The following is a 144,179-nucleotide window of genomic DNA, read 5'->3' as shown; positions in this document are numbered from 1 at the left end:
TAATTAATTCGGCCAATAATGACTGCATGGAAATAATGCCAGAAACGTCTATACAGTGTATAGCCGGAAAGAGTATGACCTTTCCCTTCCGACGGGAAATCTCTGCCAGAGAAATCTCTGGCCGTTAAACTCACCTCACTTTCTGAACTTCATATCCGGAGGATTCATATAGTTCTAACCCAGAGAAAGAAGTGACCTTTTGGAAATTTAATTATGTGCTTTGATGGCCTCGTCTGACCTCTGTTTTGAGATTTCATCCACAGATTTATTAGAATGGATGGAGCTGGAGGAATATAAGTTTGAGACAACAGCTGAAGGCGAGGAATTTGCCAAAAGTTGCCTGGAGTAACTGGAGAACCACAGGTATTAAATCCAATAATCACAGCTCCAGTCTGATACCTGGCTGGCTTTATGCAGTTTACATTAGTCAGTGTGTGCAGCTTTATATCAGAAATAAAGTTTATAGAACTGAATTTGAGTTTGTTGGCATATAAACAAAATAAGGGGAATATGCAGTGTGCTGGCAGCTACATTTAATAAACAAAAAATTTCCCAGAAACATTGATAGAATGTAGGTTAAAGTTATTAAGTCCTGATTGATGTAGTCAAAACATCACAAAAACTTTATTTATACATTGGTCATGAAATGTATTTTAGAAAAAAAACAAAAGAAAAAGAAAACGTTTAAACTGAACATTCATTTACAACTTTTTAAAAATGTTATTACAGGTTTCAGAATGTTCAGAGAACATGCAAAAGTAATGTTCCCATAATGTTAGTGACATGACCAAATGAAATGTTTCCTTAATGTTAATGCACAACCAAGAAAAAAAAAAGAAAGAAACGTTTTTAAGAATTTAAAAACTGCTCGTTTTGAACATTCAGGGAACATTAAAAAAACGCTCCTTAAAATTTATTTATTTATTTATTCATTCTCAGCTAGGCTTAAGTTTGTTCACTGAGATGATTTCTGAATCAACCTAAACTCTATTTCATTTATCACATGGAAAAATAAAGATTGCTTTCACCATGGGATAAAAGAAAAGAAAAGAAAAGAGAAAAAAAGAAAAGAAAAGAAATATTGCGAATTTTTATTTTACAATTTGGACATTTTCTCACAATTCTGAAAAAAAGAAAAAAAAAACCTTCCAAATTCTAAACTCAGAATCATGAGAAAAAAGATCAGAATTGTGTGATAACTTTTTTTTTTAATCTCACGAGTTTCTTGTCAGAATTTTGAGTTTGCTTCTCAGAATTTTTACTTTTTCTAAATAAAAAAAAATCTTAATTTTGATTTATAAACTTTCAATTCTAAAATACTGTTTAACAATTCTGAGTTTACATCTCACAATTTTTGTACAAAAGAAAAAAAAAACATAACTGCGACTTAATCTCACAATTCAGTTTTCTTTTCTAGCAAATGCAGGTTTATATAAATTGTGAGAAAGTAGCAATTTTCCTTTTTTTTTTTTAGTGGCAACAAGCTTTCATAAAAAAAAGAGAAAAAAGCAGCATCCACAAAAAAAAAAAAAAAAAAAAAGTTTTTTTACGAGGTTACAAAAAGAGAGAAAACAACAGCAAGCCTAAAAGAGCAAAATGAAAGCAAACGAAACCAGTGGTGAAAGGGCCCGAAGAACTCTGGGGTCGCAACATCATGCATCTGCTTGCACTGTAAAAATAAATGAATGTTAAGTGAGTTCCTACAGAGTTACATCACGGCGGGAGAGAACGTCTGCCGGCGCCGGTTGAACTCGCGTGAGTTTCAGTGCTTTCAGAAACTCGACTCACGGTGAGAATCTCATCAATAAAATGCCAGGATGCTGTGATTGATCTGAGAGCAAATTGAAATCCTCGCGCTGTTCTCTTCAGATCGCGGGTCGTTAGCGTTAGTTAAAACCACAGGCATCATTTACCAAAACATCTCTTACTAAACTTAGAGCTCTTTTACATGTATAATTCTCTAAGATAATACAGAATTAAACCCTGAATGCAAAACACTCTGAAATACGGATAAGATGCTAAAATATAACTTAATGAGCTGCATGTAAAATATTCTCTTTTTCATATCTGATTGGCATCAAATTAAAGTTGACTTGTCCCGCAGTGTCTCTGATCTCTAGGGCCGCCGGAGAAATTAAAGGCAGTGACGTAATTCTATCAGCGAGCTCATTTTCTCTGCTGTGTGCAGCTGCATATATATATCTTGTTAAATATATTAACTCTTGTGCATTTCAATGAGCTGCGTTTATCCATGTGACGCAGCACATACAACCAAACTAACATGCAGCAAATCCATTATGATAGACGAGGCCATGAAGATGAGCTTTTATAAAGGCTATTGATATGCTAGCTGAGACGTGGCTCGGACTGAGTTTAGTTCATTAGCACAATAATGAGTAAAGCTGGGCTGCATGAATGAGTGCCAAGGTTTATGGGAGAGGCGAAGTGGGAATCTTCTCAGCAAAGGTTTTCTCATGTTGCAGCCTGATTGCAGTTATAGGTTATGTTGCAGTATACAATGTCATAAAATTACTTTTTTGTTTGATATAATCTTTTTTGTATTATATAATAAAAGCCCTTCTCCACCTTGATGTAAATATACTTAAAAAAGTTATTCATTACCTTTAGTAAATTGAAGACATTGGCACACAATTTAGTTTAATTTAATTCAAAACGAATCAGTTGAGTTGCGTCAACTAAGTTTGTTCTCTGAGATGATTTATGAATCACCCTAAAGGATATTTCATTCACCACATGAAAAAAAGTGCTTTCACCATGGGATAAAAACAAAGTTAAAAAGATAAGAAAAGTAAAGAAAAAATCACGTGATCACGTGATCAGAAATCGGCCCGATCGCGTGGTTTCAGACTCGATCGGAATCGGACGTTACCTCCCGATCAGGACTCGGATATATATATATTCTCATTAATTTTTAACACATCTTTTGTTATGCAGTGGCACAGAGTTAGACCCTTTTGAATCCACACAGAAACAGCGACGCGTGCGGCATGACATCACTTTGTTTTCAAGAGCTGGTGTGAATAAATATAGATTCAAACTCAAAGAAACAGGATAGTTTGCGCATGACCTAATATTTCATTTGGACTCAGGATACAGCGAGATGAACATCACAGAGCGCTAAACTCTCATGCAGTGTGTGTTTCATTCATAGATACAGTCGGCATCTAGCTGGGGGCGTGGCGAGGGCGGAGTCGGCGTGGGGGAAAACACAGCGAACATCGTGTGTATTTGAATGACAAAAATGCACATATTGAGCACTCATTCCCAGAGACACGTAGAACAATTGAAGTCTCTTTTAACTTTAATATTCATATACACTAGTCCATATCGATATTTGCTTCATTTTACAGCCCTAATGTAGATGTATTCATTCAAAAATAGCCAAATTCCGTAACGTTCTGCTTTATACAGCAAGTTCTATTTTTGACTGAATTCCGCGATTCAATCGTTTCGCAAACACAGACGGGGTGAATTTATGTGTAAAAGTTCTGACACAAAACTAAGTTGTTATGTGTCTACACGCTTTTTTAAGTGGGTTTATGTTCGACACTAGGCTAACGTTACATAGTTTAGCTTCAGGTAGAATGATAAGGCTAATTATATATGCATGCCACTTTCTGAAACAACCTTACACAGTTTTGATAACGTTAATAATGAACACAATGTTAATAGCCTGCCTGTGATGAAATGCCGACTGCACACATACACATGCTTAGTCTTGGGATTCCACAACTTCCCTTGATCATCCTCACAGCTTATTGCTTGTAGCCATTTTATCATCTCTTCCGGCTCTGTATGTTTATTAGGAAGGATGTAGAACTTCAATTCATAATTTGTTAGTTTATTGGAGGTACAGAAAACGACACAGCAACTCTTCGGCGTGATTGTCCCGTGTATTTCAATTGGCGCCAAGCAGTGTTGGGGAAAGTTACTTTTAAAAGTAATGCCTTACAATATTGCGTTACTCCCTAAAAAAGTAACTAAATACGTTACTTAGTTACTTTTTATGGAAAGTAATGTGTTACATTACTTTTACGTTACTTTCACGTTACTTTTTAAATATGAGCAGGGCTTGATTGTTTTTAATATAAGAAGTTCTATTTATAGAAAATGTAAAAGCCCTTTCACACCAAAAAGTGTAATGAATAAACCTCAGGCTGAAGGAAAAGTAAATTCACGTCTGTACAGTAGAACACAGGAGAAGAAGGTTCAACACTCTTCAGCAATAAAAAAAAAACAATGAAGCACAATTGTTAGTTTATCTAAAGTCATTTTTTAATTATTAGTATGGTTGAACTGGATCATTAAAGGTCAGCAGCAAAGACACTGTTAATAAAATGGGAATAGATACATTTGTGTTAATATATTTAGTTATTGCAGGTTTGCGTCATATTCTGAGTTTGCATTTCACTGTTTTGATTAATTTTGATGAATACTAAATCTGTTTTGTTTTTTTGTTTTTCTGTGAGTGGGATGAATTAATGCACATTCACATTTAGTCTAGAACTACAGTAACATGTTCACACAGCGCACACAATGCCTCCATACTTCCGATTTCTCCCAATATGGGAACAGGAGGCTTGTCAGTCAAAAAATGGGAATACAAAGTAACTGGCGTTACTTTTTTGAAAAAGTAACTCAGATATTTTCTTGTAAATTAAAAAGTAATGCGTTACTTTACTAGTTACTTGAAAAAAGTAATCTGATTACGTAACTCGCGTTACTTGTAATGCATTACCCCCAACACTGGCGCCAAGGCAATGTTTTCCCCCATGGGCTAAATTCACATCACGTGACGGGGCGTTCCCGCCTGTATCTATACTCGAAGCCGGAGCGCGCTTTCGCGCTGATATCAGGAAATTCCTAATATGGACAAAAGCGTCCAGCTATGCTGTGGTGCGCACAGGAAAACAGAAACTTATGCAAACACGAAGACGTTAATATACGATCACGACAATAAATTGTTCTTCAAGTCATCTCCAGCAGGTGATAAATAAAGTATGAACAATGCAGTGCTGATTGACATAGTATTTATTACAGTATAGAAACTATTCTGCATTATTATGTGATAAACAGTGTTTGTAGTATATAAACAAATCATTATTATTTGTTATTGTCCAGCATTTATAGATTTCTAAGCCAATTAAAAGCTAGAAATTAGAGAAAAAATAAAGTTGCCTATACTACCAGTCAGAAGTTTTTGAACAGTAAGCTTGTTAAGGTTTTTTTTTTTTTTTTTTTTTAAGAAGTCCCTTCTATTCACCAAGCCTGCATTTATTTGATCCAAAGTACAGCAAAACAGTAAGATTTTGAAATATTTTTACTAGCCTATTTAAAATAGCTGTTTTATATTTGAATATATTTCAATATGTAATTTATTGAACATCCTGGATCTGTTTTTTCGCTCTTCTTTATTCTTTTTTTATGTATTATAGAAGTATCGGATCGGGACTCGGTATCGGCAGATACTCAAAATCAAATGACTCGGACTCGGATTCGAGGACAAAAAAACCTGATCGGGACATCCCTAGTTCATATCTTGCAATTCTGACTTATTATTATAATTTTTTTTTTTAAATGTGCAGTTTACTTGTTGCAGGTCCCCCGATCACCCTCAACGGTAACCACGAAACTGCAGCAACTCTAAATTTCCAACATAACTGAACAGTAGAGAATTAACCTAAGCATGCTGGGAACTACGGGTCCACTGCCCAAGGCTGCATTGATGGCAAAAGCTCAACGATCAACTTACCTCACAATGCTTTTTCCCAGCATGCTTTGTATGGGGCTGCAGAGTGTACATTTAGAGGTTAATTGTTATGTTGTGTGTTTTTAGTAAAGGGAAAGATGTTGCTAGTTCACTATTTACAGTGTGGACAACTGGGCGAGCAGTTGTGTCTGAGGATCACTGTGCTGCACCGTAAGTCAAACAGAGCAGGTGCTCTCATAGCAAAACATAAGAGAAGCCAGAAATGTAGACAAGAAATAAAGCCACTTCACTGACATGTAAGTAAATCAAATTATTTGAGAAATACCATGGCTAAAGTCAGATATGATTTACGATTTGTTTATAGGATCACAGCAAGTGACTTCTGCAGGGAAACTTTAAAACGGTTCGCACTTGACTGAAATTCCACAGGGAACTCTTGAAATCTTGTTAAAGCAGTAGTTCACCCAAAAATAAAAATACATCTTTTACTCTCCTTTATGATGTTACAACCCTGACTTGCTTTATTTCTTATTTGGTACCAATATACCAAAACATAAATAAAAAAGCTTAACATTAAGTATGCATTTGAGTTGTACAAAAACTTCTATCCATTTGCATTACAGTTTTAGCAAAAACAAATTACCGTATTTTTCAGGCTATAAGTCGCACCTGAGTATAAGTCGCATCAGTCCAAAAATACGTCATGATGAGGAAAAAAACATATATAAGTCGCACTGGACTATAAGTCGCATTTATTCAGAACCAAGAACCAAGAGAAAACATTAACGTCTACAGCCGCGAGAGGGAGCTCTATGTTTTCAGTGTAGACTACAGGAGCAGTGAGCAGCATAGAGCGCCCTCTCGCGGCTGGAGACGGTAATGTTTTCTCTTGGTTCATTTCTCTTAGTTCATTTCTCTTGGTTCATGTCAAATTAAATTTGATAAATAAGTCGCACCTGACTATAAGTCGCAGGACCAGCCAAACTATGGAAAAAAATGCGACTTATAGTCCGGAAAATACGGTATGTTAATATTATGCATATTTGTCAGTCAAGCATAAATGAAACAGTAGTAGTCTGTAATTGTACTAATAGTTTGAATGTGATTAAAATACATAATAAACAGATTTAGATATTTATAATCAATAAATCACTTTTAGTTTTAATCTCATTCATGAATAAATGTATTTTGGAAATTATTGTTTAAATAAAATAAAATAAAATGGATGCAAATAGTTGCTAAACTATACCATGATTTAAAAATAAAATAAAATTGTATACAACAGTTCTTCCCGGCTCTCCAATCTGATTAGCTGGAGTGAGATATTCTAGCATTAACAGAACTCCAACCATTTCACTGTTTGTATCACTCCGCCTGCAGTATTCCTCACAGCGAGTGGCATAGCAGACACCCAAATCTACTATAATTTTATAATAATAGTGTTTTTGTGTCATGGAATATAGTTTTGAGATGTTTATCTATTTGTGTATTTATTTAGATGAGATTGTACTTGTTTAGACTTCAAATATGCGGTTTGTTAATAAACATAACATATATTTGAAACTTTGCTTTGATGTTCTGCAAAAAGGGCAGTCTTTGGTCCAGGGCAAATAGTTTTGGTTGAAGGCAAAATCTCATCGCATAATATTTTGCGTATATTAAATCCAGCATATCAGAGTGCTGTCTTTGTACTTTTAACTGAATTGTCTAGCAACTTTTATGATTGCTGTTTATTAAATAATATTATTCAATATGTAATATTTCATATAAATAATAATAGTAGTATTGGGAAATGGTGTCATCGGAAATCACCCTTAACAGATGAAAGGATAGTACGACAAAGATAACGCTTTCCTCAGTGGAGATCCATATAATGTTTTATTGTGAATATGAGATTGAGCTGAAGAATGAATGTGCAGGTAATCACACTCCCTCAGTCCATCTCTCTCTCTCTCTCTCTCTCTCTCTCTCTCTCTCTCTCTCTCTCTCTCTCTCTCAGAATACTCAACTCTACATAATACAGTGTACTTTTAATACAGTAATGCAATAAGCTTTCAATGAAGCAACTCGATCTTCCTTCATTACTAAGGTTCTAAAGTGACATTTTCGAATCATTAATGGATCTTGAGCTCAGTGCATTTTCAGGAATTTTCTGACTGCTCTTTTTATATAAGAAAGAATACTGAAGATTTAGTGGGCAATACTATCATTTGATAACTTTTGTAAGTATTAAAATGTAACACACAAGTCATCTGGACTACTGATATTGTGCTTTCCCCTTTTTTAACTATAAACTTTTCCTCTCGCATCACTTCCTAACCTGACATGTGTACAGTGGCAGTGTTCCTTCATTTGCACTTGAGCTGTCAGTAATTAGTCCATAACACTGAAAGCTGCCATTGCCAGCAGATCTGATACATATAGCGAACGAGCCATGTGGCGAGTTCTGAAAAGCATCGAAGGATGACATACAGACATCAGTCTGACTCTCTTCCCTGATACAAAGAAGTTTTGCACGCCATGTTGACAGATCAAATAGCAATTAAAATTTAACCCTGCAGAAGCGCTAGCAATTACCAACCGTGACATGCTAAAAAATCTGCTGTTACAGGTAGTCTATAGAGAATAATATCTGCATTCAGTTCATGACGTGTTTTGATAATGTGTGCATTTGTGAAGTGCGGCTGCTTCTCTTTCACTCTTTTTTTTTTCTCAGAATTTTGCTGTGGTGCCTGGGGATCAGTTGGGGGTTCGGTGCCTTGCTGAAGGGCATCTAAGTCATGGTATTGAAGGTGGGAGAGATCGCTGTACATTCACTCCCCCCACCTACAATCCCTAATACTTCTCTATAAGTTACTTTAAAAAATTATATAATAACTCAAATTGATTATATTCTGCTGTTTATGCATTGTAAGAAAAAAAAATCACTGATGACATCATAATGGTGGCTAATTTGCATATTATTCTGACAGGAAACAGGCTGATATTATGATAAATGTCCCAATTTCTGAGTTCATTAATGCGTTAGAAGGTATAGAGATGTGGCCTTCATTTCTCTGAGTGTGCTGACGCAGATACATGGACACAACAGCTGCGCACTGACACATCAGAAGATTTTAAACTCAGCTCTCACGCACTTCAAACGAACTCGAGACCGCCACAACTGAAAACATTGCTAAAAACATATTTTTCAAGGACTGGAGCAGCCTGTGTAGTGTGCACTTCTGAACCTCTGCAGCCCAGAGTCAGAGCAAACAGCCCTGTGCTGACAGTTCATTTTAGCACTGTTTCAGAGACAATCGTTTGACTGGTGACGAGTGATTAACAACCCATACATTACAGTAAAATGCCTCATTGTGACCCCAAAGATCTCCATTATTTCCCACAGAATCAAACACACAGGCACCTCAGAGATTATTAAAACAACTCTAACCCTAAATATGAACACCCCAGCTACTGCATAACAGCACACTAACAATCAATCAGAAATCCCCATCAACCACATAACAACAGTCTAACAACCATTTAGAAATACCCAGCAACTGTAAAGCAACACAGTAACAATTATTAGTAACAATGCTAAGAACCACTCAGATAGCGACTGCATAGCAGCACACTGACGTCACTCCGAACAAGGGCCGTGCAGAGACCTTAGGAGGGACAGGTGCTCAAAGTATAAAAGGGGCACATTGAACAAGACTTTAAATAGCGCTGTTCAAAATATCAATAGAGCAATATATTTTGATGCATTCCTTGCTGATTCGCGTATGGATATGGATGATTATGTATTGATACGGCAGCAAATGCTGTGATGAAGTTTTGAAAAAGAAACCGATTAGAAAAGACAATTTTAAGTTTAAAAGTAAAAAAAAAAAATATTTTCTTTCCACCTAATAATAACTCTGGGATTAGAAACTGAAATGTCTTAAATTATCCCAACCTGATGGCTTTTTCTTCTCTGTTCTACAGAATAATTAAGAACAGCGGTTATAGTAAAAACTCTACATGTCCCTCTTTTTCTTCCTTTATCTCCATCTCCTCATCTGATCGATTACTTTCCACTCTCTGTCCATCTAGGAACAAGGCACAATTTACTATTTCAGCATTAATATTATTTTAACCATCACTGCTACTCTTGCACCTAATTAATAAGTCCACCTTAAATATTGATACAAAACATTAAACAACTGATACACTGGAATATAGTGATTAATATTATTATTACTGTTGTAGTTGTTGTTGTCTAAAATTGAACACCTTTGCAATGTAAACAAATGACAGGCTACAAGTGTTATTAATCTATTAATCTATAAGTCATGCTACGAAAGCACTGTATAACTGATATAGGATTATGTTTTATTTATCTATTTTTCCTTTTTATTCAAAACAATTCCAAACATGCTTAATATATCAGGAAATATCTCGATTCTCAAACATGTGTAGGTAAACGCGTTTTGCACCTTTATAGATTGTTACTTGATCAATAAATGGAAAAGTAGTATAATCTATTAACTACACATAGAAACCCGACTTTTTACTTAAGTGCCATATCATGCCATAAAATATCTTTAATACAAACGAATTTGAAATATTGCAAATATTGTAAGTTACTTATTTTAACACTTTCATTTTACAGAGAGTAAAGAACATTTACATTATCAAAGAACATTTTCATTCAGTCTAGCCAGAGTTCAGGCACTCTCAAAAACTCCCATTAAAATCACTGAAGCACTTTATAATACATTGGTACGCACATCTGCACTTTTTGTTGTTTTCTGATGAGAGAATTTGCTAAATAATTCAGCCACCGAGCAAGTGAACAAAACACTGCGTTTCAGTGATGACTCTTCTGGACGTCTCTGATTGGCCATTGCATTCATAAGCGCAACAGAATCGTTTCTGATTGGTTATCATGAATTGTTGTACGAACGCGTCTGTCTCTGGCTCAGAGCCAGCCAGCGAACGCAGATTTAAATTTAGAAGCTGATGTTGTGCACTGAACTATCTAATCACACCGCTGTGATTGTATAAAATATATAAAAAAAGATTACTCTGTTTGGAAGCTGCATTTAAAATCCACTTGGCTCAGAAATCTGAGGGGGCACGTGCTCCCTCACTTTGAATGGGCATGACGCCTCTGTCCTCGATGCCTGTGAAACGTTTCTCCCTCAAACAGCACGCTAATGTTACTTCTACACTGCAGGCTACACACAGCAATATAAACATCATATCTGCATGTTCTCACATCACGTCGTTCTTGTAAAATACAGGTAAAGTAAATAAACATCAAAATCACTTCGCTGAGAATGAAACACCTCTTACCAGCTTGTTGAAAATATCCTCTGGCAATTAAAAAATGCGTGTGTGGCATGACAAATCGTCCCGGTCGGATGAGGTCATCGTCGTCAGGTGAAAGGTCATCATGTGGGTCATTTTATTTACGGCTAAATGATTATTCAGAAATTTTAATGATGTTATACATGTGTTTACTTTCTCTGTCAAAGCTCAAATCGTCTCTAGACAGACATTTTTCTTTTTTCCTGTTTTGGGTGCTTTCACACCTGCCTCAAGACACCTTTTTTCACAGCTATAATTACAGTAGGTCATGCAATTAGCTCTGACTGTTAGCGCTGCCCCGCTAAACCACACACACACACACACCATTAGAGCTCTGAGGGTGAAGGAGGAAAATATGTTGTTTCTCAAGGTGATTTAAGTTCTAGGGCATTTGTTTCTTCTGTGAGTGATCATCGCTCACTAAAGTCCTCCAAGACAAAAAACACCATGACATCTTAACATTAGTTTCCATTAATGGTGAACTCAGTAAACAAACACCTAAAACTCCACAGAAGCTGCCTAGAAACCCCTTAGAACACCCTAAAACAACCACTCTGAACACATTACCAAATATATAGCAATGCCCTGGCAAACAGTCTATATAGGAAGCTTAATAGCTTTTGAAACGCAACCATCAATTATCAATATGAATCAATTATCAAAGATTTTAACTATTATAAAGATATTAAGTGACAGTATCATTAATGAAAATCTGTTTGAGATCTGATATGATCTGCTGTGAATCTGTGTCTGCAGGTACAGTAGGATGATCTATATTGTGTCTGTATTTATGACCTTCACTATGTCCCTAATAAAGATTAAAGATAGATTTCTCTGCAGAGAACAGTGTGACCTCGTGCAGAGCAAAAGTGTGTGTGTGTGTGTGTGTGTGTGTGTGTGTGTGTGTGTGTGTGTGTGTGTGTGTGTGTGTGTGACAGAGTATGTGCACATTTTCACAGATGAATTAGACACAATTATTAAAACAAAAAATAATTTCAAGTATGATTGAAAGTCATGCAAGCACATTAAACATGAATTTACACTCATATACATGTACACACACACACACAAACACACACACGGGTGAATCTGGGCTAGTGTGGTGCATGTCTGCGTCTCTGAGGAACAAACCTACATATCAACTCTTAAACTTCCATACTCTAAACACACACACACACACACACACACACAGCTCCTTATCCCACTCCACGCATGGCAGATAAATGAAGCAGAGAAAGAAAGCAAGAGAGTTGGAGACTCGGGCAGAAAAGGACAAGAAAGGAAAGGGAGAGAGACCGTTACTGAGAAAGAGAGCGATATCGGGTGTCTTCCTGGTCTTCTAGAGGAGAATTCAGTCCACCGTTAAAGTGGGGCACGTTACTATACCAAGAGAGACATGCAAAAAACACACAGTCCTCGATTGAATTTAATTGAATTTAAATGCAATACATATATATATATATATATATATATATATATATATATGTATATATAATGGAATATGGCAGAACTGTAACAGAGAGTTAAAATATTGTCTTATTGTGCATAATTAGTCAGTGTTTGTTATTTCAAATAATACCAAAAAAGAAAATGTACATATAAAATGTCAAATTGCGAAGTGTTTCATGACTTTAAGGCATTCAGAAGATGTTTGTATACTATAATTACAGTAATATCTGCTGGGAATATACAAATAACTTAGATTAGTACAGATAACCCTAGTAGAGATACAATTATGCATAACGCAATCAAGAAAGCCAATCCAACTATTTATTTATTCTGATTAAGCCACATGGTTGAACTGTTTTGAGATAATTGCGTATAATTATGCTGACAAAACTAAATCCACTACAGAACAGGGTTTTTACTGTTAACTAAAACGAAAACCTTAAAAACATTATGAAACATGTAATAATAAATAAATACTAACTGAAAAGGAAAAAAAAGCTTATTTTGTTTCGGCTTGTTGACAAGACGTTTGTCATTTTTATTTCGCTAATATAGATATTATATATCTAGATATTATTTTATATAGATATTATTTTATTTCGCTATTCGCTAAAATAATAATAAATAACTAAAAAACAATAATAATAAAACTGAAAATATGAATAGACATTAAAATAAACTAAAAAAAATCACAATACAAAGGCATCTCATTTTTATAAAAAAAGACACACAAAATAATGATGAAAACAAATAAATAAAAACAAAAAATGCCTTTACAAGTTTTCTTTCCAGAAAATGACATTTAAAAAAAAAAATAAGAGTAAAATAAAAGAATAAAACTTTAAAAGTGAAATTAAATCAAACAATTTTTTAAAGGATCTAATCTAATAATTACAATAATGACAAAAACTATCAAAGTTTATCAGTGGTAAATAACGCTGCTAGAGATTAATCTTGTGAATTATTACAGATTATTTTTCTTGCTTTTCATACAGTAAATGTGTTCTGTCCTAAATGTGTGTGTGTGTGTGTGTGTGTGTGTGTGTGTGTGTGTGTGTGTGTGTGTGTGTGTGTGTGCGTGTGCGTGTGTGTGTGTGTTTGATGTGAGATGTAGTTCGGATGGCTGACATTCTGGCTCTCTCCTTTCATTTCTTTCTAATAAAGTTCAGAGAGTCTGTTTCTTCACTCTGCTCAGCAGCTTTTGCGAACCCTTCATAAAATTAGAGTATCAACTCATGCCCCCAAGGGTCCCCCCTCCACCACTCTTAGAGAGTACCAGGTCTTTGCTCTTATTAATGCAGGCCTAACCAACACTTGCCTGATACTTTCATGAGTGAAAGAGAAAGGGAAATGGAACTTGACAAAGATGAAAAAACAATAAATCACAATTCCGAAATGTCCAAATGACATCTCAAAGCACATATGAACATTCATTTGCACATGATGATTTGACATGCAAAATGGCTTGCAAGATGTGCAAAACTTAACGAATAGACTGAAATCATCGAGCTCTCTAGGACTCATTTAACCTGGGATTAAAAAGAGGAACTGATCAAACAAAAGTTAAAATTTAATTTACTCACCCTCGTGTCACTCCAAAGCACTTTGACTTTGTTTATTCCGCAGAGCACAAAACCTAAATCTGAAAACAGAAAAAAGAGCTCTTAAGAAATCTTCCTGTTGGGCTGATTCTAAATCAGTTCTGCAGTGTTCAGCACAGTCAGAGCCGCGAGCCATTTACAGTGACCCTGAATCCTAAATAGGACACCCTGACCCTGCCTGCGTTGATTTCGAGGTGCTTCTTCCTCTTCAGTCTTGAGTCTGGTGAAGATCTTGAGGATGTGAGACACACACTCATACAATACCATTTCTGATGCAAGAAAGTGGAAATGTGTAGGGTTTGGATCGGATATTGTAAACGAGATGTTTATTTTTCACTCCTGGTCAGTTCCGTGTATGAGGAAGAGTAGAGAAAAGCAAAATCGGAGTTGTGAAGGGAGTTGAGAATATTTTTGTGTTTACTTTAATCCAGTGATATACAGTACATCAATCCCAGCAAAGCCTTGGCGATGTGAAGTTTTACTAGGATGTGCAGAGTGCAGGTGGCAAGGAGGATCGGCGATTACAGCGGAATGGAGTTATATTGCAGAAAATTAGGAGAATTTAACTTCTCTCTGAGATACTAGAGATGTGCCGCTTCAGAAGGTGATTGATGGTTTTGTCGGATCTGAGGCCTGCTCCAGGTTGGTGGATTTAAAGCCAAACCTGGATTACGTGTACGCAGAGCCCTCACGGCATGTTTGGACGATTTCGTTTGACCAGCTGGATGAACCAGTAAACTCGATTCGGGAAGATGCCGTTTGTGGTATTGACTCCAGGAAGACCTCAAAGGGTCTACTTATCGCTCATCTAAATGTTAGGAGCTTATTTCCAAAGATCTCTGAGATAAGACTGTTATGTTCTGAGCTCAAGCTGGCAGTACTTGGGTGTAGTTAAACATGGTTGGACGGTTTCGATTTTGGATTCTGAAATTGGACTTGCAAGTTACAGTTTGAGAAGAAGAGATGGAAATCGTAAAGGAGGCGGTGTATGTTTATATGTCAGATCTGAGTTGACGTAAATGATTTGGACAGTGCTTCTATCAAGGCTGTGTGGATGGACATTTTATTACCAAAGAGCAAGCCCATTTTAATTGGGTCACTGTACCGTCCCCCTGTCCTGACTAGAGTGGTTTGCTGGTTTGAGAGTTGCTGGAAGGGGTCTTAAATGATTGTCTGAAATCCCATGATTCAGAAGTTATAATTTTTTGGGGATTTTAAAAAGTCTTTTAAAAAAGTTTGTGATTTTTTGCTTTGAAACAAATTATTAAGGTGCCAACTAGAATTACGATGAAGAGTCTGTTACTGATGTAATATTGGTATCTGACGCAATGAAGATGGTGTTATTGATTGCTGTATGGGAGATTATTGTTTAAGCCAAAATGTAATGGTCAAAATACTGTATCTGTGAGATTTTAAAAGATGGGAAAAAGATGGCCATTTGGTGATGTAAGTTAGTTTGCTTTGTAGTGAGTTTGTTGTCAATAGTGATTTTTATTTATTGTATATTATCTTTACTATTTAAAAATGAATCAATTAGTATTTGATTAGTAGACACTATTGCTCTGCCTCTTCTTTACATAGCATTACCTTTTATATCAACATTGAGGGCCACAATGGCTTTAAGGGTTTTTTTTTTTCTTTTTCTTTTTTTGAAGTGTATGGGATACTTATTTGTACAGTTTAGAAACCTGTCAAATAAATTTCTGTTCATTTCAAATTAGGAGTTTGAGGCAAAAGTTGTAGTTAATATTGATTACTGGACCTTAAAACAAATTGTGAACATAGATTCTACACTTATTAACAATATAATAGTGAATAGCAGATTCCGTATATATCTTCAGTACAAGTTAAAGGCTAAAAATAAATGAGTGAAAGGTAAAGGCGTTGGCATGTCAATTTGTTGTTATGAGGAAATTACCTCAGTGACACAAATCAGAAACAAACAAGTGCTTTATCAAAGAGCTGTGGGGGAAACAGCACAAGTAATTACTGAAGAACAGAAAACACTGACGATTGGCTATTGATTGTGTGTGTGTGTGTGTGTGTGTGTGTGTGTTATTGCCTCTGGCTGTTTGGTTCCCATCCACAGATATCAAGGACAGGAAAGCTGAAGAAAAGCTTGGGAATGTGTTTGTATTGCTGGCATGTTGTTCTATGTTTACATTGAACATTAAAAAAAAAAAATCCCCACGGACCTTCTTGATTATTGTTGGTTCACAAAACTGTACTTACTTCATTTTATGTGGGCAATTTGTGTATTGATTTTATGATCAAATCTACAAGTTTAAAGAGCTGTGCGGTGGTCAAATGTGATTTCCAAGCACAATAATCATCTTCATTAGCGTTAATGAACAGCTAATTGCCGTTGGGCTTAAATAGAGTGTGACTGATGTTTGCTGGTATCTGAACAAAGAGTTTCGTGAATCATTGGAGATAAAGCATCATGCGATGAGTCTTGCCTTCAGAGCGGTTCAGACTCTCTCTTGGCAGTCCTAAAATTATCATAAATGCACCATTAAGACACAATCAGATTAAGGAAGACTTCACTGTAAAGTGAAAACTTTTGCATTTACTTACCATTATGTTACTCCAAACATTTATGACATTTCATCAGTGGAACACAAAATGAGATGTTTAGCAGAATGTTCAGGCTGCAGTTTTCATACAATGGAAGTGAATGGATATCGTTTAAGTTTAGCTGGTTAGCTGTAGATGCTGTAACTCCACTATGCAAAAAGCATCTTCTTCCAATAGCAACCAAAAGTTTGAGCATTTTCTGACTATTATTTAAAAAAAAAAAAAAGGTATTTCAGGTCTCCATGATTAGTGACACAGGACATTCTGCCAATCATACCCCGCCCCCCATGAAATCTCAGTGGTCCCCACAGCTGTATATTATACATCAAATATGTTCTGATTGGCTGATTGTGGCAAACTGTGCATTTTCTCTTCAATAACAACTGGAAAACTGGAAGCTTTTGATAGATTTGAGCTTAACACGTCTAAGATTAATGTAATTTAAAAATAAATAAATAATACATATATACATATATAAATAAATCTGGAAGAATATGGCAAGGAACATAAAATAAAGGAGTGAAAGAAGGAATAAAAAAAGCTTAAATCCTTAACACATTTCTATTTGGAGACCTGACAGACAACAGTTTCTTCTTCCTGTGAGATAAAACAAAACACTACACACACTCAGACACACTATTATAGCAGCAGCACTTCAGACGCTGATTGATTATGTTGACTCTGATTGTGTGTGTGTGTGTGTGTATGTGTGTTGTTGTTGTTGTGGGAGAGATAAACAAAAAAGAAGATAATGAGTATTTTTTTCCTTCATGGATTAAGATTGTTTGAAAGGGTAATATACAACCTCGTGAATTATTCAAAAGTCATAAAGACCTGAACACAAACCCCACCCTCAGGCGGATTTTCACCAGTTGGAGTAACACAACACAGATTTACACTGACTAAAATATCACAGAGACTTGAGGGTGGATTCTTAAAAAACACCTACCAACCACAGAGAACACCCTAGCAACCACAGAGCACTCTAGCAACCACAGCACACCCTAGCAAACACCAAGACCACCTTAGCAACCACAGAACACCCTAGCAAACACCAAGACCCCCCTAGCAACCACAGAACACCCTAGCAAACACCAAGAATGCACTAGCAACCACAAAGAACACCGTAACAACCACTGAACACTCTAGCAAACACCAAGACAACCCTAGTAAACACCAAAACCACCCTAGCAACCACAGAACACCCTAGCAACCACCTAGAATGCACTAGCAACCACAAAGAACACCCTAGCAACCACTGAACACTCTAGCAATGACAGTACACCCTAGCAAACACCAAGACCACCCTAGCAACCACAGAACACCCTAGCAAGCACCAAGACTGCACTAGCAACCACAAAGAACACCCTAGCAAACACCAATACCACCTTAGCAACCACAGAACACCCTAGCAAACACCAAGACCACCCTAGCAACCACAGAACACCCTAGCAAACACCAAGACTGCACTAACAACCACAAAGAACACCCTAGCAACCACTGAACACTCTAGCAATGACAGTACACCCTAGCAAACACCAAGACCGCTCTAGCAACGACAGTACACCCTAGCAAACACCAAGACCACCCTAGCAACCACAGAACACCCTAGCAAACACCAAAACCACCCTAGCAACCACAGAGAACACCCTAACAAACACCAAGACCACCCTAGCAACCACAGAACACCCTAGCAAACACCAAGACCACCCTAGCAATCACAGAGAACACCCTAGCAAACACAAAGACCACCCTAGCAACCACAGATACCATCCTAGCAAACAAAGAACAATCTAGCAACCACCAAGTTCACCCTAGCAACCACAGGGAACACCCTAGCAACCACCATTAAAAGTACTACCGCTTCTGCTCAGTCAAAAACCACTCAAACCACTCATTTATTTATAAAAAGTAGAAATCTAGTTTCATATAAGGTCCTTGCACAGGAGGCTCAACAAAATTCAATATTCATGGTGTGCAAAACCATTTTAATTCAAAAGTAATTGAACTTCAGCTGGTCTGAATGGCTATGCATACTATTAAAGCATACCTGAGCACCACTTTATGTTGTTAATTAAAGGTTCATAACAGCTTTACATTCAACACAATGACCGAACACGGACCAGACCGCCGTTCATTTAACAGAGAATTAATTACCTTTCCATATGAAAGAAAATAAGAATTGGCCGACTTTGAAAAGGTCCATCATGATCGCCGAAGCATGGATTATCTGATGTTCATCCACCAACAAAATCAATTACTGAGGAGCCACTGATTGAAAGCCACAAGCTAGCTGATCATTAGCTGAGAACACATGATAGTCAACACCACTTAGTCGGACCAGAATGGAAATGAACACTAAATGTGCCACGGTTGCTAATGAGGGGATGAGTGTATGAGCAGAAGATGATATTTCTTTATGAAAATGTCAGAAGCAGATGCGAGGGAAAACGATTTAGTCTTCAGAAAGGAAATCCATGCAACACATAAGCGAGACTCTTTTGTGTCCAACTGCAGGGGTGAAACGCTGTTGTAGCATCACACACACGCATGTTTCATTCAGATGTGACTCACACACATGCCACATCTCCGAATGAATGGAGGATCAACAGCGTGAATGATAGCGCAGATCACTGTGACGTAACCTTGTGATGTGTTGGTGTTACTATTCACCATATGCACAATGAGGTTTAACAATGACAGAAAATATATAAGCGCTGGGTTCCCATCCCAAGGTCATGGAATACCTGGAAATATCATGGAAAATATGAAATGGTAAAAGTCATGCATTTTTCTATAATCAATTTTCTCTGATTATGCTGCATGGAGGCTCAGAAAAACAATCCTCCATTGAATCACATTCAAAGCTGCTGCCGTTTTGTCTTTTTGGACACAAATAAGTGTAATGGTTTAAGTCTCTTGATTCTAAGAACTGGTACAAACAGAAATGTTCCACAGAAAACTCCCTTAAATATTTATGCAATGATCACAAATGTCTTCTGAATCACATCTGGGAAAATCTGGTATTTAAAAGCAAATTTTACTTTGTAGGAACATATTCCTACAAAGGAAAATACTCTACTAAAAATTATTTGAACGACTGCATATAACTGCACATATGAGGTTGGTAGGTGATCATATTACATCAGGTGCACATGTAAAAAAATTCTAAATGTTTATTAGTGCTGTTCAAAAGTCTGGAGTCTGCAATATTCTTGAATATTTTTGAAAGAAGTCTCACCAAGAATGCATTTATTTGATCAGTCAAATTGTGAAACAACATTACCATTTAAAGTCCTTCCTATGCGCATATATGTTACAATTTAATTTATTCCTATGATCAAAGCTGAATTTTCAGCATCATTACTCCAGGCTACAGTGTCACATGATCCTTCAGAAATCATTCTAATATTCTGATTTGCTGCTCAAGAAACAACAAAAGTCACCACCATAATGCTAGTGTATTCTAAATGGTTACTAGTCTAGTCTGCTAGTATTTGATCACTTAGTAAAGTAACAGCACACTCTCCTCATACACACATACACACATACACACACACACACACACACAAAGAAACACATCAATAAATAGTACTGATAATTTTTGCACGTACTTGGAAAATGATTTTTAAAATGCTCTTCACACTGTTCACTTAATGTTTCTTAGAGGCCTCAAAAATAGATTTACGGCAACTCCAAAAAACCCTTTTGTAACCTTTATTTCTAAGAGTGTAGGAGGGAAGCTTTCTCTCACTGATTCTGGAGACTGATAGGTTTGTTGTGAGCCTCAGTTTCTCAGCATCCTATCGGAGCGGAGGTGAGGGCTGCGAGTGCTTTCTTCAGCCGTTGCTCCTGTAATGTGTGGACACGAGATATGAATTAGTTAACACAGTCCCGGCTGAATACCTTTCATTCTGTGCGTGAACTCTCATATGTTCCTGTGCTGTTTTGTTCTTCTACTGACACCTGATGGATTGAGAGTGAGCGAGCGGTTTTCATTATCATTCATGAAACACCAACACACAAAGGCTTTCATCATCTCTCCAGCTGTCAGTGGAGGTGGAGTACTACAGCATGAAGAAACAGGCTTCCCACAGGTCATCGTGAGTCAGCAGAGCTGTGAATGAGCGACCTGTAAGAAGAGGCGGAAACAACGAATCACACTAAAAGCAAAGAAGAAAAGAGCTTGAACTGAAAAATGACACAAAGAAGAAAAAAAAACATTTCCGACAGAATGGCCCACGGTTCTCATGTTCATTGTTGTTGTTTTTTTGTTTAGCTGGGAAACTCACTTCTCCACTGACTCCATGTAGAGTCAGAAGTGCAGAATGATGTAACTGACAACATTCCTACATGACCTGCCCACAAATTTGTTTATGAGATACATGTTTTCAAAATACAAAAGTAATTCATTTTTCAGCATCTTTATGATCTTACACTACACTAGTTATAACCAGTAAAACGAATCAAATCACACATTTACATATTGGACCAATCACAGGACATTTCACCAGTGCAGCTGTTCCCATGGCGATGAGGTCAGTGGATGGAGGCCAGTGACAAGAGACATCCAGAGGAAATGTGCCATTGTGAGTTTCAGCAGTGAATGATGACAGAACAGACTTGTTATAATCTTAAAGAAACTGAAGCAGTGAGGAAATGTGTAAATAAAATGCACCATTTATGACACAAAATATGAATGCATTCAGATGTTTAAACAGGTGCGGATCAAATCTCTATGTCTGCATTGAAAATAAATCTTTAGAATTAAATTACGAACTGCTATTTCACTCTCATTTTCTACTGTATTTAAGAATACTTTGTATTTAAAATAAAAATTTGACATTTGAAATTGTTCTGAAGGCCAAACTTTCTATTTCTAATTCTTTGGAATGTTCCTATTTTTAAAATGTGATTTACTTACTATTTTCTAATTAACCATAAGTTAAGAAAATGTATTCCAAAAAAAAAAAAATAATAATAATAATAATCTTTATAATGTTCTTTTTTTTCTTTTTCTTAAGATTGATTTAAAGACAAGACAAATGTTTTTGTGAATCCGGCCCTAGACAAGGACATTTTACAGCATCTCTTACACACTTGATGATATTTTCAGAGAAACTGTAACCCACTTCCATGGAGCTAATTTTATTCTTCTCATATTTAAAGGAATATCTCTCTTCACTTACCCCTCCTTGAACTGCCACCTTAACGTGGTGGAGGGGTTTGAGTACCCGAATGACCCTAGGAGCTATGTTGTCCGGGGCTATATGCCCCTGGTAGGGTCTCCCAAGGCAAACAGGTCCTAGGCGACGGGTCAGACTAAGAGCGGTTCAGAAAACCCTTATGAAGAGATCAAATCATAGGACCGTGACGTCGCCCGGTATGGCGCAGCCGGGGCCGCACCCTGGAGCCAGGCCCGGGGTTGGGGCTCGTATGCGAGCGCCTGGTGGCCGGGCCTCCCCCCACGGGGTCCGGCCGGGCTCAGCCCGAAGGAGCGACGTGGGGCCGCCTTCCCGTGGGCTCACCACCTACAGGAGGGACCGTAAGGGGCCGGTGCTTAGAAAATCGCGCGGCAGTCGAAGGCGGGGGCCTAGACAGCCCGATCCCTGGACACGGAAACTAGCTCTAGGGACGTGGAACGTCACCTCACTGGCGGGGAAGGAGCCCGAGATTGTGCGTGAGGTTGAGAGGTTCCGACTAGCGATAGTCGGGCTCACCTCTACGCACAGCTTGGGCTCTGGAACCACACTCCTCGAGAGAGGATTGACTCTTCACCACTCTGGAGTTGCCCATGGTGAGAGGCGGCGGGCTGGTGTGGGTTTGCTTATAGCCCCCCAGCTCAGCTGCCATGTGTTGGAGTTTACCCCGGTGAACGAGAGGGTCGCTTCCCTGCATCTTCGGGTCGGGGATAGGTCTCTCACTGTCATTTGTGCCTACGGGCCGAACGGCAGTGCAGAGTACCCGGCCTTCTTGGAGTCTTTGGGAGGGGTGCTGGAAAGTGCTCCGACTGGGGACTCCGTCGTTTTACTGGGGGACTTCAACGCCCACGTGGGCAACGACAGTGACACCTGGAGGGGCGTGATTGGGAGGAACGGCATCAGTACACGTGGCACCAGGACACCCTAGGCTGTAGGTCGATGATCGACTTTGTGGTCGTTTCATCCGACCTCCGGCCATATGTCTTGGACACTCGGGTGAAGAGAGGGGCGGAGCTGTCAACTGATCACCACCTGGTGGTGAGTTGGATCCGATGGCGGGGGAGGAAGCTGGATAGACTCGGCAGACCCAAACGTACTGTGAGGGTCTGCTGGGAACGTTTGGCCGAGTCTCCTGTCAGAGAGATCTTCAACTCCCACCTCCGGCAGAGCTTCGACCGGATCCCGAGGGAGGCTGGAGATATTGAGTCCGAGTGGACCATGTTCTCCACCTCCATTGTCGAAGCGGCTGCTCGTAGCTGTGGCCGTAAGGTCTCTGGCGCCTGTCGAGGCGGCAATCCCCGAACCCGTTGGTGGACACCGGAAGTAAGGGATGCCGTCAAGCTGAAGAAGGAGTCCTATCGGGCCTGGTTGGCTTGCGGGACTTCTGAGGCAGCTGACAGGTACCGCCAGGCCAAGCGGACTGCAGCCCGGGTGGTTGTGGAGGCAAAAACTCGGGCCTGGGAGGAGTTCGGTGAGGACATGGAGAAGGACTATCGGTCGGCCTCGAAGAGATTCTGGCAAACCGTCCGGCGCCTCAGGAGAGGGAAGCAGTGCCCTACCAACGCTGTTTACAGTAGAGGTGGGGAGCTGTTGACCTCAACTGGGGATGTCGTTGGACGGTGGAAGGAATACTTCGAGGATCTCCTCAATCCCGCTGTCACGTCTTCCATTGAGGAAGCAGAGGCTGAGGGCTCAGATGTGGACTCGTCCATCACCCAAGCTGAAGTCACCGAGGTAGTCAAGAAACTCCTCGGTGGCAAGGCACCGGGGGTGGATGAGATCCGCCCTGAGTACCTCAAGTCTCTGGATGTTGTGGGGCTGTCTTGGCTGACACGCCTCTGCAGCATCGCGTGGCAGTCGGGGACGGTGCCTCTGGGATGGCAGACCGGGGTGGTGGTCCCTCTTTTTAAGAAGGGGGACCGGAGGGTGTGTTCCAACTACAGGGGGATCACACTTCTCAGCCTCCCTGGGAAAGTCTATGCCAGGGTACTGGAGAGGAGAATCCGGCCGATAGTAGAACCTCGGATTCAGGAGGAACAGTGTGGTTTTCGTCCAGGCCGTGGAACACTGGACCAGCTCTATAACCTCTACAGGGTGCTGGAGGGTTCATGGGAGTTTGCCCAACCAGTCCACATGTGCTTTGTGGATTTGGAGAAGGCATTCGACTGTGTCCCTCGCGGCGGCCTGTGGAGGGTGCTCTGGGAGTATGGGGTCCGGGGCCCTTTGCTAAGGGCTATCCGGTCCCTGTACGACCGGAGCAGGAGCTTGGTTCGTATTGCCAGCAGTAAGTCAGACTTGTTCCCGGTGCGTGTTGGACTCCGGCAGGGCTGCCCTTTGTCGCCGGTTCTGTTCATGATTTTTATGGACAGAATTTCTAGGCGCAGCCAGGGGCCGGAGGGGGTCAGGTTTGGTGACAACACGATTTCATCTCTGCTCTTTGCGGATGATGTTGTCGTGTTGGCCTCATCAAGCCAGGACCTTCAACATGCACTGGGACGGTTTGCAGCCGAGTGTGAAGCAGCTGGGATGAGAATCAGCACCTCCACGGGGAAGACCTAGGATACACTGGAGAGACTATGTCTCCCGGCTGGCCTGGGAACGCCTCGGTGTCCCCCCAGAAGGGCTGGAGGAAGTGTCTAGGGAGAGGGAAGTCTGGGGTTCTCTGCTTAGACTGCTGCCCCCGCGACCCGGCCCCGGATAAGCGGAAGAAGATGGATGGATGGATGGATGGCACTTATCGGGACAAAACTAACTCACTTCATCACATCACTGTCATGGTGGCATTTCATTTTAAACAAGGGAAAAAAAAATACAGCTCAGCTCCTTATTTGATTTTTCTCCTGTCTCACACTGTAAGTGAAGACTCATGTTGTAAGTCCGCATCTCAAATGAAGTGCAGTGGCATGTTTTATGCCTCGCTGATATCAAACCTGTGGGCTTCCCGCTCGGAAATAGAAATTCCCAAAGCTGTGATATCTGAGAGTAAAGGGCTTTCTCTGCTTGTCTCTGATGGCAGGACTGAAGTGAAGCGCAGTGGACTGAATCAAGGACTGAGTTTGGATTAGATGTGCTGAATCAGTCTGAGGAGTTATGGGAACAAAACCACTTTCAATTTCATTCACAATGAATACTGAACAACATAAAGCTTGCTTGGATTATTGTGAGGATACTACAACTACTACTGTTACTACTACTTCAAATTATTATATATATTAATATATTATATATACATAGACTACCACACACACACACACATTATATTACTAGTACTATTACAATACTATATAATTTATATAGACAGTAAACATTTATTAATTACATTTATTAAAACATGAATAATTGTGTAATCTATGGTACTTCCTTTTCTAACCAATATTAAAGAAACACATTAATTCAAGTATAAATCTAATTATTCTTTAAAGAAAATAATTATAAAGTATATATAAGTTATAATATATGAGATATTATTTTTTTTTTAAAAAGGCCATTCATAAAAATCCAAATTCATAACAAAAAACTTATAAATAAAATCATAAATAGTTAAACAATAAAAAGTTTTCAATTTGTCATCTCTTTTTCTTGTCAATATTGGAGAAACAAGCTTAATTTGATTGTATTTGTAGAACATATTAATAATTATTATTTTTTTATATATAATAAAAACAAAATAATTGATAAACATGGCTAATAAAATAATTAAACAATAAAAATACAGTTGCAAGGAAAAAATATATTGAATTATATATTTTTCTGAAAACTGTATATATATATATATATATATATATATATATATATATATATATATGTATATATATATATATATATATATATGCTTTATTTCTTACTGTTGAAGGACCATTAATATTTTTCTATTTTTCAGTTTTAGATTTTCTGTGGACCCTCTCATGGCTGCTAGTTAAAAACTAATAAATTCATAAATTAAAGTTGAATTTTGCACACCTAGTACTGCACAGAATGCATATGGATACGATTAATACAGCATATTTATGCCAAGCACATTAGTTTTACCTTGTTCTCATCAACACATCCATCGTGACTTTAGCTCTTCAGCTTTGATTCTGTGCTCGTCTCACTCTCTCTCTTTGACACTATCAGCAGTTGTTGTAGCAGATGGTCATCCTTTGCTACAGGAGCAATAACAACAGAAGTTACTCTCACACACACACACAAACACACTCAAATACTTTCAGACTTGGAAAGACCTCAAGCTGTCACCCGTGTCAGATCAGCGGTTTACCTGCAGACACAAAGATCTTATCCTTATTTAAACAAATATATCTGTGTTGGTCACAGCAGACTCAACCATGTGTTAAATATTCAATTAAAGTAGTGTATTTCTTCTTTTACTTCTGGGACCAAATTAAAAAGAGTCATTTTAATGCATCCCACCAAAACCAGGATTCAATTCAAAGCCTTCATTTCTGAAGTATTTCTTAATTATTTTCTCTGTAAGAACTTCAAAACATTCTTTAATAAAAGAGTTTTAAGCCTTGAACCAAACCAATCAGAGATGAATCACAATGTTGCAAACTTTCATTTGAAGGGGAAAAATAACTTTTAGAAAATGCAATTTAAAATAGCAAGTTTAATAAATTATCTTTAAATATTTTTATTTAACTGTGAATAAGATATATATATATTGTAAGAATATGCTTTGCAAATTCCGCTTTGTGATCTGAATTATGTCTGTAAAACAAATACACACCTGTCATACAGCAGCAGAACAGGGAACGTGAATCTGTCTGCGGATTCTGCAGTATAAAGAGATCTGTGTGTTGATTTATGACTGTTGATTATAACTTTGTGCTGCATCAATGTCTCAGCACCATACACATCAATAACTACAGACAATATTCATCTTGCCAGATTAAAGTGACAGACGGTCAGTGGGGGGCGACGTCCCACACAAACAATCTGGCCTATCAGAGACCTCATCTCATTATTCCCCAAAACTTATTAAATATAAAACAGACACCATTGATCACGACATACAGCTCCACAACAGGACGCATGCATCAGGAGAAATGTCAGCTAGGCTTTATTTACACTTTGTATAGCTGTCATGAATGCTTCCCGCTCACCTCTGGTGTCCCATCGTTGCTGTGGGGTCCACAACGAAAAATGAGCTGCCAGGAGAAAAACAAACCACGTAGTCACAACAAATAAAGTCTTATTTACAATTTTCAAAGAACTCTGTTGTTGACAAAAAGCTGGAAAGTTGTATTCTGGAGATGATGACGGTAAACCATCATTTTACACCAAAAACACAGACACAAAAAGGCATTGTGTTCATGTAATACACTACTAAATATCTAGTACAAATATCTAAACACTCTTTAATCAGGATACATTTACTTGTGATGTGAAATTACTTAACATATTAAGTCTTGTTTTCTGAAAAATGAACCAAAATTATTTGAGTTAAATACTTCAAACAAGAGAAAAAAACAAAAATAAATGTGCCAGTGAGATTTAAAAATAAGCTAAATTTAAAGGGACAATACTATAATTATTCTTGCCCCCATAGGAAGATATTATTTCTTGATTTAAGAACAAGAGTTATTTTGGGGAAAATGACCTTACATCTTAAGTCATTTTACTTCTCAAATTATTGTATAATGTTAGACTACTATATTGGAAATATTACACTACTATATTGCAGTACAATTTAACAAATCTAGTAGCTTCACCCAAATGGTAATCAGTGTTTTGATATGCTTTTGCTAAAATTTAAGAGCATCGGAGTTGCTTTTTCACTTTGAACACACCTTAAACCTGCAGATCAAGGTCCATCACACCTGCTGGACCATGACACATGGTCATTCGTCTATGATTCCTGTATCCATCAATCCCATAGGAGTCCATGCGGAATGTTGCTGGATTCCGAGGCATGTGTCGTCATCGCTTGTTATGATGCTGCATGTGAGTTGTCATGTCTGATGTCATCTGAGCCACTGCAACAGTGTAAGAATAGCATGTAAATAAATCATAAAAGCGAAAAATAGTTATTTGTGTGAAAGATCAACCACTAACCTCTGCTTTCTGTCCTGGAGCCCAGAGAGACGGAAGCAAATGATGCAGGCCTCTCTGTCAAACATGTCCTTTGAATGGATTATTAAAGTAAAGGCCAGATGCCCCTTGAACTGCCAGTTCAGCTCTTAAATATCAATACTCCAAACCAAAGTCACTAATCAGCATCTGCAGTAAAAATGTATCTTGTATGGTAGAGTTGCTGTTATTTGTCTGACAAACACTTTTTAATTCAAATTTCTGCATTGCAGTCACAATGTTATCAGGAAAAGTCTGAACTTCAAATGCTTTTAACTCATCCAGTGAAGTCCCAAGCTAATGCTAACACTAGCTCTTGTACAGTAGGTTTAGCCTTCAGGTTCAGGTACTTATGAGACATTTCTTCACAACACAATATATCTTCCTTGATATCTTGGCCTACAAAATTCTACAATAACACAGCAAGAATGTCATAATTTGTACAACAATTCTGCTATTGTGGAAATACCACAGCAGAATGATGGTATCCAGTGGTGAGTGTTTGTTTGATAGTGTTTGATAAATATACCATGGTAGTAAATGACTAATATCTTAATTTACCAGGTACACCATCCAAAAAAAAAAACATTTCAATACCAAAGTAAGCTTTATATTAAAACTTTAAGACATAAATGGTTTACAATTTGGAATTAAATAATTTGGGACCTGGAATTAAAAACATCCAAAATTGATACCTGAAAATTGGAGTTTGGAATTTAAAACACCCACATTTTTAATTTGAAAGTTGGAATTTGGAATTAAAAACTGCCAAATTTGTTGTGATTAGAATTTAAAAAGTGAAAATTTGGGATCTGAAAGTTGGAATTAGTAATTAAAAACATTCAAATTTGGCATCTGAATGTTGGTATTTGGAATTAAAAGTGTCCAAACTTGGGAATTGAAAGTTGGAATTTTGAATTGAAAATGTCCAGATTTGGAATCTAAACGTTGGAATTAAAAACATGTAAATTTGTATTATGAAAGTTAGAATTAGGTATTTAAAAATGACCAAATAGAAATGATGAAGGTTGGAATTTAAAACATGCACATTTTGAATTTGAAAGTTGGAATTTAGAAATAAAAACATCCGGATTTGGAATCCGACAGGTGGAATTTGTAATTTATAATTATATAAGCAATTATATGCTTTATATAAATCTACAATCTAAAATTATATTTGCCTCATATCCACATTATGCCATAATTTACCAAAATGAAAATAGATAAACATCAAAACAGTAGAGACAACAGAGTAATCCGACAGTTTTTTATTTGTTTGTTTCTTCAGGGTTTCCTAACTCTGGTCAGACAAGGCTTCAAACATTTAACCTCATCTTCAAAATAACAGAGACCTGTTCCACACTGATGTCTCTGAAATTGATTCTATTTAATGTAAGTTGACCCATGGCTCTTGTGAGGACTGGGACTTGGCTGACATGACCAGTTGTCATGGAGACAGGTTACCTTGGGTTGACAAAGCAAATGGAGCACAATGGTAGGGACTTAAAGTAAGACAAAATCATGAAAATTTAAATTTTAGAAGTAAATTAGTACTTGCATGATAATTAATAAATCTGAAATAGAGACATACATAATATAAACATGCATTAATAAATAAAACAAATTTTTTTTTAATGTTTTTTAATCTAAAATTATATTTAGATTTTCTGAAGAAAATGCAATTGGGATTACCTGTGCAAAAGTTCCCACCACAATACTGGAGTGTTATTGTTTCCAGGGCATTGCTGTACAGCTGCTAAAGTGTTTTGGGTTGTTCCTAGGGCATTGCCAAGGCAAAGAGATAAAACAACACCAATTACTGTTAAATTGGCCAGTGGTGTATTAAATCGAGGCAAATCAATGTTTCTGCCAAAATACTGGTTTTGTTGATGGTTGCCTGGGTGTTGTTGGGGCGTTGTTATTGCGTTCTTGGTCATTTCTAGGGTGTTGCCAAGTTAAAAAACTAAAACACCACTAATTAGTGTTCAAATTATGACTGTTTATTCGATTCTATGCAAATCTACACTGTACTTTTTTTTTAAGTTGTGAATAAAACATTATTGGAATACATATACAAGAACATACTATTTTTTTTATTTTTACATAACAAATCCCATGTTTAATTCAATGTGTTACTTGCTATTTCTTTTATAACTATGGTATTTGTGAAATTACTAGCCATTTGTAATTTTTCCCCAGTGTAGTTACCAATGATGTCTTTACACACAAAACAGAGCTAAACATGTCCAAAGACCATTTACAGCATGACCCTCTTAATATGAAATATGAGAAGAGGATTCATACTTGAGTCTTCTTGCTTAGAGAAAGAACACACACACACACACACGTTTGTTTTTGTGAAAAGTGTGTTCATCCCATTGGCGTAATGGTTTTTTATACTGCACAAACTGTATATTATATGGCCCTACACCAACCCTACACCTAACCCTAACCCTCACAGGAAACTTTGTGCATTTTTACTTTCTCAAAAAAAACCTCATTCTGTATGATTTATAAGCGTTTTGAAAAATGGGGACATGTGTTATGTCCTCATAAGTCACCCTCTCCTTGTAATACCTGTGTCATACCCATGTCATTATACAGAGTTGTGTCCTGATATGTCACTAAAACAAGAACACACACACACACACACACTAGTGAACATGAAAGGTGTTAGAAGTGTGATCATTTCCTGGGGGAAATAAGTACCTGTCTCATGCCCTTATTACATCATACACCCATGACACACACAGAGACGCAACTCCCAAGACAGGTTTCCCTGCCCTTGAGAAAGACCTTGATAGAAACACACACACACACACACACACACACACTAAACTACACAACCACCAAAGGGCATGTTGACCTGGCGTCACACTCACTGTCATTCAAACATGGTTTAACACATTCATATTCTGATTCTTCAAAAACAACAAGCTCAACACTCTTACAAATGAAGGTTTAGACAACCACCTGTGATCTGGTGCTTTAAAGAACCCAGAAACCAATACACATATCTGAAGAACCTACTGAATAAAGAAACATCAAGAAAACATCTCCAACGAACTTTATAGCAATAATACATTCATGAAATGGTTGCTTGATAATAAAACAAAGACAAAAATGTTGTAAAAAATAAATAATAATAATAATAATAATAATAATACAAATTATATCATTACATAAAATATAATATTGATATGTTTTGAAAGTTTGAGGAAAAGTTTGCATTTTTTTTTTTTACATTACCAGGAGGCACAATTTGTTTCTCATGCATGCTGAAAAAAAATAAATAAAAAACATAATAAAATAAATATATTAAATGTAAAAAATAAAATAAAATAAAAAAGATCATATGGAAGAAATAAAGTCCTAATAAAATAAATATAAAATTTTTTAATTAAATTCAAGTATGGGAGTAATGTCATACAATTCAATAAAACATTAAAGTAGTATGAAAATAATTTCCAAATATCATTCAATTCTTAAAATTAAAATGACACTGTTAACTATGTAGATTTCATTTAACTGAAAAATACAAATTATAATAATAATAAAAAGAACAAAGTGATGTCCATACTAGCTATTTAAATTAATATTGAATCCTACGTGTAATATTTTGAATGCAGGATGTTGAAAATGTGAGAAAGCAGTTGTGTAAAAACACTGGGGTTTCATGTTTGATCTTTTAACATTATTAAACGTTTCTTTGCATGTTATCTGAAAACACAATTGTAACAACTTTACAGCGGCATTGTGAACTGTTACAACAAAAAGTCACCAAGTTTTGAAGCATTCCTATGAAGAAAATATATGAGTGTGTGTGCGCGTGTCTAAAAGTAAAAACTACAGATATATACGGTGCCAAATATAGCTCCTTAATTGAAAAGTTAATCTCTGTCGCTATTGTCAACTAACCACAGTTAAAAATGATTTATACTCTTTGATTAATAATTAAGTAGCTCTGACCAGAAAGAGTGCTGCTGCATTGTGTATAGAACTGAAAAGAAACACATCTCTCCTGCTCTTTCTCTGAATGAATGAATGTGTTTTTGTGTGTTTATATAAGACTTTGACTAAATGAATGTGCTGGAGACAGAGGGTTTTCCAACACATTTGTCACACGGGTGATAACCTGTCAGTGCTGGAACGCTTTTCTGTCGTTTTGATGAAAAGAAATCTCCGGCAAGGTGAAAGCAAACCCCTGCGTTTTACTGATGAGACAAAATTATAAGAACCAGTGTTGTTCATGTCCTGACATGACACTGGTGATAAGAATGAATTAAAACCCCAGACTCAAGGGGAAGACTTTAAGACTTACTGTTTAATTAACCAATATAGCGTTTCTTTAAACTTCGGAGGCTTGTTGTGTGTTTGCCATCCAAGTCCTATTCATTTTCTCCATAGAGAAATGATGGTATATGCTTCTGTAGAGGCCACAATTTAATTTATTTATTTTTCTCAGGTTTAATAGCCAAATGATTTACACTTACTTTTATAACGAAGCCCCTTATTGTTATGGTTACATATTGTTTAAGAGTGTGTTGGAGAACGTATGTGAACCGGTGTTAAATAGGACAAAAATTATACGATCATGGGATATCATTAATGTTTAATGTACTGGGCAATTCTTTATGGATAAACCCAAGTAATAAATGAAAATCTCTTACTTGCTTAGTTAATAAGAGAAGTATCCCGACTCAAGAGAGCTGGTATATGTTATATGTCAAAGTATATCAATATTTTCAGCAATAACAACAATTAGTGACAGTTAATGTTAGGAAACGATAATGTGTTTTTAAATACAAACTGTTTATTAACATTTTCAACATCCTTAACACAAAACTTGCCATAACCTGAAAAACAGAGCATTATTCCCGTGATTTCCCATTTAAAGAAGTCCACCAATAAGAAAAGTTACTGTTTCTATGAAAAGGAAAAATCTCTACAAATATCTAAATATTAAGTGGTTGCGAAGACTTTCTAGGAGGTTGCTAGGGGGTTTGTTTATCTGGTTACTTACAGTCTCATTTAGGGACTATACATGTGTCTCAGGTCCCTCGTTCAATGTCTTTTTTTCTCTTGTTTTATCGTCTACAAGGAGAAAATGGTGCTTCTGATCACATGATTTGAGGAATCATTCAGATCTGGAGCATAAGTGAGTTTAATCTTGGCTTTTCTTTCTCAGATGAATCCAGGTCTGGCATCTGCCTCACGTCATGCCGAATGACGATTTTTTCAACCTCAAGATGTTCTGTGTTGAGAAATAGCGTAACGCTCATCCACTGAATCAAATATCCACCGTGTCCACATCCCGTCACGCCTGTAGTTCTCATTAACACAGGTCACATCACACATTAATGAGAACTCACACCAATTAACATGCAATTATCTCTCATCTTCAGACACCTTATCACTAACACCATTTCATCTCTCTTTACAGGCTTTCAGCTGATTCTGGTTTGCATTCCTGTTAATATGCCAATACATATCATTTAAGATAATCCATCTATCAAAACAACTGTAGTTGTAGACTGGTTCTCCCAGAAAATGTCATTATTTACTCACCCTCATGTTGTTTAAAACCTGTAAGACTTCTTTTCATCGATGAAACATAAAAGATGATGTTTATCTGAAACATAAACCGATTGGCCATGTTTGTAAGCAATGGATTCATGATTCAAGCTTTTATATATTGTTTTACATTAGAAAAAAATAAACATAAAAAGCCCAAATGTTTTGTAAGACATCGAAATTGACACAGAACATGGGAAGCACATGCAAAACATTGACCAAAACAATAAAATAAAACATTTCTATATTTATATATAACAATTGACAAAGATGACAACATACAAGCACACTCAAAAAGTTAAATAAAATAATAATACAAAATCGACAGGTCATGTGTAAGTTGAATACAAATAAAACAAAGAACAATAAAAATAAATGAAATTAAATTGACAGAACTTGTGCAGCACTCAGAAAAAGTAGACTAAATATTTTAAAAAGCGATAATATAAAATAGACAAATTATGTGAAGCAGCACACAGTTATCTAAATTAATAATATAAAAAAAATATGAAGATCATGCACAGCACAAAGTTAACAAATAATAACACATTGAAAATATTATGCAGCATGCACACACACAGTTGAATAATAATACAAAATATGATAATAATAAAGTAGAAACAGATTGTCTGCACCACACAGACAAAAAGTTGAATAAAGTACAATAAAAAAAAATATAAATCCAGTGACACTGAAATGTATTTACGAATGTATTTATTTAATAACATTATGTTGTGATATTTAAGATGTTAATACCTTGGGAGCTCCTGATTCAATATATGAATGTATGTGTGTGAGAGAGTCTGTAAAGTAGAAGAAGAGCCACAATTCATTGATGATGGCGTTCAAAAACCTCCTGAATATTCAACTTACGATTTACAATCCATTTCTATTTAATCTGCCAGTCACATCATGAGAACAGGACACAGCCAGCGTCCCAGAGCACACATACACACACACACACACAGGAGCGCATGGATCAGTGATGTATGCTGGATGCATTTGGGCTGCAGCGGAGCAGAAACACTGGACTCTATGTGTTCTCATCACCGGTAAAATAATGAGCAGAGGCGAGCGGAGGAGCCATTACTGGGACGCTTGTGCAGCACCTCCATCTCTCTCCAGCCCGACCACGAGTGCAGCCAGACCATAACAGCATCAGGTCCCATTATAGAGAGAAAACAAGCACAATCTATCCACATGAATGTGCAAACACGTCCACCTGAGAGCCTGAGAGAGACCGGGCGGGAGAGCTAACTTCTGTGTTTGTTTGATAGACTACTGAGCTTATCTGGACTTGGTTTTGTTTTATTAGCAATAGGATTTCAAGATAAAAGTGTGTGAAAAGTTGAACCCTGTGCCAAGATGCTTTAACATCTTACTATTTCTAGCAAATGACCACTGTGTGGACAATTTTAGAAAGACAATCTTGCAAATAAGTAGAAAAACATACCCATTTATGAATTTCCTTGCATCTCAAATGAGCTGTCAGCAGTGTTGGGGAAAGTTACTTTTAAAAGTAATGCATTACAATATTATGTTACTCCCTAAAAAAGTAACTAATTACATTACTTAGTTACTTTTTATGGAAAGTAATGCATTACTTTCACGTTACTTTTTAAATATGAGCAGGGCTTGATTGTTTTTAACATAAGAAGTTCTATTTATAGCAAATGTAAAAGCTCTTTCACACCATAAAGAGTAATGAATAAACCTCAGGCTGAAGGAAAAGTAAATTCACGTCTGTACAGTTGAACACAGGAGAAGGTTTAACACTCTGAAGCACAATTATTAGTTTCTCTGAAGTCATTTTTGCGTATTAGTATGGTTGAACTGGATCATCAAAGGTCAGTAGCAAATAAATTAGTTAATAAAATGGGATTAAATACAGTTGTGTTATTTAACATATTTAATTATTGCAGGTTTGCATCATATTCTGAGTTTGCATTTAAATGTTTTAATTCATTTTGATGAAAACTAAATCTGTTTTTGTTTTTTTTTGCGAGTGGGATGAATGAAAGCACATTCACATTTAGTCTAGAACTACATCATGTTCACACAGCGCACTCGGTCAACATTAAAATCAGCCAAATACTTTTTTATTTGACCTTTTCCAAGAATAAAGCTACAAAGGTTTCAATTCATTAGTTTCAGATTTGTTTGTTATTTTACTTTTCAAAACTAAATAAACAAAAAAAAACCCTCATAAACCTCATGGTTTGCCCTCTAAACGGTGTGTACAGAACAGAATATGCTGAAGAGAAATGATGTTTGGGTTTATCTGCAGCGTGAATCACATCTTCAGATTACACCTGCAGGATGAGATCACAGGTTAAAGCAGATCAACTCATGTCAACGGTGTCCTGTAAACACACGAGGGATCGTCTATCATCCTCTGAGTCACTGTTAGCACTCACAACCATTTCCTCTTTACTCAATCAATCAATCAAGAGTCCTATAATTAAAGCTGCAATCGGATCCAGCACTTCACTGCATCAAACTGAGTACAGTAAAGAAGAGCATTTACTGAAACACACGTCATCTCAAACCTGTAGGACTGGACATTAGGGTAGGTGCATTTTAATTTTGGTGAAAGATATTGCGTGGGTCCATTTTGAACTGTTTGGACAGAACTTAAATTTATTTATAAAAGAAAAAAAAAGAAAACAAAGACAAGAAATATCTATGAAATGTTGCCTTTATATCAATTTTGTTTAGTATTACAAACTGACACACTTTTGTTGCTATGGAAATAAGACCCAAATTAATGCCAGGTAATTTGTTGCATAAATCCTCAAACCAAAAAAAGGAATACTACACAGTAATTAACTAAAAGAAAAGATACAAAAACTATTTCATTACTTGAAAAAGCTTAAACCTATTTTATTTAGGCTAGTTTCTTAAGCAACATTTGTCATGTTCTTTAGTTATGTAATTAACTAATACAGAAAGAATAGGCCATATACAAAATCTAATATGAATAACAAAAGCACAACAAAATTACAGACTTTAAAACTATTTTTTTTCTATTATCAAAATATTATCAAAACTAGTATTGACAATAGCACTGCTAATGACCAAATAAATATTATATAAACAAATCCTTATGCAACATCTTTCATACACTCTCAGAAAATAAAGGTACAAAAGCTGTCACTGGGGCAGCACCTTTACAAAAGGCACATCTTTGCACATAAAGAGTCCATATTGGTACCATAAAGGTACATATAAGTACCTAAAGTGTACATACTAGTACTTAAAATGTACAAAAGTGTACCTTTTGAAAAGGTACCGCCCCGTTGACAGCTTTTGCACCTTTTTTTGCTGAGAGTGTACCATAGTTAAAAACCGACGTGCAACACTTGGGTCATGCATATTTTAGTAGAAGCTGAGATTTCCACCCAACTGCTAACATGTTTACTGCTAATGCATACCGAAATTCAGAATATAATTTTTTTTTTGTTTTACTAATGATTCATTACATTTACGTTTAATCACTTAGCAGACACTTTAATCCAAAGCGACTTACAATTGAGGACGAGAGAAGCAATGCAAATTCAGACATTTGTATTAGCATAGACAATTAAATAAATAAAATGGCTTTCACTCTAAATGATGTGTTTTGCTTGTTTTGTTCTAAAGCAATCTAATAGAAACATCTAAGACCTAGGAAAAGTGTATCTGTTAAAAGTCAAAAGATAACAATGAGAGACTTATGTGTAACCTGACTGATTCAAAGTTTGTTTAAACTCCCTCCACATAACACTGTCAGAAATCACAGACGGCAGAATCCCGAACAACTTCCACATGCCACAAGCGCGCAGAATGCCACTCATTATCAGTCCAAAGAAAAACAATTAATGCGTCCGAGCACCGTCTATTGTTTGCCACGTCAATCATTAAGGTAAGAATTAAGGCTGTGCTCCTCGTCAGATATTTTAAATGAATGACAGCTTGACAGTCATTTGTGAGTTTTCTCTTCACCAGCACGACTCTCTCTCTCTCTCTCTCACTCAGAAGGAGAAGATTTTTTTTTTTTGAAGAGGTGAAGAAGTTTCCTCTATCTGTGCCTGAGCAGAAGCTGTCCGTCTCGGATAAGGGCACATTTCCATTGGTTTTATTGAAAAGCAGCCTAGTATTTACTCGTTTTGCTGAGTTATGGTGTGCAATCTGACTCAGTTGATTTGGCTCTCATTCCAATCTTACAACTGTTGGATTTAATTGACATTTTATCTAATAAAAACACATACATACCTGCCTTTTGATGTGTCTCTGCAATGAAAAGTGCAAGCGTAAGAACAAGCAGAACCTCTTGTTTTATTAAAAAAGCACTCTCAGAGCGAAAATAATGTGTGAATATTTTATCTTTACTTTGTCACCGAGGCTTGTTCTCTCAGTTTGTACCTTATTTACCCCTAAAGGTTGCACACGGTATTATGCATACTAATACTTACCCTCAAGAAAATAATATGCATGCTTTAGGGGTAAATAAGGTACAGATGTACTTTTGAGGATACCGCCCCAATGCATTTTTTTTTAGCTGCAGATACTAGTGATCTGCCTACATAGACAGTATTGTAAGGCATCAAAAGCTGGGTTTCCATCCAGGCATGAAGCAAATCTTTTTAAAGTTTGCAAAAAAAGTTAACAAATGTTAATAATAACTTATTAGCCAAACATACTACTTTTATTATTTGTGCAGAGAATAGTGTCTACTGTGCACAATATATGCTAATTTCCAGTATGCATAAAACACTGATAATACCATTTGCCTAAAGTGCAATATACGACATAAAACATGAAATACACTCACCTTGCATTTAAATTGTGCTAATAATCCGGAAAATAGCATTAACAGCTATTTTAAAGTTCCCTACTTTGACAAATGGACTGTTTATTAGACCAAACAGCTCAACATTATGGCATTAAGCAAAAAAAACAATTTCATCTTGGACAATATTCAGTAAAGGTAGTATTGCAATCCAAACACAGCCATTATTTTGCCACCGTGTTATGCGGCTTAGATTTTAAATCGCCTCACGGCCCAAAAATATTCGCAGACGCCCCTAAAACAAAACCACCCAAGGACATCCGAGCGTGGCGTGATGGAGAGAGAGATAAAATCTCCATTCCTCTCTGGGGATAATAACCTCTATCGTGCACATCGGCTGAAATAAAAGCTGAGACATCAGCAAACCTCATTACTGCGGGACGCGGCTTTATGGATTCATATCGTTTCACTAAGTTTGTTTCTCTGTTAGATTATCTGTGGCTGCTCCCATTCACCGACTGAGACTGTTTGTCCATTTTCTTGGTGGCCATCTTGACCTCTTGCCTTGTCATACTAATGTGTACAAATGCAAACGCTGACCGCCAAAGCAAACCTTGCTCAATATAAATGGTTTTGTAAGGAAGACAATCTAATCTCTGAGATGGCTGCACATTTATTTAATTACACGGGTAGAAAAGAACGGGTGTTTTTTTTTAGCTACTGAAACACACTAGAAGAATGTGCCTATAAAGATGACTTTGCAAAATCTCCTCGTCCTCACTGAGAAACTTTGCAGCCTGAATGAGTTCCACTGAGTCTGAACAATAGACTGCTAACTCTTACAGACAAACGTTCCTGTGGAACCTGAGGACCCGGAGGACTGGAGAACACAGACAAACAAAAGACACTGATTTGTAAGAGACATCCCAAAAGTGAGTCAGTGCTGTGCCAGATTACTATCCCCTCCCAACACCACTGCCTTCTTCGAGCACTGCAGCACTGCTATCACAACCTGTTGATGTAAAATACAAAACAAAAGGCAGAAAACTCAGCAGGGGGTTGAGATTGTTAGGAGGCCTTATTTGATATTTCGCTGGTGTACGAGGACAGAGATTGCTCTGCAGCTGAAGGCCACTATGGTTCACTGGCTGACTCTAAACCATGCAAACAAGACTAAAGGAAAACAGCACAAATAATGATCGGTTCTCTGCTGGGATCGGAGTACATCCCAGTGTTTACTCAAATGCTGGTTAGTCTGAGAGCCACAGGTTTGTTTTAGTTTGTGGAAAACAGTGAGGAGTTCTCTGACCTTGATGCTAAAACACTTGCTGCCTTCAGGATCTCGAGAAGGACAGTGAAAAAATACAAATAAAAACATAATAATTTAATAATAATAATAATAATAATAATAATAGATAGATAGATAGATAGATAGATAGATAGATAGATAGATAGATAGATAGATAGATAGATAGATAGATAATAAAATAAAAATAAATAAAACAGAATGTCCTGGATTCTTTTGCTAGCACATTTTATGTTAATTTTACATGAATTTTCCATTTCCGACTGCAGTTCAAAATTCTAAATACCTGTTAAAAAAGTAATAAAAATAATAATAATTAAAAATACTAAAAATTCCTTAATATTACTGTATATTATTATATTATATTATGTCATGTCAGTTAAATGTATTTTTTACAGGTTTTCAGAGAGCGGATGCTCTGGACAGTTTCACTCTTTTACACACACACACACACACACACACACAAAAAGCCAGATTTTTTTTTTTTTTTTTATAATAGTACAACTATTTGAATAAATGGAATCAGAGGGTGCAAAAAAAAAAAAAACTAAATATTGAGAAAAACACCTTTCAAATTTTCCAAACGAGTTCTTAACAAATGCATATTTCTGATCAAAAATTATGTTTTGATATATTTACAGTAGAACATTTGCAAAATATCTTCATGGAACATGATCTTTACTTAACATCCTATTGATTTTTGGCATAAAAGACCCATACACAATGTATTTTTGCTACAAATATACCCCAGTGTCTTAAGAGTGGTATAATGCTACAGGGTTACTTACACACACACACACACACACACAAATATACATATACTGTATATATATATATATATATATATATATATATATATATATACATATATATTCAGATGTCTTGCATGGCAGAAAATTACCAGTACATTTTATTTATTCAACCCTACAACACAACGTAATGCGTAATTTATGGTAAAATACCTGTGTAATAGGCTACGGTACTCTGGGCCTTATTTGTTCTGGCACTGAAGAAACACAAGATACTTAAAAGCTGTCAAATATTAGTCCCAGTAAAAAGTTTTGTAACTGAGAGAAGGATCAAGATGAGGGAGCCACGATGCTGTTAGTCCTGAAGCTAACCAATGTGCTACAGTTAGTCAAACACAGACTCAATGCATTATTGAGGAGCTTAAAATCAACACGGCTGTTTTTGAGTAGCACTACTGTTGTGAAGGGGCAGCGAGACATCGCAGTGAGCCGACAATATGAGATACCATCGATTCTGACAAATCAATGTCATTGAAACTCAAGCTGTTTTACTGTTAGCTCTCAGCTCTGAGAATATTACCAGTTTCATAAAAACGAACCTTTGCCACACACTTCTTTATTGGTATGGAGCTGTGGAAAGTCATAATTTTCATTATAAAATTGAACATTGACCTTTCTCACCCACAAACACTCATCCGAGTGCCATTATGAGACGCTTTTCATTCATTGGCTCCATATTTTCTTGCAGCTCTTATAACCATGTTATCAGTCATTAGAATTAAACAATTCTACAGCTCTTAAGATATACACATTTTCTTTATTTTAAGAGAAAACACCTGTTGCAAATAACCTTCAAAGAGCGGCCAGTTTACCGTCAGCAATGACTCTGCTTTCTCAAAGGGAATAAAACTTGGAAACCTATCTAGTCCAGTCAAGAGTTTACAGGAAAAGGGTTTTGCTAAAAGCTCGTTATCACTCATTTTCAGAGTGAGAAACTGAAGCAATACGGATCACGTTTTCCAATCCATACGATGCTCAGACTGCGACAAGTGACACAAATCTGTGATACTCACACCACATAGACAACGACTTCACTAAGGTTTCATATTTGCCATTACTAGTTGGATGAAACTCCTATGAATAATAGTCATATGAATAATAGTGATTGACTTAACCAATTCCACTAATTAAACTAAACAAGCAAAAGAGAGAAAACAAAAAAGACTTGCAAAAGTATGACTTCATCTGAACGCAAGAAAAGAGTTTAAATGCTTGATTAAAGCACTGCACAAAGCATGTTTTCCATCATGAAGTTTGAGGGCATTTTAAAGTCTGGATTTCTTTAGCTCTTTGTTTAACAAAACGGTGGGCTTGAAGGCAATTATTTCGGAGAGACCGAGAGGAACCGGTCTCAGTGGAGCCATGAAACGCTGATGAAGCAAACCAGTGAGAGAGAACCAATATAAAACACGGCTCTCTCTGTAACGAGCGGAGGATTAGCCAAAGTTTCTGAGCCTGCAAAAGATTGTTTAAATTAGAGATCTACAGCTTAAGACGATTAAATGTCAGTCCCTGATCAACATGGCAGAACATCGACTTCAGACCTGCTTTCTAAAAAACACAATGCATAAGTATCTGTACTATAAACAGTAGTATGTGAGATTCAGATCAGTGCATCTCAAATTATAGCACATTGAAAAAAAAGTGCTAGGACTATTTTCACACATTAAATCCAATTATACTAGTAAAAAGTGTGGTTTGACAGTCTTAGCTGGTTTAACGTGGTTTAATATGTCTACTAACTTGGCCAAGGTTGTTTAGCTGGTCAGCAAACCAAGTCCAAGTCCAAAGCCCCTAAAAACCGTCAAACTATACCATTCTGGCATGTTTGGTTGAACGAGCCATTTTAGGGAGGTGTGGTTGACTCTTAACTTTTATAAAATAATAAAAGTTGTTTGGAAAAACTTTTGTCTAAAGTAACTGTCTAAATATAAATTGGGGCTTGGTCTACATATGTATGCAAATGTATATACAATGTTATCATATTTGGCCAATGCACTGCAAGCATGCAGCCCTACAGTACTGAGGTTTGATACTGACACAAAAACACGTTAATGTATGTACTCAAGGAAGCAGAGTTCTTTCAAGTCTCTGATGTGTTATAAATCAGGTATACAGCTTTTCTAGCTTTTAGATAGACAGAATCCTAGAATGGTAGATAGAATGCTAGAATTATAGAACAGCAGACAGATAGATAGAAAAAGAAAGAAATAAAAAAAAAACACGGACAACATTCACTTATGTTCTAGTAATTTATCAGCAACTGAACAAGAAATCATAGCTAGAATCCTTTATGTTCACATAATAGTTTAGTGTGATTGGATCAGAAGACTTGATCCTCGCTGCTGGCTCTTCAGTACAGAAACATCAGGCACACCCTAAACTCCCTCTCTGCTGTCTGTCTGTCTGCAGGTCATTCCCGCATTGAGCAGATCAGGAGCAGAACCGGGCTGATTTCACATGCAGCACCATCAGGGTGTCTGGTCTCGACTCGGTCCCCAGAGATGAGGTTTGCTTCTCGACAGTCTGCTAATACAAACCTGCCTGCTGCGGGAACAAGGGAGCGACCGCACCAACCATCCTGAATACTGATGTCCTCCACTGTGCAGGACGTAACGCAATGCATGCATGAGTCGGACACCTGCCTTTTTAAACCTCCAAGAAGGCCATTTTCACGTAGTTGCTGAGCTATCAAAGACCTGCCTGCACTGGCTTTCTCATTCTCTTATGTGATGAGTCTGTCTTTTCTCAAGGAACAAGATATGAGATTCCAGCAAGCAGAGATGTGAAGTGTCTCAAGTTTGACGCTGATCTGTATCTGACAGGCAGGTCAGGTCGTTTTGGAGTCTACCAGCAATTACCGGTCTGTCCAGGTGAGCTGAAGTGCTGTGGAATTAGGCAATGATCTCTGGTGTAATCACACTCACACGTCTGTCCACATCAGTGCCTGCTCAACTGCATGCTGAGAGAGAGAGACAGAAAACAGGTGAGCAGACAAGGCTCTGACAGGCTTAGAAGAACTCTATAATCATCAGAAGTATGAAACAAATAGCACACAATGGGGCCGATTGAGTCGGTCACAGACTTCTCCACCTGCCTGCCTGAATGTTTGTGTACCTCAAAGCATAGCAAATCACACGTAAAATTGCTTTAATATCTCAGTTGTTTCTCCTATTACTTTTAAAAAAATTAAAGGTTCCAAAAGGGGTTTTTCATAACAATGCAGTAGAAGAACCTTTTCTTTTTTTTTTTGGTTCCCTGAAGAACCTTTCAGTAAACAATTCTTAAAAGAAAAATTTTTCTTCTCAAATATTTAAAAAACAAAATGTAAATAACCTCATTGGTTCACCAAAGAACCCTTTTGCATAATGCAAAGATTCCATGGAAAGGTTCTTCATGAAACCATCAATCCCAATAAGAACATTTATTTACAAAACTAATTCCAAAAAAGTTGGGACACGGTACAAATTGTGATTAAAAAAGGAATGGAATAATTTACAAATATCATAAACTCACAATAGAATATAGATATATCAAATGTTGAAAATGAGACATTTTGAAATGTCATGCCAAATATTGGCTCATTTTGGAATTCATGAGAGCTACATATTCCATAAAAGTTGGGACAGGTAGCAATAAGAGGCCAGAAGTGTTAAATGTACATATAAGGAACAGCTGGAGGACCAATTTGCAACTTATTAGGTCAATTGGGAACATGATTGGGTATAAAAAGAGCCTCTCAGAGTGGCAGTGTCTCTCAGAAGTCAAGATGGCAGAGGATCACCAATTCCCCCAATGCTGCGGCGAAATATAGTGACACAATATCAGAAAGGAGCTTCACCTGTATTAGACAAGAATGGGACAACATTCCTATTCCTAAACTTGAGCAACTTGTCTCCTCAGTCTCCAGACGTTTTCAGTATGTTATAAAAAGAAGAAGGGATGCCACACAGTGATAAACATGGCCTTGTCCCAACTTTTTCGAGATGTGTTGATGCCATGAAATTTAAAATCAATTTATTTTTCTCTTAAAATGATAAATTTTCTCAGTTTAAACATTTGATATGTCAGCTATGTTGTATTCTGAATAAAATATAGACATTTGAAACTTCCACATCATTGCATTCTTTTTTTATTCACTATTTTTACAGTGTCCCAACTTTTTTGGAATCGGGTTTGTATAAAAGTGTAAACAGCAATGGGGAAGAAAAAAACCCTCATGTTGCTCCAATCCTGTATGCTCCATAAAAGAAAATTTTGAAGAATCTTTATGCAGCTTTTTTTCATGTGATCACATTTATCATGCTCCAAAAAGGACTAGTGTACTGTATTCCACGTCTTCTGAAGCCATCAGACATTCTGGCATGAGGAACCGACTGAAACTCAAATCATTATCGACTCTCAAATCAAAGCATTCATGCAAATAATTGTGGAGCTCTCAAATTGAATAGGTGCAGGCTTGATGTCAGTAACATCAAACCTTGTTGGTTCTCAAAGATCTCAAGTACTAATGTCTTGAACTGTGCTCAAATTTACCAAGATATGAATTATATGTCTGCAATCAAAAGCCTGCATGCATCATCAGATTATATCAAGCTTAAACAATCTGAGCTGCCATCTACATTTTAAACTAAAACACACATTAGGCATCCGAGATGATACGGAGACATAACCGAGAAGTCTCCTGACCAGTAAAACCTTCATGTCATTGCTGATTTCTCAGCATGATCCAGAAAACTATGAAATCACAAATTTCAGTGAGGCTTGTGCTGAAACGTCCTGCTTCTCAAAGAGATAAATACCCCAGTAATGTCATTTGTCTTCTCTAGATACATCAACAAAGTCTCAAACTGTGCTCAGATTTACCAAAAAATAACCAAATGTCAACAGACGAAACTTAAAGATCTCAATATCTCTTTAAATTAAAGAACTCAAACATTCTCCTATTTCTTCCCAATATCAAAATATCGGAGCTGCTCCACAGTCCTTTTATATTTCTAGACACTTTAATGTATAAAAACAAGTGATATAATTCTGTCTCAGTTTTAATTTAACTAAATGAAGCTTAGAAGAAATCTCTGAAACAAAGTTGATACTTGGTACAGGGTTGAAACGAGACATAACTGTGAACTCCATTCAGTCTCACGAGTGATGAAAGAGCAACATCTGAGCAGAGAAGAGCTGAGCTTCATATAAGTGAATTTAGAAAGGATCCCTTCTGGGGCCAAACCCACATCCATAAATATGGATCGACTGTAAAGAGAGATGCGGAGAAAACACACCTGCTAGCTCAAGAGAAGAGCTGCATCACAGCGGGATATACAGTACACACATATGCTTTTATGTGAACAACACACAGCACATCAGACAACATAAAATCTGGAAGAACTGCAGCCGGACACACTGAACCTGTCTAAATGCATCACTGCGGTGTTGAAACTGGACACATATTTTCAATCAAAATGGTGTGCTAATGCCAGAGAGGTTGAGATCAGGACTTCGTCGAGCCTATTTTCTGGGGTGAAACCTGAGATTTGTCTCTCTGTAAATAAAAGTATCTGTTACACTTATACCAGACGAGTTTTATTATCTTTTGGACCACAGTGACATCTGGACTGTTAATATCAGAGCATTAGTTTACAGTAAAAGAGTGTTCTGGTCTCAAACAAGTCACAAACTGTGTTAAACCTTTCCAGGCTATACTTATGGGTCCAGTATTATAAAAACTAATTATTTATGAACAACGACTTCATCTTCATTAAATATTTAGTTCGTCAATAATTCGTTGATCCTTCATTCAATGAGAAACATTCAGTGCAATTCCTGAGGAAAGATAGGCCTCCAGTGGCGGAGAATAGAAATACATCCAGAAAACTACAGGAACGTTATGAAAAAATAGCAAAATGCAGCTAGAGAGCTAAGGGGAATATCTATCTAGGAATAAATAACAGGGGTTATTAGAAGAAGAATTAGAAGAAGAAGAAGAAGAAAAGAACGCTAAAATAATATTTAAGGTGGAGGAAATATATATATATATTTTTTTTACCGGCAATGAAACGATAAGAACATTTACCGCCAATCAAACATCTTATTTAAAAGTGCGCGCGCGTTTAGTATAAACATGATTGTCCTTTGGTGAGGATTGCCGCGCTTTTCCAACGGAAGACCAAGTGAGTTAAGACATACACTGAAGACATACACTGGAAGAAAATTTATAGTTTAACTAACGTAATCCATGTAATACTATTATTATTATTATTACCATTAAACCCTATTACTTTAACATAATATATGCAAGAATACCAGAAAGAGTCATTACATAAAGAGAATCCACCATGAGGGTATATGTCAATCATTCGATTCCAAAAACTATCACCTAAACACAAAAATGTGTCAATTTTACTATCTGAATGAATTAAGGCCGGTTTGCACAAAGATAATGACTGTGATAAAGATATAGTTTTAAAACCGGTCTAAATTTGAGACTTCACACAACAACAGAACAGAGGAACGATATGATCGGAATCGCTTACAAACTTTTTTTTTGACATTAATCGATCAGCAGATGGATGATAAATTGAGTCTATCCTGCTTTGAAGAACTTGATCATTTAAAGCTGAGGATGAGACAACTGCAGTGTGTGCTGAAAATAAAGTGTTATGGAGCGTTTTCCTTTTTGGTGTTAACAGGCCTCCAACCTCTACAAAAATCGCTCCAACAAAAATATGACCTGCTTGTTTCTGCTTTTACAGAAAAGTCTTCCCCATAGATTTCAACATAATCGATGCCACAGATAAACAAATCTAAACAGAATTTGTATTAAATTTATAACAATCCTATCAGAATGCACATATTTAGAAACCTAAAAGAGCTTATTACATTTTATAGATTCTCTAGGTTTGTTCACAAGGATGAGCTCATACAAGTCCAAAAGACATCTTCTAAATAAAGTACATTAGACCACTACAGCAGACTTTTAGATGTGATTTTCTTTTCATAAAAAAAGTCCTATGTCCATCTATCAGATTACATCTCTTCAGATGTAGATAATTCCCACTGTAATTGAATTTACAGCAAACCAAATTTAGTTTGAACCTCTAGGATTAATATTAGATCAAAACCGCTCTGCTAGCATAGCAGTGAACACCGGGACACAGCGCCGTCAACAAGATCAGAAACATTTGGGTTTTGTGTAATAAATTGATAGCAGTCTCAAGACAGATAGATGCCACATACATCGTTTAACTTTTCATGGCTCTGAGCTATATCACATCAGTTTATATTTCAAAGGCGAAATTTGATTAGATGTCAAAATAATGTTCGACTTACACGCAGAAGGCAAAGCAAGCATGTTTTCCCATTGGGGAACATTTAATGACAGAGGAACCATCAAACCCAGAGACGTGACATTAAATCAAAGGCTTTGTTGGCGCACTTTAATGACAGCTTCATCAGTTCCTATTGGAGGGAAAAATTATGATGCAGTCTTCGTCTGAGTTACAGTTAAACAAAAGCATAATGCCAAACATCTCTCCCAAAGGTTTTTGCTCTTATTTAATGGCAACTTATAAATTATCGCAATTAAATTTATCCTATACAAAATTGTATAACTTACTGAATTGACTACATGGTGAAAAGTCATCTTTTTTCCTTCACTGTGAAATGTTACATCAATGGGTTGCAAAAACTATTTCATGTTGACTTTAACGTTCACCCCAACATCCCAGTGGTGAAAGAGTACATCTTTACTCGGGCGGTACTTTCTTCCATTTTTTATGAACGCTCTACAACTTGAAGCACATCCTCAGCCTTCCTTTCTCAGCTGTATTTTTAACTTGAAACCTCAGTTGTGTAATGTTTAATTTACAATTTCAAATCTTTTATAAAGAAATGGTCTGTAGCTGTAAGATGAGTCGCAGCTATTTCTGCAACCACCATAAATGTGAAATCAGCAAGTCTCATACACAACATAAATTACATATGCATCTATTGAAAACCAAAAAATATGCTTCTCAAATGCATAACGTTATTCAAGTAATAAAACTTTTTTTTTTTTTTTCTGAAGAGAATCTAAGCAGCTTTTGCAGAGGAAGTGCTAACCAGATTTTGCAAGGGTGACAGAAAATAATAATAATGACAAACAGTTATCCAGGTTTACGTTTATTTCCCTAAAATAATTAGAACAGCCCAAGCTGATCAACCATTTAATAGACCTAAAATAAAATAGTACACAGAAATGTACAAGTGCTTTTTTCCAAATATTAGTGCACTCAGTTTACTTGCCAAAAAAAACATACCTGATTCAAACTAAACTGAAATCCTCCACTTACAAATGAAAATGCCAAACCTGACGTCTTCCTTTAGTGCTCCAATGTTTCTGTTTCAGGTTTAAAGAAGCTGGAGGGCTGAAATTAAAATGTCAAACATTCAAAGGTTTAAGGTAGAGTACTTTTCCACCATCAACCTGCAGCTTTAGTCAAATCGATCACAGTGGGACTGACTCCAGATCTGATCCCAGCCAGGAACCAATACGCTGCATTTCAGTGTTCACTTGAAATTCAGATACTCTCCAGCTGCTTTAATTTCACCTTTTCCAGTTGGAAACTGCAGACTTCTACCCAACATGAACCTTATGATATTGGCCTACATTTTAAGATCATAACCCTTTGGTTCAATATTTCCCCAGCCAGCATTCTGATTGGTTGGGTTGATCTAAACTTCAACCTGATTGGTTGCCCATCAGTTCGTCTTAAGTCGTTTGACGGCTGCTTCCTGGTTAGGGTCATCTTGCTCTCTCTTGGTGACTCTGTTCGTCTCTTCAGGTTGTCGGCTCGTTCCGGACTCTCCATTAGATGGAGGCTCAGCAGTTTTCTTCATCTCTCTCCTTTCTCTCCTCTCCTCCATCTCTTCAAGCTCCTCTGCAAACAATGCCTTCAGAGGTCGAATGAGCCGGGGAAGCATCGGGAAATCTCCAAATCGGATCTGGAAGCACAAGTAAATAACACATCAGACTTTACATTTGGTTCAAAGTGGAATATAAATTACATTTTGTTTGCACAGCATTTCTCAGATAAGAAAGTGAGGTGTGAAAGAAAAAGAAACGAAGGTTGTAAGAATGTAATTAAGGAAGTAAGGAATTCAATAAGGAAGAAGAAAGGAAAAAAAGGATGGAAATAAGGAGGAAAATAACTAAGGAAGTATGAAAACAAGGATGGCAGGAACAAAAGATTTAAGTAAAGAAGGAAGTAACTAAGGAATAAATATCTATGGAAGGAAGTTAGGAAAGGATGCAAGGGAGGAAATATATAAGGATGGAAGTTAGGAGGAACATTCCGAAGGAAGAAAAGAAGTATGGAAGCATTGCATGAAGTAACTAAGGAAGTAAAAATGTAGGATGTAAGGAAGGATGTAAATAAAGGAAATAACTAAAGAGGGAATTGAGCAAGAAAGGTTATTAATTCATGTAGGAAGTAACTTTGGAAAAAGACAGGTAAGGAGGAAAATGACTAAGGAAATAAGGAAGGAACAAAGAATGTATGGAATTTATGCATAAAGTAAATAAGGACGTTAAGAAAGATGCAAGTAAAAAAGGAAAAGACCAAGGAAGGATATAAGGAATGAAGGCAATAACTGAGAAAAAAAAAGCAAGCTTGCAAGGAAGGAAGGAAGGAAATAACTAAGGATGGAAGTATGGAGGAGTTTCGGAAGGAAATAAGGATGTATGGAAGTAATGCAAGAAGTTATGGAAGTTCAAAAATGAAGGATGTAAATAATAAAAATAACTATGGAAGAAATTAAGCAAGGAAGGATATAAGAAGTAGAGGAAGTAACTGAAAAAAGGAGGACACAATTAAGGAAGGAAGTTACTAAGGATAGAAGTTAAAAGGGAAAAAACTAAGGAAGGAATGAAGTATGGAAGGATGTAATGAATTATTTAAATAAGGAATTTAGTACGAAAGGACAGATGGATGGATTTTAGTCAAGATAGTTAAGTAATGCAGGAAGTAAACATAAGGAAATAACTAAGGAAGGATATGAGCAATGGAGGAAGTAAATAGGGAAATACATAAGGAATGAATTAGGAAGTATGGAAAGATGCAATTAAGAACATAAGTACAAAAGGATGGATTTGAATTACAACCCGAATTCCGGAAAAGTTGGGACATTTTTTAAATTTTAATAAAATGAAAACTAAAGGAATTTCAAATCACATGAGCCAATATTTTATTCACAATAGAACATAGATAACATAGCAAATGTTTAAACTGAGAAATTTTACACTTTTATCCACTTAATTAGCTCATTTAAAATTTTATGCCTGCTACAGGTCTCAAAAAAGTTGGCACGGGGGCAACAAATGGCTAAAAAAGCGAGCAGTTTTGAAAAGATTCAGCTGGGAGAACATCTAGTGATTAATTAAGTTAATTGATATCAGGTCTGTAACATGATTAGCTATAAAAGCTTTGTCTTAGAGAAGCAGAGTCTCTCAGAAGTAAAGATGGGCAGAGGCTCTCCAATCCGTGAAAGACTGCGTAAAAAAATTGTGGAAAACTTTAAAAACAATGTTCCTCAACGTCAAATTGCAAAGGCTTTGCAAATCTCTTCATCTACAGTGCATAACATCATCAAAAGATTCAGAGAAACTGGAGAAATCTCTGTGCGTAAGGGACAAGGCCGGAGACCTTTATTGGATGCCCGTGGTCTTCGGGCTCTCAGACGACACTGCATCACTCATCGGCATGATTGTGTCAATGACATTACTAAATGGGCCCAGGAATACTTTCAGAAACCACTGTCGGTAAACACAATCCGCCGTGCCATCAGCAGATGCCAACTAAAGCTCTATCATGCAAAAAGGAAGCCATATGTGAACATGGTCCAGAAGCGCCGTCGTGTCCTGTGGGCCAAGGCTCATTTAAAATGGACTATTTCAAAGTGGAATAGTGTTTTATGGTCAGACGAGTCCAAATTTGACATTCTTGTTGGAAATCATGGACGCCGTGTCCTCCGGGCTAAAGAGGAGGGAGACCTTCCAGCATGTTATCAGCGTTCATTTCAAAAGCCAGCATCTCTGATGGTATGGGGGTGCATAAGTGCATACGGTATGGGCAGCTTGCATGTTTTGGAAGGCTCTGTGAATGCTGAAAGGTATATAAAGGTTTTAGAGCAACATATGCTTCCCTCCAAACAACGTCTATTTCAGGGAAGGCCTTGTTTATTTCAGCAGGACAATGCAAAACCACATACTGCAGCTATAACAACAGCATGGCTTCGTCGTAGAAGAGTCCGGGTGCTAACCTGGCCTGCCTGCAGTCCAGATCTTTCACCTATAGAGAACATTTGGCGCATCATTAAACGAAAAATACGTCAAAGACGACCACGAACTCTTCAGCAGCTGGAAATCTATATAAGGCAAGAATGGGACCAAATTCCAACAGCAAAACTCCAGCAACTCATAGCCTCAATGCCCAGACGTCTTCAAACTGTTTTGAAAAGAAAAGGAGATGCTACACCATGGTAAACATGCCCCGTCCCAACTATTTTGAGACCTGTAGCAGAAATCAAAATTGAAATGAGCTCATTTTGTGCATAAAATTGTAAACTTTCTCAGTTTAAACATTTGCTATGTTATCTATGTTCTATTGTGAATAAAATATTGGCTCTTGTGATTTGAAAGTCTTTTAGTTTTCATTTTATTAAAATTTAAAAAACGTCCCAACTTTTCCGGAATTCGGGTTGTAAGATACATAGGAAGAATTAGCTGTGAGTTATTTGACATATCCTCACCCTCATGTGGTCGAAAGAGATCCCTACTTTGCTGTTGAAGTCATCGCTAAAGAGAGGGATCTTAGCGTACCGCTGACTGAAGTGATTCAACACGATGAATTCAGCGTTCATCTTCATCCCGATGCCGATAGCCTGAGATGTGGTGCTGGAAAGAGTTTCAGTTTCAAACACAGATCACTGACAGAATCATGAAACTTCTCCGAAACAAAAACCCAAACCTAAAATCTGAGGCTGAACTTCAATTTACTCAAACCAAAAAGGTCTTCACGGACAGCACTGAAGTGATTTCATCAATCATTTCTCATGTTCAAGGGCTGATGTAGGATCTGTTTCCTGCAAAGCCTACAACACAAATCTGTACATTTGTGCAATTCAGCGGATAAAGCTAAACCGAACCTGAACAAATCTGAAAGACGCTCTCCACTCTCTCAGGCAATCAATTCCTTACTGAAACCCAAATGAATCCCCCACAAAATCTTCAATCGATTTCACTCAAAAGCTCTCAGCATTATTCAGCTCTTAAATTGGAAAGGGCCCCAGTGTGAGGCAAGGAGCAGTTCATTCATAGACCCGGTGCTCCAGTACTCCAGCAGACGACAAGGAACCCAATCAATGCTCATCTAAGAGGAGAATCCCACAACTTTATGAGAGACCCACTTTAAAATAGTCCTCCATCAGGAAGCACATTATCTCCTGGAAAAGCTGACCACTTTAATTTCGGAACAATTTCTCCATCTGACTGCGACTGACAGTTTTTTTTAGCACTTAAATCAAAAGATAGAGCTAGTGTTTGACTGTTGCATTATTGATGGATAAGAATTCATGCTGAAATGCATTCATTACATAGGAACAATGTTGATTCAAATTATGCCACAATGAAAAGACAATCGCGTTATTACTTAGTTTATATGTGAATTACTGCTCAAAAGTTCAGGGTTGGTGAAATTTTTATCTTCCGCTCACCAAGGCTGCATTTATTATAGTGAAAATGCAGCGAAAACTGCACTACTGTGAATTATTATTACCGTTTCAAATAACTGATTTCCATTTGAATATATTTTAAGATGCAATTTATTCCTGTACCAAAAAAGCTGATTTTCATCTTAATTACTCCAGTGTTCAGCATCACATGATTCTTCAGAAATCACTCTTAATATGCTGAGAAACATTCCTTATTATCATCAATGTTTTAAACAGTTGAGCTGCTTCATATTTTTATGGAAACAGCAGCTGAAGTTTATTAAAAAAAAAGAAAAAAAGATCCCTGTTGATTTTGGTCTTATCTGAGCAGTTCGAAGGCCAAATTACAGCACTGACTGTTTTATGAATCAACCAAAATGTGATGCATCTGTAAAGAGACTGTTATTGAAGGATGAGCAATTAAAAACTATTTCAGACGAGCAAATAAAAAAAAAAAGATATATATATATATATATATATATATAAACAACATTTAAATGGACCTAAAGAGGTTGTATATGTAAAACTTCTGTCAGAACTGGCTATGAAAAACAATTAAAATAAAGACTTTCACCAACATTTCAATCAACAAAACTTCGACAAGCCTTTGGCTTTTCTTAGGCTTAAGAGAAGGCTAAAGGCATATTTTACCCCAAACTGAAAATTTGCTGTTAATAGGATCTGCTTTACAGGTAAAGTTGTAAATAATGTTCAGTTTCTTGCACAGAGTGATCGTTTCGCTTCATAAGACCTCAATATTTCATCAGGAGACATAGGTATATATTTTCTCTTCCCTGACATGCTTTTTTGTTCTCAAATACTGACAGCCGCTGAGATGCATTTTTGTGGATCAGTTTCAGAAAAAAATATTCTTTACTGTTCTGCTGAAGAAAAAAAAAAAGTTACCTATATCTTGGATGGACTGAGGGTGAGTAAATTAACAGCAGTTTTTTGGGGGGCAAACTAACACAATCAGATGAGAACAAAACTGAACCGAATTGAACTGAATAAGGACACTATCGTGTTCTGCTTCATAGCTCAATCAAACTGTTCATACTTGACAAATTTTGCAACACTGACACTTCTGTTGTACTGAATTGAATCAACATTGAACTGACTTTAGCCGAATAACAACACTATTGTCTTCAGTATAGCTGCTTAGCACTGAACTTGTTTCATAATGGATTCATTTTACAAATTAAATCTGTCTAGCTTTTAAAGTTTATCACCGATTCTGTTATTTAATACTGTGAATCTGCTTTGTATTGTATGAAGTGCCATATAAAGTTGACTTGACAAACACTATAACAAAACTGAATTAAAAACTCTTGCTATGACCCTGCAGATCTGAAGTGTCCTTGATTACCTGTGTCTCTTCTCGCACGCTTCTTCCTCCATCCCGTCCTCCAGTGTGGCTTCATGAATCAAAAGTGTAGCGTTCCTGCCTAAGAGCAAACCAAGAGATGAATCAAACACTCTCCACCACACACACACACAGATCAATTACAGCTGACATGCTGTTCCCTCTTTTCCCCAGTGTAACACACACCAACACACACTCAATCAATCATGAGAACCCCAGCGAGCGCTGCGCTGAGACAACAAAGGCCTTTCCTAATGAGAGAGTGGAGTGAACCATCTCCAGCGTTCAGGAGGGGAGCTCTGTTCAGGCAGAATACCTCATCACCACCGGACTCCCTCAGGAGCCATTACAGAGGTTTCTGTGACTGGAAGAACAGCGCTGAAGCGATCGATTGCATTGCTGATAAACACAGGAAGAAGCATTTAAATGCAGGCTTCATTCGTATCGATCCGAGAGTCACTATAGAGATCTAGGCGCAATTACAGACTCTAAACTTTCCTCCTGCTGGACTGATGGGCCTTCAATGAGCAGATTCTGGACTGACGGGAGTATTTTAAGAGAAAAATCTCTGTAGAAATAAATAGACAGCGTTTGGTTTGTCTGACAATTCAGACTGAAAATCGACTGCAAACTTTAAATCTTCAAGCATGCAAAACATAACTGTGTATCTCAATATATTAACGTCAGTATTTGTGTGTGTTTGGGTTGATAAATCTCAATAACATTTTCAGGCTCACATTTCACTTTAAAATAAACACAAAATACAAATAAAAATAAAAAGCTCTATCCCCCCCAATCCCTACGCCTCAAATTCTTATTAAATGTTTTGCAGATTAATACATAATTTAGATTAACTTTTCAACAATATGGTCCTATTAGTTAACGCTGATTAATGTTTTAATTAAAGCATTAGTTACAGTATTTTTATTTTTTTTGTGTTATTTCAGTACTAGTTTTTGTGTTACTACAAGATACTATTTCAGTTTTTAATAATACTCTGAATTAGTTTTTATTTTTATATTTTTTGCTTTCAATATAATTTTTTACGTTTTAGTAAGTCGGTTGTTTTTTTTCTGATTGTATTAGTTTTTTGTCTATTTCGTTTTTCTTTTTTTATTTACTTTCAGTTAAAGTTTATTTCAGGAAATTTTATTTTATTACAATTACTTATTAAAATACAAAAGTTAATTGTTAGTTCGCACTCTAAAGTCTATTTAATAATATGAACAGACAACTTGTTTTTATTAATAACATCTAAGTAAGTGTCTAAACTAACATTAAGATTTAGAAAATCCATTAGAAGTTAACTAAAATAGTTAACTAATTTTAACAAATTAAAACTCTTTATATACTATAATCATAATTTACATATCATGCCAATGTCATTTTTAACTTAATTTAAACAAACACATAATTTCATAAGTATCATCAGCAAGGAAAATACAACCTTTGAAAGACCAATTTTAGTCAATTTTACTCTTGCATTCACTTGATTTATCAGAATATTCAGGCCAGTATGATATTACATATATGTACATACACATGTGCAAAAGCAAGAGTGGTCAGTGTGTGGTTTTTACCAATATTAACGACAGCATCGCAGGGCATGGTGTCTCCAGAGAACACGATCTGCCAACCAGACTGATGCGTCAAACTGCAGGCGAACGCGTTCTTACAGTGACGAACATAACACGTCTGAAACTACACAATCACCAGAAACAGAGGTTACAGGAGGGATAAATCACAACATGCTCATGCACGGTTTATTCTCTATGAATGGACAGTAATCTGACGATATTTTAAACATATATAATATTGTTGATTAAAAATGAAGAATCAACATTATGAATGTAATGATGATTTTAAACCCATCTATTTCTGAGTATCAGAGCGCTAGAAGACACCGAGAAGCTACTAAAATAAAATTTCACAGCAAATGCATAAATATCAAGATATATATTGGACATTGCCAAAAGGATTTCAAAAATGAATGGCAGTAATCCTGAGAAAGCCTGCACCGTCCACACAGACCTTGAGCAGGTCATTCTTCTTCAGAACAGCCTGAATGAAGGATCTGGTCTCCACTTTGGGAATCTCAGCCCCATCAAACAAACACTTCGACGGGATTATACTGAAAAGATGAAGACAAACGAGAAAGGGGTCATGTGTCAACATACTTTGTTTCATTTCATTTTGACGAATGATAATGCGTTTACTTTTAATTGCGAGAATCATAGATGCTCTCACAAAGCATTATAGAAAAAAACGAAAGACTCAGGCCACGTTTACACTACAACAATGTAGTCAAAATCAGAAAAAATGTTGTCCCCTTGAGTTTTTAAAAAGTTCAAATTTACATGACAACATTTTCAAAACGACTCGCGTTTACACATCCACGAAAAACGACATAAACACTGTATTACGTATGCCAGGCACTGTCACCCTTGTTAGTAAGCAATACCTGTAGGGAAGTGACGATTATATTTTGTATATGATGGGTCTCCGCTGCTGGCTGTGATATTGGTGAAGTAAATCCACACTTTGTGTTTCAAAAATATGCATTTTCAGCCCCCAAAACACCATCATCATGTAAACGAACAAACAAAACGCATCAAGTTTCCCGTTTTTGGCTGAAAACGGCCCTCAGTGGTAGTTTCCTGTCTTACTTGATCTGGCTGAGGATCTGCTGGCAGTGATTGTGATACTGGTTCAACCACGTCATGATCTGAACGGGAGCGATCAGGTACACGGGACTGAACGCTTTACCTAGACTCTTCTACAACACAGAAAACAGCATTATCAGCAGAATAATCCACACACATAATAAAGATGAAATAAAACAAACATACACCGTATATACATACCAGAGCTCGCTCTCTCTCCAATAATAAATGAATCAAACCCTGCATAGATAATAAAACAGACAGGAAGGTCAGCAGAGCAATAAATAACATTATAGAAATAAATGCTAGATTATTATTTAATAGTCTTTTTTATAGCGGATAGCTCCGGTCCTTGATTCTGATTGGCTGAACCAAGTTTAAAGCCGTTGTAAATTACACTACAAACATACACCTTTGTTTACTTCTGTGTGTGTGTGTGTATATATATATATATATATGTGTGTGTGTGTGTGTGTGTGTGTGTGACACACTGTGCCTAACAATGCCCCTTAGCTGTTATTAATTCACTGTTAATCATGGCTTCTTGATGCTTATTGCTTTATTTTAAAGATTTATCACACAGCTCTATGATCCTGACTGGTGAATTCTGGGTTTCTGTGGTTAAATATTTATATTAATGACACTACGCTTATTCATTCAGGATAATGTACAGTCACATAAACTGGTTTATTTCACTGCAGGTTATCTTGTCTCTAACCGTGTGATGATCTGCATGAAGGTGGGACACAAAGATGGTGGAGAGTCTGGAGAGGATCTCGTCCACGTCATCTCCGTAATGACGACACAACTGACCGAAGGTTCCCTCGCCACAATCCAGCAGCAGCGACTGAGATGAGCTGAGGAGCACCGAGACATTCAGACAGGCGTCACTTGATTATATTACAGCAATCACACACAGGAGACTGTGGCTTACTGCAGTTTCACCAACGTCTGGACGTGGTTCTGTAGCTAATCTGAACCAGAGGGACTAAAACCCCTCGACCTCAGTTAAAACACCACACTGCATGGACTGATGCATGTTGCTTTTGCTTTAATACAGCAGCAGCACGCTGCAAAATGACTCTTCAGAGTTGTAAAAAAAAGAAAAGAATAAGTTTTTACAAGAAAAACATATTTCACTTTCTACTTCAGATTTTCACATTTGCTTCAACATGTCACCTGCCGTTTTTGTAATTATTTGCCAAACAAAATATTTCTAAGTGAAAATGGTTTAAAAAAATATTAAATAGTTCAAGTCACATATAATAAATATAAATTATTATTTTGGCAAACACACACACACACACAGATAGAGATATACATATATATACACACACACACGTGTATGTATGTGACAGTAAGATTTAATATTACCTGATATTCACTAAAGTCCCGCTGACGTTTCTGATCTTCATTGGAAGAGACGAGCCGGTGCCCAAAAACACGATCTCAGGAAACTTCTCACCTTTACCAGCACAGAAGACAAACAAATATGATAAACATCTGAGCCCACACACACACACTCTATAAGAGTTTATTTTATAGTTCATATAGTCTTTATTTATTATGGCCCTTTTCCACATTTTATAAACAACTCGCTCGATCGGAGGCGTCTGATACAGATACAGTGGAGAGGGAACCTGAGAAGTGAAGAAAGTTTTACTCAGAGGAAATTAAACGTCAGGCTGTGGACGTGTTCTTGTCTTTCTGCTCTTCTAATTCAATACTTTCATCCCTCCTTCACTCTCTGCTCACCAGACGTGGAGATGGACGCAGCCGTCTGGAACTTCCTGCATTCCTCAACTTCTTCTGAGAAGTTTGGCACTTCGGCTGCTTCCTTCACAAACCCCTCAGAGTCGCAGGACGGGATGGCATCTCTACACACAGAAAAGTTCCTCAAATAAGATCAAGTCTGGCATTTCGAAGAACTAGTTCCTTAAAGCTTTGAAAATGATGAAACTCTCAATTTTCATCTTGTTTCACACTATTACCCTGCAGCTCAAGCTTGTGTGTTTCCAGTGAAACGGTCATCTAAAAGCTCATCTGTTACATGCTGTTGAACCTTGACCTGAACTGACCTTTGCCACTCCAGTTTGGGCCGAAGCTGAAACTTCATCAGACACTCGGCTCTGACGACAGGAAGGTGGAGAGACGCCTGCGGCTCCTACAACAACCACGAAAGACAAACTGATTAATATTGATTCCTTTCATATTGGGGGAAAAAAATAAATGCTATACACCGTTAATTAAACTAGAAATAAAATTATATATTTAAAAAAATATTAAATTAAATGTAAATGTATATTTGAATGAGAGAAAAAAAAAACATTCAAGTAAATTAATCATATTAAGCATAAATAATACATTGAATGTTAAATATACGAAAAAAAAACTCAAATGAATAAATGTAATTTTACATTATGAAAAAACATTAAAATTAGAAAATGGTATATCAAAATACAAAAAAAAAGCAATGGTTAAAAAAATTTAATCAAACTGACCTGTAAGAGACTATTTAATATTAATATAAATATTTATATATTTTTTATGTTTTTTTTTAATGAAATTACATTAGAAGTGAGTAATTGAGAAAATCTATAAATAAATAAATATATAGGTATAAAGACATTCAATAAAAAAATCATTCAATATGGAATTAAATCAGAAATTATCAAACTAATAATTGGAAAGATTTTAAGTTATTTTAAAAAAAAAAAATTAGGGGGAAAAAATGTAATACTGAAATACCTTAAGAAAATATTAAATTACACAAAAATATACTGACAAATAATAAATCATTGATAAGTTCCTACTGGCAAAGGCTAAAAGCTAAATCAAACTGACCTTGTACCTTGTAATATTAAATAAAAAAGTTAAATAAAAATGATATATACTGAAAAAAAGAAAGAATATTTTACAAAAAAGCAAACACTGAAGAAAAAAAAATCTGTTATTTAAAGAAAAAATGGCCATGGTATAAACTTCATGAAACAGAGACCATTTTATATTAAATTAGCATTCAATATGAGATTAAATGAGCAGAAATGTAATTGTTTAAATGTGTAAATGTGGCGCTGAAGTGAGTGGTGCTGTACTTTAGTCTTGTAGGGTTTGAGCGGAGGGAAGATCTCAGGATGGATGAGGTTGAGCTGCGTCTGGAGTTTGTGACTGCGGGTGTTGTGAGGCGTGAACGTCTGCTCGTTCATCACCAGATGCTCAGTGCTGCTGGGAAACCTGACACACAACACACAAGACAAGTCCTCTCAGCTCACCTTTATTTGTACAACACCGGCCATGTCAAAGCAGCTTCACAGTGTCAAACAGGAACATAGTCAATAATGCAATAACAGTTTATCAGCTCAAGTCAGATCGGTGTAGTTCAGCTGTACCTCTCCATCCAGCTCTTGTACTGATCCGTGTCCAGGACTGATTCAGGCGTCATGTGAACCACGAGAGCAGCAGAGTCCTCAGATCCGCCCGTCTGATACCTGCACACATGACCGTATGAGACACATTCAGAGAAAACAGGCCTCATTCTCTACGAGAGAGATATCCGCTTTCCTCTGTAAGATGTGATTGGTGCAGAGCGGCTGAAGGAAGTCCTCTGATGGACAGTCGATGACGATGAAAACTGGTCCGGGGTCAGTCGGTGTGCACAGCTCCTCGGGTCGGATCTGAAACACACATCGCACGGTCAGCTGGGAAACCTTCAGATGAACTATGGAGTCTGATATTGTGAAGGACTGGAAAAATCAACCTCTTTCCCATCATGCATCACAGTTTTTCCAGCTTTCAGGGCTTCGATTATGGGTCCAATGGCTGCTGTTCCTCTACAGAGAAACAAACCGTGTGTGTTATATATTTTAGTCCTAAAAACAAAGATAGATGAACCAAACAGATGTCAGACACTTACACCGGCAGGCCCATCTCTTTAGCTTTCAGTGCCAGGAAGTTCCCTTTCTTTGAGTGCAACTGAAGAAACATTCGACAGAAAACATATGCTCTAAAAAGGTGAAAAAAAGACATTTACAGACATTCTGTGGCTGGGAAATATATTTCTGCGCACCTTACACACGTAAGCCACCACGAGAGATGAATCTCTGGTAACCTTTTCTTTGACTTCTGTGGAGAGGAAAAAATAATTAGTTCTAATAATAATAATAATAATAATAGTTATCATTATTATTGCTGCTGTTGTTATTACAAAATATAATATGACAGAAAAATGAGAGATAGATTGAAAACATTTTTAGAATTTGTATAAAAACGAATTATGCAATAAAAAAATTCTAATTTTACTCCATTATGATGGTGATGATGCAAAATATAATAGACATTGATTTTATTTAAAAAATGTATCAACACAAAATTACTAAAATGCAACAGAAACGATTTTAATCACTTTGTTATTATATAGGACAAAATAATATAATGGACAGAATGAAACTTGGATAGATTTTTTTTTTTTTTATCAACAAAGTATACAATACAAGTGGAAGATTTAGTCTTCTTGAACAATATATAACAAAATAATAGTCTAAATGTAGACTATAAATATAAAAGCATGAATATTAATTATTTTAAACAAATGTATACATGAAATTAAATGAGAATTTTCATCGCATCCCTTTTAAACGAGATGGTTTATGTAAAACATGCATCGTCTTAGATCTAAGTTTCATACAGCAGTGTCACGTGTGTGTGGCGGTATTTAATGTGCATCTTGTCCTGATTAAAGGTGCAGCCGTAGTGGCGTCTCACCTGGACCGGTGCTGAGGCTCTGACTCTCCTCCAGGACGTCCCTCTTCGGACTGCTGCTGCGGCCAGAGCCTGGAGAACATCTGCCTGCCTCAGCTTCACACACACACACACACACACTTCAGACAGGAGTCACTCTAAACGCTGACAGTGGGGAACAGTGTGTGAACGGGGTGACACTCACAGAACAGAGGGACTTGAGTGACAGTCATCGTGTCGTCTTTATACTGAGGTTCTGTGTACGGTCTGACAGCTGCGCACAAAACACAAATAAACAGAGCCTCACTCAGATGCACGAAGGTACAGTAATCAGAGCATGATCTGTGTTACTTCAGTATTATTTAGAGATCACTGGAGTATTTATTCATTAACATTTTCAGTTAGTTTTTATTTTAATACTTTCAGTTTAATTTTCTTATGTACTTTTTTCATTCATTAGTTTTTGTTTTAATCAATATTACTATTTCTATTTAATTTATGTAAATTTTAGTTACTATTTTAGTAAGTTCTTTTAATGTTGAGTTAAGCTGAGAGACGTTTAGGTGAGGTAAGTTACTAAGTTAAGTTTTACTTTAAATGTTTGTTTAAATTTGCTTAGTTTAAGTTTTTCACCTGATATTTATATATGACATTTTAGCTTTTTATCAATTAACAAGAACACATTTTAACTATTTATATTTCAATTGATATTTATTTTATTTTAGTTTTAGTTACTTTTAAGTTTAACTTGAGTAGAGCTGAGTTCAGTGCAGTTAAGGTGACCTGAGCTAAGTTAGGTTTAGCTTAATTTAGTTTAGTTTAATGTAGTTGAGCTGAGCAGAGTTTAGTGGATTCAGTTTAGTTTTGAATTTAGTTTGGGTGGGATGATTAAGTTGAGTTAAGTTTCTTTTAGTTTGTTTTTTGCTTTTTTTGACAACTTTGGAACAATTTAGCTTTTGTTTTAATAAACAGTGACACTGCACAAAATCGATATGAGGTGAAAACGGTGGACGTTTACCAAGTTTAATGTCCTCCAGCTGCCCAGAAAACACTCGAATGGCTTGTAAAAATTGGTCCTAAAACATCAGAACACAATTCAGTTAAACAGCACAAGACAATTCATGCAAATATCCAATTGCTTTGATTTTATAACAAATCTTGTTGTAGTTTAGACTGTTTTTGTTGCATGTGGCTGTGCTGACTCACTCACCAGCTGAGGCGGTCCTGACAGGACACACTGAGGGACTCCAGTGTCTTTGAGGGTCAGGATCATCCCTGCACACACAAAACACAGAAGCAAAGCCGTCACACAGTGAGCAGCGCAAACACACGACCCCTGACCCTGCTTCACATCTCGGAGAAACACCGATTAAGGTCTGACCTGATAAACCGCCGACCGTCTCCCAGCTCATCCTGGTGAGGAAGATGTTGTCCAAGCGTGCGATTTTCATTCTGGATTCAAACAAGGCACACAACAGGCCCAAAACAGTTTATAAACAGCAGTCATTTAGAAGCACGGTTTAGCAAATGTTTGCTTTCCTCTCTGATCAGATCTCTGCAGATGTTGTTATTTTCTCTCTTACTTGTGTTCCTGCATCAGTCTCTGTGTTCCTTCACCACAGTTAAACAGATACCTGCACATGAAAGACGTTAATTATTAATGACCCTGCAGAATTATCATCATACTATTATTATTGTGGCTAGCGTAAGGCACACCGGTGCAATAATCATGCTGTCTAATCAGCATCTTGATATGCCACACCTGTGAGGTGGATGGAGAAGTGCTCACGAACACAGATTTAGACAGATTTGTGAACAATATTTTAAAGAAATAGGCCTTTTGCGTACACAGAAAAAGTCTTGGATCTTTGAGTTCAGCTCATGAAAAATTAGGGCAAAAACAAAACTCTTGCATTTATAATTTTGTTCAGTATATGTATAATCATTATCAGTGTTGTGCATGAACGTTCATTGAACGCGTTCATATTTTCGCCGAACGCTGAACTGAACTAATCACTTTTCATAAAATGAACGTGAACGAGAGCGGCGCTCAGTCTGGTAGGAATGAACAGCACGCGCAGTTCACGTTCACACTCATTTGAAAAGTCAGGTTTTACCAGGGCTTAATTTGAGCCGGAACATGTTCCGTCGCCTCCGACATTGGATCCGGCACCTCCTGTGTCACTAAAATTAATTGCCTAAATGAAAAAAAAAATTACTGTTTGTGTAGTGTTCAATGTTTGTGACACATGACTTGCGCGGCTTGTTGTACTAGTTGAGATTGCTGTTAGCCTCGATCGTTTCACGCAGGGGGAAAATGTCAAAGTTTTTTGTACAGATAAATCCAGCATCTGAAATTGAATGCTATGTTTGTTTATTAGAGCTATATGCTGTATAATTTTCAGTTTTCAGAGCTATTCAATTCATTTGGACAAATATAAGTCAGGAAGAGTTAGAAAAAAAAATATTAATGAATGTAAATGGCAGTGTCATTGTTTACTCACTGTTTACTGTCTTTTGAGGATGCTAGAATGTGTTGGTCCAGTATTTCACATTGAGCAGGGTAAGGTCATCTTAAGTTAAGTTGTTCAGCTGCTAGCTGTTCATTTTCTTTAGACAAATATAATCAGGAAGATTGTTTTATTATAAATGAATGTAAATGGCATTTTCATCGTTTACTCACTGTTTACTTCCTTTTGAAGGTGTGAAAATGTGTTGGTTGAGTATTGCACATTGAGCAGGGTAAGCCCAAGCTAATTTGACATTACAGTACATGACTACTTTGGTCTGGTTTACATAGTTACTGCCGTTCAGAATATGCTGGATTTTTGTCAGTAGACTGATCTTTTCCCTATGAACCTGAATATACTTTTTTAAAGTCCTGGGTAATTTGGTTCATGCTGGCTAAATAAAAGTTTCACTGAACATACAGTATACCTTGACTGCACCTTGTATTTTCCAATTTCTACATATCATGATTACACATTATTTATGGGGGAAATATATTCTCTATCTCAACATTATTTTTCTCCTGGCTATAATAATTGTCTCTTGTTTATTGGTACAATAATTTTGATTAGTTTTGGAGTGGCAGTGATTTGCAGCTGGTAATGGATGGTAAAGAGGTTCTATTGAGTAAGATAGTGGCCTATCTTAAAAAGAATTTAAAAATATTTTTTTTAAAAATGAACTATGAACATGAACTAGTTCATTATCATCTGTGTGAACTGAACTTTGAGCTAGTTCTTTTTAAGTATGAACTGGCACAACACTGATCATTATCAACTTATGTACTCACATAACATAGATTATGTCATATAAAGTTTAACGGTACATTATCATCATTATATATTTGAAATAATATAACTTTGATTTCTTTATACAAATGTAAATAATGCATCTTTATGTTTATAAAGTGCTGATTTGTTATTTGATATTAACGTTTGTTAATTTTATTTAGAAAACTTTATTATAATTTTTTTTGTAACTTTAATACTAACATTGCATCAATTTATTTAATTATTAATCCATTAATAATTCAGCAAAAACTGACTCGTGTAATCAAATAATAATAATAATAATACATAAGAAAACATACAATGACATTTTACATATTGATTTAACATACGCACAAATACATATGATTTGAAGTTGCTCAACATTTTATTATTATTATCATCATTATTCTCAACTACAAAAATGATTCATGTTTTTTAAATGAAAGTAATATGATCTTTTTTAATAAACTGACATTTATTGAACTCTGCTTCTGCTATATGCCCATACTTTGCTCAACGTCAAATACTTGGCACATCACACTAATCTCGAACACTGATGATAAAGTGTAATATGTGACTCTTTTCAGAGATCGGTGCTCACCGGTTGTAGTCGGAGAAGACGTACAGCGAGGCTCCGTTGTCTCTGCTCCCGGCGCCGGTCACCTGCACATAGACGGTGGAGGGCCCGTGCAGCTCGCCCTGTCTGCGGCTCTCCTTCACCTTCACATGGCGCAGCGTGTCTCGGACTCTGACGGGCCTGCTCTTCCTGGAGCACTGAGTCTCCATCAGTCTGAAGGGCTCTCTACCGACTCCGAGTGCGGACACACAGCAACGGAGGCGCGCGAGCATCACCCACGCGCAGCGGCTACGAGCAGCGGCTCATCAGAGCGACTCTCGGATCAATACACGCGAATGTCACAGCCGATGTGCTGTTAAAGTTTGTGTAGAGAACAACAGCAGTGTAGAGGACTCACGTGTGCTGATGATGGACGCGCTTCCGACGCATGAGGATGACGTTTGACGCACGTAGAAACCCGAAACACCAGCTCGAATGGCGCACAAATATTTACAAAGTTACTCAGATATAATATAATATAATATAATATAATATAATATAATATAATATAATATAATATAATATAATATAATATAGGTTGTATGTCTATAATCAAATGTTTAAAATAGGCTTCACTGCCTAGACAGTTAGTCAGGTACAATAATTATCCTATTTTAACTCTTCACTGGGTATTTATAATTAAATGTCTATTAAGGTTTCCGTGTGAAAATCAGCAAGTCCAAAATAACAAACTGTGGTAGGTCCATTCTGGCAGTGCTGAGAAAAGTAACAGGTAAATTTGACTGCGCTGTCATCAACACCTGTTACTTTTCTCAGCGATGTTCAGAGCGGACCAAACACTGTCGTTTGTGATCGCTGGGAAATTATACCTAAACATTGCATTCTTATTTGCATTTCACGTACCAGTTCGTTTTTTTATTATTATTATTATTATTAAATTTGAAAGATTTTTCTTTTAAATGCGCAAATCTCTAAAGTAAAACAAAAAATCGTTGTGAAACGTGATTGTGGACAGAGACAGTTGTTGTGGATCAATGGGAAATCAGCTTTCTGTGCTGACAGGTGCCCTCTGGAGGAGAATCATTATTTTGTGTATCAAAACAACGATTATTAAAAACTTTTTTTTTTCCTCAAATCATTAAATAACGTACTTTTGATTCAAAACATTGTTACATTATTTTTATAAAGCCGTCATATTATACATTAAATATATTAAAATAGTTTTCATATTACTCATATTAAAACCCTTATAATTATATATTTATAACATTACAAATATAAAAAGAATTATAATTGCTTATAATTGCTATAATTACATTGCATAAAAAATACATAAGAAAATCTAATATTAATGAAATTATATACTTAAAAATCTGTATTATAAAAAAAAGAACTACATTCATATTAATAACATTATTCGTAATTATAGATATTTTATTCATATTACAAGTATAAAAAATAAAGATCTTTAATATAAAAATGTGAAGAATTACATTATAGAACAAAATAATTACACTGTAAACTTAATTATTCATATTAAAAGTGATTAAAGTCGTTACATTTTAAATAAATAAAATATGAAATCATATCAAATAACTTGATAAATGTCAAATCAATGGATTTCTTTCTTAATAAGATTAATTTATATCTAAAAAGCAGCAAACATGGAGTCCTTTCCATATTCCTCAGTTTTATTTTAATAACATAGTCGTTGTACAGTGAGGATTACAGAAACCCCGGCCACCTCTGCATCATCATCATTCACCTTAACATACAAAACACGTTTAATATCACATACATGAAGAGGAGGGACAGGACACGAGCAGATTTCCAGTACGTCGAAGGCTTTCCGAATCATATATTCCACAAGTGATTTCAGAAGTATAAATACAATTCCAGGCTTATTTATTATTTATTTCATTACTTTATATCGGTTTAAAATCACTATTCCGCATCTGCGAGAGGCCAGACCTCCACGCGTCCCATCAGATACGTGTGTGTGTGTGTGACAGTAAGAGCGAGAGAGAGGGACGTGGGTAGGAGGTCTTTTACAGAGGAGCTTGTATTGAACACCGCTGTGTTCTCGTGTGTTTTCCTGTTTTAATACTGCCGTTCTGTGAGAAAGCAATGCGTCTGGTCTCAGTCCACGTACATGGGGGAGCTGGGGGACGTGGGCATCTGATCCAGGATCCTGCAGACGTAACTGGCCACGTCTACCGTACGCTCCTCGTACATCTGAATGAAGGGATGTTTCTGAGAGACAGAGAAGGGGAGAGTTTACTTCAGTCTTCTTCTTCAGAGTTTCGCATGCATCTTAAATGAGCTGTGCCTTTATCACATTTGAAGCATGAAAGACGGCTTACAATGATTCAAAACCAGACTAAATTTGCTGAAACACCTAAAATGACACGAGCTGACCTCTTATTATTATCTTATTTTGTTGCCTCAACAACTGTCATATTTAAGAGTCATGATTCCTGCAATCTTGGAAATAAAACTTGGATAAATTAGGGTGTGATTTCTAGACCGGGAAGAGTCACTGAAATTAATCAAATATAGGACATGGAAGTTTTTATGATGAATATACTTTTCTATTATTATGATGTTAAACTCAAATATATTATTAGGTAGAAATTGCTAAGAAACTGCTATCTGTAAATAATAATAATATGAATAATAATATGAATAATATGAATAATAATAATAATAATAATAAATGTAATTCTGGAATTACCGAATTTAATTATTATTATTGTCGTTGTTATAGAAATTATTTTAATTATTTTAGTAAATCCCCACTCTTAAAATATAAATATAAAGCTATAGATAAATTGTTTTTTTTTTTTTTCAAACGTCAAGCTTTTAGGTTAATTTATAATATTCATAAGGGAAAGTGCAAAATTCAAAGTCTTTTTTTAATTATATTTTTGAATATTAGTGACAAATTATTATTATTTTTTGTGATCTCTTAAATAATATGAGATCATATAATATAACAACAACAACAATTGTCTTGTTCTTATGGTTATTAATGAGAATATTTCCTTACATAATTCCTTTCTGGCGCAAATCATTAATAAATACTATTCTAAACAAAAAATAAATGTATTACTAAAATAGCTACTACAACAATAATTTCATGAATTTAATTTACAAGAATTACAAAAAAAAATGCTGTTTAAAAAAAACGTATATACCCAAATTAGTTTCCTCTTTATTTGAAAAAAAAAAATGTACTGAGACAAACTGCAAATTCTAGCCAATTAAACAAAGCAGAATTTCCATGATAAAGACTAATAGAATTTTCTCCAGTTCTAAATATGAACGAATTCCCTGATATGCCCAGGTTTAGCATTACATTCAAACTTCACATCAACAACCCTTTTATTATCAGAAAAACAATGTGTGGCTTCAACAGGAAGCAGGAACTCACCAGAAGCTCTTTGTACTTTGGCCTTTTTGACTCGTCCTTTGTAAGGCTGTTAGAAACAAACAAAAATGATCAGCTTTAATTAAAACCCTTGAGAGTCAGACTGACAGTAAGCTGAATCCCCAGCTCATGCAGTTGCTGTGAACGAGCAGCAGGAGGCGTTGTGTGCATCACGTGATCTCGCAATAAATCAGAGTAATTACTTCCCTTGAGCAGAGTCAGCGAACTCTCAGAAAGAGGAAAGGCTCGTGTGTGTGTGTGTGTGTGTGTGTGTGTCTCACCACAGGTTGACGAAGTTGATGAATTTGGGGGAGAACTGTCTCTCCTCTGAGCTGCTGAGCTGCGGCGGGTCGCCCTTCACCACCTGCGTCAGCTGATCGAACACGCTGTTCCACTTTGGGTAGGGGAAGCGTCCCGTGGCCAGCTCATACTGCAGCAGAAAACACACAAATCACCTTCAACATTACACAGACGTCCCCTCGGAGATCACATGACCACACCTCATCCTCCCTCACCAGTGTGATTCCCAAACTCCAGACGTCTGAGCGCACATCATAACCCTGTCTGGAGGCGCTGGGGTCTATCCTCTCCGGCTGAGGGACGGACACACAGACACATGAAACACATGGCCTTAATGCATTAGAAATAAATACATTAGGCAGCTCATAATTTGGCATGATGCATGCAATACTAACAACTATTACTATTATTATTATTGTTGTTGTTTATGATGATGATTAGTTAATGATATTGTTTTTTAAAAGAAATAAATGTACTCCATTTCTGGAACAGATTTTTCTGCTGAAGCACTGAATCATATTAAACAAACAAAACAAAAAACCACACACACAAAAAACACTTTATGAAGCAATAAGCGTAATAAAATGTAAAGTTTATAATTTTTTTGTTTCACTCACACTGCTGAGGTTAAATGCATTTTAAAAGCTGACATTTTCATGACATCAAAACAGACTAATTACTTAATTTTATTTCGCTGCTCTTATTTTAGCACGAGTCATCAGTTTATGTTATTCTTAAGAACATTAATGCAATATTTACCATTATTAATACTTGTTCATTTTATTATTAAAAGGTAATCATTTTCTAGTGGATGTTATTGAAACGAAAAAATAAAATAAATATAAGTATTAATATTATTATTAGTTTTTTAATTATTATTGATAATAAATTAAAAAAATACAATTTTCCTCCATTTCTGAATCATTGTCGTGTTTCAATCAGAATTACCTCACACTTCTGAGGGTACATGCGTCACGAATGCTGTTTAATGTTTTACTCACAAAACTATTTTAATTGCCAAGACTATTTCATTTAATACATTTCAATCAGAATAGCAGTTATTCTAAGTCCTATATATATCATAGTTTCAGAAACCCTGAGACCATGGGTTCATTCCTCAGCACACGCACACACACACACACACACACACACACACACACACACACAGATGAAATGTCTTGCTCTGGATGAAGCGCAGCAGGACATCTTTTCCAGAACATCAGACTGTCTGCTTCACCGGCCGAAACAGATGTGCTCCCGACACACAGCAGCAGGACTGTGTGTGTGTGTGTGTGTAACAGCTGTGCGTGTCAGTCAACACACTGATGTCATAATGCAGTGATGATGATGATGATGAGCTCATGGCTCAGATTAGAGTATGACATCATCATCAGCAGCAGCAGCAGCAGAGCTGAGCTTCATTCACAGACACTCCTGCACTTACATCACTCTCCACACACCCGGCTTCAGAAAAGAGGAGAGGAAGTTACTCAGTTCCTATTTGTGGAATTCACTTTTTTGGCCAATAATTATGAAATAAGTTGTTGTTTTTTCTAAAAAAATGTTACAAAAAGTGATCAAAAATAACAATGTTACAAAAAAATAAATAAATAACTGAATAACACTTATTGTAGCAAAACAAATTATGTCTGCATTTATCCATGTTCAAAAAAAACATTGTTATAAAAACGTAATATGGAATAAAAACTAAATCTAACATGCATATTTATTATGTTTGTCCATTATATTTATGTTTATCTAAATAATATAATAATAATAATAATAATATAAGTGTATGTATATAAAACGTATCTCAGTTTCCACAAACATATATGAAGCAGCACAACACTTATAATAATCAGAAATGTTTCTCGAGCAGTAAATCAGCATATCAGAATGATTTCTGAAGGATCATGTGACACTTAAGACTGGAGGAATGATGCTGAAAATACAGCTTTGATCACAGAAATAAATTACTTTTCAAAATGCATTAAAATAGAAAACAGTTATTTTAAATTGTAATAATATTTCAGAATTTTACAGTTTTTACCGTGTTTTTAATCAAATAAATGCAGACTTTGTGAGCAGACGAGACTTTCTTCTGTTCAAAAACATTTTAAAAATCTTTTCAACCTCAACTTTTGAATGTTAGTGTACATATACGAATATAGAAATGATGAATCTTACTGCCATGTACGGTCTGCAGCCTGCGTCCCTGGTTTTGGCGATGGAGTCGACCAGCTGTCCGCTGATGCCAAAATCACACAGCTTGATGTTGCCTTTCCTGTCCAGGAGGATATTTGATGGCTTTATGTCTGCAGAAAGACCATGAAAGAGCTTCAGTCAGCGTAAAACAGACCCACTTACACCTCCTCAAGAAAAACACAGAAAGACTCTCTTACCTCTGTGAATAATTTTCAAGTTTTCTTTTAAATGGTTAAGTGCTTTCACAGTCTGAAATGACACAGAAGAACAAAGAGCGTGAACTGAACGCCTCGCTCTGTAAACGCCAAAGAAAACTGAATAGATGACAACTCACAGCTAGTGTTATCTTCCCTAAAATCTCCTCGGGAATCACTTCGTCTAAAGAGGAATAAACGTATTTGTAGAATTTGTCGAAGGAGGTAGACATGAGCTCCATGCATATCCAGCAATCCCCCTGAACAAGAACCAGACAGAACCAGCGTCGTGAATCAGAAACACTCTCTTCAGAACATGAGACGGCTTGCCAAAAACCAGACACACCTCTCTGAAAAGAGCCCCGTAAAACTGGACGATGTAAGGACAGTCGCTGCTCCTCATGACCACATCCAGATCCATGAGCAGCTGCTTCTGTTCGCGCTCGTCCACCGTCGAGCGGATCCGCTGCCACACAAACACACGGATGATACCACGACTAAAGGCCCCAAAAACGTTTCCACAAATTATCATCAAAACGTAAGAAACTTCTATTTTGTAAAAGGTTTAATTAATGGGTTTTAAAACCTGAAGTATAGCTGCCAGCGATCAGTAACCTGTGATGCGTGTCTTACTTTGACAGCCATGATCTGTCCGCTGGGTTTGTGCACCATCTTGTTGACGGAGCCGTACGCTCCTCGGCCGATCTCACCGAGATCCTTCAGGTCTTCGGCTGTGAAGTCCCAGTGCTGCTCCGGAGAGATCTTCAGCTTCCCAGACGACTCGATACTGTGTGTCCGCAGCCGCTCTCTGAAAACACACACACACACACACGCACACGCATGCTTGTGAAGGCCATCGTGGCTGAGGCTGGAAAGACAGAACTGGACAGCAGTCCTGACACGGTCCAAAGAAGCCCCAAAACTCGCAGGCTGTAGATTAGGGGTGCAATTCAATATCCAATAATCTGATGACTATTTGAACCAATTTGGATAGAAAAAGCTAAAAAACAAACAAACACATAGATCCATTTCACTGGGGAAAGCAATGTTATGAACAGGAGACGTTTAGCAGGAGGCAAGCTAAAACGATTTAATCCACTCCACTCCAGCCCATCGATTAAAGTCTTGAGAAGCCACAAGCTGCATGTTTGTGAGAAACTAATGCATCATCAAGATGTTTTTAACTTGGTCTAAAATCAGTACTCTATCCCTAATATTTCCTTCTCCAATGAAAGAGTCGTCTCATCTGAATCAGGAGTGAAATATGCACAGATCAAGCACTGTTTAATGAAACAAAAACAGACCAAAACAGTGGATTTCGAAGTGAGAGGACGACAGGAGATGGACCTTTTCACTGGAAGAAGCTTTATTATGGATTATAGACTCGCATTTTAGCTAGAAGCAAAAGTTAAAACATCTCAATGATGGATTTGTTTCTTACAAACACACAGCTTTTCTCTTCTCAAGACATTAACTGATGGATTGGAGTGGTGTGGATTACTTGTGGATTATTGTGATGCTTTTATCAGCTGTTTAGACTCTCATTCTGACGGCACCCATTCACTGCAGAGCATCCATAGCTGAGCAAGTGATGTAATGCTACATTTCTCCAAGAAACAAACTCATCTACATCTCGGATGGCCTGAGGACGTGTACATTTTCAGCTATTCTATTCTTCAGCAGTTCATTTAAGGGGTAAATGGCCACGAGATGGTCTGTACTCACATGTGTGGGTTCTGGAAAGGAAGTCCGGCCGTGTTCAGAGTGATTCTGGAAGTGGGTTTGATTGGAGGATTGGCAAAATTTAACTTCAGGGCTTTACGTTTACCTGACAGAGGAGGAAGAGACTGTCAGGTTAAACACCACAGTAAGGAAACAGCCATTTCACGCCCAAATCAACACACTCATATAGCATGAAGATAAAGTTGCAGGTGTATTTTGTTCAGGTTGCCACAGGATGAGATCTCTAACTAAGCCATGGAAGATGTGAGAGGGTCGTGTGAAGAGAGACATGCACAGGAGAGGAACCCAAGAGCCAGTTTTCCTAAAGCCATCAGGACATCTTCATCACATGATGTAGAAAAAACATGGAGGGTGACGACGGCTTTAGCAAACCTGGCAGCAGAGGACAGGGACTGCAGTCCGACATGCTTAAACCCTGCGTTTAACACCACTGAATCAGCACATCTTTCCCCAGCTACATCCACTCGTGGCAGACAACCGAGGGTTACAAAGATGTGATCACATCCGGACACAAAACAGAAGATCCAAATCAAAATCGAAAGAAAGAAACTTAACTCCACCACATGCAAAACCCAACATAACCCAAACACAAAATGATGCATGAATCTGTGATGTGCAAATCTTTATGGTTTATTCAGAGAGCGAGATGTGCTTTATAAGCACTAACAATAGCCACCACAAAGATAAAGCCAATCCAAACAACGTGGGAGAAATAGTAAGCATAAAAAACTGAAAATAAAGTTTCTGTAATTATATTCGGGTAACTGAACTTTTAATGCGGTTCAGGGCTTCCTGATATCTAATCTGAACAAATTTTACAAACCATGATCAAAGAAACTATTTTGGTCCGTTTCCACCAAAATAATTGAATCCAAAACCAAAAATAATTTTATTTTTTACTGAAACACAGAAACCACAAAAAATATTTCTAACACTACTGTATTTTTGTAAGGAATAATATAAGACTGCTTAATTATTAACCATCTCTTTAAATGACTAACATTCACATTATTTTATATCATTCAGAATTGTATACCAGTATTTTGAACAGTAACCCTATTCAGCTTTTCCTACTGCTCTTTGTTTAAAAACTTTAACTTTATCGTTACCGAATGATATGAAACATTATATCGTGATTATTTTTAGCTATGTTGCCCAGCACTAGCGAATAAGTGAAAATTACACGACAAAAGAGAAATTAAAACAATGTTAACATAAGACTAACAATACTTAAGCACCAAAAACCCTTTAGATTCATGGAAGTAAGTGGAAAATGTGAGTAAGCACATCTCTGTGAAGTTAAGCACTGTTTCCCCTCCACCGCAAGAATCCAGACATTTCAGAAACCTCACTGCATGTGCGTCCATGTCCCAACAAGCTGGTGTTTGTTCGAGATGCTCATGCCAAAAACATCCCAGCAGTGCTCAACACTAAACAAAATGCAAACCCCAGAAACAGGGAAGACAGCTACAGCCCCCAAGGCAATGTTGACTGCACTGGTTAGTAGAAAACCCCTCCTAAAACACCAGCAGAGCTTCCATTACTGTGTGTGAACCACTGATCAGTGAGGAAAGTGCATGCATGATTATGACTGAAGAGATCTTGATCAAGTAAAGGCTGGTTTTAATTTAAATCAAATGAAAGTCAGGACCAATCGACTGTCCCGGAGTGAATATTTGTGCCCCAAAGTCAATGGAAGCTCCAAGCTTTAGACTTGTGCCGATTTCTCACTGAGCTCCTCTTTATGTACTCGTCTGAAACTAATGTGTGAAGATACGAGTTACAGAATGGAAATACTGACTAGTGGTCGACTGATTTAATGGCTTGAATTGAAATATCTAGAGAGACGGGAGGACGAATTAATTCTGACATTCTAGACATAATAAAACGATCTGGTGATGAGAATGAGAGAAATACTTTTTCTGCACAATAAAGTACTTTTTTTTTTTTTTTAAAGTACATTAACATTCAAAAGCCTGGGATCAGTACAATTTGTTATGCTTTTGAAAGAACTTTTTTATGCTCACCAAGATTATAATTATTATTATTGTTAAATATTATTGAATATTATTGAAATATTACTGTATTCATAATTTATATTGATTAACATCATATAAATTAATATATTAATTATAAATTGTATTACATATTAAATTATATATACATTACATGCAATAAAAATTAAATAATACACTGGTAAACTAAACATGTCTGTTAAATACAAATGGCATACAAATTAATGAACAATTAGATTATTTAATTAGTTGTCATTGTAATAATAGTAATAATAAATAAATAAATAAATAAATAAATAAATAAATATATATATATATATATATATATATATATATATACACACACACACACACACTAGGGAAATTTGATTCCTGCTTTACAATTTTTTTTATATACATATATATATATATTAGTGCAGTCCATCAAAACTATCATGATGTATAAAAACTCAACTAAATAACTGAATTATGCATTAATTATTTGCATTTTTTTACATCATGGCAGTAGTTGTTCTTAATTTACTAATTAAGGTACGAGATTGCTTTACTGTTTTTCTTTAGGTAACATATTTCTGTATTATTATTATTATTATTATTATTATTATACAAACAATATAATTTTCTTCATGTGTTTATTTTGATCATTTTGGGGTTAAACACGTGACATTTTCCACCTTCTCTGCACATGATAATGATAGGATGCGGCTCGATGTGTCCTAGACCAGCACAAGTCTAGCAGAAACCGTGTGTGGATGGATTAGTGTCGAGCAGACGACAGGCTTCCCGAAACCAGCAAACAGACACGGCTCAGAAGGGTTGGCTTACTTTGAGGAGGTCCAGACAGGTTTATCTGAAACCCTGGTGGTGAGAAGAACAACGACACATGGTTTGATCCAGAAAAACACCTTCATCTGTTCAAATCCACCTAAACCTGCTCTTCAAAGCAATGAAGTGAACAGCACTGAGCATCTGAAGCTCGCTCAAACCAAACCTCTGTGTCGGGATGTGCATCAGTGAGAGATGTGTGTACATGCAGAGGAGATTCACACACAACAGCAGGACGCAAAATACCAGACTAACAAATGAAGACGGCAAAACAAAAATGAAACCATTCAGATATAAACAACAGTTGTTCTGGGTCTCACCGTGGTCCGGCATCAGGGAGGATTGTGGGTAAGAAGAGGCAAAGAGATAAAGGGAGAGAAATATCATGAAGAGAAATATCGAGTTTCATTGCTTAAACAACAGATTTAAAAGAATCTGTCCAGCTGGAACGTCAGACTGTAAAAAAATAAAGTCAGGGTTGGAAAAGAAGTCACGTTAAGATTATTGCATGACAGATACAATGAAAAAAATAAAAAATTGGAAATCTGAAATTGCTAGTAAACTTTAACAAAATTATTCCTAGGAATCGCAAGTAGCACATCAAAATCAAATGTGATGCTCTGACGCTGAAAGACTGAAAGTTCTTGTTAAATGCACTCCATTATTCTTTTATTTAAAACGTATTAATGACAATAGACAACAATAAGGAAGTTTTGCAACAATGATGCACAAAAGTTAAACGTGTCATTTAATACGCAGCTGGTTTATCTGAACACAAGAACGCAGAGATTAACTTCATAAATCATGTGAAGATAATTCATGCACTTCCTCTTCCAGTGTAAAAGTGAATAAACCTTCCCAAACGAAGCAGAATCCCGTCACAAAGCGCTTTCAGGAAATACAGGAATGATGGTGTGGACGAGGAGATAATGGAGAACCACAGAAGAACAGAGAGAAGAGGCAGGTTTCTACATTCTACATTGAGGACGTCATCCTACCTTCCTAAGACAAATAGTCTTTATAACTGTATAAAGAGACCGAAACCAATTCAGAAGTGAATCTCTCAAAGAACATGTAAGCTTCATATTTCATCCCAAAATCTGGAGGGAAAATGCATTATGCATAATTCTCATTACTGTTTTATAGTAATTTTTTATATAATCAGCTGGTTCAAACCTGCACCTTTTCAGTTATCAGCCTGTATCTTTAACCACTGAACCACACCACGTCCAAAATAAACCACTGAGAGAGTCACTATGATCTAAATGACTCATATTCAATCATGCATATGTCATGTGGCAGATTGGGTCATAAAACTACCCACATCACAATCATAAACATAAACTGCGGGCCAGGGGACACTTGGGGGTTCAAGGAAAAGTTTTGAGAAAACATGTAGAGGTAGTTATGATCATAATAATAAATTATCATAATTGAGTAGAAGTATAAATAACATATAATAATTTGTAAATATATAAAAAAAACATTTTTAATAGTAAAGTACTAAGTGTGTGTGTGTGGGGGGGGGGACACATAATAATGTAACTTAACAGAAAATAAATATTTTCTTATAAAAAAGTACAGTATAAATTGGGTTTTCCAATAAACTAACTTATATAAACGAGAGGATTGTCATATTTTGGGGAACCGTGGCATCTAAAAGAATGAAAATGCCTGGTTTATGATATTTAAATCATACAGATTAGCGGTGATTTTACTATTTAACAGAGTAATTTTCTTCACGAAATCAGGTATTCGTATATCTATTGTCCATAAATAACTGAAATACCATCTTAGTATTTCCATTTATTAAAAAACGACATTTTAAATGCCCCAAAAAGCCTCGCATTTACCTGAAGTTCGCATTAGCATTATCGCACCGCTAGCCACCAAGCTAAAAATGTCAACAAACTTCAACGACAGTCAGAATCCAAACGATGACATTAAACCAATAACTATAATACCAGCTGCAACATGCACTTAGAAAATATTAATTAAGACTTAGGCTACGTAGTAAACAATGCAATTATCAAGCTGAGAAAATGAAATATTAATGGGCCTGTCACTGTTTGACTGAAGCAGTTAGCCGTGCGGCTACAGAACACTGAAGTTACAATTAAAACTACTCGTGTAGAGCAGCTAAACAGAGCTTACTAGTTTAAAACACACACTTGAGAGCGTGTAAACGCGATTGTAAGTCGAGATCTGAACTTGTAATGCGGTATGGTCGAGTCTCGGGTGGTGTGTGTAAACTGTCACCGGGAGCATGTGCGGTTCGGCTGGTTCTGACCTTGCATGCTGCTCATGGTGCTGCTGTGCTGGCTCTGGTTCGAGTGGAGCTGCGCGCTGCTGCTGCTCAGGCTGGAGGTTGCTGAAGGGTTACTGCTGGGGCTGGACGTCGCCATTCGGGTTTGACTTCCAGCAGCCAGCGCTGGGCTGCAATCATAGACTGGCTGCACTGCAGAGACAGAAACAGAAACAGCAGAGCAACCTACAGCACACACACATCCACACACACTCACACTCTCACTCTCTCTCTCTCTCTCTCTCTCTCTCTCTCTCGCTCTCTCTCTCTCTCTCTCGATCTCTCTCGCTCTCTCTCTCTCTCTCTCTCCCATCGTTCAGCTGGTGCTGAGATCACACAGCCAGAGAACTCACACACACACTCAACCATTCAGCCCACACAAGTCATCAACACGGAGAAAGACAAGTCACCCACTGGACCAACCAAACGCCATTAAAACCAACACAAATTAGAAAGTTAAATCAGTAAACTGAGTACAGTGACTGATGTGAATCTCAGGAAAACACTGATGATGTACAGACTCGGCGAGCACAGTCTGACCGTATGATGGGCCGCACAGACAAACCTGCTCTCCCGTGAGGAGAGACTCTGCTCCCACTGCATTCTCCAAAAAGAGATGCACTTCCTCACATAATGCCCTAAACCATCAGAAAATAAACTAAACATTTATCTTAATGCTTTGGCATTTTGTCATGCTTATAAAGCTATTTGAATTTAATTGAATTGAATTGTTTGTATAGCTGTTTGTTTCTTGATTCTCTCTCTCTCTCTCTCTCTCTCTGTTACATTAATGTCAAAGTATTTTACATGTGTACAATACAGAACATGATTGGACCATCAAAGTAAAAAAGAGACAAAAAAAAGAGTAATAGAGAAAATAAATGAATAAATACAATAAAATCTCTTGCACACTTTATTTTTACTTATTAAGATTTTTGATGATTCAATACATTGTACATTGTACATTGACTGTATTTCATTGCCTTGTACCCAGATGTGCAATGACAATAAAGTTGAATCTAATCTAATCTAATCTAAAGAAGAATTTAAAGTCAAAAAAGTCTCTCTGTCTCGCATGCACACACACACACACACACACACACACACACACACACACACACACACACACACACACGCATGTAGTTTGCAAGAAAAAAATGAAATTGTTTTAAATAACAAAATTTGGTTTTATGCAGAGGTGGGTAGTAACGAGTTACATTTACTTCGTTACATTTACTTGAGTAATTTTTTGGGGTAACGAATACTTTTCGGAGTATATTTAAAGATGGGTACTTTATACTCTTACTTGAGTAAATTTTTGGGGAAAAATCTGTACTTTTACTTCGTTACTGTGTGTTACGCTCCTCTCGTTACTTTATCTTAATGCAATAAATGTTATAATGCTTCAGTTTATTCCAAACGCGCCGTCTACTTTTCTCTGGGCAATGAGCGATGCCCATTCGTGAATGATTCATTCTTTTGAGTCAATTCTTTTCAAAGGCTTGATCAAACCAATTGGCAAACGAGTGAATTGGTTCATGAATCAGTTTGAATGAGTCGTTCAGTTCCCTGCCGCACGCGCTGAGCATCTGAAGTGGTTCACTCGAAGTTGTAACGTTAAAGAACAGAAAGAGCGTTGAAAACGTGGCTGGAACTGCACTGAATTGAAATCTGCAAAGGCTATTATTTGCTAGCGATGGAGATCTTTATTAGATGAACACCGCGTGTGCTGTCTACTGTTTAACAGGTAATAACTTGGGCTACATTCGATTACAGGACACGATAGCACTGTGACATTAGTTTGTTGTACGTGTGTGGCTTATAACAGAGGGGAGTCAAGTTGAATGCAGCTTCCAAAAGACAAAAAATAGCCGATTAAGATTTTATTAATTTTAATACAATCACACCTGTGCAAGTACGTTCAGCGAGTCATATTATCAGCTGCTAAATTCAGATCTGTGATTGCTTGCTGGCGCTGAGCCAGAGATAGATGCGTTTATACAGCGCTGCGCATTATAACCAATCACACATGATTCTTTTGAGCTTATTAAAGCATTGGCCAATCAGAGGCGTTCAGATGAGTCATCGCTAAAATCCCGGTGCTTCCTTCACTCGCTCGATGACTGAATACCTCTTTCTGGCGAATTCTCTCGTCAGAAACAACAAGTGCAGATGTGTGTACGAATCTTTAATTAAGATATTGATTTCACAGTGTTAACGGTTTCAGTGATTTTAATGGGAGTTTCTGAGAGTGATTGAAATCTAGACTGTCAGTGAAAATTATCTTTAATAATGTAAATGTTATTTGCTCTCTTTCTGAACAATGAAAGATTAGTAGCAATATTTATATCACATTAACTTTCAATGTTAAATTCACATTTAATATAAAGTCAGTCGTATTAAAAATATGTTATGGCATGACACCTATATCTGTTACTTAAGTAAACAGACAGGGTTTTATAATAAATTACATAAATTGGAGTAAAGGCTGATGAAATATATACATTTATACACACACACATACATTACATACATTTTATCTATATATCTAAATAAAAATAGGCTCAGTACAGTATATATGACCCAAAGTAACTAGTAACTAACTACTTGAGTAGATTTTTTATCCGATACTCTTTTACTCTTACTCAAGTAACTATTCAAGACTAGTACTTTTACTTTTACTTGAGTAAATATTTCTAGAAGTACTTTTACTTTTACTTGAGTACAGTTTTTGGGTACTCTACCCACCTCTGGTTTTATGTGACATAAAATTTGCAGTAAAACAGTAGAATGGAATTGAATTGAATGAGACTGCTGTCCTTAGAATATTGTAGAATCTATCTATCTATCTATCTATCTATCTATCTATCTATCTATCTATCTATCTATCTATCTATCTATCTATATATATATATATATATATATATATATAATAGAATAGAATGGAATAGAATAGAATAGAATAGAATAGAATAGAATAATGAGATGGAAACACCTACAGAGTAAACAATGGAGCGAGGAGATTTTGCATGCATAGAAAATCATATACAAAATATTTTTTCCAAAGTTCATGTTCAAAATTCATTCAGATTCATAAGTGTGTGTACTATGTAGTTCTCTCTGAATCAGTTATGATTACATGAATAATGATGACGATAACTATTTGTATTCAGTATTATAATCATATTTTATTAGTGGTTGGTTTCAGTGTATTAATTAATTTATTAATTAAATTTAAACATTCATTCATTCATTTTTGATGTTAATCTAAATGTTAATCTAAATGACTGAATGAATCATAGTGTCATGGACTTCATTTCCCACAATTCCTAGCTTTGTCCCGTGGGCCGTCAATATCATATCCGGAAAACCGTACAGTTATAAAGTCCAGTGTTTCGTTTCAGAGAAATCTTGATAAACTTATTTGAATAAATGCACAGGAGTCCAGATGAAGAACAGGATGAGTGTCTCGTTCTCTCAGATCATCTGGAGAGTTTGTAATTTATTCATGTCAGTGTTTTTCTCGCTGGCTACTTACGTGCAGGTAAATGTTACTTTCAGCTTTATTTGCACACACTGAATGACCGATGATCATCAGATGAAGCTCTCGTTTATGTACATACGGAGTCATCAGAGATAATTAACAGTTTAATCGCTGATTTTTTTGATTATCTACAGATAAATGATCCGGATGCTGTTTTGTGGATGGTAAGACTCAAATGAGAAACATTTCTGCCGCTTTAAACACATGTATGCTCCTTATATAAGTTAATTCTGTGTTTGTTTCTGCAGGTCGGTTATTCAGTTCCAGCTGGACTGTGTTTTCTGCTTTTCTGTCAACCACAAATAACAGGTAAGAAAGTGAAAAGTTAATCAGAAATCAAAATGAGACTCGAAGCTGCCATCTAGTGGAGGAGAAATACATACAAAAATAACACGGTCATAATGGAAGTATAATAATTGCATTTGTTTTACATTAGATTTTGGTATCGTCTGATAAAATACATCATAATGACAATGGTATCCAATATTTAGCTCATTTATTTACCAGATAAAGCACAATGTTTTGCATTAAAAAGTCAAAACAAATATGTGTACAAACAAATTTAGGGATGTAAAAACACTCTATTCAGAAGACATGAGACAAGAGTTTAGTCTGCATGTATTTTTGACACAAAATGCCAAATTCTCAGACGCCGTAAGAGATTATGGTAGATTTTAGAGTTATAAATTCATGTGTGTTATAACCATTCCAGAGTCACACTTCTGGAGGAGAATAGCTGATCTGCATGTGCTTGTAGCCTCTACGTTTGGAGTCATTCTGGGCTGGAAACTTTATAAAGAGGGAATTACAGACATTTTCCAGCAAGAGGAAGGAAGGTAACAACAATTCAGAGGAGTTTTGACTAATATTCAGTTACATTAGGAGAATAAAACCGATTTATTTCATTTATTGCATAATCGTTGCTGTTAGGGAATGTTCTGGACTCATGCTGACGGTTTTCTGGCTGCTGTTGTGTCGACATTCAGGAAGGTAAATGCACTAGTTTATGATTTGAATTATTGATTGTGAGTGGGTGTGAATGTTTCTCAGCTGTATTAGGATCATGAATGTGTGTGTTTGGTCCTGTAGGAGTTCTGTGGACTCTGTGAGGATCTGCACTGCTGTGGGAATCACTGTGTTTCCCTTCATCACATGGATCTATTACTACATGAACACAGAGCTGAGGAAACACTGGCCTGAACACTGTACGACTGCTCTCTGAGGAGAAGAAAAACACTCTAGAAACCACATCTCAACTCTGGATCAGCAGGACATACAGATGAACTAAACTAGGAAAATCACTTCTGTTTGTAGCTGTTGTGTCTTTAAATGGACTTATACTATGGCACAATATGACTGAAAAGAAATGTTGAATAAATAAGCTTTAAACATTGCAAAATAGACTCTCCAGACTGTTGAAGTTGGTTTACAGCTAGAATCAGGTAGTCTACAGCTAATTACAACTAGTCTTAAAAGCAAATCATCATTACATGAATGTAAAAAAAGAAATGATTCCACAATTATCAATTCATTTAGAGCTACTTAAAAAGCAATGGTGTTGTGCGTAATGAAAGGGACCTTTGCAAAAATAAACAGACTCGTGTGCACACACTGTTGTGAGGAAAAGTTCACAAGCAGTGTCACCACATCACGCATACTTTGTTCCCCTTACCCAAATAATAAAGGCTTTGGCCCCTATATTCCCCGACACAAATCACAAAAAAAGCACTTTCTGTTATTAGGGGCGACCCATGTCCTGGGTATTCTGAACAGGGGTGCAAATTTTACTGACATTGCTGCACCTCTAAGGAAGCGGACACACAAAGAAACTGCATGGTGCTGGTACCAGCTGAACCAACAATCATTTGATACCCTCAAAGCATGTTTGACCACCCCAAATGTCTTGTCATAGTATGATGTACTGTAAAAAAGCCGGTCACACTAACCAGCACGACTACAGAGGATGATGCTCAGATTACAGTTTCTACTACATCATTCTGGTGTACAAGAAGGACAAGCACATGTATTTTGCTGACACCCTTGAGCTCCAAACACATTTATCCCTCCAGATGCTAAAAGAAAAATTACACATTTGAGGTCATGTCTGTCTACATCTCCATCGCTTGACTGAAGGAACTCAAAAAGCATCCAGCAGAGGATGAGGGCCTACAGGCTCTCAGCACTGTGATTCAACAAGGTTGGCCAATAAAAGAACATAGCTTGTGCCCTGCTGTGTGTACTTTCCCTACAGATATGAGCTAGCTGTGGAAGATGGAATAGAGATGATAGGCAACAAGATACCTCACTCAAAACAGTCATTCCTCACTCATTGCAGAGAGAATACATTGGCACTTTCTCCATGACACAACATCCTCAGCTGTAATCAGGAAATTGAAGACAAAAAAAGACAAGGGCCACACATGGGCCATAGCCGGCCCAAATCTCAGCCAGTTAATCACCCTTAGCTGGCCCTGAACTGGGTCAAAACAGGTTTTATTATTGGTGCCAATTCTCAGCCTTAAGTAAACCAGAATCCCCAGATCTGAGCCACACCCGAGCCTTATGCAGGTGCTGGTCATATAATTAGAATATCATCAAAAAGTTGATTTATTTCACTAATTCCATTCAAAAAGTTAAACTTTTATATTATATTCATTCATTACACACAGAATGATATATTTCAAGTGTTTATTTCTTTTAATTTTGAAGATTATAACTGACAACTAAGGAAAAAAACAAATTCAGTATCTCAGAAAATTATAATATTGTGAAAAGGTTCCACATTTAAGAAACTTGGTGCCACACTCTAATCAGCTATTTAACTCAAAACACCTGCAAATACCTTTAAATGGTCTCTCAGTCTAGTTCTGTAGGCTACACAATCATGGGGAAGACTGCTGACTTGACTGTTGTCCAAAAGACGACCATTGACGCCTTGCAAAAAGAGGGCAAGACACAAAAGGTCATTGCAAAAGAGGCTGGCTGTTCACAGAGCTCTGAGTTGACGCACATTAATAGAGAGGCGAAGGGAAGGAACAGATGTGGTAGAAAAAAGTGTATAAGCAATAGGGATAACTGCACCCTGGAGAGGATTGGGAAACAAAACCCATTCAAAAAATGTGGGGGAGATTCACAAAGAGTGGACTGCAGCTGGAGTCAGTGCTTCAAGAATCACTAAGCACAGACGTATACAAGACATGGGTTTCAGCTTCGCATTCCTTGTGTCAAGCCACTCTTGAACAACAGACAGCGTCAGAAGCATCTCGCTTCAAAAAGGACTGGACTGCTGCTGAGTGGTCCACAGTTATGTTCTCTGATGAAAGTAAATTTTGCATTTCCTTTGGATATCAGGGTCCCAGAGTCTGGAGGAAGAGAGGAGGGGCACACAATTCTCGGTGCTTGAAGTCCAGTGTAAAGTTTCCACAGTCAGTGATGAAAAAAGACAAGGGCCACACATGGGCCATAGCCGGCCCAAATCTCAACCAGTTAATCTCCCTTAGCTGGCCCTGAACTGGGCCAAAACAGGTTTTATTATTGGTGCCAATTCTCAGCCTTAAGTAAACCAGAATCCCCAGATCTAAGCCACACCTGAGCCTTATGCAGGTGCTGGTCATATAATTAGAAATCAAATTACAAATCAACCAATAAAGAGTGTATGTATAAAGTATACAGTCTATAAGAGAAACGTAACAGATAGACACATGTAACTTAATGATAAGAAGTTATTACAGACGTGATAAAGAGCAGTACCACAGTAGTCCAAATGAAGATGCATTTCAGTTGCAGTCCTCTCTGGCAGAATATAATAGTAGTGCGAGGAGCAGGGCATAAGTTAAGTTGTTAAACGCTTATGAACACTATCCTGATCCACTCCGTCAAAACACACACCACCGGAAACACGGCATGTGCAATCTGTGACGAACCAGCCAGAGCCAATGAGTGTTTGATATCGCTGTAAAACTTCTTAACGGCAAATTTTTTAATTGTTACTACAGAGGAAGGAGATACATATCACCCATGAATGGTTTAAAGGGGGGTTACAATGGTGTTTCGTGTATTCAGAGTTGTTCACAGTGTTAAAGAGATGGATTCTCATGCTAAACATGGCCAAAGTTTTAAAAAATAATTTCGAAGAATGACTGAGATTTTCTGTGCCGAACATCTTCCGGGTTGGTACAAGTTTCGGCTGTTTTTTTTTCGATCGTTGATCTAATGATGTAGACGAGAACGGAAGTCCTTATATGAGCATTTCTGCCGGAAAAGCGCGCCCGCGCACACGTCGACCAGAGGAGAGCAAGACCGCGCACATCAACGCGCTTTAAAATCGTCGGCAGCGCTGCATAGGATTTGTTCTAGAAAGTCTCCAAATAAGTGCATTTTTGGATGTGAGGGAAAGTTTACCGTGTTCAGCTTCCCCAAGAACCCAGCGTTACATGAACAGTGGATGCAGTTTGTTTTTCCGGGGCAGCAACGGAGTGTAGCAAGTGCCTTTGTGTGTTCTGATCATTTGAGTGATTAATGTTTTATAAACAAGACCCAAGTCGATGCTGGATTTGCACATCAGATTTCTGTCTTTTGTTGGAAATCAGCACATAAGTGAATATATGTTAATGGAAACAACACGAAACATCATAGCTCCGCTCACGGCATGCCTCCAGGAGCTCGGCTCTTTCCGGAAAGAATCAGAAAGCTGTATATTTCTTTTATAAATATGATAAAACTAAAGACTTTTTGGAGATATGAAGGATGCAATACTACTCTATAAGTACTCAAGATTAACATGAGATTAGGTGAAACTGTGTATGTTATGTACCCTTTAAATTTGGATCTGTATCTCCCACCAAGCATCACATGGATACAGAAGATTTAAATAAAAATAAGACACTTTCATGATAATTTTATTTAATGTTTGTGCATGACAGCATACTAATAAAAATGATGTGCCCCCACTCTCTATTATAGATCAGTGTGTGCCCCATGGTAAAGCAAATAAATATTACATGATAATGGTTCAGTGATCTCTCTCTCTCTATTCATGTAAGGATTCTAAGATTATTTGTACCAAAAATAATATAACATTTTATAAAATTACAATTAAGTGCAGTTTAATGCAGTTGATTGATTTGCTTAATTTTGAAATGATGTTTTGACTTGCCATTTCAAAGATTATATTAAAACAATAATACACTTAATTAAAATGTATGTTATCATTTAATCATTTTCATGCGATATTGTATTCATCTTGTTTATCATGGGTCACATAATATGCTGCCAGATCTTGCCTGATTTGGGTCACATATCACTGGACTGATCTGGGCCACAATCCTCCCACCAACAATCGGCCCTCGTGTTGTTTGCCTGATCCACGGCGTGCCGTCATTGCCACACATTGCCCAGCTCTGGCTGAAAGGGTACATGCCATTGCCGACAGGAGGCCAGCATTGCCAGCTTGAGGCCACATTTGGGCCAAGTCCATTTGCTATGTGGACATTGGCAGAGGGACAAGTTGTCATAATGCAAACCAAAAGGATATGACCTCTTTGGAAAAGTAAAGGAGGTGGAGAAGGAGCCTCGGTCATACACTATCCAATGCAATGGGAGTACATACAGGAGGAACCAACAACACTGCCTTCCCGTTGCAGAATACCTGCTCAACATGTTTTTATTTCCGTATTGCCAGTATCATTCTTTGTTGATGTGTTTTCTTAATGCATACAGAGTATCAAAGGTTAAATTGCTATAATGGCTATTTGAGAACATTCTCTCCCTCCTTGTGCACATGTACTAGGAACACACAACCACTGTTTCAATGTGTGATGTGTCGTGTTTGTGACACAAGCTCTATTAATAAATATCCCACTCCCATGTGGCTGTCACTGCGTTTATTTATGGGACAAGCATGGTCATTATAAAGGTGTTTAAAACCAAATACATTTACTTGCACATATTTGGGAATCAGAATATCATACATTTCCTAATATAATTAACAGGTTTGTGAATATATTAAATAAAAAAAGAAAAATGAAGGGGTTCCTGATCACCTGTGTGAACATGCCATAGTCCTGTTGCAAGCTCACCTTCAGAAGCACCACAGAGGACTAAGAAACATCAGAGTATATGAATAAAAAACAAGAAACCTCATGAAGACAGAAACTGTGTCTCGAGAAAAAATAAAAAAGAACTTGCATGGGTACAGGATGTTTTAATGAAGTTAATCTACTTTTTAAATATACAAGTGCAGGTCTTTTTCCTAATTGTTGACATATAGTCTTGGAACCAAAATTTTCTTTGCTAAAAACAGAATCCTGCTGAGTGTAAACTCTACATGTGTATCGTCCCTCATCTTCAGCTCTCAGATTGTCCAGATGGAGAGAGAAGTTTCCATGTTGAATCTGATCAGTAAAGAAATGAGCTCTATCATGATAATCCTGCTCCTGAGACTCTGGTCGACTCTCACCGTCTTCATACAGATGAACCAGTCTCTCAGTCTGTTCTTATCCATGTTTATTTGTATTTTTGCTCTCTTAAAGCTACACAAACTGACTTATAAAATCTAATTAGATTCACATTCTGCATGCCACATGACTGAACTGGCAGCTTGTGCAGATCTTGTAGCGGTCATACCACATGGACTTTTAGTTTGTTTTCTTCCCTTGTGTCTGATTATTAGAGTTGACCTTCATGTCAGAGAATACACACATTAGTAGGAAAGATGCTTGTAATAACTGGGTGCTCGGAATAGGCCAAACTATCACATTGCTACCAAGTTTGATGGCTGAAAAAAAAAAAGGGCTTTTGGTTTTAAATTAACATTAATTTCTAGTATGGAACAGCTATTTCATTATAGTTTTGTCCATTTTTGGACAACCCATCAATAAAAATATGTTCAGTTGAATATGAATCTTATCTTTTTCTATAATTTACGTTCGTGTTTGAGATACCACTGAAACAGTTTCTATCATGTCCCTCCTATTAGCCTCCTCATCTTTATTCAGTAGAGGAATTATTTCATGCGATTCTGTGGTTTTCTGATGCTGGTTTAATCCATTGGTTGGGGTTTCTTCAGATCTTGCTGAATTCTGAGTTCAGGTAAAGAGATATAAAAATAAATTAAACTATATCTACATTAAAAAATTTTCATTGTAGGACAAGAATACACCTTATATCATTATATATCTTATAAAGATATTCACCTGCGAATCCCGGTTCTGGTCTGATCTGGTGACTAGAATGTCAGAAGGCCTTGCTGCTTCCTGAATAAGATTCGTAATATACAATGGGAGGCTTATTGAAAGCTAGATTAGGAAACAAGCTATGTATATTAAATATAAAGTACATTTCAATGCAGTGATACTAACCTGAAAACACTGCAGACACTTCATGTCTGAAATCCCTGTGTTAAGAGCAGTGAGAGGAGGATATTTTATAGTAAAGTCTCAAAGCGAAGACTAAAAATGGATTTGACATTCAGTTTTCACTTATCACTCATCATTCTCATTTGGTCATCCATTCCTGCTGATTATCAAGTTGAAATTGTTAAAAAATATACTGAATAAACTGCATGATTTGTAATAGTCAGTTGAGTTTGTTATTGCTGTTCATCCTTCATGTAAACGGAGCATCTCTCAGTGAATTAAATCAATGACTGAGAGTGTTTAAATTATGAAACACACACTGTTAATCAAACACCAACATGCATCACAATGTGAGAGATAACTGAATCCTCATCAGAATATAGACTCTTGACATTCCTTCTATAAACTGCTTGGTCAAGAGAGATAGATCATCAGTTGTCAGATTTTAAGAAATATTCAATTCATGGTAATTCCAATAAGAGTTTAAAATATTTTCTTGTAAACATATTGATGTTTATTTCATTAAACAGGTTAGAATTTGTAATGAAACCGAAGAAACCGCTTCAGTTGTACTTACAGGGTCCAAACATGAGTAAAATCAGCAGAGAAAAGGCAAAGAGGCTCTCAGAGGAAAAGACGATGACTCTCAGATCCCCCACTGCACGCTCGCCATTTACTGAGGATGAGCGCCATTACACAATCACACAGTGAACAAGAACAGCAACACAAGTTCATTTGAAAGTTTTGTGCTGTCAATGCATAACATATAATAATCGGTAACCTATCTGAGCTATCTCTGAAATCTGAACAATGTAGGGATATAGAAAGATGTCAGAAGGGTCCATTTACTGCCATATGAACACATGTGCAAGATTTTGAAATGTTTAGAATATTTAAAACAGAAAAAAAAGAAAGGGAAAAAAAAAGGTTTATCTGGTAGAAATGAATCTTTTATAAACATTTAGAAAAGGTTGCCGTGATGTTCAAGTGCTTTTATTCTTTACCTGTTTTCAGTATCAGTTCAGTCATCAGTGAACCAGAGTTCAGTACAACAACACCAACCGATCCAAACACATACAACATCTTTTTAAAGGTGATGGCTAGATCTGTAATACATGAAATATTACGTATAGTGTAAAAATTTTGTAAAATAGTTGATTTACAAAAGATATTTTAAGCTTAATGGATACATTTATATATGAATTAGTTTTTATAACGGGTATAGTCGTTTAACTGAAGTTGAAGTTTAATCTAAAATAAATACTAGATGGAATAAATATTGTGATTAATCTGTTTTAAGGTTATACTATATTAATTCAATTTCATTGTGTTTTTGTAAATTATAGAATGATCACATGAAAATAGTGGGGCATGCGTGTGTGAAAATTACCTAAATCTAAACGCATGTATTCACATGTGGAATTCAAGGTTGTAGTTTTCCCCCTATTTCCTGTTTTCCAACTGGCAATAAATATAATAATTGCGATCATCCACAGGGCTTGCTGAAATATAGCCATGCAGATCCATCCTGCACCATCTGTACAAAAAAAAAGTATCTTTTAATTACATAAAGATTGAGGTCATTTAATAAAACATATATGGAGCTTTAACTCAATAAAACAAGATAAAGAAGTTTTAACAATTTCCTTTATTAGAAATATAACTATACCTCTTTTGTTTGTCAGTATTGTGATGTAGAAAAGAATCATTACTGTATTCATGATAAACATGTAGATTATCCATGCTGTTTTATTGAGTAATTCTAAACCTGAAAAAGATGTTTAATCATTTTAAATGAGCTGACTAAATATGAACATGAAAATAATCATAACTACAGACAAAAGAATGCATCACATACTTACAGCTTTTCCCTCCCCGTAGTTTAAACAAACAGGAAAATGAGAGAAAATAGAAAACTGGGACAGCTATGGACACATAATACCCTAAAAAATAAGATTTATGTAAGATTTACTGACAGATAACACCTGTTTTGTAACTCTGTTTGTCTAGGTTAATTGTCAATAAATTGATTGTTCTCTATTAAAATGATGGGTCACTGACCTCCTCTGGCAGCTCCAAAAGCAAAGTACACAACAGCAAATTGCAATGAAGGAAGAATTAAAAAGATGAATCCAGATGCAATTGCTAATTGATCCCATATCCAATTACATATCGCTCCATGGCATGACATCTTCTTCTTTTGAGACAAAACTAGAAAATAATTATAATAATAATCCACGTTTTCTTCTATTCTTTGTTAGAAGTTATTAGTCACTTATGGCATGAAAATTAAGAGTTTCAAAGAACTTTGTATGAAATAGAAACTTACGGTAAATGATGCCGATGACAATAAACAGAATCATGACGCCATACACAGCCAATACCACGATTTTGTCAGACTTGGCATAATGTACAACTGATTCCCAAGCACGACGCGTAAGAACTAAAACAGAAAAATAAATCAATAAATCAAGCCTAAATGAATGACACACTATTTATAATGAGAAATTCAGTGGTTAGGAGATTAAACATGATCACTGGTATTAAACAGTTAGGATATTAAACATGATAATTGGTTAAATGTTTGTATTTACCAACCTGAAACATAAACTACTACAAAAATGACGATTTCTGTGAAAAGAGCTTCACCTGTAAAAAGAAACAGGTTTAAATGACATATCAATAATAAAAACATTTTGTATGCATGCATGCAAATTTAATGTTATGAATACATGTTACGGAAAAATCCAAACCTGACATCTTCTCTAAATATGGTGCGACATAAAGCAACATCAGAGGCCTCAGTATATAAAGAGCACAGCAAGAGACCGTCTCGTACAGAAAACCTGCAACACATTCAGATCCTTCATGAAAATGATTGGCTAATACCTTTAAAATATTGAGAGTCAAGTGGTCATGACACACTGCACTGAAACACACTTGTGAACAGAACTAATTTAATTAAGAAATCAGAATAATGTTGTTTTTGTAACAGTGTGATTAATAGATCTGAAAGACTCACCTTCAGTAACACCCCAGAAGACAAAGGCCACAGACATCATAATATTTGGAAGAAACACATGAAGATAGCCAAGAGTCCTGATACGTTTGTTCACAGCCGAGTCGCTGAGAGCTAGAAAAAATATGTACATTGATTACTTGTTTGAAATAGTTGATAACTTTAAATTTAGTTAATTGATTAGCAATAGCTATCAATTATCTTGATTTGATGCATATATAAAAAAATAACTTTTATTATCAAAATAGATTTTTTTTAACAGATTTAAGCGAGCAATAAGCTACAAAAGAGATGCTATATTGTGAATACATATATATATTAGGGGTGTAACGGTTCACAAAATTCACGGTTCGGTTCGATACAATACACTGGTGTCACGGTTCGGTACGGTTCAGTACGTTTTAGATACAGCAAAAAGAAAAAATTGGCAGATAAATTTCCTTGATTTTTAAAAAATGTTTTATTTATTAAAACTAACAAAGTATTTTTTACATTGAACAATGGTGGAGCTATTCTTTACCCATCTTCTATGGTGTTTTCTTAGCAGCATACTGTATAAAACAAAAACAGCTCCTTATAAAAAAAATGAAAATGTTATATTATTGTAGTAGTTATGAACAAATACAAAGATGTAACTTTTTATATGGAACTCTATAACTCTTTATATTGAGTGCGTTTTTACTCAATTGGTTCTCTATAGGCCTTATGTTTTTTGGAACAAAGCAGGAATTACGGTCTGGGCTCATGAAAAAATGGGCTCATGAATGAATATTCCAACGGGGCTCAATTACATTAAGCATGTTCTTAAAACCTACGTTTTCCACTACAGAGTAAGGCGCTCGCTCACTCAGTATGCGCTGAAGGCTCGTTGCAAAATGGCTAATGCGTTTAACAGACCAGAAATAGAAGATCCTCCAATAACCAACAGGTCTGGTGTTTGGGTGCACTTTGGATTCCCTGTAAGCTATAATGGTGATGATAGAATGAATGGTAAATAGTAAGGTCTCATATCCGCGGCTATAACGTGAATGTAGCCTTACCAATCGCCGTGGTGATGTCTTTTGCCCTGTTTGAATCCGTTGGAAATGTCTGTCTAAATGCTGCGGGGATAGTTTGTTGCATGTATGGTTCTCCTTTTTTCCGTCTTTTCCCAGATACTGACACACTAAGGTGATGTCGCGTAAATGAGTTGACATGTTTCACGTATTCCCGCTGGTGTTTTTTTTTTTTTTTTGTATTCCCGCTGGTGTACCCTAGATGCGACATATCGTTGTTTTTTTTATCCACCACTCTCTTGCCATCACCATTATAGCCTTCAGGGAATCCAAAGTGCACCCAAACACCAGACCTGTTGCTTATTGGAGGATCTTCTATTTCTGGTCTGTTAAACGCATTGGCCATTTTGCAACGAGCCTTCAGCGTGTATTACTGAGTGAGCGAGCGCCTGACTGAGTAGCCTAACATAAACATATAAGTTGGTGTTTTTTTCTTCTTCGGGGGTGTCAGGGGCGTTGCCTGTTACGTCGTTTGGGTTATTGGGCTACCTTGTTGAACGCATATTATATTTCACAATTTTTTTTTATTTTCCAAATATAATTAATTAGTCCAACGAACCGTTCGGTCCATAATGCGCACCGCGTACCGAACCGAAAGCCTCGTACCGAACGGTTCAATACGAATACGCGTATCGTTACACCCCTAATACATACAATCTGAATCAGGGCAGGCAGAGAACAATCGATAAACGTTAAACAGTCCAGGTCAAACCAAGAAGGCAGAATAAATGGATACAAACGCTCAAAAGTGACAGCCGGGGCAAATCAAGACTTCGCGGTGAGTAGGAGTGAGTGAGCTGCTTATATGTGTGTGTGTATATTATTTGCAGGTGTGTGTGTAATTAGTCCTTGGAATGCGGCAGGATGGGAATTGGAGTTCAATGGGTACAGTCAATATTCAGGTGAGAGTTCCCGCTGGTGGTGGGAAGGAGACAGTTTGGGAGCTTCCTTTGTAACAGAGCCCCCCCCCCCCCCCCCCCCCCCCTGCGAGCGGCTCCTGACGCAAGGAAGCAACCGACGCCGGGGTCTACCACGAGGTCGAGGGGCAGGTTTTTCTAGATGCGTCTGATGAAACTCCTCTGTGAGTGTGGGGTCGAGGATATCTCCAGCTCTGATCCAAGAACGCTCCTCCGGTCCGTACCCCTCCCAATCGGCCAGATACTGGAGAGTGCCACCCCGGCGCCTGGAGTCAAGCAACTTGTGCACTCGATACGCCTCCTCGCCGTCCACCAGAATAGGTGGGGGATTCTGCAGTCTGGCTTCATCCTCCGGTTCTCCTCCCGGACCACCAGCAGGTTTTAGAAGTGATACATGGAATGTTGGAGAGATACGATAATTAGTGGGCAGATCTAAACGGAACGAAACTGGAGTTATTTGTCTCAAGATTTTGAAGGGACCGACATACCTGGGACTGAGTTTTTTGCATGGGAGTCTGAGACGTAGATCTTTAGTGGAGAGCCAGACCCACTGTCCTGGGAGGTACGCGGGGCTGAGGCGTCGGTGTTGGTTAGCCTGCTGTTCCCGTCTTCTTACTGCATGAAGTAGATGGGTATGAGCTCTGTCCCAGACCTCCTCACTGCGTTGCAACCAATCTGTGACTGAGGGGAGGTCGGTGGGCTCGCCAGCCCAGGGGAACAAGGGTGGTTGGAAACCTAGCACGCATATGAAGGGGGTCTCCCCCGTAGCTGGCTTCATGAGAGAATTCTGTGCATACTCCGCCCAAAATAAGTACCTGCTCCAGTCCGTCTGTCGTCGTTGGCAATAAGATCGAAGGAACCGAATAATTTCCTGATTCAGGCGTTCAGTCTGTCCGTTGGACTGAGGATGATAGCCAGATGTGAGGCTAATGTTCACATTCAGATGTTTGAAAAAGGCAGTCCATACTCTTGAGGTGAATTGAGGACCCCGGTCCGAGACAATGTCCTCCGGTAAACCGTAGAAACAAAATACATAATTGCACATTAGTTCAGCTGTTTCAAAGGAGGTGGGAAGTTTTGGCAGGGGAATAAGACGGCAGGCTTTGGAAAATCAATCGATAATAGTGAGGATAGTAGTATTACCTTGTGAGTTGGGTAGATCAGTGATGAAGTCGATGGCGATGTGAGACCATGGGCGTTGTGGTGTGGGCAGTGGTTGTAGCAGTCCTGCTGGTAGTTGTCTGGGGGTTTTAGACATGCTGCAGATGGTGCAGTTCTGGACGAATTTGGTGGTATCAATTAACAGAGTGGGCGACCAGAATTGGTTCTTGAGCAGATGTGCTGTGGCAGTGATACCGGGGTGACCTGAACTGGGTGACACATGTACCTAGGTTAATAGGCGTTCTCATAGGGATCCTGGAACATAGGTGAGATTTGCGGGACATTCAGGAGGTGGCGGGTTCTGACGATTCAGGCTGTTAATTTCAGTCATGATGTCCCACTGCACAGGGGCAAGGAGAAGTTTTGCGGGAAGAATACTGTCATTGGCAATTGAGCAGACCATTTCCTCAGTTTGACGAGAGAGGGCGTCAGCCTTGGTATTTTTTTGAACCAGGTCTATACGTTACAGTAAACTGAAATCTTGTGAAGAACAACGCCCACCTTGCTTGTCTGGGGTTTAGTCGTTTGGCCGAGCGGAGATATTTGAGATTCTTGTGGTCGGTGAGAACTACAAATGGGTGTGATGCTCCCTCCAGCCAGTGGCGCCATTCCTCTAGTGCTAATTTCATGGCCAGAAGTTCACGATTGCCCACATCGTAGTTCCGTTCTGCTGCCGTTAATTTGCGAGAAAAGAAGGCACAGGGATATAACTTCGCTGGTGATCCATGGCGTTGAGAAAGTATAGCGCCTACCCCGGTGTTAGAAGTGTCAACCTCGACAATGAAGGGGTGGCCTGGATCCGGATGTCGGAGGATGGGCGCTGAAGTGAACCGAGTCCTTAGTGCATTGAAGGCCTGTTGCGATTCTGAAGACCAGGTTAATTTGGTGGATTGACGTTTAGTCATGGCAGTCAGAGGAGCGGCGATAGAACTAAAGTCTCTAATGAATCGCCGGTAGAAGTTTGCGAATCCTAGGAAGCGCTGCAACTCTTTGACCGTCCGAGGGAGCGGCCATTCCAGGACTGCCTTTACCTTCCTCTCATCCATTGCTACCCCCTCCTCGCTGATCACATACCCCAAGAAAGTGGTGCTTGTTTGATGAAACTCACATTTCTCTGCCTTTGCGTAGAGTTGATACTGAATTAGGCGTTGTAACACCGCTCTGACCTGACAAATGTGTTCCTCGAGGGAATTTGAGTACACCAGAATGTCAACGATGTACACGATTACTCCCCTGTTGAGCATATCCCGAAACATATCATTCATGAAGGATTGAAAGATCGATGGACTGTTAGCTAGGCCGAAGGGCATAACCAAATATTCATAGTGCCCACTAGTGGTTGAGACTGCAGTTTTCCATTCGTCCCCCTTTCGGATGCAAATCAGGTTGTAAGCATTGCGCAGATCCAATTTAGTGTAGTACTTAGCCTGGCAGAGTTGTTCTAGGGCTGCTGGAACCAACGGCAGGGGATAACGGAATTTCACAGTGATGTCATTAAGGCTGCGGTAATCGATGCACGGCCTCAGTCCTCCGTCTTTTTTCTTTACAAAGAAGAACCCGACCGAGGCAGGAGACGTCGAGGGTCTAATGAATCCTTTGGCCAGTTCTTCTTCGATGTAAGTTTTCATAGCCTCTGATTCTGGTTGCGATAATGGGAAGATCCTCCCCTTAGGAGGAGTGGCGCCGGGCATCAGATCGATGGCGCAATCAACTGATCGGTGAGCGGGGAGCTGTGATGCTTTCCTTGTACTGAAGGCTTCTGCTAGGTCTGCATATTCGGTGGGCAGACTTACTCTCTCCGTGTTCTGAACAGGTAGAGAAGAGTCAAGAAGGGGCGTCCGTGTGATCCTCGCTAGGCAGTGATTCTGACAGGTAGGGTCCCATTGAGTGATTTGCCCCTCCCTCCAGGAGATGTGTGGATTGTGTTTGCGCAGCCAGGGTAGTCCCAGAATGACAGTGTGATTGGGTGAAGGGATTACGTAGAACGTGATGTGCTCCGAATGAAGGGTTCCTATTTGGAGTTTTACCTCCTCTGTGACAGATAAAACTCTCCCCTCTCCGATGGGTCGGCCATCTAGCGCCTCCACTGCCAAAGGGAGATCACAAGGGGTCAGTTTGATTTTATGTTGCAGGGCAAATCCATGTGACACAAAGTTACCAGCTGCCCCAGAATCTAATAGTGCAGTAGTGGGAATAGCATAATCATTAATGGTTATGATAACTGGCAACCTTATGCTCGAGGAAGAGGGAGTGACGCGGGTACTGACACTCACCGTTCGGGGTTTAGATGATGGGCGAATCGAGCAAGAGGAGATCCTGTGTCCCGCCTGGCCGCAGTAAAGGCATAGTTGGTTCTGCATACGGCGTTCCCTTTCCTCGGGAGTGAGATGAGTAAATCCGAGTTGCATCGGCTCTGCTGCCGTGCTGGTGTCCGGCGGGAATAGAGACAGGGCTCGGGAAGGACGTCGTGAGCGGATTAAATTGTCAATCTGGATAGTAAGATCAATGAATTCACTCAGGTTTCTCCCCTCATCTTGGCAAGCCAGCTCTGACTGGAGGTCTTAGTTCAATCCCCTTTGGAACAAAAGTTTCAGTGTGTCCTCTACCCAAACTGTCTGGGCGGCGAGAGTTCGGAACGAGAGAGCATATTCAGCCGCCGTACTCCTTCCTTGTGCCAGTGTTAACAATTGATCCCCCGCACTTTTCCCCTCCGCAGGATGTTCGAAGACCTCTGGAAACTGTTGAAGGAAGGTCGTGAAGGTGGGAAATGAGGAGCCGTCTGTTCCCCAAACTGCGGTGGCCCAGTCCAGCGCTCTCCCGGTAAGTAGTGAGCACACAAAGGCAATGCGGCTAGAGTCTGTGGGGTATAGTGAGGGTTGCTGATTAACGAACAGCAAGCACTGAAGCAAGAACCCTTTGCATCGGGCAGGATTTCCGTCAAATTTCTCCGGGAATGCCAATCGTGGGCTTACTGGTGAAATTAGGGAGGACGTGGTGGGATTGGAAGCCGGGGCTTGGGGGGAGGCGTTTGCGGCCGCGGCTGGTGTTAGTTGTAACCCCTGCAGTGCCTTCACTAACTCATCGGTGAGGGTGGTGAGCCGATTTAGTTGGTGATGATGCAGGGCGAGCTGGGTCCCCTGTGCAGATAGCTCAGTGGAGAACTGCATTAATGCTGCTGGATCGCTTTGTGGCGAAGTCTTCTGTTGCGAAGCATCAGCAGAGGCGGGATCCATTTGCAGCTTTATTTCGATAGTCAGACAAGACAGGGTCAATCACCAGTAGATACAATGGAGAAGGCAGAGCTGAGACAGAACAAGATACAGGCACAAGATCAGGGTAACTCGCAAATAATCACAGGAACAGGTCAATCCGAATCAGGGCAGGCAGAAAACAATCAATAAACGTTAAACAGTCCAGGTCAAAACGAGAAGGCAGAATAAATGGATACAAACGCTCAGAAGTGACAGCCGGGGCAAATCAAGACTTCGCGGTGAGTAGGAGTGAGTGAGCTGCTTATATATGTGTGTGTATATTATTTGCAGGTGTGTGTGTAATTAGTCCTTGGAATGCGGCAGGATGGGAATTGGAGTTCAATGGGTACAGTCAATATTCAGGTGAGAGTTCCCTCTGGTGGTGGGAAGGAGACAGCTCGGGAGCTTCTTTTGTAACATATATATATATATATATTATTATTATTATTATTATTATTAAAATTAAATAGTTTATAAGATCATTCAGATCCTTCTGCCAGAAAAATAGTGCGTGAAAGTAAGCAAGAACTGTTCTCATGCACGTATTTGTTTTTGAACACATACTGTACACACAAGTTGGTTTTTATGGTTTATGGGGACTATAGGCATAATGGATTTTATTCTGTACAAACTCTAAACTTTCTATTTTCTAAACCTTAGCCCTCACTGGAAACTTTATGCACTTAGTATGTGTGTTTTCTTTTTAACCTTTTGAATTAGGGACACATCAGGCAGTGATATTGATAGTAAAGCGATTCTGCACTAATTGGCAATAGTTTATTTTAACTCAGAGGGAGTGTCAGCCACGTTAAAAAAGTTAACAGCTTAAGTCATTTGTGGATTAATGTGTATTAGAGACAAGAACCATTTAAAACGAATCAGTTTGATTTGGTGAACTGGTTCAAGAAGATCCGGTTCCATCGAGTGATTCGTTCGCAAACCGGATATCACAAACTGCTTTGTTTTGAACTCTCTCACAACAGACAATGAGAAGAGAAGACAATGAAGAATAACGTCGTAGTTTTTGCTATTTTTGGACCAAAATGTATTTTCGATGCTTCAAAATATTCTAACTGACCCTCTGATGTCACGTTGACTACTTTGATGAAGTTTTTCTTACCTTTCTGGACATGGACAGTATACCGTACACACAGCTTCAATGGAGGGACTGAGAGCTCTCGGACTAAATCTAAAATATCTTAAACTGTGTTCAGAAGATAAACGGAGGTCTTACAGGTTTGGAACAACATGAGAGTTATTAATGACATAATTTTAATATTTGGGTGGACTAAAACTTTAATCTTTATACATTAATCAGATTATTGACTATATTGTGAAATAATATGTGGTTTTGTTGTAATGTTGGTGAACTTTATGTGACCATTGTTCATGGCTTTCTGTTTGAATTGTTAAAGTTTAATGAGTGTAAACATACACTGGAAAAAGTGCCTTTTTGATTTGAAGTGGTCTCACTAAATTAATTTATCTTAATTTTAAATCAAGGCTATAGGTTATATTCAAGTCTGTGTTTTGGGGTTTTAAGTATAGATTAATACATTTAAGTGGAACACAGTATTACCGCAACTTTACTGTACAGTTGTACAGCAACAAATAGTGTTGTTTTAGCTTAATTTACACAACTTAAAAAAACCGCTTTAATCATACTTTCAATGTATCCTACAAATATTTTTTACAGTGAAGACGGTCATTTACTATTTGAACATACCCTTGTTTGGTGATTTGCAGTGGATTATGAAGCAGAGCAGAAGTGTAGATCCAGATGCAGTAATACAAAGAATCGACACCATTGTGTGTAAAATTGAGAAACCTTAAAGAAAATTCAGAAATTATATTGTACAGATCCAAACTCAGAAGCAGGGTTTTTTGGATTCATAGACTGCTATGCCTTTTTAAGAGAACACAGCCCTTTTCTTCTAAGAATATGTTTATTTATATCCATTAACTCACCCAGTTGCTCCAGTTCTACAGTTGCATTGGCTGAAAGTCCTCCAGCAAACACTTGACACATGTAAACTCCTTTATCCTCAGTTCTGACACTCTTCAGTCTGAGAGAGAAGTTTCCTTTGGGGATTTCAGCAGTGAAGAACTCAACTCTGTCTCTGTATTGTTCATCTAATGAATCTGGTAAAGTCTCATTGTTTTGGAAGAGCAGAACCAGAATATCTCCATCGGTTTTTATCCATGAAACCTCTTCAATGTGTTCAGGTTTGATGTGAGAGTCTACAGAGCAGCTCAGAGTGACGTCCTCACCCACAGACACAGATATGGATTTATCTGAGCCTGATACTAGCAAACGCTCTGAAAGACAAGTAAAATATCACAGTAGAAAATGTATGACCCGGATTAAAAAGGTTGTGATCCACAATTAATGTGATCCACACTCACCAACATCTTTTATCTGAACCACAGTCTCACCAGAATCCTGCTGACTGTGAACTTTACATATATATTCTCCCTCATCTTCAGCTCTCAGATTGTCCAGACGGAGAGAGAAGTTTCCATGTTGAATCTGATCTGTAAAGAAATGAGCTCTGTGTTGATAATCTTTGTGCTGTTCCTCTGGTCGACTCTCACCATCTTGATACAGATGAACCAGAGTCTCTGAGTCTGTTCTTCTCCATTCCACCTCCAGATCCTCCATTAGTAAGAGTTCATCAACATAACAGGGCAAAACCACTGAAGATCCCAGAGGAGCAAACAGAGGTCCAGAGGAACCATGAACAATCAGTCCTGAAACAAACAAAATAAAAAATAAAAAAAGGAAAGGTGGTGCTCAGCTTAATTGTCTAGTGAGTTAACCAGCATAATCCTATTAAGTGTGCAAGAGATTGTCAAAGGTCCTTAAAAAACCAGTGCCAACACTGACCGACATGCCAAAAATCACCAAACCTGAATTTGGGTCAAAGGTGCCATTCAGATTTTAGTCATTCAATATTTTAGAAAATTTCTACAAAATATGAATGAGTTCCACTGGTGCATGTTTGCACTGATTACATGTGTGACTAACAGAAGGGCATATTTTAGCATGTTTAGCATTAGCATAGTAATGCCTATGTAGAATCTTACATTCTATCAGGCCAAACTTTGCACATATTGATGATTTATGAACTAGATCAGACAACTAAAACACCAAGTCTCCCTCCCGAGAACCTTTAATTTACCTGGAGAACCTGGATTAATATTATGAATCAGGATACAATGTTTTGAGCATGGTTCAAGCTTTAGATTAAAAAAAACCTTCCAATGGGGATTCAGGGGGACGATTTGGGAAATGAGGGAATAGTTTTTGAACAAAATGCCTGACTTGAAAGTGGTAATTAGGTAGGTCAGATCTCTTGGAAAGATTATTTTGGGATGAAAGCTCATCAGTGACAGATCATTAATGGTTATTATGCCCCTACCAAACCAGTTTTGGAATACCTCATCCATAACAGATAGTAAAACAAAAGTTTTGAAAATCAGAAAACATGTAGAGAATGTACTTTCTAAACTCAGTTCACATCATAACGGAGTAAGATACTACAAAGGAGGAATCAACATTGAAGGGTGACTCTAATTGAGAACAAATAACCAAATGCAGAAAGAGTGGTGTGCAGTAAGCCCAACAAAGATGTTCAGCATTCACATTTAATCAAACTAAATGTTCTGGATGTTGCAAGCCCAACAATTTAATCGCATACTTAACGTATATAAATTAGCATGCCTATATCTACCTATACTTTAATCTAACTGTACATATACTTCACGAGATTTACATGAAAAACTTTGGAAGTATACATGAATTAACACAAGTAAGGCCCACTCCTCCACCCATGATTAGTCTATTCACATAGTATTGCACATAAGAATTGCACATGAAATGTGCATTCAATTTGTATGACTGTATACAATTTTGTAATGAACAGTCTTGGGGTAATAAGCAGCAAGAAGTGTGTGTGAGAAGACGGGTGGGAGGGAAGCTGTTGAGTAGGTTGGCAGAGAGAGTTTGGATGCTCTCGTACCATTTTCTTGATGGCAGGAGCTGGAAGAGATTGTTGGAGAGATGAGTGTAGGGCTCCGTCACAATGCTGTTGACTCTGATGGAGCACTGTGCAAAGAAAATGTCCAGGGTGAAGGAAAGAGGGGCATTGCTGATCTTAGCAGCTGTGCACTGCATGAAAAGGTGCGCTTCCGGACTGTTCACGTCAACGCACAAACCCGTGAATCAAACATTTCCGGCAGTTTCCGTCTATGTGCTCTGGAGTTTCTGACTTCTGGACACTGCCAGAAAGTTCGCTCACTAACGCAATAAACTCCCAGACACGGACGGAAATGTTTACTCACTCACCAGTAAATCCACGTAGCCCACATTTCTGTGCATGAGAAGTAAAATCTTCATAAAATCAAGGGTACAAGCAGTTAAATTTCTGTAAATGGACACTAGAGTCTCAGTCTATAAATTACTGTACAAGTAATGTGTTTTAAATGCTACGTGCCTTCTATACAAAAATGTGTCATAGGCACTAATAAAAACGGTCAACAAAGCCACAAACAGAGCAAGGCATCAACAAAACTCATTTTAAATTTTTCAGAAAATGCAAGACAGCAAACAGGACTGCATATATTATTAAACTCAGCAGGACTGCAACATCATTCAAATTGAGAAAAATATTTTAAATATTTTGCAAAAAGACTTCAAGTAAATCAATAAACTGATTAGGGAATAGTTGGGGTAAAAAAAAAAAAAGTATACTAACCAAAAGACAAACACAATAATTAATACACTTGCAATGTAGACTGTAAAGTCAGGAAAGTGATTACTGCTCTGTCAATCAGACACACACACACACACACGCTACAACTCTAATGGCACCATCAGGACCATGACATGTTTTTCATCTTGTATCCGGAGTAGAGTATATGGTTGTACACGGGTCATACACCTCAAGTTTCACTGAAACTTCCCATATCAGATTTCTCCCGGAAATTCCTCTTTTCACACAGTGGTGTACACTGTAGGTTTCCCTTGTGTTTAAGGAACTGCAAAATTGATTTCCACATTTGAGCCTACATCTCCAAAAGGTGCATTTGTCCATATCCATTAAACATTGTTAAAGTAAATTGGAGAGAGATGCATTTAAATAAAAATTAGTGATTTTTAAAAATCTTCCTTGTGATCAGGAGCTATATTCAATTTGGGAAGATCAACAAACAACAAAACTGCTGAAAACTGGATACATCAAGCAGAAACATGAACCGTTACTGAGTAAAACAGGAGAGATACAAAGCTGGCCATCTTTACCTTACTGACTTTACACACTACTGTAGAAGGAAAGTGTGCTTGACACTTGAAGCTTTAAATTGTACATAATTGTTTTTGTGCTTTTTTTTCAGAATCAGCCTAAAGAGTGAAAAACAATGTACATACCGTCAGAAATAACAGGACAAACAGACAGAAAAATAAACATTATCAGGTCCATGTTGATCTCTGGATCGTCAGGGTGTCGGTCGAGTATGCGATCACACACATGAAGACAAGCTGTTAAAACATGTTTAACTTTCTTCATTTTTAGAAAGAGATTTGTGAATCTGCATTTAATCCAGATGAACCTGTTGTAAATAAATGTTAAAACATCACTGTGACGAGTGGGGCATTATCACTTAATCCTCTGGCCTCGCTCCGTTCCCATGGCTCTCGGCTCCGCCCAAACTCGTCACAATCACTATGACAATTATAATGCAACTGTAATGGGAGTTGCCCGAAACTGCTCACTACATTAACATGAGCTTCTCCCCCCCACACACACACACACACACATGTACATGTACACACCAGTGGTGTAGTCCTAAAGAAAAAAAGTGGTTTACTATTAACCAGTTGACCCCCAACCCCCCACCACCACCAAAAAATAAATAAATAAAAATAAATAATTATTGTAGTTTGTTTATTAGTAATTTAAATAGTAATTTAGTGATATCAATGCAATGCACTCTAAATTTGATCAACAGATTCTTTTTAAGTAGTCTACAGCATGACTTCCAGGTTGTTCCAGCCTCTGTCGACGCATTATTACAGTTCTTTATAATTTCAACATGTTTCTTTGGAATTTTATTCATTGTGAAAAGTGCTTCAGTACGGAGCCCCGCATATGCATATGACATGCAAGAAAAAATAAATAAATTGTAAGTAAATTACTATGGTGCTTAATTGACAAGCCTATGTAGGCCTGTTTGTGTTTTACAGTTTACCTCTTCATGCAGTTTACATTATTGTGGTTGTTTTCAGACAGCATCATGATTGAACCTTTAATGTTCAATTACAACAAATAATCACGAGTTTCACACAACTGTATGGTACTCCATTAAAGGGAAAGCTATAGGCTACATGATAGTAAGAGAAAAAAGTAAGCATACAGAGCATCCTTGTGTATGGTCCTGACTACACCACTGCCACTGCCTCAGCATCTAAGTGTCTGCACACCTGATGGCCATGTTTGATCATTTGGTTCATATGTGCAGTATTTTTGGAAAGCAGTGCCTTAAAATAGCAAAGAAGTGACATCATGTTAGATTTCTGTGTCTAATCTAGAGAAGTGTGTTTAGTATCTTGCAAAACAAAATGTGTAATGATTAGCAAAAAGTGTGAGGCTGAGAATGTGCTTATATTCGTACACATGTGGGCTGAGGTTTTGCTCTTTGAGGTTAAGGTTTCACAAACTGTGTGTTATTTTGAATTTTAGTGTGTAAGCAATTGTAAATAATAATAATAATAATAATAAATAAATAAACTGTATTTGTTTCAGATCTTATCTTATTGGTTGAGACGATCATTATCATGATAAACTAACAGCTGGTTTTCTAAAACTACAAATCCTAGACTGTGAGGAACATAGAGTACAGAGACTACGAAATTGTTGGAAAACAGAAAAGCTGAACAGATCAGGGGCCCGTTTCACAAAGGAGGTTAAGTGGAAACTCTAAGTATGTTAACCCTGAAATGAGGGACACTCTAGGTTTTCTGTTTCAGAATGGGAGGTTTGTCAAACCTGAGAAAGCAGGGTAAGTCAAGCCTGTTTCTGAAAGAGAGCTAACTTATACTCAGAGTCAGTTACTGTAGTAACTTACTCTATGAACCTAACCTGGTCAGGAGCAGGTTTACTTCGGTAAACTCAGAGTTTCTTTCGGTCTCCTCCCCCTTTTTAAACACTTCATTAATGCACGCTGTTTTTTTTTTTGCCTTAAGTACGAATATATATACAAAAAAATACAAATAAAATAAAGATTGATTTTCTATATTAGAAAATGATATAAGATACTTAGTATTGTTTCCTGGGGGGATCTAAATTGAGTGCATTTTAAAGTGAAATTATGTGCCAGTGTGGTAATAAAAAAAAATCTTAATGCTAATGGAAAACTACAGTAGCTTCTAACGCTATTGATTGGGTTTGAGTCCGGCCTTTGCCGAGCTCGTTCTTCTCACTTTTCCCATCACATGTCACTTTAGAATTTATTCATATTAAAATAAACAAAATGTTCTAAAAGTGGAAGTGCCTGACAAGTGTTTAATAATTATACAACTATTTATAATTGTAATAAATATAATCATTTACAATCTGTTATTATTGCATACTGTTAATGTATAACCATACTGAGGTGCAAATGTATCTGCCAGTATAAAGTATAACTAGCATCTAATAATTATTTACACTTAGTCTGTTGCAAAGAACTGCTACTTTTACATGATAAATAGAATATATCACGAGTTTCACTGTTCATTTTTTCTGTAAATAGCATCTAAAGCTACTTGCACTTAGCCTACTGTAAATAGGATCTATCACTAAGAAAGTATGTTAATTTCACTTAGTGTAAATAGCCACTGCTGTATTTTTCTTACTCTATTGGCAGATCATTTGTAAAATAAGAAAAATGCACTTAAAATATTATTATTAATATTATTATTTTATATATATTTTTTGCCCATGAGATACCATAAAATGATTAGCTATTAGTTCATTAATCTAACGTTCTGCCAGTTTTCACCTGTGCTATTATAGCACTGAGAAGAATTACATTTGTATCGAGTCTGAAGTATGCAGATGGATTTTTGGCGGGAGCTGTTGCCATGGTGAATCGTAATATCGGCGCTCCATTGATAATGTCTTTTTATAGTTGTGGTGCACGCGCTTAACTCAGAGTCAGTCAATTTAGAGTTGATTAAACCAACTCATTTCAGCTGTTCTATAACCGAAAACTCAGAGTTTCCCATCTCAGGGTAAGTCAACTCAGAGTTCAAGTTTAAACTCAGAGTTGGTTGAACCTCCTTAGTGAAACAGGCCCCTGGTATGTTAAAGATGTGACAAGTAAAGCAGAAGAGATTCATGTGAAGCTACGTCTTTCTGTGTTGAGATTGAGAACAAATAATTTATTTTTCAAATATAAATCTGTTCCAAAAAGGAAAATAAGTGAATTACAACTATTCATAAAACATTAATGCCAACAAATGTTTAATAAAAGGATTACAGTAAAATGAACATACAGCCTCTTTACCAGATCTCTGTACATCTGAAATCCAAAACCAATCAACTTTGTCATGTTAACTCAGCTGAGAGAGGTATCAGGAGACCATAAGTGATTGTACATATACATTTATTCAATAATGTCAGTTGCATCTTTCTAAATGCTCTGTCTTCATTTGAGCAGCACAAAGTGTTGTTATATCATGCAAAGACCACAGAGAATTACTGCTTCACAACATCATCCATGATGCTGGAAACCTTCACTTATTCCTCTAATTTGAGAATAGATAAAGCAAACATAACAAAAAAAAAGATTCAAAAGATCAAACAACAATCAGAAATGGTAAGTATAAGTAATACACAGAATAAAGTAAATATTCCTGTGTATACATGAGAAAACATGAAATAAACATTGACATAACAAATCAAGAATAACAGATCACGAAGCTGCACACACTGACTGTGATTATAATCTCAAATGAGATCCCTCAGTCCTTCTACATTCTGATAACACACATATGAACTGCTCAAAAAATAACTAACTTCTTGGCCGATGGCTTGTTCAGGTCCTGTAGCTTTAAGGATCCTGAGTGTTTGTGAGTGGATTTGACAGTCTGGACCTTCTCTTCTCTTCTAGTTCCTTTTGGATCTTATAGATCTTCTCGGCCACTAAGTGGTAATATTCATCCTGAACACAAGACATTTAGACATAAAAACACGACAAAATCACCAAATAAAAATAAGGTTGAGGCATCATGAAATCTTGATTCAAATTGAGGCTTTTCTAGTGTAAATAAAGGGCAAAAATATTAATAAATCAGGCTGGAATGTAGCATGAACGCTTATGTGGTTTACCCTGCTGTTGGCAGACTCATAGACGTCCCCTTCAGCTTTACATGCGTAAGCAACCAAGTGCTCCATGCGTTTGTCCTGCAGTGCTGCAGGGTCTGGGACGGGGAATATGGCTTGAACCCTACAAGAGCATTTAAGAATTAAAAACATGCTCAACCAAAGCACCCATTATGTTGAGAAACAGTCCTTTTTGAACTCACAGCTTGTGCACTAGGTGATTCCTCAGGTCCTGAGAGATGTTCTCATGCCAGGACTTCTTCGTGCTAGGTAGTGACAGTGGTACAGATGCAGAAAGGTTCCCTGTGAAGGGTTAAACATTTTAGAGAGTTAAACGTTTTATCTCCAAATAAACATCTTTCTTTCCTCTATTACACTCATTGAAATCAGCAGACAAACTGCATTTACTTATGGACTAGAAAACTGATGCACTTGTGTGCAGTGTTATTAAAAGGTAAATATTATTCAGTATAATCCCAGATGAGGTTAGTAATTAAGGTTAATGATGAATATGGTGCATGCCGCTGCTGATGGTGGATGCAGCTGCTTGACTGACGAGAGGAGCCTGGATGTCAGTGTCAGGAGAGCTCAGTGTCACTGAAAACAGAAGAAATCAATGCAAAATGTAATAAATAAATAAACAATGCAATGCAAAAACAGCTGATTTATAAACCAAAGTAATAATAGAAACAAATGAAGATATTGTGCTTATAAAAGTAAAATGCACTGCAGGCATAAAACAACAACAACTTGGCAGCATAAATAAATAGCTTTATGTTTGACAGTAATACGATTTGATAGTTTTTGATAGTAAAAGATACTAACAGCATTAAATGAAATGAAAAATGAAAGCCTACTGTTATTTCAGCAATGCAATGTTTTAATTCACTTCTATTCGTTGCTTTTATTCTACTCACAAAATTCCGGGGGGGGGGGGGTTGAATATTCATAACTTTAAAGCAGAGTCAATCGTGATGCTCGGCGTCTATGAATAGTGATATTTTGAGTGAAATCCTACTGTCCTGCACAAGGGACGATAAACACTGATTCGCACAATCGCCAGCAGTCGACGCTGTTTTCTACACTCTCGAATCGTTTCCTGGAACAGTCAGAGAGCGAACAACTGTCTATGAGAACAACATGTATTTCCTTATTCGTGGCATAAAGATTCTCAGTTAAGAACTAACGCCAATACAATTCTTCTTTGGATTCGAATTCCAAGAAAATCCCGAAAATGTCGTCGTCGAGTGTGTTTGTTTGTAAACAGTTAACGTCATCGCTGCGCAATTTAAAATGTTCTGCTTAAAACGTTTAACAAAATTATACTAATCTATTTTTTTTTCAGTCATTCGATTTCTTCTCTCAAGTCGTTCTGATCTGTAACTTTTCAGAAATGTTTGATGGACCTGCTCAACAGTCGTTCTTGTACTTCACACAAGGAAGTAAAATAAATTACAAGGCATTTCATCTTGGGTAAAATAATGACAAACTCTTTCAAATCATTTTATATTTAACCAGCGTGTACTTGCAGTTTTGCAATAATTCCTCTTCACGTGGTAGATCCATTTTTGCTGCCAGAGATCGTTCTGAGCAGAGGGAGAACCGATAGCACTTTCTGCTCTTGTTGAGAAAGACCCCAGGTGAGCCGTGACCAATGTGACTGCGGTCAAGCCAGCCGCCAAGTAGAAAAGCACGGTCAATCTAGCCGCCACGTTATTTCTAGGGTTGCGTATAAACTGCGTATTACGGTAATACTGTCAGAGAACTGATCTGAATGCAGTACTCTTCCAGCGAACGCTACTTTTTTCCCCCCCAACACACAGTCCGTTGCTGTCTGATGCAGAATACCAAAATAAAACCCCCCAAATACTCATATTAAAAATAAGAACAATAATATATGCTTACATTCGAAAAGCTATAAAAAAATAAAAGTTCTAGAATGCACAGACTGGTTCCACATCAGACAGGAAGTACAGTGTCAGCTGCATGCTGCTGCATCTACTTTCAAAAATCTATAAAAAATAAAAGTTATAGATTGCACAGACCACTTTCACCTCAGAATGAGAGTACACCTTACCACAATGTCAGCTGCATCGTTTCAGAACAGTCTGATGTGTAATTACAGAATAAGAGCCCCCCAAATATCATAAATTAGATGCTGCATCTCTACATTCAAAAATCTATAAAAATAAAAGTTATAGATTGCACAGGCCACTTTCACCTCAGATTGAGAGTACACCTTGCCACAATGTCAGCTGCGTCGTTTCAGGACAGTCTGATGTGTAATTACAGAATAAGAGCCTCCCAAATATCATAAATGAGATGCTGCATCTCTACATTCAAAAATCTATAAAAATAAAAGTTATAGATTGCACAGACGACTTTCACCTCAGATTGAGAGTACACCTTGCCACAATGTCAGCTGCATCGTTTCAGAACAGTCTGATGTGGAATTACAAAATAGGAGCCTCCCAAATCTCAAAAATGAGATGCTGCATCTCTGCTTTCAAAAATGTATATTAAAAAAAGTTATAGATTGCACAGGCCACTTTCACCTCATATTGACAGTACACCTTGCCACAATCTCAGCTGCATCGTTTCAGGACAGTCTGATGTGTAATTACAAAATAAGAGCCTCCCAAATCTCATAAATAAGCTGCTGCATCACTACTTTCAAAAATGTATATTTAAAAAAGTTATAGATTGCACAGGCCACTTTCACCTCATATTGAGAGTACACCTTGCCACAATGTCAGCTGCATCGTTTCAGGACAGTCTGATGTGGAATTACAAAATAAGAGCCTCCCAAATCCCATAAACAAGCTGCTGCATCTCTACTTTCAAAAATGTATATTAATAAAAGTTATAGATTGCACAGGCCACTTTCACTTTAGATTGAGAGTACACCTTGCCACAATGTCAGCTGCTTTGTTTCAGGACAGTCTGATGTGTAATTACAAAATAAATGCCTCCCAAATCTCAATAATAAGCTGCTGCATCTCTATATTCAAAAAATGTATATTAAAAAAAGTTATAGATTGCACAGACTACTTTCGCCTCAGATTGAGAGTACACCTTACCACAGTGTCAGCTGCATCGTTTCAGGACTGTCTGATGTGTAATTACAAAATAAGAGCCTCCCAAATGACTCGATGAAGCCAACAGTTCAATTACAGGCTGTCTCACAGGGCTGTAGAGGTCCTTTCTAGCTGCTAATCCTCCATTTGTCTGGATACTGACTGAATGCAGGTGACCCTCTGATCTGGATAAAGACTGGATCTGGTGGCTACGGTGACCTCAGAATAAGGGAGAAACAGACTAATATTAGCGTAGATGCCATTCAAATACTTAGGTGCTAAACCATTCAGAGCTTTATAAGTAATAAGCAAGATTTTAAAATGTATACAATGTTTGATAGGGAGCCAGTGCAGTGTTGACAGAACCGTGCTAATATGGTCATAGTTCCTGTTTCTATTTAGAACTCTAGCTGCTGCATCTAGGACTAGCTGAAGTTTGTTTATTAGGCATGGAGCACAACCACCCTATAAAGCATTACAATAATCTAACCTTGAGGTCATAAACGCATGGAATAACATTTCTGCATTTGATATTGAGAGGATAGGCTGTAATTTAGATATATTTTTGAGATGGAAAAATGCAGATTTACAAATGATAGAAATGTTTTTTTTAAAGAAAGAATTGCTATCAAATAGCAAACCTAGGTTCCTAACAGATGACGAAGAATTAACAGAGCAGCCATCAAGTCTTAGTAAGCGTTATAGGCTATTACATGCAGAGTTTTTAGGTCCTATAATTAACACCACCTTTTTTAAATCGTCTATGCATTCTGTTTTTTTTTAATTGGTATGTTTCGTCGGGCAGTGAAGAAATATAGAGCTGAGTATCATCAGCATAACAGTTAAAGCTAACACTGTGTTTTCTGATGATATCTTCTAAGGGTAACATGTAAAGCGTTTAGAGTCATGGCCCTAGTACTGAGCCTTGATGTACTCCATACTGCACTTGTTATTCATATGATACCTCTTCATTCAATGCTACGAATTGATGGCGGTCATATAAGTACGATTTAAACCATGCTAATGCACTTCCATTAATGCCAAAAAAGTTTTCTAGTCTATGCAAAAGAATGTTGTGGTCAATAGTGTCTTGCACTAAAATCCAATAACACAAATAGAGAGATACAACCACAGAGATCGGTCTATAATTAAGTAGTTCTCAACTTTGGGATCAAGTTGTGGTTTTTTTATGAGAGGCTTAATAACAGCCAGTCTAAAGGTTTTGGAGACATACCCTTATGGCAATGAGGAATTAATAATAGTCACAAGAGGATCTATGACTTCTGGAAGCACCTCTTTTAGTAGCTAAGATTGAATAGGGTCTAACATATATGTTGTTGGTTTAGATGATTTAACAAGTTTATACAATTCTTCCTATCCTATAGTAGAGAATGACTGGAACTGTTCCTCAGGGGATCTATAGTGCACTGTCTGATGTAATATTGTAGCTGAAGGCTGCATCGTTACAATTTTATCTCTAATAGTATCGATCTTAGAAGTAAAGTAGTTCATAAAGTCATTACTGCTGTCATGTTGGGAAATGTCAACACAGTGTGCTTGACTTCCCAGCAAACTCACAAGACCTGAACCCCATAGAGAATCAATAGGATATTGCCAAGAGGAAAATGAGAAAGAAACCAAAAAAAAATGCTGCTAAGCTGAGGGCCACTGTCAAAGAAACCTGGGCTTCCATTCCACCTCAGCAGTGCCACAAACTGATCACCTTCATGCCACGCCGTATTAAGGCAGTAAGGCCTAAAAAAAAAATTTGTTTGGTTCCGGTTTCCGACCGACCCTGTCAATTTATGTGCGACCCAAATTTATTTTATGAGACTGGGGAAGAACGGTCTTTCACACATCGTTAATTAAAATACAGTTTCCTTTAAATGCTGTTTTACACTTAAGTAATCTGTTAAAAACCATTAAGTATTGCATCAAAACCCTTTAACTGTCAATTCCTAAAGTGAGCTATAACTTAAGGTTTGGAAATCGTAACATTAAGAGAAACACGGGGGGAGGGGGGAGTCAACAATTTATCGCGGAACAGAGAGGGCACTGACAACATGCTGACAGACAGGACATTAAGATTACCAGCTTACTTTTAATATGAAACAAAGTCTCATTTGGTTATTTCACCTTTCAAATGTGGTCATTTTTTAAAGAAATGTTAACAATAAATACCGTTTTGTGGCTCTTGAATGTGTCGAACAGATCGCTGTAAGTTAGATCATCAGTTAAAACTAACTGATCGTCTCTTGCTTCTAGTTAATTTATAGCATCAAAATCAAATAAACCACATAAATGAACATAACAAAGAATGTTGTTTGACTACAAAAAGATGTCTGTACACTCCGTTTTTCAAGTTCAAATCCTCCATGTTAATCTACTATGAGATCACCTGTCAAACTCCCGCGAAGGCTTTTTGTGTGTGTGTGTGCGTTTTGCGTGTCTATGGCAACAACAGACTTTAAACGGGAATACAGAATCACTGTCGTAAAAGTACCGGTACACACATTTAAAATCAGCGCGCGTGTGTAAAACTGCCACTGGAGAAAAAAAAAAAAAAAAACAACAAAAAAAAAAATTCCCTACCGACCAATGACCTCAACTGACCAACCGGAACCAAACTTTTTTTTTTTTTTTTAGGCCTAATTAAAGCAAAAGGAGCCCCTACCATTTATTGAGTACATGTACAGTAAAGGAAAATTAAGAAGATCAACCATTCACAATTTTTCTTTTTATTGTTCTTAAGTATAATAACTTGTTGAGATTCATCACAATTAAAAGGACCAAAGACTTAAACTACTTCAGTCTGTGTGCATTGAATTTAATTACAATACACAAGTTTTACAATTAGAGTTGAATTACTGAAATAAATGAACTTTTCCATGATATTCTAATTTATTGAGATTCACCTTTATATGAAAGTTGGGGGGTTGGCTTTTATTTTGTAATACAACATCAGACAGTCCTGAAGTGACACATCTGACACTGTGGGAAGGTATACTCTCAATCTGAGGTTGAGCTAGTCTGTGCAATCTAGAACTTTTATTTTTATTGATTTTTGAAAGTAGAGATGCAGCAGCATATTTATGAGATTTAGGTGGCTCTTATTTCGTAATTCCACATCAGATAGTCCTGAAACAATGCAGCTGACATTGTGGCAAGGTGTACTCTCAATCTGAGGTGAAAGTGGTCTGTGCAATCTATAACCTTTATTTTTATAGATTTTTGAATGTAGGGATGCAGCATCTCATTTATGATATTTGGGGGGCTCTTATTTTGTAATTCCACATCAGACTGTCCTGAAACGATGCAGCTGAGATTGTGGCAAGGTGTACTCTCAATCTGAGGTGAAAGTGGTCTGTGCAATCTATAACTTTTTTTTAATATACATTTTTGAAAGTAGAGATGCAGCATCTTATTTTTGAGATTTGGGAGGCCCCTATTTTGTAATTCCGCATCAGACTGTAGTGAAACGATGCAGCTGGCATTGTGGTAAGGTGTACTCTCAATCTGAGGTGAAAGTGGTCTGTGCAATCTATAACTTTTATTTTTATAGATTTTTGAAAGTAGAGATGCAGCAGCTTGTTTATGAGATCTGGGAGGCTCTTATTTTGTAATTCCACATCAGACTGTCCTGAAACGATGCAGCTGACATTGTGGCAAGGTGTACTCTCAATCTAAAGTGAAAGTGGCCTGTGCAATCTATAACTTTTTTAAATATATATTTTTTGAGAGTAGAGATGCAGCAGCTTATTTATGAGATTTGGGAGGCTCTTATTTTGTAATTCCATATCAGACTGTCCTGAAACGATGCAGCTGACATTGTGGCAAGGTGTACCGTCAATCTGAGGTGAAAGTGGCCTGTGCAATCTATAACCTTTTTTAATATACATTTTTGAAAGTAGAGATGCAGCATCTTATTTTTGAGATTTGGGAGGCTCCTATTTTGTAATTACACATCAGACTGTCCTGAAACGATGCAGCTGTGATTGTGGCAAGGTGTACCGTCAATCTGAGGTGAAAGTGGCCTGTGCAATCTATAACTTTTATTTTTTTAGATTTTTGAATGTAGAGATGCAGCATCTTATTTTTGAGATTTGGGTGGCTCCTATTTTGTAATTCCGCATCAGACTGTTCTGAAACGATGCAGCTGACATTGTGGCAAGGTGTACTCTCAATCGGAGGTGAAAGTCGTCTGTGCAATCTATAACTTTTATTTTGATAGGTTTTTGAATGTAGAGATGCAGCATCTCATTTATGATATTTGGGGGGCTCTTATTCTGTAATTACACATTAGACAGTCCTGAAACGATGCAGCTGAGATTGTGGCAAGATGTACTCTCAATATGAGGTGAATGTGGCCTATGCAATCTATAACTTTTTTAAATATATATTTTTGAAAGTAGAGATGCAGCATCTTATTTATGAGATTTGGGAGGCTCTTATTTTGTAATTCCATATCAGACTGTCCTGAAACGATGCAGCTGTGATTGTGGCAAGGTGTACCGTCAATCTGAGATGAAAGTGGCCTGTGCAATCTATAACTTTTTTTAATATATATTTTTGAAAGTAGAGATGCAGCAGCTTATTTATGAGATTTGGGAGGCTCTTATTTTGTAATTACACATCAGACTGTCCTGAAACGATGCAGCTGACATTGTGGTAAGGTGTACTCTCAATCTGAGGTGAAAGTGGTCTGTGCAATCTATAACTTTTATTTTTATAGATTTTTGAATGTAGAGATGCAGCATCTTATTTTTGAGATTTGGGTGGCTCCTATTTTGTAATTCCGCATCAGACTGTTCTGAAACGATGCAGCTGACATTGTGGCAAGGTGTACTCTCAATCGGAGGTGAAAGTCGTCTGTGCAATCTATAACTTTTATTTTTATAGATTTTTGAATGTAGAGATGCAGCATCTCATTTATGATATTTGGGGGGCTCTTATTCTGTAATTACACATTAGACAGTCCTGAAACGATGCAGCTGACATTGTGGCAAGGTGTACTCTCAATCTGAGGTGAAAGTGGTCTGTGCAATCTATAAATTTTATTTTTATAGATTTTTGAAAGTACAAATGCAGCAGCTTGTTTATGAGATTTGGGAGGCTCTTATTTTGCAATTCCACATCAGACTGTCCTGAAACGATGCAGCTGACATTGTGGCAAGGTGTACTTTCAATCTGAGGTAAAAGTGGCCTGTGCAATCTATAACTTTTTTAAATATACATTTTTGAAAGTAGAGATGCAGCAGATTTTTTTTTTGATTTGTGAGGCTTTCATTTTGATATTACACATCAGACTATCCTGAAACGATGCAGTTGACATTGTGGCAAGATGTACTGTCAATCTGAGGTGAAAGTGGCCTGTGCAATCTGTAACTTTTATTTGTATAGATTTTTGAAAGTAGAGATATAGCAGATTATTTTTGAGATTTTGGAGGCTTTTATTTTGTAATTACACATCAGACTGTCCTGAAACAATGAAGCTGACATTGTGGCAAGGTGTACTCTCAATCTGAGGTGAAAGTGGTCTGTGCAATCTATAACTTTTATTTTATAGATTTTTGAATGTAGAGATGCAGCAGCTTGTTTATGAGATTTGGGAGGCTCTTATTTTGTAATTCCAAATCAGACTGTCCTGAAACGATGCAGCTGACCTTGTGGCAAGGTGTACTCTCAATCTGAGGTGAAAGTGGCCTGTGCAATCTATAACTTTTATTTTTATAGATTTTTGAATGTAGAGATGCAGCAGCTTGTTTATGAGATTTGGGAGGCTCCAATTTTGTAATTCCAAATCAGACTGTCCTGAAACGATGCAGCTGACATTGTGGCAAGGTGTACTCTCAATCTGAGGTGAGAGTGGTCTGTGCAATCTATAACTTTTATTTTTATAGATTTTTGAAAGTAGATGCAGCAGCATGCAGCTGACACTGTACTTCCTGTCTGATGTGGAACCAGTCTGTGCATTCTAGAACTTTTATTTTTATAGGTTTTCGAATGTAAGCATATATTATTGTTCTTATTTTGTAATATGAGTATTAGAGGGTTTTTATTTTGGTATTCTGCATCAGACAGTAACGGACTGTGTGTTTGGGGAAAAAAAAGTAGCGTTCGCTGGAAGAGCACTGCATTCAGATCAGTTCTCTGACGGTATTACCGTAATACGCAGTTTATACGCAACCCTAGAAATAACGTGGCGGCTAGATTGACCGTGCTTTTCTACTTGGCGGCTGGCTTGACCGCAGTTCAATGTGGGGGGAGCCAACCATATCTGGAGAAGCCCTCATTCTTCAAAGCAGCTGCATGAGTAATGTTTACACACAACCTACAGGTGGCAGCGTTCATCTGAAGAAGAAAAAAAAATCAGCAAAGTTTAGGCCAGTGGTTCCTAATCTTTTTAAACCCGCGGCCCAAACAGCCGAACACATATGCGGCTTACTGAAAAAAAAAAAAAATTACTGACCCCGCTATTGTTGGGTTAATAACTTAGTACTCGGAAGCTAGATTGTTGACTGTATTTATTGAATGAACTGACAATGAACAGAGCAGTCAGGAGGGAACATGTTGACAGCCATTTATGCATGTTTGAATTTGTTGTTCCCTTTCATAGGTCACTTCGATGCTGCGGTGACGTCACCGTATGGGAACACCCCTCGGTGTGACGAATGTCTGAAGCCCTATACCATCCCGCCAATCCTATTGGCCACATAGCGCTTGGCACCACCCCACGCATGCGCACGCATCGTATAACTGGGTGCCGCACACTATTTCGCTCAGATTTCATTCCTTTAGGAAAGTGAATCATCTGTGCCCTAGTAATCATCTCGCGTTCTCAGCGGTTTCTCCGAACAGTGTTAACTCCTCTTCGCGGACGCGATGAACTTTCGCAAATGTAAGGAACCGTGTACCAGGTTCATAACAAAGGGAGACTCCCATGAAAGGTGCGTTGTATGTTTAGGCTTACATCACGCACAGGCAGCGCTTAGCGGCCTTTCTTCTTGTCCCCACTGTGATGGCCTGCGGCTTAGAGTACTGCGCTTGATGGTAGAAGTGTTTTCGTTCTCCCCTACCCTAGTGCAGGAAAAGAGCTTTGTCGAACCAGTCGTTTTCTCTAATGAGGATTTACAGCCCACAGCGGAGGCATACGGTGCTATCTCCTTCGGTTGTGGACATTACGCCGACGTCATTTTATCCACCGCGGCCTCGGGGTCTGAGGACTTCGCGGCCGATGCTAGCTCTCTCCCTCCTAGTGGACAGGAGAAGCGCGTTTCCCCCTCCTACAGCGAGCTGTTGGATGTGGTTTCTCGTGCGGTGGGTAAACTGGGCTGGATTGGGAGGTTGAGAAGGCCGAGGCCCAACCTTCATCTAAGCTGGACGACCGTTTCTTAACCAGTCGTACACCTGTGCAGCCCCGAAGGCCCTTGCCTTTTTTCCCGGACCACCACAAGGAGGTTTCGAGTGGAAACAGCCGTACTTGGCACGTATCACTAAGGCTGCGGCTGTGGATTTCGCCACCATTTCTGATATGGCGAACCATGGCTATGCAGCGATGCCTCCGGTGGAAGAGACTCTCGCCAAACATCTCGCGCCTAATTCGGCCGCGGCATGGAAGTCTCGCCCCCTTCTTCCTTCTAAAGCGTGTCGAGTTACGTCCAGCCTCATCGGGAAATCCTACATGGAATGCCTCTCGTTCTCGGGCCCCGAATAGCAGCTCCTGATACTCTCGCTGCTTGCCAGGGACTGTGCCATCCTCTAGAGAGCGCTGTTGGACCGCTTTTGCGCATCCTACCTTCTCACTGCAGTCCCCACACTCAAACACTGACTGTCTCGCCGCAAAGGGCGCTTCGAGCAGCATTGGATCGAGTTATCATGCCGAGCGTTCCCCTCAGACACTCTGCGGAATTCAGCTTTCAGAATCCGAGGGACGGTTCAAGGGTCTGGCAAAGACGACCCATTTATGACGGCTCATACAGCCGCTGCTTTTTCGTTAGCGGCAGAGCCCGATGTTCATCTTGTTGGATTAATTCCTGCCGTGGACAGGTTTCAGGATTATACACAATGAGACGCAACGACTTTGACGCATGCACTTCCCCTGCGAGCTTTTCGTGCCCGGACACTTTAACGCGTATAAAAGCGTTGCAGAAAGCGGAAATCTTGAGACTGCTAATGTTGTTTCGGGTCGCATGGGAACGCTTGCCCGGCATCTCACAATGGGTGTTACGCACAATTCGTCACGGATACACCATTCAGTTTCGAAAAGGCCTGCCTCCTTTCCGCAGAATTCTTCCCACGGTTGTGAAACCAAAGGAAATAGCGGTGCTGCGACAGGAGATGTCAACTCTGCTGAGCAAAGGGGCTATAGAGGAAATACACCCCTCTCAGATGGAGTCAGGTTTTTACAGCCGCTATTTTGTGGTGCCAAAAAAAGATGGCGGGTTGCGACCCATTCTGGATTTACGCCATTTGAATCTTGCACTCAGGACGAGCAAATTCAAGATGTTAACGGTAAAGTCTATTTTGTCTCAGATTCAACCAAACAACTGTCACGATCGATCTGAAGGATGCATACTTTTTCAATTCAATTCAATTCAAGTTTATTTGTATAGCGCTTTTTACAATACAAATCGTTACAAAGCAACTTTACAGAAAATTATGTTTCAACAATATTTAGTAGTAGCTAGTAGTTTGTGCACGTTTGACAGGATTTTAGAAAAATAAAAATAATAATAATAATAATACAAGACGTAGTCAGCTAGATGATGAACTATCAATATTATTAATTAATAGTAATTATAGGATGCAGTCACACATGTAGCAATAATTGTTAGTTCTGTTTGTTGATTCAAGGTTAGCATCATCTGGGGTCCTCTGAGGGTCAGCATCATCTCTTCTCAGGTGTTCTGGATCCAGACTGGAGCTTGTGTAAATCCTAGTTACCACGTGATGTAAATCCCGTGGCAAAACATAGAAACAAAATAGAGACATCATTAGCATAGCTGCTGATCCAACAAAGTAAAATTAGTTTAACCCAAGCTAAAGAATAAAAATGCAGACGCAACTACATTCACAATTTAAGAGATACATTATTCGAATGCTTGGCGAAAGAGATGCGTTTTTAATCTAGATTTGGTGAATCTAGAAACAGAGAGAGTGCGTCTGAACCCCAAACATTATCAGGAAGGCTATTCCAGAGTTTGGGAGCCAAATGTGAAAAAGCTCTACCTCCTTTAGTGGACTTTGCTATCCTAGGAACTACCAAAAGTCCAGCGTTTTGTGACCTTAGGGTGCGTGATGGGTTGTAGCGTGGTAGAAGGCTAGTTAGGTACGCAGGAGCTAAACCATTTAGGGCCTTATAGGTAAGTAATGATAATTTGTAACTGATACGGAACTTAATAGGTAGCCAGTGCAGAGACTGTAAAATTGGGGTAATATGATCATATTTTCTTGACCTGGTAAGGACTCTAGCTGCTGCATTTTGGACTACCTGTAGCTTGTTTATTGACGAAGCAGGACAACCACCTAGAAGTCCATTACAATAGTCCAGTCTAGAGGTCATGAAAGCATGAACTAGCTTTTCTGCATCAGAAACAGATAACATGTTTCGTAGCTTGGCAATGTTTCTAAGATGGAAGAATGCGGTTTTTGTAACATTGGAAATATGATTTTCAAAAGACAAATTGCTGTCCAATATAACACCCAGATTTCTGACTGTAGAGGAAGTAACAGTACATCCGTCTAGTTGCAGATTGTAATCTACAAGATTCTGTGTAGTGTTTTTTGGTCCAATAATTAATATCTCTGTCTTATCCGAATTTAATTGGAGAAAATTATTTGTCATCCAATCTTTTACATTTTTAACACACTCTGTTAGCTTAGATAATTGGGAAGTTTCATCTGGTCTCGTTGAGATATATAGCTGAGTATCATCAGCATAACAGTGGAAGCTAATTCCGTATTTTCTAATAATATTACCAAGGGGCAACATGTATATTGAAAATAGAAGGGGACCTAGGACGGATCCTTGTGGCACTCCATATTTTACTGATGATAAATGAGATGACACCCCATTTAAGTAAACAAAATGGTAGCGATCGGACAGGTAGGATCTAAACCATCTTAGAGCCTGCCCTTGAATACCTGTATAGTTTTGTAATCGATCTATGAGTATGTCATGATCTATGGTGTCGAACGCAGCACTAAGATCAAGTAAGACTAGAAATGAGATGCAGCCTTGATCTGACGCAAGAAGCAGGTCATTTGTAATTTTAACAAGTGCAGTTTCTGTGCTATGGTGGGGCCTAAAACCTGACTGAAATTCTTCATACAGATCATTTTTATGCAGGAAGGTGCTCAATTGAGCAGACACATCTTTTTCTAAAATTTTAGACATAAATGGAAGATTTGAAATAGGCCTATAATTTGCCAGTACACTAGGATCTAGTTTTGGTTTCTTAATAAGAGGCTTGATAACCGCCAGCTTGAATGGTTTTGGGAAGTGACCTAAAGATAACGACGAGTTAATGATATTGAGAAGCGGTTCTTCGGCTACAGGTAACAGCTCTTTTAGTAATTTAGTGGGTACAGGATCTAATAAACATGTTGTTGGTTTAGATACAGTGATAAGTTTATTTAGCTCTTCCTGTCCTATATTTGTAAAGCACTGCAGTTTATCTTTGGGTGCGATGGATGAAACTGAAGTGTTAGACGCTGTAGAATCTACATTCGCTATTGTATTTCTAATGTTATCTATTTTATCAGTGAAGAAATTCATAAAGTCATTACTATTTAACGTTGGTGGAATATTTGAATCAGGTGGCGTCTGGTAATTTGTTAATTTAGCCACTGTGCTAAATAAAAACCTTGGATTGTTTTGGTTATTTTCAATGAGTTTGTGGATATGCTCTGCCCTAGCAGTTTTTAGAGCCTGTCTATACCTGGACATACTGTTTTTCCATGCAATTTAAAAAACTTCCAAGTTAGTTTTTCTCCATTTGCGTTCAAGACTACGAGTTACTTTCTTGAGAGAGTGAGTATTATACCATGGCACAGTACGTTTTTCTCTAACCTTTTTCAATTTGATGGGGGCAACAGCTTCTAATGTATTAGAGAAAATAGTGCCCATGTTGTCAGTAATTTCGTCTAATTCATGTGTATTTTTGGGTACAAATAGCAGTTGAGATAGATCAGGCAGGTTATTTGCGAATCTGTCTTTGGTGGCTGGAACAATAGTTCTGCCCAGACGGTAACGCTGAGACATATAGTTAATATCAGTTATACGCAGCATGCACGATACAAGGAAATGGTCTGTAATATCATCACATTGGGGTACAATATCTATAGCAGTAAGATCGATTCCATGCGATATAATTAGATCTAGTGTATGATTAAAACGATGAGTGGGCCCGGTGACATTTTGCTTGACTCCAAAGGAGTTTATTAGGTCAGTAAACGCAAGTCCTAATGTATCATTTGCATTATCAACGTGAATATTAAAATCTCCCATGATTAGCGCCTTATCAACTGTAACTAGAAGGTCTGAGAGGAAATCTGCAAATTCTTTTAGGAATTCTGTATACGGCCCTGGTGGTCTATACACAGTAGCCAGAGCAAGAGATACATTAGACTTCTTTTGCATGTCTGGCAGTGTAACATTTAGCAGAAGTATTTCAAAAGAGTTAAACCTCTATCCTGTTTTCTGGGTAACATTGAGAATATCACTATATATTGTTGCAACACCTCCTCCACGACTAGTCTGACGGGGCTCATGCTTATAACAGTAGTCAAGCAGAGTACATCAAAACTATTTTCTGTGATCATTTCATTTACAATAACTGCTTTGGGTGTGAGTGATCTAATATTTATGAGCCCAAACTTTAAAAATTGTTTTTGTTCATTTACTTTACATTTTTCTGGTTTAATTACGATAAGATTTTTTCTAGATCCTACATTATATTTTGACCTCACTATTCGGGGAACAGACACAGTCTTAATAGTTTTTACAGCACAAGTACTTTTATCATTTAAGCGGGTGGAACAAAACTCATCATAATAGTTATTAGAGAATTGTCTTACTAGTCACATGGAGCGAAGTGTCCTGGAGATACTTTCATATTCAGATCATCAAGAGACACAGGAAGTTCCTCAGATTCCCTTTAGAAGGCAAAGCGTATCAGTACCGCGTTCTTCCCTTTGGCTTAGCTTTGGCTCCCCGTACTTTTTCAATGCATGGACGCAGCTCTGGCCCCGTTGCGGCTCCAGGGCGTTCGCGTGTTGAACTACTTAGACGATTGGCTGGTGTTAGCACAATCGCAGACTCAAGCACACTCTCACCGGGATCTTGTGCTGAATCATCTAAACAGCCTGGTCTTACGCACGAATTTCAAGAAGAGTGTTTTAATTCCCTCTCAGCGGATAACCTTTCTGGTTATAGACTTGGGCTCTTGCGCGATGACAGCAAAGCTATCTCTCCCGCGCGTTCAGTCGATCGCGTCATGCGTACGTCGCTTCATAGCGGGTTTCACAGTGACGTGAGCTTGTGCCTCAGACTTTTAGGTCTAATGGCAGCGGCATCCCCTGTAATCCGTCTGGGATTACTTTATATGAACATTTCAGTCGGAACATTTCACCCCGTTGTCTTCCGCATCGGACGATTTCGGTGACACAGAGGTGTGTTATGTCAATAAAACAGTGGATGTCAACCGAATTCATTCTAGCCAGAGTTCGGCTGGGGATTTGTGCTTCCCGAGAGACTGTCACGACGGACGCATCTTTGACCGGTTGGGGAGCTGTTTGTCAAGGGCGCCCAGCTCAAGGAGTGTGGACAGCAACACAACGCAGTTGGCATATAAACAGGTTAGAATTACTGGCAGTTTTTCTAGCTCTCCAGTATTTCTCGAATCTGCTGATCGGCCATCATGTACTACTTAGGTCAGACAACATAGCGGTTGTGTCGTATCTGAATCATCAAGGAGGATTACGCTCTCGCCCCCTGTGCAGGCTGGCAAGAAATATTCTTCTTCGGTCTCAGATTTCTGTCATTCCGAGCGGTTCATGTCCCCGGACGTTTGAACTTCAGAGCGGATTTGCTATCCAGACAGACTCTGGAGCAAGGGGAATGGAGATTGCACCCCCAAACGGTGAGCCTCTTATGGCAGATTTTTGGAGAGGCAAAAGTGGACTTATTCGCGTCGAGCATGACTACGCATTGCCCACTGTGGTTTTCCCTATGCCCTCCATCGCCCCTGGGCTTGGATGCGTTAGCTCACAATTGGCCCAGAACCAGCTTGTATGCTTTCCCCCCGATTCGTTTAATTCCAGCGGTGTTATCCAGGATACGGCTGGACAGAGTGGAGCAGCTGCTGCTGGTGGCTCCGTGGTGGCCCACACAGCTGTGGTTTGCGGACCTGATCAGTCTGTTAGCGGGCTCTCCATGGGAGATTCCCCTCAGACAGGATCTGCTATCGCAAGCGCAGGGAATGATTTGGCACCCAAGGCCAGATCTGTGGAAGCTGTGGACGTGGCCTCTGAGCGGGGTGAGTTAGTATGTCCCGGTCTTTCTGTTGAAACCACCGAGACTATACTGAATTCTAGAGCAGCTTCTACGAGATGCTTATATGCTTTCAAATGAAAACTGTTTACGACCTGTTGTGGAATTCGTAATATGGATCCAGTTTACTGCCCAGTGGCTTCAGTACTGGAGGTCCTTCAGGACCGTTTCTCTGATGGAGTAACACCAGCCACTCTGAAAGTTTACGTGGCAGCCTTTTAAGCTAACCACGTATATATAGATGGTGCCTCAGTGGGCCATCATCTGCTGGTTTCTCGTTTTATACAGGGTGCGCGAAGGCTGAGGTCTTTCCGCCCTGTGCGAGTTCCTTCATGGGATTTATCTATTGTGTTGCAAGGTTTATCAGGGCATCCGTTTGAGCCCCTGGAAACTATACCGGATAAAATCCTGACTCTGAAGACAGTTCTTCTTGTGGCTTTATCCTCCCTCAAGAGAGTTGGGGATTTACAGGCTCTTTCTGTTTCACCCTCGTGCATGGAATTTGCACTGGGCTCTGTGAAGGTATTGCTGCGACCGAGGCCTAATTATGTCCCTAAGGTTGCTTCTAACCCTTTCCGTTTTCAACAAGTGGTCTTGGAGGCTTTACCCCCTGCAGAGGCGGGGTCAGGAGATCTAAGTCTTTGCCCTGTCAGAGCGCTAAAGACTTATGTTGATCGTACAGCCCCATGGCATGAGTCTGACCAGCTGTTTGTCTGTTTCGGACATAAGAATAAAGGCCATGCTGGCACAAAACAACGCATGTCCCATTGGCTGGTGGAGGCAATATCTTTAGCCTATGAGGCGCGCGGATTCGCTTTTGCCCTTAGGAATTAGAGCTCATTCCATGAGAGCAGTGGCTTCTTCACAAACTTTTCTCAGTGGGTCTTCTATGGATGATATCTGTGCTGTGGCAGGATGGTCCTCACCGAGCACTTTTATCAAGTTTTTCAGTCTGGATGTGAGGATGGCTCCTGGCTCCCGGGTTCTCTCCGCTTGAGCAGATGCTTCCTTGGATCCCGGCTTATGTGTTCCCATACGGTGACGTCACCGCAGCATCTCGTTCCCTATTCAGGTAACCATGGTTACATACATAACTGAGATGTTCTGTAGCATATGCAGCAAAAATATTTAAGATAAATTGGCGGTTTATTTTTAAACCAATCAGCGAGCTCGAATAGTGGAAGCACAGTTACAGTTTAATATTTATTTTTTTGTTATTTAATTATATATATGAAATGATGTTATTATGTTATGACTTAGACATTTTAACATATATTAATAATATTATTATTTCTTTTAATAGTAATTGGCGGCCCACCTGCAATACCACCAGCCCACAGGTTGAAAACCACTGGTCTAGGCTAGATATTGCTCATCATAGCATGAACTTGCTGAAGCTTTAGCAATGAAAAGACCCTTACACCAATCTTTGCGAATGCTGTGAATACACATGTATTTAGGCTGTTAATCCACTTTATATTTAACTGATCTTCTTATGCCCTATAATCCATCACACTCTTTAAGTTCACAACACAAAACTCTGTAGCCTAATTTTAGAAGTACCTAGGATATCTAAGTCCACTAAAAGAGGGAGATCATTTTCTCATCTGACTCCCAAACTTTGGAATAGTCTACCCGATAATGTCTGGGGCTCAAACACACTCTCTCTGTTTAGATTAAATGCACATCTCTTCAGCCAAGCATGCGCAAAATGAATCTCAATCTCGTCCTTGCCTTTTTTCCCAGTTAGATCAGATAAATCCCTTTTTTTTTTTGCTTGAAACGTTATGAACAGCAGCTTCGCTAATTCATTTCTATCAGTCTTTGTTCCTAACCTGGGATGCCCATCTCAAGGTAGAGATAACACCAGCTCCAGCGTAGATCCAGCCTCATAGAAAGACTCCAGATGACCCAACACCTATGAAGAGATTATGCTGACCCCTGCGAGGACCCAAGATGACGCCAACAGCTGCCAAACATTCTCTATATTGTAATCATTATGTTCACACTTGTAATGATTGCTTTAATGAGCTTCTGCCTTAAATTTATTTCACGTTAGCTAAGTATATGATTCTATTATCTTGAACTGTTAATTTGTGAAATGAACATTACTTGGACACATTCACTTCTGCTCTGTAATGTAGACATGCATTTTCTGTAAAGCTGTTTGAAATTATGTGTATTGTGAAAAGCGCTATACAAATAAATTTGAAATTAATTGAACTGAATTCAGCTTGCATCTGAGAGTCTAGAGCAGTTTGTCTACAGAGTGACATCCTCATCCACAGACAGACAATCTGATCCTGATACTATCAAATACTCTGAAAGAATAATAATAAAAAAATAAAATAAATAAATAAAGTGAAATATCAGAGAAAAAAAATAATGTCAAAGAATTACCCAGAACTGTTTAATGGATCATAATTACATCCACATACCAGCATTTTTTTAAAGCAGTTTCACCACAGAGCATCAGGTCAGACAGCAGGAGTGACTGAAGTGTTTTTGCACTGGGGTCCAAAGCTAAGACTAGTATGATTGAGGGTAATGAATCTGAATTGTGTATTACAATGGTATTTCATTCTACAGAAATTTATAAAAAATAGAAACAGTTGTGACCTAGTAAGAAACTGGATTGTGGTCCATTATTGACCAGTAAAACTACTAAAACCTAGCCAAATCTCAAGCAGAAAGAATAATTTATCAGAAATTAAGAACTTGAAGACTTCAATAGAAAGCACTTTTTGCACATTTATTATTACAGTTACACAAATGGTGTTGAACCAGAAAACATGTAAGCAAAAAAATCTATTTTCTTTTTCTTTTTTTTCTTTAAGAAATAGGAAACTGTTTATAGGGTGTAAGACAGAGTGTAAGGGTGGTCTATATGGTGGGTCAGGCTGTAGGTTTGCTGAATGATTAAAGAAACCATCAACATGATGGTATAAAATATTATTTTATTATGGATACAGAGGATAGGTTTTGGACAGGGAAGCCTTGCATTTTTTTTCAACCTTACAAGTGTTTTTGTTCTCCATTTGACCAGACAAATCTAGAATCACATGGTGTCAGAAAAGAGACATCAATATTTAATTTTTTATTTAAGTCATGCAAATAAATGTCCATGTTGTGATAACAATCTGTTGTCTGTTTTTCTATTATCAACTTACAGTTTCCACGTGTTTAAGTAATATGATTCTCCATATTTGTAAGTAAACTGTTTTGTTTGGGTTCTGAGTACTAAGCTTAACTTAAATCTCTAATTTGGCAGAACATGTCAAATTGATTTACCAATACTCAAGTCGTCTTGTAACCTATAAAAATCCACAAATTACCTAAAGTTGTAGTAAGCTTAATCAACTTTATCAAAAACATTATTAACAACTTTGTTTGAAAAATATGAGGCAATCGGTTTCCACGTTTTCTAAGAAAGCTCAACTTATTACTTTTTATCTACAATAACTTTTGCAGTTGATCCTCCTGTTAGAGCTGCACCTCCTGCGATTAAAACTGCAGGCAGTGCCACTCCTCCAGAAGCAATGCCCAGTAATGTCCCTCCAGCAACTGCTGCTCCTACACCTGCCACAGATGCTCCTACTAAGGCTACATGTTCAGCTCTTTTCAACATTATTTTCCTCTGAGCTTTCTTGTACATCTCATTTGTGTAATGCTCTCCTCTGTTCTCTTTCACCATTCTGTGTATCTTCTCCAGCAGTTCAGTGACCTGTGATTGATTTTTATCTTTGTTATTGAAAACATGATAACCTCCTTTACACTGTTCAACTAGATCTTTAATCTGCTTATTTTCTGTAAGAAACTCCTCTATTTTTTTTTCTAACTGATCTCCTCTAGTGAACAGAACGATGGTGTAACGTGTAGCATCTTCTCCAAAGTTCTTCTGAATCCATTTCACTGTGTTTTTTTCTTCATTTGTGAATCTCACATCCAGTCTGATGACCAGCAGAAATGCATGAGGACCAGGAACAGACATTTCTACACACTTCACTAATTCTGTCTTCAGTTGTTCTTCACTGACTGACGTATCACACAGTCCTGGAGTGTCGATCACTGAGATGATTTGACCTTTCACCTTTTGCTGATGTTGTTGGCATTTCACCGTCACAGATTTAGAAGAAATTTCTTCTTTAAAGGTTTCTTGTCCCAGAATGGTGTTTCCTGTTGCGCTCTTTCCAGCTCCAGTTTTACCCACCATCACGATCCTGAGATCTGTCATGATAAAACAAGATGTGGAGAGTAATGTAAACATGTGCTAAATAAAGGTATATGCTCATAGAGGTGACTGTAAAGCTACCAACACTAATCAAACACACCTGAACTACACAGCAAAATTTACATTAACAAGTGTTGATTACGTTACAGGCGGCTCTTGATGAAGTAGACTGGGACATGTTTCGCGCAAGTTCATCTGACGTCAGCGAGTTCACGGATGTAACGTTAAGCTTTGTAAACACGCTAGCCGAACAAGCCACGGATACAATAACTACAAGGTCATTCTCAAATCAGAAACCGTGGGTGGACAGATCAATCCGTGCAGCAGTAAACAAACGAACTGCTGCTTACAACGCCGGTCTTCTGTCAGGAAACATGAGCGAGTACAAAGCATCGTGCTATGCTCTCCGGCGCGCAGTAAGAGCCGCCAAACACAGATAGAGGGAAAGCATAGAGTCACATTTCCAGCTTAATGACTCCCGACGCATGTGGCAAGGACTAAGGACCATCTGTGACTTTGGAAATAAATCCTCTGCAGAGGTGAGAGCAGATCCGTCGCTGGCTGACGAGCTAAACACTTTCTACGGCCGCTTTGAAAACAATCTAAGCAGTGTGAGTCTGCCGATCAGCGCGTCAGGAAGCAGCAGTCAGATCAGCGATCATCATGCGATCACCGTGTCGGAGGACGAGGTTCGAAGGGCACTAAAGCGAGTGAATGTAAGGAAAGCAGCCGGACCTGATGGGATTTCTGGCCGCGTTCTGCGGTCCTGCGCTGATCAGCTCGCTGGTTTGTTTACATCCATTTTTAATGAGTCTCTTGCTACATCGGTGGTTCCCACCTCATTCAAAAAATCGGTCATCATCCCTGTGCCTAAAAACAATAAACCCTCTTGTCTGAATGACTATCGTCCAGTTGCCCTCACATCAATAGTCATGAAGGTCTTTGAGGGACTGGTTAAAAACGTCATCTGCTCCTCCATACCGGATACTTTGGACCCTCTTCAGTTTGCCTATCGCCCTAACAGATCCACTGATGATGCCATCTCTCACATCCTGCACTCTTCTCTCACACACATTGACAGCAATAACAGGAACTACGTAAGGCTGCTATTTATTGACTATAGCTCAGCTTTTAATACTATAGTCCCCTTAAAGCTAGCTTCTAAACTCATAGACCTCGGCCTGAATTCTTCACTCTGCAACTGGATTCTTGATTTCCTCACCGGCAGACCTCAAGTGGTGAAAGTAGGCCAGTACACCTCCAGCTCCATCACCCTGAACATAGGAGCCCCTCAGGGCTGTGTCCTGAGTCCCCTGCTCTACTCTCTCTACACACATGACTGCGTGTCTTCGCACAGCTCCACATCTATAATCAAATTTGCTGATGATACTGTGGTTCTGGGCCTCATTCACAACAATAATGAGACCGCATACTTGGATGAGGTAGAGAAATTAACATCATGGTGCCAGGACAACTGTCTCTTTCTGAATGTGAGCAAAACTAAAGAACTGATTGTGGACTTCAGGAAGAAACAGCAGCAGCCCTATACTCCTCTTATGATCAGCGGGACCCCTGTGGAGAGGGTGAGCAGCTTCAAGTACCTTGGTTTAAACATCTCCGAGGACCTCACTTGGACTACTCACATTCAAACTCAGGTTAATAAAGCCAGGAAAAGACTGTACCATCTGCGACAGCTGAGGAAATTCAGGGTCTCACCAGCAATCCTGAAAACTTTCTATTCTGGGGCTATAGAAAGTGTATTGACTCAGTGCATCTCAGTGTGGCATGGGAACAGCTCCAGTCATGACTGCAAAGCACTGCAGAGAGTTGTGCGCTTAGCTGAGCGCATCTCAGGGTCTGCTCTCCCCTCTCTACAGGACATCTACCTCAAACGCTGCAGAAGTAGAGCTTCTAAAATCATCAAGGACTCCATCCACCCTAGTAACCATATTTTCACTTTGCTGCCATCTGGTAAGCGCTACCGTTGCCTGATGGCAAAAACCGAGAGACTCAGGAGGAGTTTCTTCCCCCAGGCCATCAGGCTCCTAAACTCTTAACCATCCTCATGCCTCCACTTAATATTCACTTCTCCATTTTATTCTCTACCTCACATAGACACACTGACAGTGTCACCATGTTTGCACATTTGATTCTTGTACATTCCTGTGTATCTTATATTTAAGACCACAGTAAAATGCATATATGCACATTGTACATCCCTGTACATCTTAATATTTAAGACTTCAGTTTACATTCATGCACATTATTTTGCGTTCTATTTAATTCTACAATATACATCTTTTTTATATTTTATTCTTATATTTTTATTGTTTACTTTTATTTCATTCTTACATAGCTATATTTATGTATATTTCCATCTGTGTTGTTTTCTTTAATAATTGCACTGTCCATGGAGCGGACCTGACTCACATTTCACTGCTGGTTATGTATGCTATATATAATTTGGTATGTGACAAATAAAACTCTTGAATCTTGATTGAGCAGAATGATAAACAGAATCCATGAAGGAATGAGAAACAACAAGTTCTTGTTTTTATTTTTCTGTTCTTGTGTTTCTCTTTCCTTCTTGTGAACAGCAGGTGTTCGTCACTAATGCTCAATCATCGCTTAATTAATAACTTAATGATCTCATTCATTTCAACACTACAATACACTATAGTTCATTTACTAGGCAAACTGTAACATATATTATACCCACAAAATTTTCATACTGTAGACTACCAGTGAAATTGATTAAAAAATAAAAATACATTTGAGACCAAAAATTATTCAGACACTTTGACCTGACCATGTTTTGCTTAAGTGTTTTTTCTTTAATTGCTAATGCAAACTTTTTACACCACAGACTGAACAAAATTAAGCATTGCTTGGTAATTGTTCAACAAAGTATTGATAGTTGTGTAAATATTGTCATACTAACAGTTGTCTGAAGTTTTGGAGGGTTGTAATCCATTACATATCTTTCTATCAAAGTTATCTGACATTATCAAGATTAATTTGTTCTGACAGTTTAACTCTGAGTTCTTGTCATATTTTATTACCAATTTCTAAACTATAACAAATAAACTGTGATAATGTGAGAACTGCTGAACATAGCTGAATACATTTTGGTTTGACTGTATATTTAATTTTACATTGAAGACTATGCAGTGATATTTTACATTTGATTATTTGCTTTCTGTACCTGGACACCTACAGTACAAACTTGAAAACGTAAACATTGTGTAAATAGCACAAATAAACAAATAGAACGAACATACAATTTAAACCATTTCAAACCCCAGCTACAGCCCTGCTTATTAAATAGAAAAGTAAACCTTACAATGACATCCCAATGAATAAAGCATCTAAACGATGCAGTTTGGACGTGTGGATGAGTACAAGGAAGTAAAGGAGGATTTTGAATCGTACATTGAGCGTTTTGAACAGTGGCTGCTGTCGAATGACATTGCCAGTGAGAGAAAGGTTAGCTTGTTTCTCTCTGTGATAGGGGCAGAGACATATGGACTGTTAAAGAATTTAGTCAAACCACGAAGCCAAGTGAAATGACGTACAACGAAATAAAAGCAGCGTTGCTAGCACATCACAGACTGCAACCATTAATGATCGCAGAACGTTTTAAGTTTCAGAACTTAAAGTTTGAGTGATGCGCTTAGAGACAGATTTGTGTGTGGACTCATTCTGAGTTGATGCAATGCAAAATGTTGAGTCAAAAGGATCTGAAATTACACCAGGCTAGCGAAATTGCGTCATCCATGGAGCTGGCCTCGAGAAACATGCTGTAAATTGTGGGTAAGACAAGCGATTAACAGTCAGTGAATACTGTGAATGAAGCAAAACTGTTTCATAAAAGAGGAAAAGGTAAGTTAAAGGGGAGAGTTGATTCTGAAAAAGGAAAATACCAGAAGACGGAACAGAGACCAGAAGAAAGCAATATATGTTACAGATGTGCTGGGAAACATTCTGCTAGAGACTGCAGGTTCAAGAATGAGAAGTGTCATGGATGCAACAAAATCGGACACATTGTAAGAGCCTGTAGAAATAAAAGAGCAGCTGGACAGACACAAAATGTGGAAGCAGAGAGTTGTAATGAAGGAAAAGAGGATGAATCAGAGTAATTTGGTTTGTATACAATATACACAACCTCAGATGGAAAAAAAGGAATTGTAGTGAATGTGAAATTGGATGGGAAGTGCATGGACATGCAGCTGGACACAGGGGCAGCTGTGTCGCTGATGTCAGAGCTATTGTACAAGGAGTTCCTGTCACACTTACCGTTAAGCAAAACCAGCATGCAGCTAATTACATATTCAGGTGAGAGAACTCTCTGGGCCGGAACTGGCTGGAGAAAATTCAGTTAGATTGCCCAAACATTTTCAGTGTGGAGATAGCTGAAGTGGACTCTGACACAGCAGTGAAAAAAGAGTTGAGACAACACACAGATGTATTTTCTGACAAACCAAGCGCAATTAAGGATTTTAAAGCAACTATCCGAGTCCGCTTTGATGCAACACCAATCTTTCAGAAAGCTAGACCTGTTCCTTATGCATTACGAGTGGCGGTGGAAAAGGAACTGGATAGACTGGAAAAAGCAGACATAGTATCTAAAATTGACAGAAGTGACTGGGCAACGCCAATTGTAGTTGTGCCTAAAAGTGATAAGTCCATCCGCATCTGTGGTGACTATAAAGTCACCATAAACCAGAATCTGCAGGAGGAAACATATCCACTACCCAACACAGAGGATTTGTTCGCTAAGCTGGCAGGTGGAACATTGTTTAGTAAACTGTACTTGGCGCATGCTTATCAGCAATTAAAACTGGACCAGCACTCTGAGAAATACCTTACCATAAATACTCACCGGGGCTTATACAAGTACCATCGTTTGAGTTATGGAGAGACCAGTGCTACTTTTATTTTCCAGGCCGTCATGGATAAAATCCTTCAAGGGCTAGATCATGTCACCTGTTTCCTGGATTACATTATTTTCACTGCCAGCTCAAAAGAGGACCATATCAGGAAACTGGATGGAGTGCTTACCAGACTGGAGAGGTATGGCCTCAGAGTAAAACTTTCCAAGTGTCTGTTCATGCAAAGCAGTGTTGAGTATTTGGGGCACTGCATCGATAAAGAGGGACTTCATCCTACTGACGAAAAGGTAGCAGTGATTGTAAACGCCCCAAATCCAAACAATGTCATTGAATTATGGTTAATTTTTGGGCCTCCTAAATTATTATGGTCGTTTCTTGCAAAATCTCTCCAGTCGGCTTCAGCCTTTACATAATCTGCTTAAACAGAAGCAACCGTGGAGTTGGACTGCTGCTTGTGATATGGCTTTTGAGGAGGCGAAACAGCTGTTGCTCAGTAGCACAGTGCTGGTGCATTATGATGGCAATCGACCTCTGAAATTAGCGTGTGATGCCCCACCTTATGGGGTGGGCGTGGTGATCTCGTACATTATGGACAATGGAGAGAAGCGCCACATAGCATTCGCGTCTCGCATGCTGATGGAAACCAAGAAAAAGTCTGCTCAAATAGAACGAAAAGCCCTGTCCATCATCTATGGGGTAAGGAAGTTCCATAAGTATATTTATGGACAGAAGTGCACACTAATAACTGACCACAAGCCTCTGCTTGTGATTCTTAGACCAAAGGCAGCAATACCAACTTTGGTCCACTTTGAATGCAGCGATGGACATTAGTGCTGATGGCTTATAATTATGACATTGAGTATCTGAAATCTGCTGCCCACATGAATGCTGATGCAATGTCCAGACTGCCAACAGTGGTTAAAGATTGTACAAGGGAAGAAGAAAGTGTGTTCTATTTTTCCCAGTTGGATGATTGGGATTATACTGTGAATGGCTGGCCCAACTATGTGTTGCAGGATAATCTGAAACCATATTTCACATGTAGACATGAGCATGTCACAGGATCAAGTCTGTGTGTTGTGGGGAATGCGTGTTATAATTCCACCCAAATATCATTCAAGACTACTGGACGAGCTACACCATGAGCACCCAGGAATCTTCCGCATGAAGGCCCTAGCTCGTAGTTACCTGTGGTGGCCAGGATTAGATGGCAGCATTGAAGAGAGAGTGCACAGCTTTAGCTGCTGTCTGGCTGTTCAAAATTCATCCTTGGAGATGGCCTGAGAGGGATCTACATTCATTTTGCAGAAAAAGACAAGCAGTTCTTTCTAGTAGTAATCAACAGTCATTCAAAATGGTTAGAGGTTGTGCCAATGTCATCAATCACCTCTTCACTCACAATTGATGCACTGCAAGGATTGTTTGCAGCTTATGGGATACCAGAGGAGGTGGTCTCCGATAATGGGCCACAGCTTGTTTCTGCTGAGTTCACTGATTTCAAGGAGGGAAATGGAATAAAACAAACACGAGTCCCTGCCTATCATCCATCCTCAAATGGTGCTGCAGAAAGATCTGTTCATATACTTAAACACTCACTTCTGAAAAATGTTTGTGAAAAACATGGTCGGTAATACTCCATACAACTCCATATACAAGCCAGAAACTAAGCCTTTTTTGCACAGGCCTTTCTAAAGGCTTAATGGTCCCACCTAGTGATCAACTGTAAAAAATAACAAATGTTACCTCTTCCCAACAGGGAAAACCACCAACAATCAAGAATCTCACACACACACACAAACACTATAATTTGCTGTTATACTCCATATAACTCCATATACAAGTCAGAAACTAAGCCTTTTTTTGCACAGGCCTATCTAAAGGGTTAATGGTCCCACATAGTGATCAACTGTAAAAATAAACTTTTTTACCTCTTCCCAAAAGGGAAAACCACAAACTATCAAGAATGCATGATTATATGGTGTCATGGCTTTGCAATCAAAAAATGTCATTATAATGGATGTCAATGGGGCAAAAACAGCCAGCAACAACAAATTAGGGAGAAAAGATGTAAATCTAATGCTGCACATTAACTAACAATGCATCAAAGCCAATCTTGTTACTAATGTTTGACATGCCCAAGACTGTGATAAAAAAAAAATATATATCCAGTCCACAATCACTTTTTATATTGGAAATATGTAATTTTGTGGGGTTTTTTCTCCAAATCAGTGACATAATTTATGAACTTGGTAATTAAAGAGTTACAATCTTGGAATTTTTTTAAACATTTGGTAGTTTTGATCAGGACTGAGGTTGATTAATAGATTTATGCAAAAAAAAAAAAAAATTGAAAAAAAAATTTATCTGATACATTTTTACAACAGTTTAATTTAGTGGATGTTTTCATCCAGGAACATACCGAAAGGGTAGTGAATTTGCCCACAGTGTACCGTTGAGTTTTTGAAAAATTTCAAAAAATCATTCCATTAGCTCAAACACAGAGAAAGTTGTGGCCAAAATAAGACTCAACTTTACCCCCTAGTTGACGAAAATGTCCCCAACAACGCATAAGGGTTAAGCTCTATTATGCAGTGTAAGATGTGTTTGCCTATAGGGAGACCAGATTAGCAGCTTATAAAATCTCGAAATCGACCCTTTGCAAGCATTTAGAGTTAAGCTTAATACTTGCATCATTGCATTGGTGGTTAAAATTAAGCTTTGACAGTTTAGAAAAAGGTTCTGCACAAATAAGCCAAAAAGAAAGTGGTGCAGGGTTTGCAATATATATCTTCTGCAAAAATATCGTAATTGTTATTTTAGTGATGTGGGACGATATGGTGACATGCCAATCAGCTAATCAACTCAAAACACCTGCAAATGTTTTCAGAACCTTCAAAATGTTCTCTCAGTTTGGTTCACTAGGCTACACAATCATGAGGGAGACTGCTGATCTGACACTTGTCCAGAAGACAATCATTGACACCCTTCACAAGGAGGGTGAGCTACAAACATTAATTGCCAAAAAAGCTGGCTGTTCACAGAGTGCTGTATCCAAGCATGTTAACAGAAAATTGAGTAGAAGGAAAAAGTGTGGAAGAAAAAGATGCACAACCAACCGAGAGAACCACAGCCTTATGAGAATTGGCAAGCAAAACTGATTCAAGAATTTGAGTGAACTTCACAAGGAATGGATCATGGCTGTGGAGAAAGGCTTCAAGAGCCACCACAGCACATTCCATGTCAAGGAATTTGCTGAATCACAGACAACATCTTAGGCATCTTACCTGGGCTAAGTAGAAGAAGAACTGGACTGTTGCCCAGTGGTCCAAAGTCAGTGGCGGCTCATGCCAATTCTCTCAGGGGGGGCAAATGTTTGCTTGATTAATGAGGATAGGTCACCCATTCAATTGATAAATTAACGTCTAGTTAAAGATGTAAAGGTAACTAAACTACTATAGTATTAATTAAAAATTAACTGACATTAGAAATCAATCTCTTGCTCTCCTTATGTTTCTATATGTGTGTTAACACAATTCAGCAGCAGAAGAAGACTGACGCCAAGATGTGGTTTTTCCCCAAAAAAAAACGGGGAAGTGCTTACTTTGTTTACTTTGATTTCAGTTTAATAAGAAATAATTGAAGTCACATAAATCACTGTTTACACAACTCACTTATATTACACTGCTCATTTATATCACATTCCTCACTTACATTACACTGCTTACTTAAATTACTCACTTATATTACACTGCTCCCTACTATCCATATGCATCTTTGCCCTTTTGTGTTTTTTCAACTTCTCCAAGAGATGATGCATGTCGGTAACACCTGTAGTTGTCCATGCGAAGTCCATCATGCTCTCGCGATGGAACAAAATGCAGCAGTAAATTAGCAGCCTTTTTCTCTGCTCATACTACGTCCTCAAAAATCCTCGTTTATATGACTTCCCGCCCTTTGTAGATACTTGTTTGATGTTAACATTTTGTCTTGGTTGTCCTAATTCTTAAATTGCCAGTTTATCCTCATTGCTACACAACGAATGAATAGTATTTCTTTCAGTGGCACAATAGAATTAATCTGAGTTGAGGTAACGTTCGCCGTGATGTCGATCAAGTTCAGCTGACAAAGGCATAGCTGTCCCTATCTTTGTTGTTGTTGTTTTTTTTACATTTGATAAAGATATTAAAGTCGTTTTTAAATTTTTTTCTTGTTGTTAAAATTCAAAATAGTTTTTAAATATTATTGGATGTAATTTATGGCGTGCGGTCCGGTCCAAAAATAAGGCTACTGACTTGTCGCGGGAATTCACCTTATAATTGCCAGTAGCCACTGAGTTTGCCACTGATAGGCCGGCGGTGCATCAGTATACACACTCACCTCATGCAGCAAACGACTCACTTTCCTCAGCGAACGAATCACTTTCCTCACGCAGCGAACGACTCACTTTCCTCAGCGACCGACTCACTTTCCTCACGCAGCGAACGACTAACTTTCCTCACGCAGCGAATGACTCACTTTCCTCACTCAGCGAACGACTCAATTTCCTCACTCAGTGAACGACTCACTTTCCTCACGCAGCGAACGACTCACTTTCCTCACTCAGCAAACGACTCACTTTCCTCAGCGAATGACTCACTTTCCTCACTCAGCAAACGACTCACTTTCCTCAGCGAACGACTCACTTTCCTCAGCAAACGAATCACTTTCCTCACGCAGCGAACGACTCACTTTCCTCAGCGAATGACTCACTTTCCTCAGCGAACGAATCACTTTCCTCACGCAGCGAACGACTCACTTTCCTCACGCAGCGAACGACTAACTTTCCTCACGCAGCGAACGACTCACTTTCCTCACTCAGCGAATGACTCACTTTCCCCACTCAGCGAACATCATCTTCTCAGGTGTTCTGGATCCAGACTGGTGCTTGTGTAAATCCTAGTTACCTAGTTATAATTAAAGTGACTTCTATATTACATCCAAACGAATATTTAGATATAATATTTAAATATTCAAAAATGTGTACATTTCAATAAAAGTAAATAATTGCCTATTGCAAATTTATGAATGCATGGTTAACTTTTTTTTCTGCAGTCACTAGGCTATATGTACTGAGACATTTTTAAAAAATCTATATTTTGTAAAAAATAATAAAAAATAAATGAATTATAATCTAAACATCTGTATTTTCATACAATTTCATAAATAAGTAGGCTAATCAGTGGTAAACTCAGTGGCTACTGGCAATTATATGGTGAATTCCCGCGAAAGTGAGTAGCCTTATTTTTGGACCGGACCGCACGCCATAGTAATTGTTCCCACCATTCGTTGCACAAGTTAAAGTTACGCACGATGACGAAAGCACGTTAGGGCTAGCCCTCCCGGTGTTGTGCCCAATTTTGACCCCCTGCCAAATTATTACCCCCCTCATTCAAATCGCTACCTGATTGCCTAATCCTAACCCCACCCCTAATCCTAACCCCTCCCCTAAACCTACTACTAAACCTACCAATACTAGGGGGGTAATAATTTGTCAGGGGGTTAGAATTGGGCACAACACCGGAACTCACTGAGATTGCATTGCAGTGCCTGCAGATGGAAGTCTATGAGAGCACTCGGGTCGATTCTCCGTTTGACAGAAATCGTCCAAAAAGGGGCGGAACTACACAAAATGCGTCTCGACGCTGATTGGACTATTTAGAGGCAGCACAAAAAGTCTAGAATAGTGAAAGCTAGCGTAACACTGTGGTTGAATGTTAAAGAAAAAAAAAATCCCTTCCGTTTCCTTTGGTGGTGCGTTGTATTTCATTTGGAAACATAGGTCCTACATTCTGAAGGAAAGGTGGAGAAGCTCATAGCCCAAGTTGCTTGAAGTCCAGTGTTAAGTTTCCACAGTCTGTGACGATTTGGGGTGCAATGTCATTTGCCGGTGTTGGTCCATATTGTTTTTTTGAAAACTGCACCCATTTACCAAGCTGCATCTTTTACCAAGAAATTTTGGAGCATTTAATGCTTCCTTCTGCTGACAGGCTTTTTGAAGATTCTGATTTAATTTTCCAGCAGGATTTGGCACCTGTCCACACTGCCAAATGCACCAAAAGTTGGTTAAATGACCATGGTGTTGGTGTGCTTGACTGGTCAGCAAACTCACCAGACCTGAACCCCAGATAGAATCTATGAGGTACTGTCAAGAGAAACCAGAGACCAAAAAATTCAGATGAGCTGATAGGAATTCTCAAAGAAACCTGGGCTTCCAGACCACTTCAGCAGTGCCACAAACTGATCACCTCCATGCCACGCTGAATTGAGGCAGTAGTTAAAACAAAAGGAACCCCTGCTAAGTATTGAGTACATGAACAGTAAATTAACATACTTTCCAGAGGCCAACAATTCATTATTTTTTTTTATTATTATTATTATTGGTCTTATGAAGTATTCTAATTTGTTGTTAATTGGTGGGTTTTTGTTAAATGTGAGCCAAAATCATCACAACTAAAAGAACCAAAGATTTATTTAATACAGGAGTTTCACAATTTGAGTTGAATTACTGAAATAAATGACATTTTCCACAACATTCTAATTTGTGAGATGCACCTGTATCTGCATTGTAACTGCAGGTTACATGCATTCATGTCCTACATTAAACAATGTGTAAATACATCTCAATCCCACTTCAGTTGAAGCTTCTGTGTTTCCTCTGCATTGCAAAGATAAATTTTGTCGATACTGATTTAGGTCCCGTCCAGAGGGAGACACGTTTTGCTGTATACGCATACATTTTGTATCATTAGGCGTTTAGTCCACACAGATCCAGCCTTTTAGGAGAGTGAAACCAATATTTTTTTAAACCAGATCCCAGAGTGGATAAATCGGAAAATGCCGCCTTTGCATTTTCATGTGGACAGCACATTCGTATATTTTCTGAAACTATTATGTCGTCAGCCCACATCTCAACCTTAGTCAGACACCACTACGTTACGTAACAGCAACAAAAACATGAAACACTGAAAAAAAAATTGCTTTATTAACTAACATTAACACAGACTAATAAGTGTATTGTTCCATGTTCATTAGTATACCACGCGCAAGGTTTATGCACATAGTTCAAGTCTTCTTCTCTGTTTTTAGTGTATCTACAGGCAGAATTACAGAGCCACATACTGGTCTTGCAAGTATACATTGTTTTGTGTCAGTTTTGTGTGGACACAAATATTTCTTGAGATGACGAAAAAGAAAGAACAGATAGGGAAAGCTCTGGCTTCATGTGGATGTACTGTAGCCTTAATTTGCCTGGTAACAGCCCACATGTCTTATTGCTCTAAATAACTGATTCCTTTAATTAAAAACAACTATTTATAGGCCTATACCAGTGGTGTCAAACTCAGTTCCTGGAGGGCTGCAGCCTCGCAGAGTTTAGGTCCAACCATGCTCCATCACACATATAATGTAGTTTTCAAATAAGCCTAATTATTAGATTAGCTGGATCAGATGTGTATAATTAGTAGGGATGCACCGAATCCAGATTTTTGGGGTTCGGCCGAATACCGAATACACTGTTTTAGATTCGGCCGAATCCGAATACCGAATCCTACTCGCATCCTTATTCCATTAACACAGTAAAACACATTAATGAAGTAAACAACGTCCACAGCAATGTATTTTTTATTTTATGTTAAATGTAAAAAATAAAATAAAAAAAAGAATAGGCAACATTATGCCAGGATGACAAGTGAGAAAAAACTTTTTTGACAATTAGCAAGCTTATGCTTACCCAATTAAACAACCAAAACCTTTCAATAAAAGTGCAGCAACGCGAAGAAAAGTGTTTTTCTTTTCTTTTTAAAAATCAGAATATGTTTGGGGACTTAACTGAAATTAATGTTATTGAACATTAACTCAATAAACATGGATAGTAGGCTGTTTAGTTTTAGTTTATAACAGTAGGATAGGCTACGATTAGAACAGTAGCCAAATATTACGAAAAATATTACGGAAGATCACACACATCTCCTGCATCATAATTAAAATAACGTAAAACCTCTAATCTTTCACATGAAACGAGAGTTTAATTAGAAAAAAACAAGATGCTCTGCATTAACAGGTGACAGCCGCTTGCGAGTGTGGGAACGAATGTCCCCAGCAGTACTGAAAAGTCTTTCACTGGGCACAGAGGTAGATATTTGCCAGAATTGGAAATCGCTGCTGGTTTGTCTTCCACCACTGAAGAGGATCCTCTCTAAGAGGAATCAAAGGCTCACCGAAAAAAACGCTTATCTCCACGTCAGCACCCGATGTGACTGGCTGGCTCTGTATTGTTACGGTATATATCGCCCCAGCCGCTGAAGATTTCTGAACAGTTTAGTTTAGAGCGAACTGTCGGGCCATGTTCCTCCTCATATAAACACTAGGGGTGTAACAGTTCACAAAATTCACGGTTCGGTTCGATACGATACACTGGTGTCACGGTTCGGTTCGGTACGGTTCGGTACGTTTTAGATACAGCAAAAAGAAAAAATGGCATATAAATTTCCTTGATTTTTAAAAAATGTTTTATTTATTAAAACTAACAAAGTATGTATTTTTTTTACATTGAACAATGATGGAGCTATTCTTTATCCATCTTCTATAGTGTTTTCTTAGCAGCATACTGTATAAAACAAAAACAGCTCCTTATAAAAAATGAAAATGTTATATTATTGTAGTAGTTATGAACAAATACAAAGATGTAACTTTTTATATGGAACTCTATAACTCTTTATATTGAGTGTGTTTTTACTCAATTGGTTCTCTATAGGGCTTATGTTTTTTGGAACAAAGCAGGAATTACAGTCTGTCTGAAATGGGCTCGTGAAGGAATATTGTAACTGGGCTCAATTACATTAAGCATGTTCTTAAAACCTTCGTTTTCCACTACAGAGTGGGCCTTTCACACAGGACGCGGTATGCGCGGCGCTTGCCGCTGGGTTCAGCGTTGCCCTTCAGATACAACGCGATTTGCGCTGCGCTGCGCTATGGCGTAGGCAGAGTTTTAAAAACTTTTAGCGGGAGCTATATCATAGTCTGTTGTTCCTTGAATGGAGATATGTCTCCATGACACAGCTTTCCTGACGATGTCCCTATACTACCTCAAACTTGTATCGTACAGCTCAGGAAATTCTGACACACACAGTACTGTACTAGCCGTTCATTCCTTTTGATTTCCGTGCTTGTTTTGGATCCTATTGGTCGCGCTGGTAATCGTCACAGAGCGCAGCGGCAAAAGTTGAACTATTTTGAACTTTGACCGCGGCGTGCGCGCAAGCACGCAAATGATGCGCACCGCTGCGCTTGCGCTTTGGTCGACGCAGCAACAAAACGTCCTTGCACGGAGCAAGCCATTGAGATGAATGGGTTTTTTTGCGCAGCGCCGCGCATACCGCGTCCTGTGTGAAAGGCCCATAAAGGCGCTCGCTCACTCGGTACGCACTGAAGGCTCGTTGCAAAATGGCTAATGTGTTTAACAGACCAGAAATAGAAGATCCTCCAATAACCAACAGGTCTGGTGTTTGGGTGCACTTTGGATTGGCCATTTTGCAACGAGCCTTCAGCGCGTACTGAGTGAGCGAGCGCCTAACTGAGTAGCCTAACATAAACATATAAATTGGTGTTTTTTTCTTCTTCGGGGGTGTCAGGGGCGTTGCCTGTTACGTCGCTTGGGTTATTGGGCTACCTTGTTGAACGCATATCATTATATTTCACAATTTTTTATTTATTTTCCAAATATAATTAATTAGTCCAACGAACCGTTCGGTCCATAATGCGTACCGCGTACCGAACCGAAAGCCTCGTACCGAACGGTTCAATACGAATACGCGTATCGTTACACCCCTAATAAACACCTTCACACAATCAACGGCCGCATGACGTCGACCAGCGTAACGCAAGCCTAGGGTTCGGTTCGGTGAAAAAAAAACATA

At 38.0% G+C, this 144,179-nt stretch overlaps 6 protein-coding genes and 1 long non-coding RNA gene across 11 annotated transcripts; 1 reads left to right on the top strand and 6 right to left on the bottom strand.

Annotated features, from left to right (window-relative positions):
* Positions 1–48,569: 48,569 nt before the first annotated feature.
* On the bottom strand, positions 48,570–66,232 carry LOC132149608 (zinc phosphodiesterase ELAC protein 2-like). 2 transcript variants are annotated; one of them, XM_059558990.1, is made up of 24 exons: positions 65,815–66,232; positions 63,519–63,569; positions 63,317–63,387; positions 63,146–63,210; positions 62,954–63,011; positions 62,141–62,209; positions 61,960–62,052; positions 61,265–61,320; positions 61,112–61,170; positions 60,956–61,028; positions 60,762–60,872; positions 60,588–60,688; positions 60,294–60,432; positions 59,277–59,362; positions 58,954–59,075; positions 58,573–58,663; positions 57,917–58,055; positions 57,400–57,438; positions 57,202–57,311; positions 56,567–56,666; positions 56,116–56,236; positions 54,539–54,617; positions 52,213–52,357; positions 48,570–49,407 (listed from the first exon to the last, which is right to left on the bottom strand). In XM_059558990.1, exons 1-24 carry the CDS (start codon positions 66,060–66,062, stop codon positions 49,165–49,167), a joined length of 2,469 nt encoding a protein of 822 aa, XP_059414973.1. In that variant the 5' UTR covers positions 66,063–66,232; the 3' UTR covers positions 48,570–49,164. The 2 variants fall into 2 exon arrangements, with proteins under 2 accessions (XP_059414973.1, XP_059414974.1); XM_059558991.1 differs by having other exon boundaries at positions 56,116–56,164.
* A 1,231-nt stretch (positions 66,233–67,463) lies between these two features.
* map2k4a (mitogen-activated protein kinase kinase 4a) lies at positions 67,464–79,015 on the bottom strand. 4 transcript variants are annotated; one of them, XM_059559005.1, is made up of 12 exons: positions 78,793–79,015; positions 76,503–76,535; positions 73,645–73,747; positions 72,553–72,727; positions 72,266–72,385; positions 72,060–72,179; positions 71,923–71,974; positions 71,708–71,835; positions 69,736–69,813; positions 69,502–69,650; positions 69,224–69,269; positions 67,464–68,043 (listed from the first exon to the last, which is right to left on the bottom strand). In XM_059559005.1, the coding sequence occupies exons 1-12, from the start codon at positions 78,905–78,907 to the stop codon at positions 67,930–67,932; spliced, it is 1,233 nt and encodes a 410-aa protein (XP_059414988.1). In that variant the 5' UTR covers positions 78,908–79,015; the 3' UTR covers positions 67,464–67,929. The 4 variants fall into 4 exon arrangements, with proteins under 4 accessions (XP_059414988.1, XP_059414989.1, XP_059414990.1 ...); XM_059559006.1 differs by lacking the exon at positions 76,503–76,535; XM_059559007.1 differs by lacking the exon at positions 76,503–76,535 and having other exon boundaries at positions 73,645–73,735.
* Positions 79,016–82,145: 3,130 nt separating this feature from the next.
* tmem220 (transmembrane protein 220) lies at positions 82,146–83,750 on the top strand. Its single transcript, XM_059557387.1, has 6 exons — positions 82,146–82,351; positions 82,486–82,515; positions 82,600–82,660; positions 83,064–83,187; positions 83,282–83,341; positions 83,441–83,750. Exons 1-6 carry the CDS (start codon positions 82,256–82,258, stop codon positions 83,571–83,573), a joined length of 504 nt encoding a protein of 167 aa, XP_059413370.1. The 5' UTR covers positions 82,146–82,255; the 3' UTR covers positions 83,574–83,750.
* Positions 83,751–89,146: 5,396 nt separating this feature from the next.
* LOC132149619 (uncharacterized) lies at positions 89,147–100,287 on the bottom strand. Its single transcript, XM_059559009.1, has 14 exons — positions 100,230–100,287; positions 92,729–92,839; positions 92,460–92,552; positions 92,305–92,355; positions 92,036–92,149; positions 91,768–91,917; positions 91,569–91,649; positions 91,376–91,474; positions 91,097–91,243; positions 90,711–90,812; positions 90,284–90,382; positions 89,710–89,744; positions 89,545–89,604; positions 89,147–89,430 (listed from the first exon to the last, which is right to left on the bottom strand). Exons 2-14 carry the CDS (start codon positions 92,766–92,768, stop codon positions 89,272–89,274), a joined length of 1,230 nt encoding a protein of 409 aa, XP_059414992.1. The 5' UTR covers positions 92,769–92,839; positions 100,230–100,287; the 3' UTR covers positions 89,147–89,271.
* A 489-nt stretch (positions 100,288–100,776) lies between these two features.
* On the bottom strand, positions 100,777–104,591 carry LOC132149755 (butyrophilin-like protein 2). The gene is given in 4 exon segments (XM_059559160.1): positions 100,777–100,937; positions 101,078–101,428; positions 101,516–101,860; positions 104,538–104,591. Coding segments are annotated over 4 exon segments (909 nt in total). The 5' UTR covers positions 104,590–104,591.
* A 3,147-nt stretch (positions 104,592–107,738) lies between these two features.
* LOC132148688 (uncharacterized) lies at positions 107,739–110,127 on the bottom strand. The gene is made up of 4 exons (XR_009434959.1): positions 110,000–110,127; positions 108,678–109,071; positions 108,481–108,598; positions 107,739–108,313 (listed from the first exon to the last, which is right to left on the bottom strand). It is a non-coding gene; the product is annotated as an uncharacterized LOC132148688 (long non-coding RNA).
* An 18,418-nt stretch (positions 110,128–128,545) lies between these two features.
* Positions 128,546–129,337, bottom strand: LOC132149754 (GTPase IMAP family member 9-like). Its single transcript, XM_059559159.1, has one exon. It carries the CDS (start codon positions 129,335–129,337, stop codon positions 128,546–128,548), a length of 792 nt encoding a protein of 263 aa, XP_059415142.1.
* Positions 129,338–144,179: the final 14,842 nt, after the last annotated feature.

Source organism: Carassius carassius, chromosome 9 (assembly GCF_963082965.1).
Source record: "Carassius carassius chromosome 9, fCarCar2.1, whole genome shotgun sequence".
NCBI lineage: Eukaryota > Metazoa > Chordata > Actinopteri > Cypriniformes > Cyprinidae > Carassius > Carassius carassius.
Note: the sequence above shows the minus strand (reverse complement) of the source record. Positions and strands in the feature narration are given on the sequence as shown.

Coding starts and splice junctions, on each gene's coding strand:
- LOC132149608 (XM_059558990.1), bottom strand. CDS start 66,062: ATGCTCGCGCGCCTCCGTTGCTGTGTGTCCGCACTCGGAGTCGGTAGA. Junction 63,211..63,316: donor GACGGTCGGCGGTTTATCAG/GTCAGACCTTAA, acceptor TTGTGTGTGCAG/GGATGATCCTGACCCTCAAA. Junction 63,012..63,145: donor TGTCAGGACCGCCTCAGCTG/GTGAGTGAGTCA, acceptor CTGATGTTTTAG/GACCAATTTTTACAAGCCAT.
- map2k4a (XM_059559005.1), bottom strand. CDS start 78,907: ATGGCGACGTCCAGCCCCAGCAGTAACCCTTCAGCAACCTCCAGCCTG. Junction 72,728..73,644: donor CCTTTCCAGAACCCACACAT/GTGAGTACAGAC, acceptor GTGTGTTTTCAG/AGAGCGGCTGCGGACACACA. Junction 69,270..69,501: donor ATCAACTTCGTCAACCTGTG/GTGAGACACACA, acceptor TGTTTCTAACAG/CCTTACAAAGGACGAGTCAA.
- tmem220 (XM_059557387.1), top strand. CDS start 82,256: ATGAAGAACAGGATGAGTGTCTCGTTCTCTCAGATCATCTGGAGAGTT. Junction 83,188..83,281: donor TTCCAGCAAGAGGAAGGAAG/GTAACAACAATT, acceptor CGTTGCTGTTAG/GGAATGTTCTGGACTCATGC. Junction 83,342..83,440: donor TTGTGTCGACATTCAGGAAG/GTAAATGCACTA, acceptor TTGGTCCTGTAG/GAGTTCTGTGGACTCTGTGA.
- LOC132149619 (XM_059559009.1), bottom strand. CDS start 92,768: ATGATGTCTGTGGCCTTTGTCTTCTGGGGTGTTACTGAAG. Junction 92,553..92,728: donor CTTCTGGGGTGTTACTGAAG/GTGAGTCTTTCA, acceptor AATGTGTTGCAG/GTTTTCTGTACGAGACGGTC. Junction 89,431..89,544: donor ACCAGAACCGGGATTCGCAG/GTGAATATCTTT, acceptor ACCTGAACTCAG/AATTCAGCAAGATCTGAAGA.
- LOC132149754 (XM_059559159.1), bottom strand. CDS start 129,337: ATGACAGATCTCAGGATCGTGATGGTGGGTAAAACTGGAGCTGGAAAG.